Source organism: Thalassophryne amazonica, chromosome 15, assembly GCF_902500255.1.
Source record: "Thalassophryne amazonica chromosome 15, fThaAma1.1, whole genome shotgun sequence".
NCBI lineage: Eukaryota > Metazoa > Chordata > Actinopteri > Batrachoidiformes > Batrachoididae > Thalassophryne > Thalassophryne amazonica.
In genome coordinates this window covers 93710501-93854679 of record NC_047117.1, presented here as the reverse complement: position 1 = coordinate 93854679, position 144179 = coordinate 93710501, and the positions used below count along the sequence as shown (strand labels likewise).

The following is a 144179-nucleotide window of genomic DNA, read 5'->3' as shown; positions in this document are numbered from 1 at the left end:
AAGAAAAATAGGCTATACAGAGAATTCATTAAAAGTAAATCAAGAGAGGCAGAGGTTAAATATAAGGAGTATAAAAATAAACTAACAACTATTATGCGAAACTGTAAAAAATCATACTTTGGAAAAATACTAAACGATAATAAAAACAATATAAAGGAAACATGGAAAATACTGAATAGTATTATAGCAAATAAACCCAAATCAAATAACTATCCAACATACTTTACTTATGACAACAAAGATGAATATAACATGAGCCAAGTAGTGAATAGTTTCAATAATTTCTTTGCTAATGTTGGGCCAGATCTGGCAGCTGAAATCCCACACAGTACATGGGAAAATCAGCAATTAATCGCCAGAAATCCGCACACAATGTTTAGGGAAATTATTAACATAGTACATGTAAAAGTAAAATGTCAACGGATCATAATGAGGTACATATGTCCTTAGTAAAGTGAATAATTACTGAAATCGCAAAACCATTATCATATATTTTTAACAAATCATTTCAAACTGGGATTGTTCCTAACAGTATGAAAGTGGCAAAAGTGATACCTTTATTTAAATCTGGCAGCAAGCATCTTTTTACTAACTACAGGCCCGTGTCTCTACTGTCACAATTTTCAAAGATCCTGGAAGCAGACTGGATAAATTTATAGATCGACACAACTTGCTTGATGAAAGTCAATATGGTTTTAGAGCAAAAAGGTCCACGACACTGGCATTGCTCGATTCCATAGAAGAGATCAATAAACATGTGGACCAAAGGGTAATAGTTGCAGGTTTATTTATTGACTTAAGAAAGGCTTTTGACACAATTGATCACAATATATTATTTGAAAAGTTGGAACTGTATGGGATCAGAGGAGTTGCTCTGAGTTGGATTAAAAGCTGCTTACAAAACCGAAAGCAGTTTGTTAAACTCGGGGAATACTGTTCTTCATATCTGAACATCATTTGTGGGCTAAAACAGGGTTCTGTGATGGGCCCAAAATTATTAATTTTATACATTAATGATTTATGGGTGATTCTTAGACTACGGGCACTTATTATGTCCTTTAATCATATTGTTTGAAAAACAGAAAAAAGGGGAAATTTCACACTTTTATAGTTATCTTTACAATGAAAGTGTGTTAAGAAATTGTTCTAGTAGTCTATGATGACTTTTCACCCTTTTCAGCATTATTATATGCAAATACTGCCGTTTTGTGCTTGTCCCACACCCAGACTTTTGATCTTCAATGATAAAAATGAATGGTAAAGAAACATTTTTTCTAATGTTTTAAAATTCTCTGAATAAATATCAGTAAAATAATCAAAACATAATTGGGGAATCAATGTCATACAAACTGTTGTGATTTTTTTAAACAAAATGTAGTTGTCCCACACTATTGCCGTAATTTCCACCACAACACTGTAATGTCCCTTTAAACAGTTTGTATGAAAGATTGTTTAGGTACTTCCTATGGAGATAAACAGTGACATCAGAGCACATGTATATAGCGCCAAATCACCACAACAAACAGTTGCCCCAAGGCACTTTATATTGTAAGGCAATGGTGTGGTGGAAATTACATTTACAAGGCCAATAGTGCCCGTAGTTAAAGAATCACCCTTATGTAAAGTCTCAGATATGGTTAAAACTGTGCTCTTTGCAGATGACACAAACCTGTTTTGCTCAGGGGAAAATCTGCAACAATTATTATCTGATTTAGGAACAGAAATGATCAAGAGATGGTTTGATATTAACAAATTATCATTAAATGTGTCTAAAACTAAATTGATGTTATTTGGAAATTATAAAAAAGACATACAAATTCAGTTAAATATACATGGGGTAAACACAGAACGTGTCAAAGAGAATAAGTTTTTAGGTGTCATTATTGATGAAAAAATTAACTGGAAAGCTCATATTCAGCATATTCAAATGAAGGTATCAAAAAGTATTACAGTATTAAATAAAGTAAAGCATGTTCTTGATTGCAGAGCACTACATACTCTCTATTGTTCTTTGGTTGCACCCTACTTGACTTACTGTGCTGAAGTTTGGGGCAACAACTACAAAACTACATTGCAACCATTATTCATTCTTCAAAAAAGAGCATTAAGGACAATTCAGAATGCAGGTTATCGAGAACCACTGTTCATTAAATCTAAAATATTAAAACTTAATGATATGATTTCATTCAAGACTGTTCAATTAATGCACAAAGTGAAAAATAAAGAAGTGCCATTTAGAATTCAAGAATATTTTACTGAGAGAGAAGGAAAATATAATTTACGGGCTTGTATCATTTTAAAATTGCTGTCGCTCGGACGACCAGGAAAGGTTTCTGTGTCTCCATGTGTGGCCCTAGATTATGGAATAACCTGACGGATGAACTCAAACGATGTCCAAACATCAATCAGTTTAAAAATCAATATAAAAAAAATGATGTTTTCAAGATATGTATCTAATAAAGTACAATGAGTTTTGTGTTGTCAGTTGTAATTGTGAACTTGTACAGTAACATTCATTTGTGTATGTGCATGTATGTATATGTGTATGTGTATCTATGTATATGTATATATATATATATGTATGTGTGTATGTGTATATATGTGTGTGTAATTATGTATGTACGTGTAGGTGTATGTTGGTGTGTGTATACATGTATACTGTATATGTATGTAAATATGTATGTAGACGAAGACATGGTGTTCACTTGATATGTTTATGATAATGGGATTTGAGTTTGTGTTGTTAAATGTGTTTGTAGCTTGGCCCAAGCAGAGGGTCACCACTTAGAGTCTGGTCTGCTTGAGGTTTCTTCCTCAATACATCAGAGGGAGTTTTTCCTTACCACTGTCACCTGTGTGCTTGCTCTGGGGGTAGGTACTGTGTATATATGTATGTATATATATATATGGGGTGGGCGTTTATAAGCTTTGCTTCTGCTCAACCCCTTTTTGGTCATACGTCACTGTGGAATTGTCTTGTATATCAGTTTTTGTTATTGACGAGTTGTGTGCCAAATAAATAAGTTCAAGAATTTATTCATATAAACATATACATGTAAATACAGGGTAGAGATATCACAGAGTCACACAGCAAGAGAGATAGATAGAAAGCATATAATACATTTAATGTTAGCCTAATACAAAAATTGGATTATTTGCACAATATATTTACACAATTTAAATGATATTTAAGCATTTTACAAATGTTAAAAAGTAGTATATTAAAAATAAAACAACTAAAAACACAAAAATGGGTCATTCTGTAAGTTTTCTTTTTTGAAACAGGTGCTGTTTTACCCTTCTTTAAAACCAGATAAAGTATTTGACAGTTGTCTTTGACGAGGTAGATGGTTTCACAATTTAACAGCTGGAACAGGAATGCTGACACACCAGAGGATCTGACTGATGGGACGACCGAGGACGAGGTGTTGGATCTGTTGTTTCTGCTGTGAAGTGCTGATGTGAATTTAATGGGGAGGATCGATAACTGGAAGCAAAGATGTTTGCAATTTTAAATATGTGATTTAATTTGAGTTGTTGAACCCTGAACTCTACCGGAAGCAGCACAGCGACCCATCGAAATTCAGGAAGCCCGATGTGGGTCCTGGGGTGAGCATGGAGGAGGAAGCAAACTACTTTGTTCTGCACTACCTGCAGCCTCCTCTGATAGTTCTTGGTTAGGCCAGAGTACCAAGATGAACTAGCATAGTCCATATAACACTGTATAAGTGTTGACACCAGTATGTGTTTTGTTTTAATGTCAAATTGTTTGGCCTGTATGTGTAAGAATTAGTTAGTTGGTCAGACCAATGTATTTACACACAGGATTTATTATCAGCGGTTTCCCCATCACAGGCTACGTTGATGGTGTCCTTAACGGAGAGTCTTCTATTAGAGCCGAACTGGATTGATGCTGTCTTCCCCAAGGGTAGCGACAATTTATTATCTATTAACCATTCCCTAACAGACCTGAGTTCAGAGCTTAGGGTTTGCTGAATTTCTGTGATATCTCTGCCAGTGACAATTAAGGCGGAATCATCAGCATACAACAGCAGCTTACAAGCCACTAAGGGCATATCGTTTACATAAATCAGGAACAGCAAGGGGCCAAGAATAGAGCTTTGGTGTACTCCACATTAAATTGTGGCAAGAGTTGGCAGGTGTACTCCACATTAAATTGTGGCAGGAGTTGGCAGGATGCCTCCAATCTCAACCCGCTGCAGCCTTCCATAAAGGTACGACTCAAACCAGGTTACAGTTGGCTTTGAGAATCCTAAAGCTTCTAATTTATTGAGTAAGACCGTGTGGTCCACTGTATCAAAGGCCATTCGAAGATCAAGGAGAACCATGCCTGTGTAATGGCCGTTGTCTTGCTTGAGTTTATTAAAGTCCAATAAGTGGATTAAGCAGGCATCAGTGGAGTATGATGAGCAAAAACCTGATTGAAACTCACAGGAGTTTATTGTCCGTCAAATAGCAATCAGCTTCTTCATAAACAACCTTTTCCAATATTTTGGATAAAATGCTCAACACCGAGACGGGTCTGTAGTTTCCACTGTCTGTTTTTGAGTTCTTTTTGTGTATAGGAATTGGAATAGTGCCTTTAGCTATCAAGAGGTTAATTATGTGCGTTAAAGGGCGGGTTATATACTTGGCTCCATGGTGTACGAATTTAGAAGGAATTTATCAAGACCAGGTGATTTGTTTGAATTTAAAAGTTTTTATGAGATCAAACACCTCATCCTCAGTCACCTGAAGTAAAGGAAAAGAACCAGATATTACACCTTTTTTAACAATAAAACATTTCTGTGGGCCTCTTTCCAAACCTGCCTTGTGTCAATGGTAACTTACTAACAAAGTTGAAGCTATGTTAAACAAATATTTGTTAAAATGGTCAGCAACCTCAGACTTAGTAAAATTAATTAATGCATTAATATCCAGACTGACATTCTGAGGTTTTGTTCGACAAGATTTACCTGTACCTACTGTACCAAGTAGTTTCCACAGTTTATGTGGCTGTGATTTACATTTTTCCATCTTGCTTGCATAAAATTCTGATTTAGCCTTTGCCAATTTGTATTGTACTTGATTTCTATAATATAGAGATTGACTGTACCACTCAGGATCTTTGGTTTTCCTACAGTTAGGATTGGCGTTGTTCTGCTCGTTTACTAGTTCATATTAAAATCATTAACATTATACACTCTGTGGATGGTTAAACATGACTTCTCTAATTTGTCATAAAAGTCACTCTGTTTTGGTGGTTGATATAAAATACCAGTCAGTATGGATTTCAAACCATACAGCCTCCAAGCCCACTTCCAGCTCTGCTCAGCGGTTGAATGTGATGTCACACCGGATACACCAACAACGCGACCAATGCCGCCTCCCACTCTGTTACCGCAATGAACATGTTTAAAGGTGCATTTACACATAACCAAGACGCGTTACGAATGTCATTTTTCTGTCATTCCTGACACATTCCTGACATTCTTAATGTGACTTAACGCCTCTGAATAGGTTTCTTAATAGCACGTGTTGGTGTGTGATATTCTTGATATTCGTGGAGCATGTTTTTGCCTGTCAAAAAATCTTCCACGAATGTCACACACCACCCTCATTTCGTCTCACGTCGTGGAGGTCGCAACTGAGCGTATTAATCTGTTTTGATGAGTATTGATCCTTAATAGAACGTGACAACGTTCGTAGTGGTTCCTGTGATGGTTCTTGGAGCCCAAACTGTCACGCGTTATTACGAAGTGACACGGAAACTGTCAAGTTTTGACACGACTTGTAACGCGGCGTCACATTTCACTGCTCGCCACAACGGATCAGTTTTCTGTCACGTGCACACAATTAAACTCGGCTCCAAGTGTCGTTCCACAGTTCCTACTGAAGCTCCTCAGGACACTCCTGCAGGTGTTCCACCTGCTGTTGTAACCGATGAGCGGGAGAACGAGTCTGAGCAACCAGAGGAGCGAGAGGAGACTCACGTGCAGCCAGACATCTCTGCACCTCCTCCAGTCCGGCGGAGGAAGAAGTGTGCGCACAATTAAACCCTGCTGCACCGCATTCAGTTTGATTGCTGACACCAAGTCGGCTAAAAGTCTAATTTCAGTGCTCTTCAGCGCGCCCCTGCAGGTGTTCCACCTGCTGCATGTGCCTGATGTTTGGGAAAATGGGCGAGACGAGACCCGCATGAAGCCACACATCTGGCTCTGTCCTCCTCCTCCTCACTGCACCACTCCATGGCACAGAGCCCAACTACGCATACAGTCACAAAGTTCTTCTGAATAATGGGAGCGATCTGAATTCGGTTGGATAAATACGGGTGGGTGTGTGTGTGTGTGGAGACAATTCACCTCATTCACAACGTGACAGAACTTAACGATGCGCTGTTACGCGCAATAGTGTGCAACAACACGGAACATTATTCTTGACCGTGCGTAATGGTTCCTGATAATTCTCCAGCAACACGTGCCATTAATCGTAACGTGTGGTAACAGGTTGCAGCAGTTTCTGAGGACACCTGACGCCTCTGCCCCGAATCATCACATTCGTGATCAGCGGCCAAGAATGTGTACTTCGTGGCATTCGTGACTTGTCGTCGTTATGTGTAAACACAGCATAACTCTCAGATTTTTAAACTTTGTTGATGCTCCATCACATTTTATTCTTTAATGAGTCTCATATGTTTTTTTTATTGCATAAGAATATTGCCTCCTAGTGGCCAGAGGTTGTTATAGTTTTCCGTTTGTTTTCAGAAAACCGCCATTTAGTGTCAGATTAGTTTGTGAAACAAAAGAACTAAACACAAAACTTTGTCATAATGCGAAAATAAAAATTATAAAACATCATCAGACGCATTTTCCTGACTGTTCGAACAGTTTATCGTCACATAAGTCAGCAAACAAAAGGAAACGATCCCGAAAGAAACCGGTAACTTTTAATCAAAAGGTAAAAACGCTGTGGAGGGACAGAACCTTCACGTTCACACAGCCTGACAAACTACTGACGAGTCTGACAAACAACAAATAAAACAAAAAAAAACAACTTCAACTTACGTTTGTTTGTTCGAAGCCGCTAAAGTTTAGCAAAGCAGCTCGGTGCAGCGACGCTCCGCCGTGAGGCATCATGGGATGTGTAGTTTTGCTAAATGTCGCTTCTCCTAACCGTATTGTTAGGAGTTGAGACACTGTGTCTCGTGCTATTGGGCAATAATTAACCTAGATTTCATGGGCGACCGGGATCTTAAATTAAAACTTTTACTGGTTAAATATGTAAATGTAAGATCAGGGGTGAATCCAGCTGAGTGGGATTTGGTGGGCACAGGCACTACACACACACACACACACACACACACACACACTGGACGTGCTGCTGGAGTTCGACTGACTTTGTAATTGAGACTTCTTGGACATTGTTAAAGTTCTCCGTAATTGTCGCTGGACATCGTACAGCAGATTTGTGCTTCAGGAACCTTCTGGTATATGTGTGTTAGTGTCGCAGCAGAACTTCTCCAAACACTTTTCTTTTTTCTTCAGTTGTTGTTTCCTGATGCTGTTCATTAAATTGACTGTTTTTCTTTTTTACTTTGCCATTTAAAAGATGCTCAGAGAGCTTCAGAATGATTCCACCTGCTCCTCTACGTCTACATCAGAGTGGGCCTGTCCTGCCCTTTGAACCCTGAGGACGTGTGAACGTGCACGTTCACACGGTGCACTCTGTGGACCTCAGGGTGAGCGCCTCTGTGTGTCTGTGTCGCCCTCTAGTGTTCAAACGCAGAATATATGGAGAGAGTTCACTCAGGATCTGGTTCAAAGGTTCAAACACTTGGAGTGTAACGAAGCAATTAATCACTGACAGGGAACAGACAGAATCTAACACTCGGACAGACGGGGATGACGTCTCATGTGCCTGAGTCCTGGCGGTGATCCGAAACTGCCTCAGGCTCTTCTTTGATCCGTTGCTTGTGTTGATGTAATCCGCAGTGGGATGATCCACGTGTTGGTTTGGTGTGTGTGCCGTAAATCACGTTAAACTCACACACCGTCAGAGTCCAGACCGCCCTGTTTATGACAAAGTCCCTTTGGACTGCACGTCTCAGGGACATTAGGATGGTGAAGTCCTGCAGGCGTCTCTGCCTGCAGCAGCTCCACTGTCCATTGTTTGGAATCGTCCCTCTGTGCACAGCGTCCATGTGTAAGTGATGATGATAATTGACCACAGTCTCCATCAGTCCGGTGGGCCAGCGGTCCCACTCCAGGCCGCTTCCTGTCCTGTGGACAATGGGTCCATTTCCTGTTCGGAACACAGCAGAGAAAGGCGACTACAGTCTCTTTCAATAAAAGACTGACTCGGGTCTGATTTATGTCTTTTTGCTTGGATGGACCAGATCCAGATACTTCAGGCAGACGGCTACGGATTTTTTCCGTTTTTTTTAAACTACAGATCAAGAAAACCATTAGATCTCTGTGATGCATTAAAGAAACCACAAATGTGGGACTTTTGAGCTCCATAAGTGTGACAGCTGTTCACCAAGAGACAGAAAAACACACATTCACCACAGCGACCTCATCTTCATGAGCAGCACCAAAGTCTGCTCGCTGGAACAGATCCTGATCCCGATCCTGATCCTGATCTGGATGATGTTTCCCTTCTTGGTTATCTGTCAGGTTTGAGGTTGAGCGTATTTGAATGCGTAACCTTTGTGTGTAAAATGACAAACACTTTGTCCCGTTCCTCATGTGAAAGTCTCACAGTCATCAAACCTCTCAAACAGCAAAACCTGAGACCGTGAAACAGGCCTGAGGCTGTTTTTAAGGACTCAGCTGTCAGTCCTGATATTCATGGTAATGGACCAGCACCGGGGGGTGGGGGCAGCGTATCCCCCACTGTCCCTGTCCTTTGGATGGTGAGACATACAGATGATAACTGTCACAAAGGACACGTGACAGACGAAACGCCCTGAGGCAGAACGCCAACCATGACCTGAGTCATCCAGTCTGAGTTCTCCCACACAAACAGCCAGACGTGTTTGTGCACGCACAGCAGCACCGTCAATGCAGGAAATATCACTTCTTTATTCCCCCTCACATAAAGGTCGGGATTAATGAGACAAAACAACGCCGCCGCGTTTCTGCAGCTTGTGTTTGGGGTTCGAGCTTGGGAACGCCTCAGCCGCGCTCCACCTGCACGTGTTCTATCTCTTCCTGCTTTGCTCAGAGAATTCCAGCTTCTTTTGGCTGCTCCCGTGTGCTCAGGGTCACCATGCTGATTTGGCATATGTTTCACACCGAATTCCCTTCATGAAACAACTCCAGATACACACGGAGAACGATGGCATGGAACCGGAGACCTTCTGCCCACCGAACACAGGAACGAGTCGAAAGTCTGCAGCAGCTACTTTGGGTCCTGAAGAGGCAGACTGGGAACCTCAAACCTAAAGATACACTTATGGTTTTCCGAAGCTTTGGAAAACCATAAGCATGTACACGTTTGTTAAAACCGTAACTCAAAAAGAATAAGAGCTTATGACCTCAAAACTCACCAAATTCAAAATGTCATATAATGAGGTCATAACATCTGGTGAACCCAGAAGCACCGAAACATTTGAAAACAAACGTTATTTTGCCTTTGTAATATTCCATAGACATGTCTGCCACCTGCTGGATGGTTAGTGAACGCTGGGCAATGATAGATTAGGAGCAAAATCTTGGATCTGCCCCTGGCATGTGCCTCTCCTCTCCAGCACACGTGTTCAAAGTGCCAGTTGGAAGCTTGGTTGCAATCAGGAAGCAATCCCAGATTGTCCCACATGCACACCTTTACACCACCACCTTCCTAGGAAAGCCTAAAGTTTAATGATTGAACAGGAGCTGTACCAGGAAGCTCAGCATGTTTGCAAAAGGCAAAGAAAAAACTGGTTGGTGTGCCACTTTGACATTCTTTAACATAATTATGAAATAATTACAACCCAAAATAATTCCTTTTTGTGTGTTTTCTAACGCTCTCTTTCCACTCGACGTAAAGGTGTGTTTGTTCACGTTGCTGAGGTTCCCAGCTGCAGTGACTCACTCTCTCTGGAGTTTCATTGAAATCAAGGTGTGCTCGGGGGCGTGGCCTTTCACATAGGTGCACAAAGTAGGGGAATCCAAAGAAGACAAACTGAAATGAAAGGCTACTGATGTCATCTGTGCTGTCAGCGTGATGCATATAAAGGTCTGCAGAAATGACCTCACACTTCAGGGGAGGTGATGGTCTAGTGGTTAAGTGTTGGGCTTGAGACCAGAGGATCCTTGGTCAAATCCCAGCCTGACCAGAAAATCACTAAGGGCCCTTGGACAAGGTCCATCGTCCCCTAGTTGCTTCCATTGTGTAGTGAGCACCTTGTATGGCAGCAGCCTGACATCAGGGTGAATGTGAGGCATTATTGTAAAGCGCTTTGAGTGTCTGATGCAGATGAAAAAGCGCTATAGTCCATTTAGTCTAGTGTGTGGACAGTTTAAGGAACGCTCACACGTTTAAATTGTAAATGGTACACACAATGTATGTTTGATATCGTACATTGTGTGTACGATATCAAACGTCTTCCTTTTTCTACAGAAGTTTTGGGTCAAAATGTTTGATCAGTGTGCAGTCAGAAAATAAAATTATTTTTAAAATGACGAGGCATCCGTGAAGTATTCACAACGCTTCACTTTTTTCCCACATTTTCTTATCTTACAGTTTTATTCCAAAATGGAGTAAATTCATTTTTCCCTCAGAATTCTACTCAAAACACCCCATAATAACAACATGAAAAGGGTTTTTTTTTTTTTGCAAATTTATTAAAAAAAAACAAAAACTAAGAAATCACATGTCCATAGTGAATCACACGCCCTTTGTTCAATACTTTGTTGATGCACCTTTGGCAGCAATTACAGCCTCAAGTCTTCTTGAATATGATGTCACAAGCTTGGTGCACCTATCTTTGGACAGTTTGATCCATTCCTCTTTGCAGCACCTCTCAAGCTCCATCAGGTTGGATGGGGAGCGTCTCTGCAGACATTTTCAGAGATGTTCAGTCAGATTCAGGTCTGGACTCTGGCTGGACCATTCAAGGGCATTCACAGAGTTGTCCTGAAGCCACTCCTTTGATATCTTGGCTGTGTGTTTAGGGTCATTGTCCTGCTGAAAGATGAGCTGTCACCTCAGTCTGAGGTCAAGAGCGCTCTGGAGCAGGTTTTCATCCAGGATGTCTCTGTACATTGCTGCATTCATCTTTCCCTCAATCCTGACTAGTCTCCCAGTTCCTGCTGCTGAAAAACATCCCCACAGGATGATGCTGCCACCACCATGCTTCACTGTAGGGATGGTGCCTGGTTTCCTCCAAACACGACGCCAAAGAGTTCAATCTTTGTCTCATCAGACCAGAGAATTGTGTTTCTCCTGGTCTGAGAGTCCTTCAGGTGCCTTTTGTCAAACTCCAGGTGGGCTGCCATGTGCCTTTTACTAAGGAGTGGCTTCTGTCTGGACACTTCAACATACAGGCCTGATTGGTGGATTGTTGCAGAGATGTTGTCCTTCTGGAAGGTTCTCTCTCCACAGAGGAATGCTGGAAGTCTGACAGAGTGACCATCAAGGTGTTGGTCACCTCCCTGACTGAGGTCCTTCTCCTCCAGTCGTTTGGTTTAGATGGGCGGGGTGGGATTAAGGGATGAGTTTAGGCTGCATGACTGAAACAGATGAATAAATGTGCACCCCCCCCCCCCCCCCCAAAAAAAAAAAAAAGATGCAAAGACATTTTGTTGTTGTTCCTTACTGGCCCACTGATGAAGAAGGAAAAAAATTTTAAAAAATAAAAAAAAATTCTGATGTGCCTAAAACTTCTTCAGTGTCACACTCAAAAGAAAGGATGTGAAGAAAAAAATATATGAAGGCAAAAAAAAAAAAAAAAAAAAAAAATAGAAGATGTTTGCCACAATTTCTTTTCCACTGAAAAAAAAAGCTGAGCATCATTTTTACACTGTATCAACAGAAGCAGGATAAAGTCCTATGATGTGGAGGATACGATTGCAGATTAAAGTGTTTTTGAAGATTCCTGGACAATCTGTCAAAATTTCTGACTTTTTTATGTTAATATTCGCGATGGAAAGAGTTTCTTTCTACTAGTACAAAAATCTGATCAGTATTTTTAATATCAGTGACATGCAGGGGTGGTGGCCAAGTGGTTAGTGCGCTTGGTTTCAGTGCGGAAGGTTCCGGGTTCAACTCCCACCCCTGCTACATTTCTCCATGTAATGTGGAGTTGCGTCATGAAGGGTATCCGGCGTAAAAACCTGTACCAATTCAACTTGCTGTGGCGACCCCGAGTACAAACAAGGGAGCAGCTGAAGGGACTCACTTACTATTTTAATATCAGTGACAATATTACGCTGTCATTCTAGAAATGAGTAGAATCCACTCAGCAGGTTGCTCAGTTGTGGTGACTCATGCCCCCCCCAAATTTCCTGGATCCAGCCCTGCCTAATCCAGGTGTTCTGAGATTACAGATCACCAGTTTGCTCTCATCAAATATTTGTTGGTGATTCTTATTTACTCTCTGATTTTTTTTCTTTTTGTAATTTAACTTTAATGCTTGTTATTTGATTGGATGGTTTTATTTTTAGTTTATTTCTTTGTTGTTATTTAATGTTAAAATTAAAAAAAAATGCTCTGTAATTTGATGTTTTAACATCGATTTCCCTTTGAACAAACTGTGACTGCTGAGATGGACCTGGTCATGTCTGGTTCTGGTGAAGAAGGTTCCAGCACCGGCTGGGTTCTGTTTGTCCGGTTCTGATCCTTCATCCAGATCATTCGGGCTCTAACTTTGTAGCTCTTCTTCGGATCTTCTGGACCGGAATCTGGTTGCTTTTCCTGAACAATAAAAACGCGTGCCTGTGTGCGCGCGCGCGTGTCAGGGTGGGGTCTGGGCCAGGGGGCGGAGCCTGCTGAGGTGATGTTTCTTTGACACATTTTTGTCCAGAACAGAGTCGAGCTGCGGCAGAAGGAAAATAAGCAAAAAACCCGTTAAAGAGGATTCAAAGAATCCCTCAAAGGTAAGAGTGTTTCTCCGGATGCTTTGTGACGTCAACACTGTGTAAAGTAGCGGCGGCACTTTCATGTGTGCGTGTTGTTTTTTTATAATTTAAATAATGTTTTCCTCCGGTGTCGACGTGCTGGTGCGTGTGCGCGGCTGTCTGAGTTTTTCGGGGACATTTTGCGAGGTTTTTGTCTTCACCTGGTTCCAGCTGGACTTTTGGACCCGGATCACTTCCGCGTGCCTCAGAGTGCGCGCCGCCGTCCGACCACCAGCCCAAACTTCACAGACACGACTCGGACCGTCAACACGACCGGTTCCACCGCAACAAACCGACGAGTATCGATCGGTGTGACGTCACGCGTCAATCGCCCCTCGCGGTAAATGGGCGCGCGCGCGCGTGAGCTGGGTCTGCGTGCGAAAGCAGAAAAACACCAAAAAAGAAAAAAAAAAAAAACTATAAATGGTTTAAAATAAAGACTGAAAGTTCCTCATTTTGCAAACTGGATTCGAACTTTATTATGAAAATATTCCGGAGTGAAAAGGTTTGAGGCCTGTTTAAAAAAAAAAAAAATATTAATAAGAACAATATCTTAACATGAAACGTGCCACCACTTTTCAGATTAAAACATTCTTTTAGGTGCTCTCCTGCCAGAGGTGAGACGAAGTCACCATCAAGTCATAAATCAGCAAGTCCCAAGTCAAGTCTCAAGTCAGCTTGAAAACAATTGGTGGTCATTATGACTTGAGACTTGACTTGGGACTTGCTGATTTATGACTTGAGAGTGACTTGATGGTGACTTCGTCCCACCTCTGTCTCCTGCCGTTTCAAGGAAAATTATTTTTATATAATAATGTATTTGTGTAGTTTACTGAACTGTTTACCCACAACAAAAAAGACATATAAGTTGAGAAATGATAAGTTTTGTTTATGAAAGAGATCAAAGTTTTTTTTTTCCTCTTTGTTATTGACCCACTGACAGAAAAAAAAATAACTTTCTAAATTCTGATGTGCCTAAAACTTTTTCACAGCGCCGCCCTCCCTCTGTCACTCACAGCACTGTCTCCTGCAGGTTTGCCAAATATTCCATGATGTCATGATCTTTGCAGATGATTCAGGCGTCTTCAAATCCCGCTTAGTGTCTGCACATCACAAATCCACAGGAATGACTTTGAGCTGATCTGCTGCTTCTCTTGGCACTGAGCCGATCTGAAACAAGCCAGAATATCTGCAGCCAGTCGGAATATTGGAAATGTATCATGTCTGTCACATTTGACGTCTTAGACTTGAGTGTAAACAGCTTCTCCCCAAGTAACCGACTCAACATCACATTCAGAGCTGCAATAAAACTTATTTTCATCGCTGAATTATCTGTTGATCGTTCTAAACAATTATTTATTAGTTTGTAGAATGTCCAGTTTATCACAAGTGGAACCAGATCAAAACAATTCAGGATTAACTGAGCCGTCTTTAAACTGACACACATCTGTATTAAACCCAAAAAACTTTAAAACTTTTTAAAACATTGTGTCATTTAGCCAAATTAAATCAGTTACTGAGTGAAACATAAATGATTAAAACTGACCAGGAAACAAGGTTATATGTAGATGAGGCAGTTTATCTTATCAGTTAATCAGGACGTCAAACTGCTCGAGGTTTTATGTCTTTGAAACACGTTAGATGTTTAATGCACTTTTAAAACATATCTTTGGTTTATAGTTTAAAGGCAGTTAATCAAAACATAAAAAGGAACAAAGTTATTTTAAAAGTTGCAAAGTTGAAATAAGTCAGAATCTGACAGTTTTCTTCACTGGAACTTAAACAATTACCTGATAATATTTTGTTTCTACGGCAGTTAATTAACTGTCAGTTATTCTGTCGTCTTCTTTAAAATGGTCAAATCCTAATATGGGCGCGTCACACCAAGTGTTAAGCACGTGTGGAGACTACACACGTGCTTAACACATGGGAGGCCAGATACGGACTTCTGTGACATATGTCACAAAAACCTAAAAGAAGCCGTTCAGGCATGAGTTGGACTTCTAGCATGCTAGTTTCTACAGCTATAGTCCAACAGTTGTGGGACTTTGGGGAAATTCAGAACCTCAGCCCATGTTTCACAGTAGACCGTAGATGGAAACCTGAGTTTTCAGAATAGGACTCCTTTAATTTAAATTAGATTTGTGGACACGGCTGAGGTTGTGGGTTGGGACAGTGGGATGATGGGGGGGGGTGTCAGTGAATACGCTGCTCCAGCTGTGGCGGCGTATCGTTAATCTCCACCCTCCTGCTTAATTCCCTGACGCTGTCCTACATTAGCAGCACCAGAGGCCACAGCATCTTTGGCTTTAATGCAGAGACACTTTTCAAAGGGGATGATCCTTACAGCCTCTTTGTGCAGCTCCTTTCTTTGCACCCTGATGCCTCGCGGGTGCCACAGATTCTGGGTTTTAAAGGCATGGTGCAGGCCAGCTGGTACACACAGTGCATTATGGGAAATCCATCACCACGCCCCACCTGTGACCTGCTGCTGTTCACGTGAGAGAAAGATTTGAGTCTGGAGGTTTGTTTGTTTTTGTTTTTTTTTTCTGAAGGTTCGAGTGTCAGCGTGAAGCTGTGGCACTGATTCACGTCGTGTCTTCTGAACCCCTGGATGGTTTTGTGAACCGGGTTTCACATGCGAAAGATTCGTGTCAGTGCAGCGACTTCAGTGTTTCCTGCTGGATTTTTTTTCTTCTTCTCATCTCACTTAATTACACTTCCACTACAAACCCGAAATGATAGTGAGGGGGCGCGGTGGAAAACAAGAACCCACACAGTCCTGATTTGGCAGATATGAAATATGAAGAATGTCACAAATGTTTGGCTGAAAAACGTAAGATTGTGTTTTCTTTCCAGTTTTTCTGCTTATTATTTAATTTTAAAAAAATGTCAGAAATACTTTATGGTTTCTTCAGAACCCCCCACTAGCTTCATCTTCTTTTTTCTTTGGTTTGCATTTTAAAGAATAGCCCAAAGATTTTCAGTGTTTTTTTTTTTGTTGTTGTTTTGTTTTGTTCTTTTGTTTTTTGTCAAAATCATTTAAATTGAGTTAAAAATCCAGTTTATCAATTGTTCAGATCCATTTAAAAGCATTTTACAAACTGCTGCTTTAAGATCTAATTTAAAGCATCTTAAATCTCTAAATTGCTCATTTATGTAGAACAATTTAGAATCAGATTATCTCTCTTTCTCTTTATGTATTTTATGTTAAAACTAGTTTCAGTCATTTCATTGTTGGTGTTCTTAATAATGAATCAGGAGATAAAATCCTGTTTAAATATTTTTCTTTTTACGCATTTTAAATTATTCTGTTATTATAGCAAACTGAAATTTTAAACGTATCAAAAGCAGGTAATTTTAAATTAAACATAAAAATAATTGTCACATTTGAGAAGCTGGGGGGTAAAAAGTTTTAAAATTGTGATTTTTTTTTTCTTGCAAATTTCATGATTAAATGATCATAAAAAGAGGTACAGATTCATTTTCTGTATCATATATTTTCTGTCTTTTTTTCATATGTGTCACTGTTTTCAACCAACCTGCAGATGTTATGGAGCTTTGTTTGTTTGTTTAGAATAAACTTTCGCTGGATTTCAGGTGGTTTTGTGGTCAAAGGGTCAACTTTGCTTTGAGGGACAGCAACTCTGTTTTTGTTTTTCTCCCTTTTGTCTCTTTCTTTGACATTCTTGCTTTATGATGTCACACAGGCTGGGGTGCTCTGAGTGCTCTTCTCCTTGTAAATTAGTTGACCGTGGCAGGTTTCTGTGATGAAGCTGATCCTGATCCGGAGGATCCTCCCTGCAGACAGTCATCTCTCTGCACTGTAAATATTAACGGTGTGTCCACGTGACCCGGGTGCAGAGCAGTCCGGGCTGAACCCTCCTGCTGGGGCCTGAACACCAGACGCGGCCGTCCTGATGAGCTTGATTCTGTGAGGACACTTGAGACCTGGTTTCCTTTTCACTGTGGCTCCATTCAGAGGGACAAAGCTGCCGCTCTTTTCCTCTGGAGCCCAAACAAAGTCAGAGAAAGACAGAACCGCTCTGTGCCCGGAGACCCGCTGCCATCGGTCTTCTTTCCACTCACTAAGCATGCAGTAAACGATGTGCAATGTGCAAGCGATTATTGATGATTGATTGAATGAAAAGCCAGACTGGAAATTGTAATGTGATGACTTCTGCTGTTGAACTGAGTGAATCATCAGTAAATGGGGAAAAAAACCTGCTCTGATTAATCACTTAAGCTGTTTATCAAGCAGGCGTCAGTCCGTGTGGACGTGTGTCAGTCCGTGTGGACGTTTCCCCGTCCTCTGCTGTCCTCTGCCAGAGGAGCAGCACATCAGACCCTCCACAGGGCCCCTACAGGCGGTGAGCCCACATTGAGGTGACACCGTGGTGTTTCTTCAGGCTGAGCTCCACCGAGTCCCACGGTTGTAGACCCGGCCACCAGGTGCTTGCCTGTGAGCTCCTTGCCAGATTTGGTACCAGGAGGAGGCTCCAGTATCCTAATGTGGTCGGGGTGACTCCATCCCTATTTCTGCCTGTCATAAAAGGCCAATTGGACCCTTTATGAAAACCTGTCACGTGTCTGAAACCTGATCTTCCCAGGAGATCCCACAGGACCGTGGGATCTCCTGGGAAGACTTACAGGACTTGTCCAAGGATAGGGGAAGTGCGGGGTGAGCTGCTTGTCTGCTGTCACCGTGACCTGGACCCAGATAAGCAGTAGAAAGTGAACGAATGAATGTTTATCATGATACAAAGTGAATCAATCAGGACCTCCTTTCCTAAGTCTGTCTTAAGGGTTAGGGTTAAATAAATCAGATCAAAGAGACATTTCCCAATTCATCCTCTTGTACAGTTGTATGTAAAAGTTTGGGCCCCCCTGATGATTTCCCATGATTTTCCTTTATAAATCATTGGTTGTTTGGATCAGAGATTTCAGTTAAATATATCATATAGCAGACAAACAGTGATATTTGAGAAGTGAAATGAAGCTTCCAGTATTTACAGAAAGTGTGCAATAATTATTTAAACAAAATTAGGCAGGTGCATAAATTTGGGCACCCTTGTCATTTTATTGATTTGAAATACATTTAGCACTAATTTTTGGAACACAAAATTGGATTTGGTAAGCTCATTGACCCTTGACCTCCTTACACAGGTGAATCCAATCAGAAAGGGTATTTAAGGTGGACATTTGCAAATGTTTCCCCCTCTTTGGCATCTCTTCTAATGAGTAGCAACATGGGGGCCTCTAAATAACTCTCAAATGACCTGAAAACAAAGATTGTTCAACATCATGGTTTTAGTGGAAGGATATAAAAAGCTATCTCAGAGATTTCAGCTGTCAGTTTCCACTGTGAGGAACATAGTGAGGAAATTGGAAGACCACAGGTACGGTACTAGTTAAGGCCCGAAGTGGCAGGCCAAGAAAAATCTCATAAGCTGAAGTGAAGGATGGTGAGAACGGTCATACTCAACCCACAGACCTGCTCCAAAGACCTACAACATGATCTTGCTGCAGATGGTGTCTCTGTGCATTGTTCAACTATACAGCAAACAGTCGCTTGAAGTATGTTAAAGCACATTTGGACAAGCCAGCTTCATTTTGGAGTAAGGCGCTGTGGACTGATGAAACTAAAATTGAGTTTTTAGTTTTTAGTATAACAAGGGGCGGTATGCATGCTGAAAAAGAACACAGCATTCCAAGAAAAAACGCTTGCTACCTACAGTAAAATTTGGAGGTGGTTCCATCATGCTGTGGGGCTGTGTGGCCAGTGCAGGTACTGGGAATCTTGTTTAAAGTTGAAGGTCACATGGATTCCAGTCAATATCAGCAGCTTCTTGAGAACAATGTTCATGAATCAGTGACAAAGTTGAAGTTGCGCCGGGGCTGGATTTTCCAACAAGACAACGACCCTAAACACTGCTCAAAATCTACTAAGAGCATTAATGCAGAGGAACAAGTACAATGTTCTGGAATGGCCATCTCAGTCCACAGACCTGAATATTATTGAAAATCTGTGGTGTGATGTTAAGCGGGCTGTCCATGCTCGGAAACCAACAAACCAGAGATGTTTCGTAAAGAAGAATGGTCCAAAATACCTTCAACCAGAATCCAGACTCTCATTGGAAGCTATAGGAAGCATTTAGAGGCTGTTATTTCTGCAAAAGGAGGATCTACTAAATATTGATGTTTTGGGGTTTTTTTGGGGGGGGGGGGGGGGGTGCCCAAATTTATGCACCTGCATAATTTTGTTTAAAGAATTATTGCACACTTCCTGTAAATCCTATAAATACTTCATTTCACTTCTCAAATATCACTGTGTTTGTCTGCTATATGATATATTTAACTGAAATGTCTGATCCAGACAAGCAATGATCTATAAAGGAAAATCATGGAAATCATCAGGGGGGGCCCAAACGTTTACATACACTGTACATTAGGATGAATTGGGAAATGTCTCTTTGATCTGATTTATTTAACCCTACCCTTAAGACAGACTTAGGAAAGGAGGTCCTGATTTGATTCGCTTTGTATCATGATAAACATTCATTCGTTCCACTTTCTACTGCTTATCTGGGTCCAGGTCACGGTGACAGCAGACCAAGCAGCTCCCCCACATTTTGTAAAATGTCTTAAATCTGATTCAAAATGTGTGTTTCAATTTTTTGTGTCCTAAACATACCCCAGTTTATCTTTTTAAAAACCATTTTAAACTGGTTTTAAAATCAAATAATTGCCTGCTTTTAAGTAGCACAAACAGATTTTTAACTGGATTTAACCATCCTGGTGGTATTTAATAGTTTTGGTTGTTAAATAGTCTGAAACCAGATTAGAGTTTTACAGTTGCTGACATTTGATTGTGTAAAATGTTTTTGTGATAAGAAGTGGGTTCCTGTACTGGCCTCCAAGCCGCGGGCAGTGGTTCTGCTGGACATGCCCCTTTTCCTTCATCATCTGTGTGTAAACTGATCCTGACGTGTGCTCAGGCTCCTCCCCCCAGACGCCTCACATTTCCTTTGATCAACAGTGAGGTCACACATAGAGTAAGGCGGTCGAGTTGTGAGTCTTCCTGCAGGGTGATCCAGGTCAGATGAGGCCCAGACTCTATCTAGTCTGTGGTTTGCTTGAGGGCACGTGGGTTGTAAGTTTCCTGCTCTGCTCTGGATTTTATCAGCGGTCAGTCCGAAGCTCTGACTGATGTTTACATTCTGCCCTCGAACCAAAGCTTCTACAGAGCGACGTACGTACGCGGCATTCAGCTTTTCTTCAGTTTTTCTTCAGCACTCTGAAAATAAACTATTTTGATTTATCCAGTTGAAATGGAACTGCTTAAAGTCTGTATCTGCACTCATTCATGCAATTAAAGAAAGAACAGTTTAAATGACTACAACCAGATTAGTTTTAATTTAAACAGAATTAGTGCTGCTGATTAATAAACACAAACAAAACAAGTCGCCACCTTTTTTAAAAACTTATTAAAGGCACAGTGTGTAAATTTGGGTGCCATCTACTGGTGAGGTTGCAGATTATGCTGTCACCAGCAATGATTTTGTTTCATTCGTGATGGGGATTTGTGCATGGGGAGCAACCACTGGTTTCTCTCTCTCTCGCTTTTTTTAAATACAGTTGTCTTGCACAGTGGAAGTCGTTAATTCAGAGTCTGTATTTCTGACGTCCAGGTCTAAATGAAAAAGACATCACCATCTTTCCTGCAATATTTTCAGTCTCCATATTGGGAGGGGGACCCACCGCCATACTGAGAGCAAATCCAGGGTCCAGAGCTGGAGTTCGGACCCCTCATAAAACCCGTCATCAAACACTACATACAAGTCAAAATGAACGAGAAGGGTATTCTCTTACCGCTCGCCGCAACATTGGTGGAACATCAGATCGGCGTCCTCTGTCTTCACAGACCTGCACGAGCCCTTTTTGTTCGGAGTTGAATCAAACACAGCATAAGTACAGTGTTTTCTGGAGTATAAGTCATGTTGTTTGGTTTTTTTTTCCCCCCCACTACTTTGGGAGGCCCTGTGGACTTCTACTCTGGTGCAGCTTATATACCAAAATCACAGGTTTGGTATTTACGGTGGTGTGTGTGTGTGTGTGTGTGTCTTTCTCAGGAATCAAAGCATTTAGCAAAATAAAGTCCAACAATAAAGAATAAAAAGTACATGACAAAAACACACAAACATCCAAATTAAAGAGCTGATAATACTTATACTCCAGAATATACACTATGTCCTTGTGGCTCCCTCATAGATTTAAAGACCATTTTGGGCTCATGAAAACTTTTTTTTTTTTTTTTTTTTTGGCGCTAATGGACAGATGGTTTTATTTCTGCCAATAAACACCCTGAAATGACATACTGTAACTTTAAATCTTTGAATCTGTTAAAAACTGAATTTAAAAACCCATCCAAACACAAATAAAAAACAAAGATGAAATAAGTCAAACTTTTTGACATTATATATATAAATAGACTGATCTGATTAATTAGTGATGATATTTCTTATTTTGCTGTGAGCTGATAGTTTTTTTATTTTGGTGGTTTGCTGACTTCCTGCTGCTCTTCATAAGCTTCCTGTTACTGGCCAGAGGGCGTGGCCATGCTGTGACTGACATGACGTTGTGCAGCGCTGCTCATCCTGTTGTATTGATTTTATAATCGATTGGGACGTGTGACCAGTGACAGAGAGGTGGACCGGTTTGGGTCAGCTGAGTCCAGTTTCTGTGGGACAGGTTTAGCTTTTCATCATGTTGATCTGGGCCCCGCTTTGATGTTGGACAGAGAGTCCAAAGACCCAGTGTTGCCGACCGAATGGTCCTGCTCCTAAAAATTGGTCTGCCCTGCCTCCACTGTGCATGTGTCTTTCAGAGCACAGCAGCTCGTCTGAGTCTGAGTCTCTTCACCCAAAGTGATCAAATGGATTAATGAGATTATAACCATCAGATGACAAAGTAAAACCTCTTATATCATTTTGAAGTCAGTTTTAAGCAGAAAGGAGGCGAAACTCAGTGACGCTTTGAAATGACGGACACACAGTGAACACATCAGCTAGCAGCTCTTGTAGCTGCGGCGCTCTGGTCGCTTCCCCCGTCTGATGAAATAATGCCGAATTTAGTGGAAATGATTGTTGGACAAAATAGTCCATTGGCCAAGCAGGTTTTCGGTACCACTTAAGTGGAAAAAAAAAAACACACTTAGAATCCGGCCTCAGTGTATCATGGCCTACAAAAAAAAATGTATGATAGCCATCCCAGGGTGGTAGCTGTAGCCAGGTTGGGGTCAATAAAGAATTACACAGAGGTCAAACTTTAAAAATGCTCCAATCATGTTGAAAACTATATCACATTATTTGTCTGCTCATAACGATTCCAAAAATGTATAGTTTAAACTATCTATGATGGAATGTTATGGAGATATGGGTCAAAACAGCAAAAATGGTGACAAAGGTTCAATTTCAGTTTGTACAGGGTCAAATATTAAAGTTGCTCCAATTTCAGTAAAAAATTATGCAAATTATTGTTTGGGTTAATGGGGTTCTAAAAAAGGAATAGTTTGCACTATCTGTCATGCTTAGTTATCATTTTACAGGGTAACACGTGTCACATGTCATAGAATTCAATGGACGTGACCTTGTTTGACCTTTAGAGACAAAGCATTCAACACAGTCAAAACTATTCCATTTATTGATCCTTTTATTTCAACCAATAATTTACACCATTTTTGCTGAAATTGGTGAGCAACTTTAACTTTTGACCCCTGTACAAACTGAAGTTGACCTTTGACACCATTTTTGTTGTTTCTGCCCCGTAACTCCAGAACATTCCATCATAGATAGTCCAAACTATACTTTTTGGAATTGTTATGATCAGACAAATAATGTGATATAGTTTTCAACATGATTGGAGCATTTTAAAGTTTGACCTCTGTGGCTACAGCTACCACCCTGGGATGGCCATCATACATTTTTGTGTAGGCCATGATACACTGAGGCTGGATTCTAAGTGTCGTTTTTCCCCTTAAGTGGTACAGATTAGGTCAAAATTCATGACTGGCTCATGGGCTAAACGCTTCAGATATCCGTGGCTGAGATAGATGATGACTGGAGGCAGTTTGAAGCAGAAACGAGGAGATAATCAGTGAACCACGGCTAATGACAGATGCGCAGTGAAGGCAGGCGGACCGATTTTCAGGGGGACCGTTCGGTCTGCGACACCAGCTTGTTATTGTGCCTTAGTTTGTTTCATGCAACTTTTATCTCTTTGACTTTGCTGTTTGTTTATTTTGTTTATTTTTACCACAATGTAAACAAGCACTTCTAAAACACAACTTGTGCCCCCTTGTCGGTGGGCGGAGCTAAACTCTTGAATAATTCAGGACACAGACAGAAACATGATGCCGTTCTTCTCACAGGCGTGTTTAAATTCCCATTGTTATTTGCACGTCTCCTCGTACACACAGACATAAATATTTGGATGCTGATAAGTTTTGATTTAAGCCATCAGTCACAGCATATTGATGTGAATATGAGCCATATGGTGCAGACTATCAGGAAGACGAGTCCAGGCTGCAGTGTCACGTGTGCCCTTGAGCAAACCAGTCTTCACGTGTTAAAGTCCACCATGAAGCTGTGACTGTTGGAGCAGCAACAGAAAGACATCTCTCCAGTCACAGATGTTCTGTCAGTATTTTCATTGTGGGTGTTTTGGTGGCTTCCCTCACTCATCTCCTTCATGCTCAACTCCAGTATTGTCATAGGTAAAATAACACATGATTTGTCCAAATATTTATGAACTTCACAGTATGTGTTTGGTGCCTGTGTTCAGTCATTTCATTGGTGGTGGGGAGTGATGTCATCAGAGTGAGAGTTAAATTATTCTGGTTTGAAATGTTTCAGCCCCGCCCACTTTGCCGACATGTTGACACTGTCACCATGGCTCGTTCCTGCGACGCCCCTCACGCGCCCCCCGTTCCTGCAACGGCCTCAGCCCCCCCCGTTCCTGCACCGCCCTCGCCCCTGTGAGTCGGGTCGTCCTCTCGGCTGCATGTTTTCACAGTGACTGTCGGCTGTCTTGGCGCTGAGGTTTGTGCGTGATGGCGAGCTGCCTGCATGTTGTGTGTTTGTGTGGAATGTTACAGCCGTGTTCCAGCAGAATCACGTCTGCTCTGTTCCAACTCGCTCACTGGCAGCTTCACTGACTCAAATTCCTGCTTTCACTCTGCAGAAGGTTTTTTTTTTTTTTTTCTTTCATAAAGGAGTAACTCGGGCCGTTTGTGCTCCGTTTCAAAACATGTTCACTTCGTGAGAACTTTTTCTTGCTTCAGACCTTTAACAGATAATCAGTTACAGCTAACGACTCAGCTGCTTGATTAAAGTCACCGGTAGAAAAGTAGTTGTGTCTTATTCTGAACGTGACAATTAAATTTACCACTTAGAAAACAAAGAGGAACTGATGGATGATGTCGTCTCTGTCAGTGTTTCTGAAGCAGATGATGTCAGCTGCACGCCGGGAGCAGCATGCACATTAAGGACCTCTTTGTCACACAGAACATCTCTGGACAAAAAAAAACAAAAAACTTTCAGACTGAAGTGAAGCCAAAGACGAAAAAACGAAGGAAAAAAAACAGTCTGAATGTTGTGGCTGCTGCACTTTGTCAAATGTTCTGATTTACTGACTGTCCTCCAATGTCCTTAACTCCAGACAGAACGAGCTGCGCCTGAAAAACATCACTTATTAACAGGAAAAGTTCAAAGTCTAGCTAGAGGTTCAAAACAAAAGGTTCAAATGACTGAAACATGTTCCAAACATTTCTTCATTCACACCAACGGGTTTCCCCTTACCAAAAAGTAGTATATGCAAAGGTATGTTTCAAGTATACTTCTAGTTTACTTTTTATATACTTATAAGTACTATTTTTTGGTAAGTGTCTTTTTTCTAGCTTTGTGGTTATTTCTTTGCAGGGGTGGTGGACAAGGTGGTTAATGTGCTTGGTTTCAGTTCAGAAGGTTCTGGGTTCAAATCCCACCCCTGCCACATTTCTCCATGTCATGTGGAGTTTGCGTCAGGAAGGGCATCCGGCATAAAACTTGTGCCAATTCAACATGCAGATCCACCTTGGATTTGCTGTGGGCGACCCCGAGTGCAAACAAGGGAGCAGCCGAAGGGTCTTACTTACTGTGGTTATTTTCTTTGCGTCGGGGTCAGTGCGTCAGTTTCTGTTCCACTTTTCTGAGGCCACGCCCATAAACAGCACACCAGACGTCCTGATTTAATTTGATGTTCTGGAACATAAAACCTGTCTGCATTCTGTTTGAGTTCTAATCTGCTTTCAGCACTCACAACATTAAAGACATGTCTTTTCAGAAACACGCTGGACTTAAAGCGGATTCGAGTTCATTCCGTCTGAGAGTCACTTTACAGTTAGAAATGTCTTTGTCTTAAAAAAGAAGCCAACATCTGCTCAGGTGAGCTGTGGGTTTCTGTCTCTGCTGACTTCTGCGACTTCCACCTGCAGGTCGGGACTGATGATGCTCCGCCCGTATTGATTCATCTGTTGTTATCTGTAGGTTATAATCAATAAACAGAAAAGTCAATCATTAGTTTTTCATTGAAATGAAGTGCAATAAATTTTATTTCTCACTTTGAGTTTTGATGTTTTTCTTTATATTTTCTGTGTTGGCCCTTTTTCTTTAGAGGGGGCGGAGCTTGATGTGACCGCCACTGTTTTTTATTTGCACGATTGACTCACGGGTTCAATGGCGAGCCCGTGAGTCATAATGCAAATAAAAAAAGGCTGTGCTTGGTTTCAGTGCAGAAGGTTCCTGGCTCAAACCCCACACCCACATTTCTCCATGTAATGTGGTGTTGCATCAGGAAGGGCAACCAGTGAAAAACTTGTGCCAAATCAACATGCAGATCCACCGTGGATTTGCAGTGGTGACCCTGAGTGCAAAGAAGGGAGCAGCTGAAGGGTCTTACTTACTCACTGTTCGATGGCGGCGTCTCAGTGGTCCCTGGTTTCAGGGATATTTGGAGGCAGATCTGATTCCTTCTTTTTTTTTTTTTTTTTTGTCTTTATCTCTGAAAGACACGACATTTGCTGTATAACAAACATCCTGCTGATTAATGACGCTCAGTTTTTGGAAACGGTTTTCCCAAAGTTGAAGGTGATTTTTTTTTTTTTTTTTCTGGACCCGAGGTGGTTCTGATGCAGTGACGTGTGGCACTAGTGTGGATGCTGGACCTGGATCCTCCAGATACTGGGACATGTGGGCGGGGCCTGATACAGGGAATGTTGTCATGTCACTTATAACATAATGCACGCTGCAGAAACGTGCATGTGTCACATGGAGGGCTGGTTGACGGCCTGGAAGTAGACTCGAAGGCGTCTGTCTGCCAAGCCAGAGGGCAGAAGGTCAAAGGGGCAGCGCTTAAAGTAAAGGTGTGTTTACACATATCCAAGACGAGTTACGAATGTCATTTTTCTGTCATTCCTGACACATTCCTGACATTCTTAATGTGACTTAACACCTCTGAATAGGTTTCTTAATAGCACGTGTTGGTGTGTGATATTCTTGATATTCGTGGAGCATGTTTTTGCCTGTCAAAAAATCTTCCACGAATGTCCACACCACCCTCATTTCGTCTCACGTCGTGGAGGTCGCAACTGAGCGTATTAATCCGTCTTGATGAGTATTGATCCTTAATAGAACGTGACAATGTTCATAGTGGTTCCTGTGATGGTTCTTGGAGCCCAAACTGTCACGTTATTACGAAGTGACACGAAACTGTCAATTTTGACACGAATTGTAACGCTGCGTCACATTTCACTGTGCGCCACGACAAATCAGTTTTCTGTCACGTGCACACAATTAAATTCGGCTCCAAGTGTCGTTCCACAGTTCCTGCTGAAGCTCCTCAGGATGCTCCTGCAGGTGTGCCACCTGCTGTTGTAACTGATGAGTGGGAGACGAGTCTGAGCAACCAGAGGAGCGAGAGGAGACTCACTGCAGCCAGACATCTCTGCACCTCCTCCAGTCTGGCGGAGGGAAGAAGTGGTGCACACAATTAAACCTGCTGCAACCGCATTCATTTGATTGCTGACACCAAGTCGGCTAAAAGTCTAATGTCAGTGCTCTTCAGCGCGCTCCTGCAGGTGTTCCACCTACTGCATGTGCCTGATGTTTGGGAAAACGTGTGAGACGAGACCCGCATGAAGCCACACATCTGACTCTGTCCTCCTCCTCACTGCACCACTCCATGGCACAGAGCCCAACTACGCATACAGTCACAAAGTTCTTCTGAAAAACTGGAGCGATCTGAATTCGGTTGGATGAATATGGGTGTGTGTGTGTGGAGACAATCACCTCATTCACAACGTGACAGAACTTAACGATGCGCTGTTACGCGCAATAGTGTGCAACAACACGGAACATTATTCTTGACCGTGCGTAATGGTTCCTGATAATTCTCCAGCAACACGTGCCTTTAATCGTAACGTGTGGTAACAGGTTGCAGCAGTTCCTGAGGACACCTGACGCCTCTGCCCCGAATCATCACATTCGTGATCAGCGGCCAAGAAGGTGTACTTCGTGGCATTCGTGACTTGTCGTCGTATGTGTAACATAACACGCGGTCAACCAACAAAAACACTTCATCCTTCAAATTCATTTCCAGCAAAGACGCCAATGACCAGCCGCATGCCTGATAAACTTGACTCATCGTACGAAGTGCGAGTGCAAGATTCAACCTCCAAAGGTTTATGTGTCTGTTGGGAATCAGGTTACAACCTGCAGCCAACTATATATATATATATATATATATTATGCACAGACAGACACCATTATTTCCCAGACTGAGTACAGGTACGAGTACTTACATTTGAGTACTTGTCGATACCGAATACTTAATGATACATTACAGTTTTATGATGACTTTGAAAACATGTTTTACTTTTCTTTCTTACTTTCTTACTTTTTGACTGTAACTGCTACCAATATGATTAGCTTTGTTTTTATTTACAAACACGTCACTTAAATCCTGTAACGTCACTTTTTGATTACAACAAATTGTCCTTACATTAAATGTGTGTTTCTTAACAAACATGACGCTGACTGAAATATAACCTGTAAAATGTACAACACCAGGAAGTGAAGTGAACTGTCCATCAGTAACTTGACGAATGTCTGTGAGGACTAGTGTTGCCACAGTTACTTTGAAAAAGTAACTTACTTTACTGATTACTCAAGTTTAAAAGTAACTAAGTTAATTTACTAGTTACTTCATTAGTTATTTTCAGCAGCTGCTGACACCCAGCCACCTCAACATGACAGTGATAACCAGTTTTGCCAAAACTCACTTTATAGTCACCATTTCTTGACTTCAATGAACATAAATACTTGTTTTATAAAAATAAAATAAAGACATCTTTCTTGACCCTCATATTTAAATGTTGACAGCAGTGTAACAGTAAAACCTACATTTTATAATCTACATTGTTTATAAATGTAAACTATTAAATTCTTTCTAACATTTTTCTGACATTTAACTTCTTTCTCAACACTTTAATTGTTAAAATTATTATTATGGCATTATTAGTAGTAATAGTAGTATGAAAAATGATCTTCAAAAGCAGACCTTTAATTTTGGGGTGTGTAGGGGGAAACATGCTCCCCTTCTCACTCACTCACTCATTCACACACCCTTTCCGCTGGATTTGCCCCTAGATGGCCGTCTGTGCAGGACAAATTGACGTGTTTATGGAAAAAGGCACAACGAGATTGAGGGGTAGGGAATTTTTTTTTTATGTTTTACAGCATTTTGTTTTTTTTTTTTTACGTCATGTCATCCTCAGAAAGAGACTTTAGGGTGCATTTGGGTGGAAAAGACAAGCATTTAGTATTTGTTAATGCGTGCAGATCAGCTGTTTTATTAGCAAGGACACACACAAAGTGGCACAGAGTTTTAAAGAAAAAAAAGTGTAAAAATGTTTTTTACATAGAATGAATGAATTAACCAATTGGTGTGAGTGGACGCTCAGTTTATAATCCCTTTGGGTATCTTTGTGTTACTGTTCAAAACTTCAGAATTAGTGCATTATTTTAAAATCAAAAGATATGTGTATAAGTTCACTTTGTACAAATTACAATAATGTAGTTATTCTATCCAGATTAATTTGATTTATAAATCAAAACCATAAGTCAAACCTGCTTTCACTTTCAAGATGTCTGCCTCACAGCTGGACCGCTGTACGCTGTCAAGGATAATGATTTTTTTTTTTTGTGGCAGACTGGTAAAGTAATTACAAAGGCCACAAAGTAATCCCGATGGATCATCAGATGGCCACTAAAGGCCTAAGCATAAATAGTTATGATTTCAGTGCGACATGTCCTTTTAAGGTGCATATTTAGAGCAAAATGACATTAAAATGCTATTTTAGCTGTGATTGACATACAGAGCTGTTAGCGCAGTGTGTGGATAAAACAAACAAGAAGCTCGCGATGCTCAGCTCTCTCTCATTGGAATTTGTTTTTGGTAGTCGCTGCAGTGACCTTTTGACCCTGTGACATCAGCATGCAGAGTTGATAAATTCATTTTACACTTGTCAATAAATAAACAAACTGCATTAATGAGGCTGTGATTAAAATCTCTCACAAATGTCGTTCACATTGTGGTTTCATTCTGATTGTGTTCGATTCACTGAGCAGCGCGTCCCGTAGATGGCGTCCCGAGACCCGTCTACAGCATTACAGACATCTGGACACATACTGGAGTCTTTGTCTTCTGATGACAAGTACACGTTTGTCAGTGACGAACCCCTGAGCAAACGTCTGAGCAGCTCAGTTATTTTGGACTGTTGAGTCACATCATAAGAACTTTCTTTTGATCTTTCTGCATAAAAATAGGACTTGGGAGACAGTGGGACGATGGACGGCAGACGTGTGATGATGTTACTGCAGCACGTTTCCTCTTATAATATTCTGCTCTTGTGCGGGAACAGAACAGAATTTGTTCCTGATCTGAAAAAGATAATCTGTTTCTCTCTTTATGACTTTGTGTCACATTCTGAGAAAAACGTCCAAAAGAGACGAGCGACACGTTGACATTGTTCCTTCCTGTTGTCTGTTTTTTTTTTTTTTTTTTTTTGAGAAATAATTGTCCAGGTTGGCGTTCAGGCATACGTCCGGATTAAAGATGGACGGTTCTCGTGCTCCACGTTACACGACGCCTCAACGTGCCCATTTTTCTGAGGTCAGCGTGTTTGTAGTTTCCTCCTCCAGCCTCTATGACATCACTTCCTGCACAAGAAGAGGATGCCATAAAGAGCCACTCTGTCTGCACGGAGCTGGATTTAAATGGAAAAGTCTGAACAACTGTCACTTTGTTGTAAACGTGAAAATATCGGACCGTAAACGTCACATTGCTCATGTGTTTAACGTTATGTAAGTTACTTTGTTTGTAATCTTTCTTCTTCTTCTTCCTGCTCTCATGAAGCAACTGCTGAGGCATTTGGAATCTTGAGTGCTTCACTGGAGAAAGAGTTATTGATCTCACCGTGCGATCGTATCTGAGGATGATGATTTTATTGATTTGTTTAATCTGGATTCTGCAGTCTGAGATGAACATTTAATTTCACACCGAATCCGTTTAACATTGAGGTTTTTGGAGGTTTGAAACAAGTCGACTCATCAAATGTGTGAACATAGCGAGCAGCAGCCTCGTGCACACACACGTGCACAGACGGGTTAAAGGTCAGTTATGTAACATGGTTCAAAGTGCACGATGTGAAAACGATGACTCTAAACGGAAGCAAGACGCTGAGCAGCAGAATTGTCTCAGAGCTGAAAACCTGAACCCGCGGTTCCCTCGGCACAAAAACAAACGCTGGTTTTTGCTCTGGTGTTTGGACGCACACATGCTTCGTGCACACGCTTCCTGCACGCTGAGGAGGAAACCAGAGAAGCAGGTTCCTGATTGTCAGGTCGCTCCCACAGCTGTGTGGGCGGGAGTCTGTGTTGAAAAGTCGCTCATGTTGGCAGGCATTCTTGTCTGACAGCTCCGGCCCCGCCCCCTTTGTGCTGCGGCTCTGTGTTGTCAGAGAACGAGCACGGAGACTGTTGAATATTTCTGACTCTTGAGCTCTGAAAGCTGATAGATGTTGTAAATCCGTCTCAGTCAATCCTGGTTTTTGTTTTTTAGTTTGTTCCATCGTTTGGCGAGCGGAGCGCGAGGATGGCAAATGGAAAGTAAGTGACACAAAACATCTTCCTCAACACCTTAATCTCAGTTACTCTTTAATTTAAACGTGTGTGTGTGTGTGTGAGTTTTTGACCTTTTCTGTTTCTATGTAAAGTTTGTTGTGTTTGGAAGAAGGAAACTTGTGATGATTCATTCAAATTCTCACACAAACACTAAAAACTGGAGCTCAGTCATTTAAAAACATCATAAAATCTGCCGGAAAAATTCCTTTTACCGTTTGTTTCTCTGCGAGAACACGTTGAGTCAAGCCTTGTGTGAAACAGCACCCCCTAGCAAGCAAGCATAGTTCAGTGTTTGTGATCAAGAATATTTAACCAACACTGCGATGACGCCACTTTGTGTCTGTTGCTTTTAAATGGAAGGAGCTGTGGCCACACCCCCTTGCTGAAGGAAGGTGTGAGGGTGTGTGTCATCGTGACATATGTCACAGAAGTCTAAAATGAGTGATCTTTTGTCAGACAGACTTTAACATAAAAACATATTTCAGCGCTAAAAGTTGATTTTATGCAAATATGAAACTTTTAAACTAACACTGTTGTTTTTATCTTATTTTTTAAATATGGATATGGAATCTGTGACAGTTTAGCATTATAGAAATTCAGTTAAATGTTAAAATGGCTAAACTAAATAACAACAACTTAAATCAACAAGTGCATTTTAACTTCACAGGACAACAAATTCCAGCTCAGTTCCAGAATATTGATTTATGAGGTGCATTCAAAAAGTATCAAACCTGTGGTCACAAAAATACATTTACTCACCTGGGTGTCTAAAGTCCGATCCCCTCGAAGTAGTCTCCTTGGGAGTGCACATACTTCTTCCAGCGGTTCTGCCATTGTTAGAATTGTGTCGAGGTGGGCCACTGCATCTGTATGGTGTCTTTTCATAACACAAATTCAAATAGTTACTTTTAGTGTCATTTTGATTTTAGGGAACAGCCAAAAACTGAGGTAGCCACATCGGGAGTGTAGGGAGTTTAACAAGTTACAGGACTGTTGTGGTTGACCAAGAAAGCCTGAATCAGCTGAGCAGAATGGGCAGGTGTACTGTTACGGTGGAGCTGCCAACTTTTCGCCGCCCACAGATCTGGGCATTTGAAGCCACAGCATCACAAAGGCAACGTAGGAACTCCCTATAATACTTTTTATTAATGTTTTGTTGTTAAAGTTTTAAGTTTTAACATAAAACAAACAGGACAGCACAGACGAAACATGACAGCAACACTACTCCAAGTGTACATTAAAACCAAAATACAAGTATACAAGATCGGTGCAGCATCTGCAGTGATGCGGTCGCTGTATCGGACCGTCGTGGTGAAGAGAGAGCTGAGTAGGGGGGCAGAGCTCTCGATTTACCGATCGATCTACGTTCTGATCCTCACCTATGGTCATGAGATTTGGCTCATGACCGAAAGAACGAGATTGCGAGTACAAGCAGCTGAGATAAGTTTCCTCCGCAGGATGGCTGGGCACTCCCTTACAGATCGGGAGGAGCTCGGAGTTGAGCCGCTGCTCCTCCACGTCGAAAGGAGTCAGTTGAGGTGGCTCGGGCATCTTTTCCGGATGCCCCCTGGACGCCTCGCTGGAGAGGTGTTCCGGGCACGTCCCATTGGGAGGAGGCCCCGGGGAAGACCCAGGACACGCTGGAGGGACTACATCTCTCGGCTGGCTTGGGAACGCCTTGGGGTTCCCCTGGAGGAGCTGGGGGAGGTGTGTGTGGATTGGGAGGTCTGGGCGGCTTTGCTTGAGCTGCTGCCCCCGCGACCCGACTCCGGATAAAGCGGAAGAAAATGGATGGATGGATGGAAGTATACAAAATTAAACCCAAATACAACAAAATTTGTTTAACTCCTTAGATAAAATCTAAATACTTCCCAGACTTGCAAGTGTGATTATTTCCGATTCTGATTGAACCACAGGACAGAGTGTTCCAGAGTGATGATATAACTGCTTACAAGTTTATGAAATTTAGTCCAAACATGTTTAGACTGTTGCAAAATTGGATTAGGCTCTTGGCCTTTGCATGGATTTTTTTTTTTTGTGTGTGTCAGAAGATCAAATGGACTGAAGGGGGCGGTATTCTCTTGCTCAGTAGCTACTCATCCAATATCAGTATCCCCCCTTTTGCAGTGATTCACAAGTTTTTTCATCTTAAATGGTGATGTTGTACAGCTCCACATTTGGCAACAACATCCCACCATCCCTTCTTATTATAGACGACTTCTGTAATTTTATCCTTGGTTTTTTGCCGTTCCACAGATAATCTGTTACCATTTGATTGTATTGTCTAAAATATTCTCCAGATATTGAAATTGGAAGCATCATTGACAAATAATTGAATTGCAGTGCAATAACCATTTTCACAGTGTTAATCTTCCCCCATTCAACATTTTCCACTTTTCCAGGCTATTCTTGATTTTAGTGAGGAGAGAAGTCATATTGATTGGCATTATTTCTAATAAGTTAGCGCATAATTTCACACCCAGATATTTCATGCCTGTTGACAGCCACTTAAAATTACCTGCACTAACCATGGCTGGTTGGCATACTTTGGATGCAGCCATAGTCTCTAATTTATGTCAGTTTACCTTATAGCCAGATACTTGAGAGAAAAAAAAATCAACTTTATCAAGAAGAGCCTGAGTAAAGGCCGTGGGATCTGACACCAAACACAAAATATCGTCAGCGCAAAGAAAAAGTTTGTGTTCTTTACCACCTGCAACAACCCCTTTTAATGTTTGTCTCCTTCCGTATTGAAACGGCAAGTGGCTCAATACTTAATATGAATAAATTGGGGAAATAGGATCACCCTGCTTGGTGGCCCTAAAGAGCATGAAAAATGGTGAAATCAGGCCATTCATGACCACAGCTGCACTTGGTTTTGCATAAATTATTTGAATCTAATTTTAAAAAAAAACTTCCTGAATCCAAATTTTTCTAGCACACAGAACAAAAAACCTCCATTTGACTCTATCAAACGCCTTCTCTGCATCAGGGGCGAAGGCAGCCACCGGAACGTCTTCCTCATGACTTTGCCCAAACAAGTGAAGTAACCTCCTAAGGTTATCAGAAGAGGACCTCCCTTTAACATAACCTACTTGATCAGAATGAATAAGGCAGGGTAAAAGTTTTTCCAGTCTCATGGCTAATATTTTTGTAAGAATTTTACAATCTACATTAATTAAACTGACTGGACGAAAGCTGCCAGGATCTAATGGGTCCTTATCTTTCTTAAGAATTAATGTTATATGAGGGCTTCGTGAAAGGATTCAGGGAGACATCCCAACGATACCGTCTCACTGTAGAGTTCTGTTAATATCGGGGCCAAGACGTCTAACTTGTGTTTATAATATTCTATTGGGAATCCATCAACTCCTGGAGACTTTCCCACCTTCATGGCCCGTATTGCCGACCTAACTTCCGCTTCAGTTATTGCTGCATCTGTTGCTCCAGCCTGTTGTGAGGAGAGTTGAGGTAAATCAATCTGAGCCAAAAAATCTTCCACTTTTTGTTTATCTAGTGCTGTGTCCGAAGAATACAGGTTTGAGTAAAATCTTTGGAATCTGTGATTAATTTCATGTGCTTTTGTTAAAACTTCCCCTTGTTCATTAATAATCCCAGAATCATAAAATGCCTCTTGTTTCAATTTTTTTGCCAGTAACTTACTGCTTTTTTCCCCATTCCAAAAAAAGTTGCCTTTGTTCTAAAAAGTGCATATTCTGCCTTGTTACTTCTTTTAAATCTAATTTCAATTGGCAGACTTGTCGCAGTAAAGATTCAGAATAGTTTATGGCCAACAGAGTTTCTTTCACTTTCAACAGGAACTTCAAAGTTATAAGTTTTGCTTTATCTGCCTTTTTCTTCTTGCTTGAGTAAGCAGTAATTTTGCCCTGAACAAAAGCTTTGGAAGCATCCCACACAGTACTCCTCCCCAGTCATCACGTCCAGCACCACAGTTGCATGGTCTGTAAGCGCAATGGCCCCAATCCTACAGTCAACACAGGCACCACTCATACAATTTGAAATGAGAAAATAATCAATTCTCAAAGCTGACTTGTACTTGTGGGAAAAAAGGTATATTCTTTTTCTCTAGCGTTAATAAGCCTCCATATATCCACCAAACCAAGATCCTCGAGCTGATGAATTGTCTGCTTATCCTTGGTGACCCGCTTTGTATAGTTTGATTTATCCAGAAACTCTAGAATAGAATTTAAAATTCTTCTTCTTACTTATAAGGTTTTGAATAATCAGGTCCCTTCTTATCTTAGGGACTCATAGTACCATATCACCCCAATAGAGCGCTTCGCTCTCAGACTGCAGGCTTACTTGTAGTTCCTAGGGTTTGTAAGAGTAGAATGGGAGGTAGAGCCTTCAGCTTTCAGGCTCCTCTCCTGTGGAACCAGCTCCCAATTCAGATCAGGGAGACAGACACCCTCTCTACTTTTAAGATTAGGCTTAAAACTTACAAACTGTGACTGCTGAGATGGACCTGGTCATGTCTGGTTCTGGTGAAGAAGGTTCCAGCACCGGCTGGGTTCTGTTTGTCCGGTTCTGATCCTTCATCCAGATCATTCGGGCTCTAACTTTGTAGCTCTTCTTCGGATCTTCTGGACCGGAATCTGGTTGCTTTTCCTGAACAATAAAAACGCGTGCCTGTGTGCGTGCGCGCGCGCGCGTGTCAGGGTGGGGTCTGGGCCAGGGGGCGGAGCCTGCTGAGGTGATGTTTCTTTGACACATTTTTGTCCAGAACAGAGTCGAGCTGCGGCAGAAGGAAAATAAGCAAAAAACCCGTTAAAGAGGATTCAAAGAATCCCTCAAAGGTAAGAGTGTTTCTCCGGATGCTTTGTGACGTCAACACTGTGTAAAGTAGCGGCGGCACTTTCATGTGTGCGTGTTGTTTTTTATAATTTAAATAATGTTTTCCTCCGGTGTCGACGTGCTGGTGCGTGTGCGCGGCTGTCTGAGTTTTTCGGGGACATTTTGCGAGGTTTTTGTCTTCACCTGGTTCCAGCTGGACTTTTGGACCCGGATCACTTCCGCGTGCCTCAGAGTGCGCGCCGCCGTCCGACCACCAGCCCAAACTTCACAGACACGACTCGGACCGTCAACACGACCGGTTCCACCGCAACAAACCGACGAGTATCGATCGGTGTGACGTCACGCGTCAATCGCCCCTCGCGGTAAATGGGCGCGCGCGCGCGTGAGCTGGGTCTGCGTGCGAAAGCAGAAAAACACCAAAAAAGAAAAAAAAAAAAAACTATAAATGGTTTAAAATAAAGACTGAAAGTTCCTCATTTTGCAAACTGGATTCGAACTTTATTATGAAAATATTCCGGAGTGAAAAGGTTTGAGGCCTGTTTAAAAAAAAAAAAATATTAATAAGAACAATATCTTAACATGAAACGTGCCACCACTTTTCAGATTAAAACATTCTTTTAGGTGCTCTCCTGCCAGAGGTGGGACGAAGTCACCATCAAGTCATAAATCAGCAAGTCCCAAGTCAAGTCTCAAGTCAGCTTGAAAACAATTGGTGGTCATTATGACTTGAGACTTGACTTGGGACTTGCTGATTTATGACTTGAGAGTGACTTGATGGTGACTTCGTCCCACCTCTGTCTCCTGCCGTTTCAAGGAAAATTATTTTTATATAATAATGTATTTGTGTAGTTTACTGAACTGTTTACCCACAACAAAAAAGACATATAAGTTGAGAAATGATAAGTTTTGTTTATGAAAGAGATCAAAGTTTTTTTTTTTCCTCTTTGTTATTGACCCACTGACAGAAAAAAAATAACTTTCTAAATTCTGATGTGCCTAAAACTTTTTCACAGCGCCGCCCTCCCTCTGTCACTCACAGCACTGTCTCCTGCAGGTTTGCCAAATATTCCATGATGTCATGATCTTTGCAGATGATTCAGGCGTCTTCAAATCCCGCTTAGTGTCTGCACATCACAAATCCACAGGAATGACTTTGAGCTGATCTGCTGCTTCTCTTGGCACTGAGCCGATCTGAAACAAGCCAGAATATCTGCAGCCAGTCGGAATATTGGAAATGTATCATGTCTGTCACATTTGACGTCTTAGACGTTGAGTGTAAACAGCTTCTCCCCAAGTAACCGACTCAACATCACATTCAGAGCTGCAATAAAAACTTATTTTCATCGCTGAATTATCTGTTGATCGTTCTAACAATTATTTATTAGTTTGTAGAATGTCCAGTTTATCACAAGTGGAACCAGATCAAAACAATTCAGGATTAACTGAGCCGTCTTTAAACTGACACACATCTGTATTAAACCCAAAAAACTTTAAAACTTTTTAAAACATTGTGTCATTTAGCCAAATTAAATCAGTTACTGAGTGAAACATAAATGATTAAAACTGACCAGGAAACAAGGTTATATGTAGATGAGGCAGTTTATCTTATCAGTTAATCAGGACGTCAAACTGCTCGAGGTTTTATGTCTTTGAAACACGTTTAGATGTTTAATGCACTTTTAAAACATATCTTTGGTTTATAGTTTAAAGGCAGTTAATCAAAACATAAAAAGGAACAAAGTTATTTTAAAAGTTGCAAAGTTGAAATAAGTCAGAATCTGACAGTTTTCTTCACTGGAACTTAAACAATTACCTGATAATATTTGTTTCTACGGCAGTTAATTAACTGTCAGTTATTCTGTCGTCTTCTTTAAAATGGTCAAATCCTAATATGGGCGCGTCACACCAAGTGTTAAGCACGTGTGGAGACTACACACGTGCTTAACACATGGGAGGCCAGATACGGACTTCTGTGACATATGTCACAAAAACCTAAAAGAAGCCGTTTCAGGCATGAGTTGGACTTCTAGCATGCTAGTTTCTACAGCTATAGTCCAACAGTTGTGGGACTTTGGGGAAATTCAGAACCTCAGCCCATGTTTCACAGTAGACCGTAGATGGAACCTGAGTTTTCAGAATAGGACTCCTTTAATTTAAATTAGATTTGTGGACACGGCTGAGGTTGTGGGTTGGGACAGTGGGATGATGGGGGGGGGTGTCAGTGAATACGCTGCTCCAGCTGTGGCGGCGTATCGTTAATCTCCACCCTCCTGCTTAATTCCCTGACGCTGTCCTACATTAGCAGCACCAGAGGCCACAGCATCTTTGGCTTTAATGCAGAGACACTTTTCAAAGGGGATGATCCTTACAGCCTCTTTGTGCAGCTCCTTTCTTTGCACCCTGATGCCTCGCGGGTGCCACAGATTCTGGGTTTTAAAGGCATGGTGCAGGCCAGCTGGTACACACAGTGCATTATGGGAAATCCATCACCACGCCCCACCTGTGACCTGCTGCTGTTCACGTGAGAGAAAGATTTGAGTCTGGAGGTTTGTTTGTTTTTGTTTTTTTTTTCTGAAGGTTCGAGTGTCAGCGTGAAGCTGTGGCACTGATTCACGTCGTGTCTTCTGAACCCCTGGATGGTTTTTGTGAACCGGGTTTCACATGCGAAAGATTCGTGTCAGTGCAGCGACTTCAGTGTTTCCTGCTGGATTTTTTTTCTTCTTCTCTCTCACTTAATTACACTTCCACTACAAACCCAGAAATGATAGTGAGGGCGCGGTGGAAAACAAGAACCCACACAGTCCTGATTTGGCAGATATGAAATATGAAGAATGTCACAAATGTTTGGCTGAAAAACGTAAGATTGTGTTTTCTTTCCAGTTTTTCTGCTTATTATTTAATTTTAAAAAAATGTCAGAAATACTTTATGGTTTCTTCAGAACCCCCCACTAGCTTCATCTTCTTTTTTCTTTGGTTTGCATTTTAAAGAATAGCCCAAAGATTTTCAGTGTTTTTTTTTTTGTTGTTGTTTTGTTTTGTTCTTTTGTTTTTTGTCAAAATCATTTAAATTGAGTTAAAAATCCAGTTTATCAATTGTTCAGATCCATTTCAAAGCATTTTACAAACTGCTGCTTTAAGATCTAATTTAAAGCATCTTAAATCTCTAAATTGCTCATTTATGTAGAACAATTTAGAATCATTATCTCTCTTTCTCTTTATGTATTTTATGTTAAAACTAGTTTCAGTCATTTCATTGTTGGTGTTCTTAATAATGAATCAGGAGATAAAATCCTGTTTAAATATTTTTCTTTTTACGCATTTTAAATTATTCTGTTATAGCAAACTGAAATTTTAAACGTATCAAAAGCAGGTAATTTTAAATTAAACATAAAAATAATTGTCACATTTGAGAAGCTGGGGGTAAAAAGTTTTAAAATTGTGATTTTTTTTTTCTTGCAAATTTCATGATTAAATGATCATAAAAAGAGGTACAGATTCATTTTCTGTATCATATATTTTCTGTCTTTTTTTTCATATGTGTCACTGTTTTCACCAACCTGCAGATGTTATGGAGCTTTGTTTGTTTGTTTAGAATAAACTTTCGCTGGATTTCAGGTGGTTTTGTGGTCAAAGGGTCAACTTTGCTTTGAGGGACAGCAACTCTGTTTTTGTTTTCTCCCTTTTGTCTCTTTCTTTGACATTCTTGCTTTATGATGTCACACAGGCTGGGGTGCTCTGAGTGCTCTTCTCCTTGTAAATTAGTTTGACCGTGGCAGGTTTCTGTGATGAAGCTGATCCTGATCCGGAGGACCTCCCTGCAGACAGTCATCTCTCTGCACTGTAAAATATTAACGGTGTGTCACGTGACCCGGGTGCAGAGCAGTCGGGCTGAACCCTCCTGCTGGGGCCTGAACACCAGACGCGGCCGTCCTGATGAGCTGGATTCTGTGAGGACACTTGAGACCTGGTTTCCTTTTCACTGTGGCTCCATTCAGAGGGACAAAGCTGCCGCTCTTTTCCTCTGGAGCCCAAACAAAGTCAGAGAAAGACAGAACCGCTCTGTGCCCGGAGACCCGCTGCATCGTCTTCTTTCCACTCACTAAGCATGCAGTAAACGATGTGCAATGTGCAAGCGATTATTGATGATTGATTGATGAAAAGCCAGACTGGAATTGTAATGTGATGACTTTCTGCTGTTGAACTGAGTGAATCATCAGTAAATGGGGAAAAAAACCTGCTGCTGATTAATCACTTAAGCTGTTTATCAAGCAGGCGTCAGTCCGTGTGGACGTGTGTCAGTCCGTGTGGACGTTTCCCCGTCCTCTGCTGTCCTCTGCCAGAGGAGCAGCACATCAGACCCTCCACAGGCCCCCTACAGGCGGTGAGCCCACATTGAGGTGACACCGTGGTGTTTCTTCAGGCTGAGCTCCACCGAGTCCCACGGTTGTAGACCCGGCCACCAGGTGCTTGCCTGTGAGCTCCTTGCCAGATTTGGTACCAGGAGGAGGCTCCAGTATCCCTAATGTGGTCGGGGTGACTCCATCCCTATTTCTGCCTGTCATAAAAGGCCAATTGGACCCTTTATGAAACCTGTCACGTGTCTGAAACCTGATCTTCCCAGGAGATCCCACAGGACCGTGGGATCTCCTGGGAAGACTTACAGGACTTGTCCAAGGATAGGGAAGTGCGGGGTGAGCTGCTTTGTCTGCTGTCACCGTGACCTGGACCCAGATAAGCAGTAGAAAGTGAACGAATGAATGTTTATCATGATACAAAGTGAATCAAATCAGGACCTCCTTTCCTAAGTCTGTCTTAAGGGTTAGGGTTAAATAAATCAGATCAAAGAGACATTTCCCAAATTCATCCTCTTGTACAGTTGTATGTAAAAGTTTGGGCCCCCCTGATGATTTCCATGATTTTCCTTTATAAATCATTGGTTGTTTGGATCAGAGATTTCAGTTAAATATCATATAGCAGACAAACAGTGATATTTGAGAAGTGAAATGAAGCTTCCAGTATTTACAGAAAGTGTGCAATAATTATTTAAACAAAATTAGGCAGGTGCATAAATTTGGGCACCCTTGTCATTTTATTGATTTGAATACATTTAGCACTAATTTTTGGAACACAAAATTGGTTTGGTAAGCTCATTGACCCTTGACCTCCTTACACAGGTGAATCCAATCAGAAAGGGTATTTAAGGTGGACATTTGCAAATGTTTCCCCTCTTTGCATCTCTTCTAATGAGTAGCAACATGGGGGCCTCTAAATAACTCTCAAATGACCTGAAAACAAAGATTGTTCAACATCATGGTTTAGGGGAAGGATATAAAAGCTATCTCAGAGATTTCAGCTGTCAGTTTCCACTGTGAGGAACATAGTGAGGAAATGGAAGACCACAGGTACGGTACTAGTTAAGGCCCGAAGTGGCAGGCCAAGAAAAATCTCATAAGCTGAAGTGAAGGATGGTGAGAACGGTCATACTCAACCCACAGACCTGCTCCAAAGACCTACAACATGATCTTGCTGCAGATGGTGTCTCTGTGCATTGTTCAACTATACAGCAAACAGTCGCTTGAAGTATGTTAAAGCACATTTGGACAAGCCAGCTTCATTTTGGAGTAAGGCGCTGTGGACTGATGAAACTAAAATTGAGTTTTTAGTTTTTAGTATAACAAGGGGCGGTATGCATGGCTGAAAAAGAACACAGCATTCCAAGAAAAACGCTTGCTACCTACAGTAAAATTTGGAGGTGGTTCCATCATGCTGTGGGGCTGTGTGGCCAGTGCAGGTACTGGGAATCTTGTTAAAGTTGAAGGTCACATGGATTCCAGTCAATATCAGCAGCTTCTTGAGAACAATGTTCATGAATCAGTGACAAAGTTGAAGTTGCGCCGGGGCTGGATTTTCCAACAAGACAACGACCCTAAACACTGCTCAAAATCTACTAAGGCATTAATGCAGAGGAACAAGTACAATGTTCTGGAATGGCCATCTCAGTCCACAGACCTGAATATTATTGAAAATCTGTGGTGTGATGTTAAGCGGGCTGTCCGTGCTCGGAAACCAACAAACCAGAGATGTTTCGTAAAGAAGAATGGTCCAAAATACCTTCAACCAGAATCCAGACTCTCATTGGAAGCTATAGGAAGCATTTAGAGGCTGTTATTTCTGCAAAAGGAGGATCTACTAAATATTGATGTTTTGGGTTTTTTTTGGGGGGGGGGGGGGGTGCCCAAATTTATGCACCTGCCTAATTTTGTTTAAAGAATTATTGCACACTTCCTGTAAATCCTATAAACTTCATTTCACTTCTCAAATATCACTGTGTTTGTCTGCTATATGATATATTTAACTGAAATGTCTGATCCAGACAAGCAATGATCTATAAAGGAAAATCATGGAAATCATCAGGGGGGCCCAAACGTTTACATACAACTGTACATTAGGATGAATTTGGGAAATGTCTCTTTGATCTGATTTATTTAACCCTAACCCTTAAGACAGACTTAGGAAAGGAGGTCCTGATTTGATTCGCTTTGTATCATGATAAACATTCATTCGTTCACTTTCTACTGCTTATCTGGGTCCAGGTCACGGTGACAGCAGACCAAGCAGCTCCCCCACATTTTGTAAAATGTCTTAAATCTGATTCAAATGTGTGTTTCAATTTTTGTGTCCTAAACATACCCCAGTTTATCTTTTTAAAACCATTTTAAACTGGTTTTAAATCAAATAATTGCTGCTTTTAAGTAGCACAAACAGATTTTTAACTGGATTTAACCATCCTGGGTGGTATGTAAATGTTTTTGGTTGTTAAATAGTCGAAACCAGATTAGGTTTTACAGTTGCTGACATTTGATTGTTGTAAAATGTTTTGTGATAAGAAGTGGGTTCCTGTACTGGCCTCCAAGCCGCGGGCAGTGGTTCTGCTGGACATGCCCCTTTTCCCTCATCATCTGTGTGTAAACTGATCCTGACGTGTGCTCAGGCTCCTCCCCCCAGAACCGCCTCACATTTCCTTTGATCAACAGTGAGGTCACACATAGAGTAAGGCGGTCGAGTGTGAGTCTTCCTGCAGGGTGATCCAGGTCAGATGAGGCCCAGACTCTATCTAGGTCTGTGGTTTGCTTGAGGGCACGTGGGTTGTAAGTTTCCTGCTCTGCTCTGGATTTTATCAGCGGTCAGTCCGAAGCTCTGACTGATTTTACATTCTGCCCTCGAACCAAAGCTTCTACAGAGCGACGTACGTACGCGGCATTCAGCTTTTCTTCAGTTTTTCTTCAGCACTCTGAAAATAAACTATTTTGATTTATCCAGTTGAAATGGAACTGCTTAAAGTCTGTATCTGCACTCATTCATGCAATTAAAGAAAGAACAGTTTAAATGACTACAACCAGATTAGTTTTAATTTAAACAGAATTAGTGCTGCTGATTAATAAACACAAACAAAACAAGTCGCCACCTTTTTTTAAAAACTTATTTAAAGGCACAGTGTGTAAAATTTGGTGCCATCTACTGGTGAGGTTGCAGATTATGCTGTCACCAGCAATGATTTTGTTTCATTCGTGATGGGGATTTGTGCAATGGGGAGCAACCACTGGTTTCTCTCTCTCTCGCTTTTTTTAAATACAGTTTTCTTGCACAGTGGAAGTCGTTAATTCAGAGTCTGTATTTCTGACGTCCAGTCTAAATGAAAAAGACATCACCATCTTTCCTGCAATATTTTCAGTCTCCATATTGGGAGGGGGACCCACCGCCATACTGAGAGCAAATCCAGGGTCCAGAGCTGGAGTTCGGACCCTCATAAAACCCGTCATCAAACACTACATACAAGTCAAAATGAACGAGAAGGGTATTCTCTTTACCGCTCGCCGCAACATTGGTGGAACATCAGATCGGCGTCCTCTGTCTTCACAGACCTGCACGAGCCCTTTTTGTTCGGAGTTGAATCAAACACAGCATAAGTACAGTGTTTTCTGGAGTATAAGTCATGTTGTTTGGTTTTTTTTCCCCCCACTACTTTGGGAGGCCCTGTGACTTCTACTCTGGTGCAGCTTATATACCAAAATCACAGGTTTTGGTATTTACGGTGGTGTGTGTGTGTGTGTGTGTGTCTTTCTCAGGAATCAAAGCATTTAGCAAAATAAAGTCCAACAATAAAAGAATAAAAAGTACATGACAAAAACACACAAACATCCAAATTAAAGAGCTGATAATACTTATACTCCAGAATATACACTATGTCCTTGTGGCTCCCTCATAGATTTAAAGACCATTTTGGGCTCATGAAAACTTTTTTTTTTTTTTTTTTTTTGGCGCTAATGGACAGATGGTTTTATTTCTGCCAATAAACACCCTGAAATGACATACTGTAACTTTAAATCTTTGAATCTGTTAAAAACTGAATTTAAACACCATCCAAACACAAATAAAAAAACAAAGATGAAATAAGTCAAACTTTTTGACATTATATATATAAATAGACTGATCTGATTAATTAGTGATGATATTTCTTATTTTGCTGTGAGCTGATAGTTTTTTTATTTTGGTGGTTTGCTGACTTCCTGCTGCTCTTCATAAGCTTCCTGTTACTGGCCAGAGGGCGTGGCCATGCTGTGACTGACATGACGTTGTGCAGCGCTGCTCATCCTGTTGTATTGATTTTATAATCGATTGGGACGTGTGACCAGGACAGAGAGGTGGACCGGTTTGGGTCAGCTGAGTCCAGTTCTGTGGGACAGGTTTAGCTTTTCATCATGTTGATCTGGGCCCCGCTTTGATGTTGGACAGAGAGTCCAAAGACCCAGTGTTGCCGACCGAATGGTCTGCTCCTAAAAATTGGTCTGCCCTGCCTCCACTGTGCATGTGTCTTTTCAGAGCACAGCAGCTCGTCTGAGTCTGAGTCTCTTCACCCAAAGTGATCAAATGGATTAATGAGATTATTAACCATCAGATGACAAAGTAAAACCTCTTATATCATTTTGAAGTCAGTTTTAAGCAGAAAGGAGGCGAAACTCAGTGACGCTTTGAAATGACGGACACACAGTGAACACATCAGCTAGCAGCTCTTGTAGCTGCGGCGCTCTGGTCGCTTCCCCCGTCTGATGAAATAATGCCGAATTTAAGTGGAAATGATTGTTGGACAAAATAGTCCATTGGCCAAGCAGGTTTTCGGTACCACTTAAGTGGAAAAAAAAAAACACACTTAGAATCCGGCCTCAGTGTATCATGGCCTACAAAAAAAAATGTATGATAGCCATCCCAGGGTGGTAGCTGTAGCCAGGTTGGGGTCAATAAAGAATTACACAGAGGTCAAACTTTAAAAATGCTCCAATCATGTTGAAAACTATATCACATTATTTGTCTGCTCATAACGATTCCAAAAATGTATAGTTTAAACTATCTATGATGGAATGTTATGGAGATATGGGGTCAAAACAGCAAAAATGGTGACAAAGGTCAATTTCAGTTTGTACAGGGGTCAAATATTAAAGTTGCTCCAATTTCAGTAAAAAATTATGCAAATTATTGTTTGGGTTAATGGGGTTCTAAAAAAGAATAGTTTGCACTATCTGTCATGCTTAGTTATCATTTTACAGGGTAACACGTGTCACATGTCATAGAATTCAATGGACGTTGACCTTGTTTGACCTTTAGAGACAAAGCATTCAACACAGTCAAAACTATTCCATTTATTGATCCTTTTTATTTCAACCAATAATTTACACCATTTTTGCTGAAATTGGAGCAACTTTAACTTTTGACCCCTGTACAAACTGAAGTTGACCTTTGACACCATTTTTGTTGTTTCTGCCCGTAACTCCAGAACATTCCATCATAGATAGTCCAAACTATACTTTTTGGAATTGTTATGATCAGACAAATAATGTGATATAGTTTTCAACATGATTGGAGCATTTTTAAAGTTTGACCTCTGTGGCTACAGCTACCACCCTGGGATGGCCATCATACATTTTTGTGTAGGCCATGATACACTGAGGCTGGATTCTAAGTGTCGTTTTTTCCCCTTAAGTGGTACAGATTAGGTCAAAATTCATGACTGGCTCATGGGCTAAACGCTTCAGATATCCGTGGCTGAGATAGATGATGACTGGAGGCAGTTTGAAGCAGAAACGAGGAGATAATCAGTGAACCACGGCTAATGACAGATGCGCAGTGAAGGCAGGCGGACCGATTTTCAGGGGGGACCGTTCGGTCTGCGACACCAGCTTGTTATTGTGGCCTTAGTTTGTTTCATGCAACTTTTATCTCTTTGACTTTGCTGTTTGTTTTTATTGTTTGTTTATTTTTACCACAATGTAAACAAGCACTTCTAAAACACAACTTGTGCCCCCTTGTCGGTGGGCGGAGCTAAACTCTTGAATAATTCAGGACACAGACAGAAACATGATGCCGTTCTTCTCACAGGCGTGTTAAATTCCCATTGTGTTATTTGCACGTCTCCTCGTACACACAGACATAAATATTTGGATGCTGATAAGTTTTGATTTAAGCCATCAGTCACAGCATATTGATGTGAATATGAGCCATATGGTGCAGACTATCAGGAAGACGAGTCCAGGCTGCAGTGTCACGTGTGCCCTTGAGCAAACCAGTCTTCACGTGTTAAAGTCCACCATGAAGCTGTGACTGTTGGAGCAGCAACAGAAAGACATCTCTCCAGTCACAGATGTTCTGTCAGTATTTTCATTGTGGGTGTTTTGGTGGCTTCCCTCACTCATCTCCTTCATGCTCAACTCCAGTATTGTCATAGGTAAAATAACACATGATTTGTCCAAATATTTATGAACTTCACAGTATGTGTTTGGTGCCTGTGTTCAGTCATTTCATTGGTGGTGGGGAGTGATGTCATCAGAGTGAGAGTTAAATTATTCTGGTTTGAAATGTTTCAGCCCCGCCCACTTTGCCGACATGTTGACACTGTCACCATGGCTCGTTCCTGCGACGCCCTCACGCGCCCCCCGTTCCTGCAACGGCCTCAGCCCCCCCGTTCCTGCACCGCCCTCGCCCCTGTGAGTCGGGTCGTCCTCTCGGCCTGCATGTTTTCACAGTGACTGTCGGCTGTCTTGGCGCTGAGGTTTGTGCGTGATGGCGAGCTGCCTGCATGTTGTGTGTTTGTGTGGAATGTTACAGCCGTGTTCCAGCAGAATCACGTCTGCTCTGTTCCAACTCGCTCACTGGCAGCTTTCACTGACTCACATTCCTGCTTTCACTCTGCAGAAGGTTTTTTTTTTTTTTTCTTTCATAAAGGAGTAACTCGGCCGTTTGTGCTCCGTTTCAACATGTTTCCTTCGTGAGAACTTTTTCTTGCTTCAGACCTTTAACAGATAATCAGTTACAGCTAACGACTCAGCTGCTTGATTAAAGTCACCGGTAGAAAAGTAGTTGTGTCTTATTCTGAACGTGACAATTAAATTTACAACTTAGAAACAAAGAGGAACTGATGGATGATGTCGTCTCTGTCAGTGTTTCTGAAGCAGATGATGTCAGCTGCACGCCGGGAGCAGCATGCACATTAAGGACCTCTTTGTCACACAGAACATCTCTGGAAAAAAAAAAACAAAAAAACTTTCAGACTGAAGTGAAGCCAAAGACGAAAAAACGACAGGAAAAAAACAGTCTGGAATGTTGTGGCTGCTGCACTTTGTCAAATGTTCTGATTTTACTGACTGTCCTCCAATGTCCTTAACTCCAGACAGAACGAGCTGCGCTGAAAAACATCACTTATTAACAGGAAAAGTTCAAAGTCTAGCTAGAGGTTCAAAACAAAAGGTTCAAATGACTGAAACATGTTCCAAACATTTCTTCATTCACCACCAACGGGTTTCCCCTTACCAAAAAGTAGTATATGCAAGTATGTTTCAAGTATACTTCTAGTTTACTTTTTATATACTTATAAGTACTATTTTTTGGTAAGTGTCTTTTTTCTAGCTTTGTGGTTTATTTTCTTTGCAGGGGTGGTGGACAAGTGGTTAATGTGCTTGGTTTCAGTTCAGAAGGTTCTGGGTTCAAATCCCACCCCTGCCACATTTCTCCATGTCATGTGGAGGTGCGTCAGGAAGGGCATCCGGCATAAAACTTGTGCCAATTCAACATGCAGATCCACCTTGGATTTGCTGTGGCGACCCCGAGTGCAAACAAGGGAGCAGCCGAAGGGTCTTACTTACTGTGGTTATTTTCTTTGCGTCGGGGTCAGTGCGTCAGTTTCTGTTCCACTTTTCTGAGGCCACGCCCATAAACAGCACACAGACGTCCTGATTTAATTTGATGTTCTGGAACATAAAACCTGTCTGCATTCTGTTTGAGTTCTAATCTGCTTTCAGCACTCAAACATTAAGACATGTCTTTTCAGAAACACGCTGGACTTAAAGCGGATTCGAGTTCATTCCGTCTGAGAGTCACTTTACAGTTAGAAATGTCTTTGTCTTAAAAAAGAAGCCACATCTGCTCAGGTGAGCCTGTGGGTTTCTGTCTCTGCTGACTCTGCGACTTCACCTGCAGGTCGGGACTGATGATGCTCCGCCCGTATTGATTCATCTGCTTGTTATCTGTAGGTTATAATCAATAAACAGAAAAGTCAATCATTAGTTTTCATTGAAATGAGTGCAATAAATTTTATTTTTCTCACTTTGAGTTTTGATGTTTTCTTTTATATTTTCTGTGTTGGCCCTTTTTCTTTTAGAGGGGGCGGAGCTTGATGTGACCGCCACTGTTTTTTATTTGCACGATGACTCACGGGTTCAATGGCGAGCCGCGAGTCATAATGCAAATAAAAAAAGCTGTGCTTGGTTTCAGTGCAGAAGGTTCCTGGCTCAAACCCCACACCCACATTTCTCCATGTAATGTGGTGTTGCATCAGGAAGGGCAACCAGTGAAAAACTTGTGCCAAATCAACATGCAGATCCACCGTGGATTTGCAGTGGTGACCCTGAGTGCAAAGAAGGGAGCAGCTGAAGGGTCTTACTTACTCACTGTTCGATGGCGGCGTCTCAGTGGTCCTGGTTCAGGGATATTTGGAGGCAGATCTGATTCCTTCTTTTTTTTTTTTTTTTTGTCTTTTATCTCTGAAAGACACGACATTTGCTGTATAACAAACATCCTGCTGATTAATGACGTCAGTTTTTGGAAACGGTTTTCCCAAAGTTGAAGGTGATTTTTTTTTTTTTTTTTTTTTTTTTCTGGACCCGAGGTGGTTCTGATGCAGTGACGTGTGGCACTAGTGTGATGCTGGACCTGGATCCTCCAGATACTGGGACATGTGGGCGGGGCCTGAATACAGGGAATGTTGTCATGTCACTTATAACATAATGCACGCTGCAGAAACGTGCATGTGTCACATGGAGGGCTGGTTGACGGCCTGGAAGTAGACTCGAAGGCGTCTGTCTGCCAAGCCAGAGGGCAGAAGGTCAAAGGGTGCAGCGCTTAAAGTAAAGGTGTGTTTACACATATCCAAGACGAGTTACGAATGTCATTTTTCTGTCATTCCTGACACATTCCTGACATTCTTAATGTGACTTAACGCCTCTGAATAGGTTTCTTAATAGCACGTGTTGGTGTGTGATATTCTTGATATTCGTGGAGCATGTTTTTGCCTGTCAAAAAATCTTCCACGAATGTCACACACCACCCTCATTTCGTCTCACGTCGTGGAGGTCGCAACTGAGCGTATTAATCCGTCTTGATGAGTATTGATCCTTAATAGAACGTGACAATGTTCATAGTGGTTCCTGTGATGGTTCTTGGAGCCCAAACTGTCACGTTATTACGAAGTGACACGGAAACTGTCAAGTTTTGACACGAATTGTAACGCTGCGTCACATTTCACTGTGCGCCACGACAAATCAGTTTTCTGTCATGTGCACACAATTAAATTCGGCTCCAAGTGTCGTTCCACAGTTCCTGCTGAAGCTCCTCAGGATGCTCCTGCAGGTGTGCCACCTGCTGTTGTAACTGATGAGTGGGAGAACGAGTCTGAGCAACCAGAGGAGCGAGAGGAGACTCACGTGCAGCCAGACATCTCTGCACCTCCTCCAGTCTGGCGGAGGAAGAAGTGTGCACACAATTAAACCCTGCTGCACCGCATTCAGTTTGATTGCTGACACCAAGTCGGCTAAAAGTCTAATTTCAGTGCTCTTCAGCGCGCTCCTGCAGGTGTTCCACCTACTGCATGTGCCTGATGTTTGGGAAAACGTGTGAGACGAGACCCGCATGAAGCCACACATCTGACTCTGTCCTCCTCCTCACTGCACCACTCCATGGCACAGAGCCCAACTACGCATACAGTCACAAAGTTCTTCTGAAAAACTGGAGCGATCTGAATTCGGTTGGATGAATATGGGTGTGTGTGTGTGGAGACAATTCACCTCATTCACAACGTGACAGAACTTAACGATGCGCTGTTACGCGCAATAGTGTGCAACAACACGGAACATTATTCTTGACCGTGCGTAATGGTTCCTGATAATTCTCCAGCAACACGTGCCTTTAATCGTAACGTGTGGTAACAGGTTGCAGCAGTTCCTGAGGACACCTGACGCCTCTGCCCCGAATCATCACATTCGTGATCAGCGGCCAAGAAGGTGTACTTCGTGGCATTCGTGACTTGTCGTCGTTATGTGTAAACATAACACGCGGTCAACCAACAAAAACACTTCATCCTTCAAATTCATTTCCAGCAAAGACGCCAATGACCAGCCGCATGCCTGATAAACTTGACTCATCGTACGAAGTGCGAGTGCAAAGATTCAACCTCCAAAGGTTTATGTGTCTGTTGGGAATCAGGTTACAACCTGCAGCCAACTATATATATATATATATATATATATTATGCACAGACAGACACCATTATTTCCCAGACTGAGTACAGGTACGAGTACTTACATTTGAGTACTTGTCGATACCGAATACTTAATGATACATTACAGTTTTATGATGACTTTGAAAACATGTTTTACTTTTCTTTCTTACTTTCTTACTTTTTGACTGTAACTGCTACCAATATGATTAGCTTTGTTTTTATTTACAAACACGTCACTTAAATCCTGTAACGTCACTTTTTGATTACAACAAATTGTCCTTAACATTAAATGTGTGTTTCTTAACAAACATGACGCTGACTGAAATATAACCTGTAAAATGTACAACACCAGGAAGTGAAGTGAAACTGTCCATCAGTAACTTGACGAATGTCTGTGAGGACTAGTGTTGCCACAGTTACTTTGAAAAAGTAACTTACTTTACTGATTACTCAAGTTTAAAAGTAACTAAGTTAATTTACTAGTTACTTCATTAGTTATTTTCAGCAGCTGCTGACACCCAGCCACCTCAACATGACAGTGATAACCAGTTTTGCCAAAACTCACTTTATAGTCACCATTTCTTGACTTCAATGAACATAAATACTTGTTTTATAAAAATAAAATAAAGACATCTTTCTTGACCTCATATTTAAATGTTGACAGCAGTGTAACAGTAAAACCTACATTTTATAATCTACATTGTTTATAAATGTAAACTATTAAATTCTTTCTAACATTTTTCTGACATTTAACTTCTTTCTCAACACTTTAATTGTTAAAATTATTATTATGGCATTATTAGTAGTAATAGTAGTATGAAAAATGATCTTCAAAAGCAGACCTTTAATTTTGGGGTGTGTAGGGGGAAACATGCTCCCCTTCTCACTCACTCACTCATTCACACACCCTTTCCGCTGGATTTGCCCCTAGATGGCCGTCTGTGCAGGACAAATTGACGTGTTTATGGAAAAAGCACAACGAGATTGAGGGGTAGGGAATTTTTTTTTTATGTTTTACAGCATTTTGTTTTTTTTTTTTTTACGTCATGTCATCCTCAGAAAGAGACTTTAGGTGCATTTGGGTGGAAAAGACAAGCATTAGTATTTGTTAATGCATGCAGATCAGCTGTTTTTATTAGCAAGGACACACACAAAGTGGCACAGAGTTTTAAAGAAAAAAAGTGTAAAAATGTTTTTTACATAGAATGAATGAATTAACCAATTGGTGTGAGTGGACGCTCAGTTTATAATCCCTTTGGGTATCTTTGTGTTACTGTTCAAAACTTCAGAATTAGTGCATTATTTTAAAATCAAAAGATATGTGTTATAAGTTCACTTTGTACAAATTACAATAATGTAGTTATTCTATCCAGATTAATTTGATTTATAAATCAAAACCATAAGTCAAACCTGCTTTCACTTTCAAGATGTCTGCCTCACAGCTGGACCGCTGTACGCTGTCAAGGATAATGATTTTTTTTTTTGTGGCAGACTGGTAAAGTAATTACAAAGGCCACAAAGTAATCCCGATGGATCATCAGATGGCCACTAAAGGCCTAAGCATAAATAGTTATGATTTCAGTGCGACATGTCCTTTTAAGGTGCATATTTAGAGCAAAATGACATTAAAATGCTATTTTAGCTGTGATTGACATACAGAGCTGTTAGCGCAGTGTGTGGATAAAACAAACAAGAAGCTCGCGATGCTCAGCTCTCTCTCATTGGAATTTGTTTTTGGTAGTCGCTGCAGTGACCTTTTGACCCTGTGACATCAGCATGCAGAGTTGATAAATTCATTTTACACTTGTCAATAAATAAACAAACTGCATTAATGAGGCTGTGATTAAAATCTCTCACAAATGTCGTTCACATTGTGGTTTCATTCTGATTGTGTTCGATTCACTGAGCAGCGCGTCCCGTAGATGGCGTCCCGAGACCCGTCTACAGCATTACAGACATCTGGACACATACTGGAGTCTTTGTCTTCTGATGACAAGTACACGTTTGTCAGTGACGAACCCCTGAGCAAACGTCTGAGCAGCTCAGTTATTTTTGGACTGTTGAGTCACATCATAAGAACTTTCTTTTGATCTTTCTGCATAAAAATAGGACTTGGGAGATGGTGGGACGATGGACGGCAGACGTGTGATGATGTTACTGCAGCACGTTTCCTCTTATAATATTCTGCTCTTGTGCGGGAACAGAACAGAATTTGTTCCTGATCTGAAAAAGATAATCTGTTTCTCTCTTTATGACTTTGTGTCACATTCTGAGAAAAACGTCCAAAAGAGACGAGCGACACGTTGACATTGTTCCTTCCTGTTGTCTGTTTTTTTTTTTTTTTTTTTTTTGAGAAATAATTGTCCAGGTTGGCGTTCAGGCCATACGTCCGGATTAAAGATGGACGGTTCTCGTGCTCCACGTTACACGACGCCTCAACGTGCCCATTTTTCTGAGGTCAGCGTGTTTGTAGTTTCCTCCTCCAGCCTCTATGACATCACTTCCTGCACAAAGAAGAGGATGCCATAAAGAGCCACTCTGTCTGCACGGAGCTGGATTTAAATGGAAAAGTCTGAACAAACTGTCACTTTGTTGTAAACGTGAAAATATCGGACCGTAAACGTCACATTGCTCATGTGTTTAACGTTATGTAAAGTTACTTTGTTTGTAATCTTTCTTCTTCTTCTTCCTGCTCTCATGAAGCAAACTGCTGAGCATTTGGAATCTTGAGTGCTTCACTGGAGAAAGAGTTATTGATCTCACCGTGCGATCGTATCTGAGGATGATGATTTTATTGATTTGTTTAATCTGGATTCTGCAGTCTGAGATGAACATTTAATTTCACACCGAATCCGTTTAACATTGAGGTTTTTGGAGGTTTGAAACAAGTCGACTCATCAAATGTGTGAACATAGCGAGCAGCAGCCTCGTGCACACACACGTGCACAGACGGGTTAAAGGTCAGTTATGTAACATGGTTCAAAGTGCACGATGTGAAAACGATGACTCTAAACGGAAGCAAGACGCTGAGCAGCAGAATTGTCTCAGAGCCGAAACCTGAACCCGCGGTTCCCTCGGCACAAAAACAAACGCTGGTTTTTGCTCTGGTGTTTGGACGCACACATGCTTCGTGCACACGCTTCATGCACGCTGAGGAGGAAACCAGAGAAGCAGGTTCCTGATTGTCAGGTCGCTCCCACAGCTGTGTGGGCGGAGTCTGTGTTGAAAAGTCGCTCATGTTGGCAGGCATTCTTGTCTGACAGCTCCGGCCCCGCCCCCTTTGTGCTGCGGCTCTGTGTTGTCAGAGAACGAGCACGGAGACTGTTTGAATATTTCTGAACTCTTGAGCTCTGAAAGCTGATCGATGTTGTAAATCCGTCTCAGTCAATCCTGGTTTTTGTTTTTTAGGTTTGTTCCATCGTTTGGCGAGCGGAGCGCGAGGATGGCAATGGAAAGTAAGTGACACAAAACATCTTCCTCAACACCTTAATCTCAGTTACTCTTTAATTTAAACGTGTGTGTGTGTGTGTGTGTGTGTGTGTGTGTGTGTGTGTGTGAGTTTTTGACCTTTTCTGTTTCTATGTAAAGTTTGTTGTGTTTGGAAGAAGGAAACTTGTGATGATTCATTCAAATTCTCACACAAACACTAAAAACTGGAGCTCAGTCATTTAAAAACATCATAAATCTGCCGGAAAATTCCTTTTACCGTTTGTTTCTCTGCGAGAACACGTTGAGTTCAAGCCTTGTGTGAAACAGCACCCCCTAGCAAGCAAGCATAGTTCAGTGTTTGTGATCAAGAATATTTAACCAACACTGCGATGATGCCACTTTGTGTCTGTTGCTTTAAATGGAAAGGAGCTGTGGCCACACCCCCTTGCTGAAGGAAGGTGTGAGGGTGTGTGTCATCGTGACATATGTCACAGAAGTCTAAAATGAGTGATCTTTTGTCAGACAGACTTTAACATAAAAACATATTTCAGCGCTAAAAGTTGATTTTATGCAAATATGAAACTTTTAAACTTAACACTGTTGTTTTTATCTTATTTTTTAAATATGGATATGGAATCTGTGACAGTTTAGCATTATAGAAATTCAGTTAAATGTTAAAATGGCTAAACTAAATAAACAACAACTTAAATCAACAAGTGCATTTTAACTTCACAGGACAACAAATTCCAGCTCAGTTCCAGAATATTGATTTATGAGGTGCATTCAAAAAGTATCAAACCTGTGGTCACAAAAAATACATTTACTCACCTGGGTGTCTAAAGTCCGATCCCCTCTGAAGTAGTCTCCTTGGGAGTGCACATACTTCTTCCAGCGGTTCTGCCATTGTTAGAATTGTGTCGAGGTGGGCCACTGCATCTGTATGGTGTCTTTTCATAACACAAATTCAAATAGTTACTTTTAGTGTCATTTTGATTTTAGGGAACAGCCAAAAACTGAGGTAGCCACATCGGGAGTGTAGGGAGTTTAACAAGTTACAGGACTGTTGTGGTTGACCAAGAAAGCCTGAATCAGCTGAGCAGAATGGGCAGGTGTACTGTTACGGTGGAGCTGCCAACTTTTCGCCGCCCACAGATCTGGGCATTTGAAGCCACAGCATCACAAAGGCAACGTAGGAACTCCCTATAATACTTTTTATTAATGTTTTGTTGTTAAAGTTTTTAAGTTTTAACATAAAAACAAACAGGACAGCACAGACGAAACATGACAGCAACACTACTCCAAGTGTACATTAAAACCAAAATACAAGTATACAAGATCGGTGCAGCATCTGCAGTGATGCGGTCGCTGTATCGGACCGTCGTGGTGAAGAGAGAGCTGAGTAGGGGGGCAGAGCTCTCGATTTACCGATCGATCTACGTTCTGATCCTCACCTATGGTCATGAGATTTGGCTCATGACCGAAAGAACGAGATTGCGAGTACAAGCAGCTGAGATAAGTTTCCTCCGCAGGATGGCTGGGCACTCCCTTACAGATCGGGAGGAGCTCGGAGTTGAGCCGCTGCTCCTCCACGTCGAAAGGAGTCAGTTGAGGTGGCTCGGGCATCTTTTCCGGATGCCCCCTGGACGCCTCGCTGGAGAGGTGTTCCGGGCACGTCCCATTGGGAGGAGGCCCCGGGGAAGACCCAGGACACGCTGGAGGGACTACATCTCTCGGCTGGCTTGGGAACGCCTTGGGGTTCCCCTGGAGGAGCTGGGGGAGGTGTGTGTGGATTGGGAGGTCTGGGCGGCTTTGCTTGAGCTGCTGCCCCCGCGACCCGACTCCGGATAAAGCGGAAGAAAATGGATGGATGGATGGAAGTATACAAAATTAAACCCAAATACAACAAAATTTGTTTAACTCCTTAGATAAAATCTAAATACTTCCCAGACTTGCAAGTGTGATTATTTCCGATTCTGATTGAACCACAGGACAGAGTGTTCCAGAGTGATGAATATAACTGCTTACAAGTTTATGAAATTTAGTCCAAACATGTTTAGACTGTTGCAAAATTGGATTAGGCTCTTGGCCTTTGCATGGATTTTTTTTTTTTGTGTGTGTCAGAAGATCAAATGGACTGAAGGGGGCGGTATTCTCTTGCTCAGTAGCTACTCATCCAATATCAGTATCCCCCCTTTTGCAGTGATTCACAAGTTTTTTCATCTTAAATGGTGATGTTGTACAGCTCCACATTTGGCAACAACATCCCACCATCCCTTCTTATTATAGACGACTTCTGTAATTTTATCCTTGTTTTTTTGCCGTTCCACAGATAATCTGTTACCATTTGATTGTATTGTCTAAAATATTCTCCAGATATTGAAATTGGAAGCATCATTGACAAATAATTGAATTGCAGTGCAATAACCATTTTCACAGTGTTAATCTTCCCCCATTCAACATTTTCCACTTTTCCAGGCTATTCTTGATTTTAGTGAGGAGAGAAGTCATATTGATTGGCATTATTTCTAATAAGTTAGCGCATAATTTCACACCCAGATATTTCATGCCTGTTGACAGCCACTTAAAATTACCTGCACTAACCATGGCTGGTTGGCATACTTTGGATGCAGCCATAGTCTCTAATTTATGTCAGTTTACCTTATAGCCAGATACTTGAGAGAAAAAAAAATCAACTTTATCAAGAAGAGCCTGAGTAAAGGCCGTGGGATCTGACACCAAACACAAAATATCGTCAGCGCAAAGAAAAAGTTTGTGTTCTTTACCACCTGCAACAACCCCTTTTAATGTTTGTCTCCTTCCGTATTGAAACGGCAAGTGGCTCAATACTTAATATGAATAAAATTGGGGAAATAGGATCACCCTGCTTGGTGGCCCTAAAGAGCATGAAAAATGGTGAAATCAGGCCATTCATGACCACAGCTGCACTTGGTTTTGCATAAATTATTTGAATCTAATTTTAAAAAAAAAACTTCCTGAATCCAAATTTTTCTAGCACACAGAACAAAAAACCTCCATTTGACTCTATCAAACGCCTTCTCTGCATCAGGGGCGAAGGCAGCCACCGGAACGTCTTCCTCATGACTTTGCCCAAACAAGTGAAGTAACCTCCTAAGGTTATCAGAAGAGGACCTCCCTTTAACATAACCTACTTGATCAGAATGAATAAGGCAGGGTAAAAGTTTTTCCAGTCTCATGGCTAATATTTTTGTAAGAATTTTACAATCTACATTAATTAAACTGACTGGACGAAAGCTGCCAGGATCTAATGGGTCCTTATCTTTCTTAAGAATTAATGTTATATGAGGGCTTCGTGAAAGGATTCAGGGAGACATCCCAACGATACCGTCTCACTGTAGAGTTCTGTTAATATCGGGGCCAAGACGTCTAACTTGTGTTTATAATATTCTATTGGGAATCCATCAACTCCTGGAGACTTTCCCACCTTCATGGCCCGTATTGCCGACCTAACTTCCGCTTCAGTTATTGCTGCATCTGTTGCTCCAGCCTGTTGTGAGGAGAGTTGAGGTAAATCAATCTGAGCCAAAAAATCTTCCACTTTTTGTTTATCTAGTGCTGTGTCCGAAGAATACAGGTTTGAGTAAAATCTTTGGAATCTGTGATTAATTTCATGTGCTTTTGTTAAAACTTCCCCTTGTTCATTAATAATCCCAGAATCATAAAATGCCTCTTGTTTCAATTTTTTTGCCAGTAACTTACTTGCTTTTTTCCCCATTCTCAAAAAAAGTTGCCTTTGTTCTAAAAAGTGCATATTCTGCCTTGTTACTTCTTTTAAATCTAATTTCAATTGGCAGACTTGTCGCAGTAAAGATTCAGAATAGTTTATGGCCAACAGAGTTTCTTTCACTTTCAACAGGAACTTCAAAGTTATAAGTTTTGCTTTATCTGCCTTTTTCTTCTTGCTTGAGTAAGCAGTAATTTTGCCCTGAACAAAAGCTTTGGAAGCATCCCACACAGTACTCCTCCCCAGTCATCACGTCCAGCACCACAGTTGCATGGTCTGTAAGCGCAATGGCCCCAATCCTACAGTCAACACAGGCACCACTCATACAATTTGAAATGAGAAAATAATCAATTCTCAAAGCTGACTTGTACTTGTGGGGAAAAAAGGTATATTCTTTTTCTCTAGCGTTAATAAGCCTCCATATATCCACCAAACCAAGATCCTCAGCGAGCTGATGAATTGTCTGCTTATCCTTGGTGACCCGCTTTGTATAGTTTGATTTATCCAGAAACTCTAGAATAGAATTTAAAATTCTTCTTCTTACTTATAAGGTTTTGAATAATCAGGTCCCTTCTTATCTTAGGGACCTCATAGTACCATATCACCCCAATAGAGCGCTTCGCTCTCAGACTGCAGGCTTACTTGTAGTTCCTAGGGTTTGTAAGAGTAGAATGGGAGGTAGAGCCTTCAGCTTTCAGGCTCCTCTCCTGTGGAACCAGCTCCCAATTCAGATCAGGGAGACAGACACCCTCTCTACTTTTAAGATTAGGCTTAAAACTTTCCTTTTTGCTAAAGCTTATAGTTAGGGCTGGATCAGGTGACCCTGAACCATCCCTTAGTTATGCTGCTATAGACGTAGACTGCTGGGGGGTTCCCATGATGCACTGTTTCTTTCTCTTTTTGCTCTGTATGCACCACTCTGCATTTAATCATTAGTGATCGATCTCTGCTCCCCTCCACAGCATGTCTTTTTCCTGGTTCTCTCCCTCAGCCCCAACCAGTCCCAGCAGAAGACTGCCCCTCCCTGAGCCTGGTTCTGCTGGAGGTTTCTTCCTGTTAAAAGGGAGTTTTTCCTTCCCACTGTTGCCAAGTGCTTGCTCACAGGGGGTCGTTTTGACCGTTGGGGTTTTTCCGTAATTATTGTATGGCCTTGCCTTATAATATAAAGCGCCTTGGGGCAACTGTTTGTTGTGATTTGGCGCTATATAAATAAATAAAATTGAGAAATTGAATTGCTTCCATTAATCTTTGCTTCAATGCAAATGAACCTGCCTTCCTCAAAACAACTGTGAAAAATGTGTCCTACCCACACACCTTTAAGTTTAAACACTTCTTTATTTATTATATGGTGATGGGATTTTGCCAACTTCTGATTGGCCCATTCGCCATTTTCTGAGCTGTACCACATGCCAAGTTGACTGCTGGTGGAGTCAAGTAGATCACGTGTGCGAAACGAGTACACCTCACGTGCAGCATATTGCTAGCTGATTGAGCGACGCCTTCTATCGATATCGACCAATCAGATAACGCGATGCAGCGCCTACTTTTGCTGTCAGTTTGTTGACAAGATGGCAGAAGACAGGTTTGCGTCTGTTAGCGATGCTGACTTAAAACAAATTTTACACGAAAAAGGTGTGAAGAACACCAGCAGAAATACACAGTCAGCAGCCAACCTGCTTGACAAATATGTCACTGAAAAGGGACATGAACCCAACTTTGAAACTTATGACAGACGGATGCTTGACGGAGTACTCGGTCGATTTTACGCAGAAGTTAGACAGGTGAATGGCGAACTTTATAAGAAAACAAGCCTGATGACTCTTCATCACGGACGTAACAGGCGTCTCCAGTCGATCGATGGGATGTCAGTTGGTGCGGTATGACGGGAATAATAAAGAGTTGAAACTTGAGATTGATTTTTCAGTTTTAGTATGTTTGACAAACTCACAATTTTCTTGTTTACCATATAATAAAATGATTATAGACTTTTGATTTCGGTGTACCCGTGATCCATCCTGACCAGGTCCGCATAATCACGGGTATACTGAAATCAAAAGTCTATAATTGTATACTGTCATATGCACTTCCTGGAGATATGCAGTATCAACCCTTTGAGAATTTAGATAACTAATCTTGCAAAATGCTGCTCACTTGAGCCATTTCACACGTTGCCTTTTCCAAAGTTGACTGCAGTCCTGTTATTGGGTCCATTACCATGGGTGTAGAGTGGCCCTGCTCCTCTTCAGTGGCTAGGCTAACCAGCATGTCACTCACTACTAGCCATGCTAGCGTTAGCGGCTGCCTGCTTTGCTGCTTGCCTTGTTATAGTTGACTTTTTGTGATATATCTGTCTAAAGCCAATTGTATCAATGCTCTCTCAAAGCATATCAACTGTTGTTTTGTAGAAAGTGAGGAATCACTTGAAAAAACTAGGGGGAGATGGAGATTTTTCAGGAGCTCTGCTTTAGGCGACCATCACGGCTGGTGGTCCCACGTGACTCTTTATTAATATTTTGACCTTCTGGTACATCCTCATGATGCACCGCCCCATGAGAGTCAAAGAAAACGTTTAACGTGACTTTGACCTGCCATGTTTTCTTTGGCCTCGGTGATGTTGAACGTTTCCATTGCGATGACTGAAGTTGGGTTTCCGGGTTGAACCTGTAAAGCTATGTCTCATCACCAGTGACGACGGTGTTCAGGAAGTGGAGATCACTGTTTGTGCATTCCAGCGTGTCCTGACAGACTTCCAGACGCAGTTCCTTCTGCTGTGCCATCAGCAGCTTTGGCACAGATTTGGCTGAAACTCTCTGCATGACCCAAATCCTCTGTTAAAATGGTATATATACCGAGCCTGTGCCTGTCCAAACCTCATGGATGGTGGCATGATGGCCAAAGTCTGTATTCTGTCAATCACTTGGTCATTTTGTCTTTTTGATGTTCTACTGGAATGTGTGTCACTCTCCACTGACATATGCCCATTTTTATTGCTGTTTTATTTGTGATATGCTCATGACATCATCACCAAAAGCCTGCTGAACATTACAGTTTGGTATCATCAAGCTTTGGGCAAAATTTGATGCAATACCTTTGATCAGATTGTTCCGTTGGAAATGAGAATCCGACATGTTCACTAGTTCCCGACACGTTTCCACCAGGCGACACCTTGTTTGACCTCTGCGTTGTGTTTGTACTCGCTTCACTGTGTCGTTCCCCCTCAGGACGCGAACTCATGATGGGAGGTGGCACTCTGACCAGAAGGCTAAAAACCCGGGCTCTGGCCTCTTAGCTGTCGGGAAGTGAGGCTTACTGAATATGACAGGCACAGCGTCTCCTGCTGGCCTCCATCACACTCGCATGCTTCATTTGTTTCTGTGGGATAAAATAAATTTGGATACTTTTTGAACACGCCTCGTTTATTTATTTAACTTCCTGCTTCTGGCTTTATTCTGCCTCAAAATGTGATTATTTTTGAGCAGCTGTGTAAAGACAAACGGATGTGAGTGAGAACAGGAAGCCGCGTCCGGCTGAGTTCTCTCTGAGTCCGTTTCTGGTGGTCGTGGAGGTAAAATTGACTTCCTTCCTGTTCCACAGTGTCTGAGAGTGACAGCGCGGCCAAGGTGTCGGAGTGGCAGGACACCTTCTACAACACAGACTCTGGGATCCATTCCACAGCGACCACGGTCAGAAACGATGACGGCACCGAATACACCACCACCAAGAAGTACACCGTGACCACCACCATCACCGGAGAGCAGCCCGGTGAGACGCGGCACGTGGCAGGAACCTGTGCTACATCTCTGCTCTGTGCGACTGACCTCCTCTCTCTCAGCAGACTTGGAGTCCCAGCTCTACATGACCCGGGCCGAGCGGGTGCGAAATGCCATGTTTCCAGAGACGCTGGCCGAGGGCACAACCATCTTGTCCACTCAGACAGACCCGTCCCAGATGACTAATGTCCAGCGGCTGGCTGAACCTTCTCAGCTCCTGAAAGCAGCCATCATCCAGCTGATCAACTACCAAGATGATGCAGAGCTGGCTACACGCGCCGTGCCTGAGCTCACCAAGCTGCTGAACGATGAAGACCAGGTACTCGCAGACTAATGACTGTCCTTTGTAAGAAAACATATTTTATGTCCATTAATTGAGAATCATTTATGCAGATCTTGGACAGTATTGGAGGCATCTGTCAGTCAGGAAAGGAAAGTTTTACTGAGGTTTGCAGACGATGCTGTGATCTTTGTAGAATCGGAGAAGCTGAGTGAGGAACATGAGTTTCTGGGTTTGTGATAGTTCTGGATCCAGACTGACATCCAGGCTTTCAGTGACATCCTGTACTCGTCCATCAGAAGTGTCTCTGTGTGGTGAAAGTGTTGCACTGATCTCAGCAGGGACGTTCGTATCTCTGGGTCCTCAGCCTTTGAGATCAAAGAGACACCTGAGAAGAGCTTATGATGTCATGAGGTCAAAGATGAAAGGTGTTTGATGATGCTGACATCTCTGCAGAACACAGGTCCAAGTCTTTATGGTCCTGGTGCTTCCTGAGACTTGGACTCTAACCAGTTGCCTGAGGTGAAGACTGGATGTCTTTGATCCTAGGTCTATGTGGAGTATCTTTGGGTCCCGCTAGAATGATCACAGAACATCAGACACCACATTTAGTCCATGTGGTGAGTTTCTCTGGACATGATCCAGGACACACCCACATCTAACCTGATCTGGGACTTGCCCACTTTCTCATCTGGCTGCAGCAGAGGGCTAGTTAACTAGCTAGATAACTAGCGGATGGCTACTTTGGTGAGGTGGGGATGGTCCGCCCGTCTGTCTTGGTGGTTGCTGTCCAGGACCCCCTGGTTTCCATTGTGTGGTGGATGTGGGGACGTGTAGTACCTGTGCATGTTGCCTGACTTGACCTGATCTTTCAGAGGACACAGAAACAAATCTTTGATGTTCTTCAGGTGGTGGTCAACAAAGCCGCACAAATTGTCAACCAGCTAACCCGGAAGGAGGCATCGCGCCGGGCGCTGATGCAGTCGCCTCAGATGGTGGCAGCTGTGGTACGAGCCATGCAGAACACGAGCGACATGGAGACGGCACGAGCCACAGCCAGCATCCTGCACAACTTGTCCCACCAGAGAGAAGGTCTGCTGTCCATCTTCAAGTCCGGAGGCATCCCAGCCTTAGTCCGCATGCTGAGGTACGACCGCCGAGGAAAACCACAACACTGCTTTCTGACATTTAAAGCTTTGTTTTTATATGTAATAACTGTATTTATTTGGACCGTGAAACATTTGAATATTTAATATTTGATCATTTTGAAATGACACATGGGCAGACAAGAATTAAGCAAAATTTATTGCCAACAGTTGGGTCCAAAAGTATTTGGACAGTAGCAGCTTTTGTGAACACGGAACAATGGCGTTAAGGTGAAACCATCTCACTGTTCTTGTAGTGTCAACTTTCAGCTTTAATTCAAAAATATCATATTAACCATTTAGGAAATAGACATTTTTTGCACAATCCCTATGAAAACAGGGGCACAAGTGAGGGAAGCCACCAAGACACGCAGGCGCCTCTGTAATAACTTTTGATTTTTCTCCTGCACCAGAACAAACACAACGTGTCTCAACAAAGTTTGGAAAAATGTTTGTGCTTCTGTTGTGAGTGTAACTAACACACGAATGACACATTTTGACTGGTTTGGTTATTTAAATTAAGAAAATGATGTAACAGTGTCTTGCTGTTTGTTAGTAGTTAACAGTTTACTGGAGTAATGACAGCCATCATTTTGGCTTTACTCTGTCAGCTCACCTATGGAGTCTGTGCTCTTCTACGCCATCACCACGCTGCACAACCTGCTCCTGCACCAGGAGGGCGCCAAGATGGCGGTGCGTCTGGCCGACGGCCTGCAGAGGATGGTCCCGCTGCTGAAGAAGAGCAACCCCAAGTTCTTGGCCATCACGACCGACTGCCTGCAGCTGCTATCCTACGGCAATCAGGAGAGCAAGGTGAGAGGGAGGGCGCGCACACCTGTCTGTCTGTCCTGGGTGTGGTCTGTGAACGTTCAGACAAGTGGGTGTGGTTATGTTTTAAAAAAAATGAGTGTAGATTAGTGACAGGTGACCATCATAAGTAAGTAATGGAAGGAAAAAGTACACAGGGAAGGAAGAAAGTAACGGAAGGAAAAAGTACACAGGGAAGGAAGAAAGTAACGGAAGGAAAAAGTACACAGGGAAGGAAGAAAGTAACGGAAGGAAAAAGTACACAGGGAAGGAAGAAAGTAAACGGAAGGAAGAAGTAACAGGGAAGGAAGAAAGTACACAGGGAAGGAAGAAAGTAACGGAAGGAAGAAGTACACAGGGAAGGAAGAAAGTAACGGAAGGAAAAGTACACAGGGAAGGAAGAAGTAACGGAAGGAAAAAGTACACAGGGAAGGAAACGGAAGGAAAAAGTACACAGGGGAAAGTAAGAGAAAAGTACACAGGGAAGGAAGAAAGTAACGGAAGGAAAAGTACACAGGGAAGGAAGAAAGTAACGGAAGGAAAAAGTACACAGGGAAGGAAGAAAGTACACACGGAAGGAAGAAAGTACACACGGAAGGAAAAAGTACACACGGAAGGAAGAAAGTACACACGGAAGGAAGAAAGTCCACACGGAAGGAAGGAAGAAAGTCCACACGGAAGGAAGGAAGAAAGTCCACACGGAAGGAAGGAAGAAAGTCCACAGGGAAGGAAGGAAGAAAGTCCACAGGGAAGGAAGGAAGAAAGCACACAGGGAAGGAAGGAAGAAAGCACACAGGGAAGGAAGGAAGAAAGCACACAGGGAAGGAAGGAAGAAAGCACACAGGGAAGGAAGAAAGTAACGGAAGGAAAAAAGCACACAGGGAAGGAAGTCCTGTTCCGCTTTTGGTCGTGTCACTTGTTGTTTGTCTCTGCGCTTCGTCTTCCACCTTGTGAACTCGGTGGTGTTTCTTCTCTTGCAGCTCATCATTCTCGCTAACAGTGGCCCAGAGGGTTTAGTTCACATCATGAGGAGCTACAGCTACGAGAAGCTGCTGTGGACCACCAGCCGTGTCCTCAAAGTCCTCTCCGTCTGTCCCAGCAACAAACCCGCCATCGTTGAAGCTGGTATGTGCGTTTGTGTGCGTGAAGCTGCTCCTACGGGTGCTTGACGGCGCCTTGTTAGTGCCGGTGCTCCATAAAGCCACCTTGTGTTTGTGCTCAGGCGGGATGCAGGCTCTGGGGAGACACCTGACGGCCTCCAGCCCGCGTCTGATGCAGAACTGTTTGTGGACCCTCAGGAACCTGTCGGACGCGGCCACCAAACAGGTCACTACCGCTGACACCATCATTTCGGATTCTCGAGTGGAATCTGGAGCAGGTGTGGTGTTAATAATACACTCTTGGTTTTTGCAGGAAGGGATGGACGGTCTGCTGCAGGTTCTGGTGGGTCTGCTGAGCTCGGATGACCTCAACATGTTGACCTGTGCCACTGGCATCCTGTCCAACCTCACCTGCAACAATGCCCACAACAAGACTCTGGTCACCCAGAACAATGGCGTGGAGGCACTTATCCACGCCATCCTGCGTGCCAGTGAGAAGGAGGATGTCATCGAGCCCGCTGTGTGCGCGCTGCGCCACCTGACATCTCGCCACCAGCACGCCGAGATGGCACAGAACGCTGTGCGGCAGCACTACGGCATCCCCGCCATCGTCAAGCTGCTCAACCAGCCATACTATTGGCCCGTCATCAAGGTAACGCCGCTAATTAGCATGTCGGTCCTCATGGTTTGTGTTTGTCTTGCTTGGTCACATCTGTAATCTGCTTTGCCAAAGCATCTGCTTGTTTCCTGTTTGACACATTCAGAGTAAAGGTCTGCTGCTGCCTTCACAATAAAATGTGTTTTATTGTGAAACATATTCAGGAAATGTGCATCAGAGGTCACTCTATCAGCCATCAGCTGCACCAGCGTCGTGTTTGGATTTGGGCTCCGCCCCCCTGCCCCCCCAGCCTCGACGCTGGTGCAGCTGAGTTCAGCTGTAGATGGAAGAGTTGGAGGTTGAGTCCCCTGAGCAGTAACCCTGAGTTTTCTGTCTGAAGGCCGTGGTCGGTCTGATCCGTAACCTGGCGCTGTGCCCGGAGAACCAGGCTCCGCTGAGGGATGCCGGTGCGATCCCCCGCTTGGTCAACCTGCTGCTCAAAGCCCACCAGGACGCCCAGAAACGCGGCTCATCTGCCCAGCAAACATACCAGGTACGCAAACATTTACACCCTTAAACGAAAACTAAAGAAAGGTGATGACGGCGTGCACCCAAACATGAGCCGCCTTCAAGCACCGGCGGCTCCTCAGCTTGACCTCACACTGTTGCCAGGTCCACTTATCACAACCCCAATTCCAGTGAAGTTGGGACGTTGTGTAAAATGTAAATAAAACAGAATACAATGATTTTTCAAAACCTCTTCAACCTATATTCAACTGAATACACCACAAAGACAAGATATTTAATGTTCAAACTGATTAACTTTATTGTTTTTGTGCAAATATTTGCTCATTTTGAAATGGATGCCTGCAACACATTTCAAAAAAGTTGGGATGGGGCAACAAAAGACTGAGAAAGTTGATGAATTCTCAAAGAACACCTGTTTGGAAACAGGTGACAGGTGAGTGTCATGACTGGGAATAAAAAGAGCATCCCCAAAAGGCTCAGCCGTTCACAAGCAAAGATGGGGTGAGGATCAGCACTTTAACAACTGCATGAAAAAAAATAACCCAACAGTTTAAGAACAATGTTTCTCAATGTTCATTTGTAAGAAATTTAGGGATTCTATCATCTACAGTCCATAATATAATCAGAAGATTCAGAGAATCTGGAGAATGTTCTACATGTAAGCAGCAAGGCCAAAAACCAGCATGGAATGAAAAATCTTTTTGTTAAATGCAGCTGGACGTCTTGTTTTGTCCTTTGGGACTTTTGATCGTTTGTCTTCTGCTTTCGCTGTCTAATAATGTCACTGTTGATGAACTTTGAGTGTTTCCTCCACAGATGGACACAAGCTGTTGGTAACAACCTTATTACATCAGTGTTGAACACACGTGTTAGAGGAATTTCAGGATCATTTTTGGAAATGTGCTTCATTATCATGTTTCCTTTTGCCTGTTTTTGCATCCTCGTTTGACAGCGTTGGCCGTTAGCCGCTACGGTCACATTTTTACTGTGTGCTCTTTAATATCCGACACTTCCTGTTCCATCAGCAGACAAATATAACAAGTTTGCAGATTCAGAATTCCAGAAGAATTCCCACACCTTTAGGAATGAGTTAAAGATGGTCAAAATTAACCCGTTTTACATCCAGTGAAAAGCTGCGTGTGACATTAAAGGAGCTTTAAATGCTTGATCGCAAAATTCATTTTGCAAAAAAAATCAACCTTTATTTCTAAAGCACGTTTAAAATGACAGCAGTCGACCAAAGTGCTGTAAATAATTTTTAAAAAATGGGCACCAAGTTACCCCCAAATGTAAATAAATTAATTAAAAGCTGCCTCAGGCGCAGCGCATAATTAAGGTCTAACCTTCCCAACCCCCAGAGCAAGAACACAGGTGACAGTGGTAAGAAAAAACCTCCCTTTGAGGAAGAAACCTCAAGCAGACCAGACTCAAAGGGGTGACCCTCTGCTTGGGCCATGATACCAAAAGACTACAAATAAGGTAAAAATTTGTCAGCATTAAGCAACAGGAAAAACAGAAAAAATACTAAAGTGAAACAGAGATGTAATCACTTATTTAGGAAACACCAGAGAAAAGAAATAGATCATTCCTGTCCCTTTTAAAGCCTTTTTTTTTTATAATATTAAAGGGGAGACTATTCCAGAGCCTGGGGGCAGCTGCTGCAAAGGCTCTGTCACCTCTCATCTTTAATCTGGTTTTAGGCACCTCCAACAACAGTTGGTCAGAAGACCTTAAGGCTCTGGTTGGGGTGTAAGGAAAAAGAAGCTCTGAAAGATGCACTGGAGCCATTGAGGGTTTTAAAAACAATTAAAGGAAGTTTAAAATCTACATGGTAATGGACCAGAAGCCAGTGAAGAGTAGCCAAGAGCGGTGTTGTGGTTGGACTTTTTCTTTCCCAAACGAAGATGAGCAGCAGCGTTCTGAATAAGCTGGAGGCGGTTTAGAGAGGATTGATCCAAGCCACCGTACAGAGAGTTACAATAATCTAGTCTACTTGTGATGAAGGTGTGGATAACCTTCTCAAGGTCAGTCCTAGAGAAACATGGCTTGGACTTTGCTAAGAGACGGAGTTGGAAGAAACTTGTTCTAACAACAGCACTGATCTACTTATCAAATTTAAAATGGTTGTCAAAAATCACCTCAAGGTTCCTCACACAGGAGTGAATGTTGGAACCCAGGACATCAGCAGAGCAGGCTGTGGAAGAGCTCCCCCCAAACAGCATAACCTTAGTAGCAGGTAAATTTGGACATCATCGGCAAAACAGTGGAAAGATATTTGGTATTTTCGAAAGATACCGCCGAGAGGCAACATGTACAAAAAGAAAAGTATAGGACTTAGAATGGAGCCTTGAGGGACTCCACAGGTCAGTGGAGCCACATCTAAAGAAAAGTGACCCAGCTGCACAGAAAACTGAGGTAAGAACTGAACCAGGTGAGAGCAGAGCCTGTCATGCCCACACACGACGATGCAGCAGAATCACGTGGTCCACTGTGTCAAAGGCAGCTGACAAGTCTAAAAGCATCAGGATGGCAGGACTACCTGAGTCAGCAGCTAAAATCAAATCATTAAAAACTCTCAGTAAAGCGGTTTTGGTGCTATGTTTGGGTTTGAAGCCAGACTGAAACTTTTCATAAATGTCCTGCTGGGCTAAAAACAACTGCAACTGGACGTAGACCGCTCTCTCCAACACCTTAGATGAAAAGGGAAGTTGAGATATAGGCCTAAAATTAGGAAGGATGGAAGGACCACCATTTTTCTTTTTAATTAAAGGTTTCACTACAGCATGTTTAAAAGCTAAAGGCACACAGTCAGAGCTAAAGACTGGTGTTAACCAGCAACAAAATAGTGGCTCCCACTGAATCAACACCTTCTCTGAGGACACGAGGAGGAATGATATCTAAAGAACAATCTGTAGGATGCAGATGATAGAAGGACAAAGGCTTGAACTGATCGAGGGCAGCAGAGCACAGAGAAAAATCAGAGTCTGTGATGGGCCTAACACCTGAATGAGCTGGTCTATGGGCAGACACTTTTTTGTGATTTAAAAAAAAATGTGTGTAGCTGTTAGTACAAGAGAAAAGACATCACTGGGATTAATAAGTGAGTTCACGACATTGAACAGGACCTGAGGCTTATGGCTGTTATTTCTGACTAAAGTGGAGAAATAGTTTGCTTTGGCAGCTTTGACAGCTTTCTGATAAGCAAACATACAGCCATGAAGAATTTGTCGAGATACAATGGGATGCTTTTATTCATTTTCTCTCAGCGCGTCTACGTGTGTCTGAGTGCGTGCATTAACCACAGGTGTAAGCGTGGTTTAGGGCGCCTAAGAGGAGCGACATGGCCCAAGATCTCCATGCATGTGGAGTTAAAGACAGAATCTCATGAGCACTGACACCACATTTTCCATCAAGTGCACACAAAAAAAGAAGAATCATTAAAAACAGCAGAAAACTTTGTGGCAGTTGAAGGGTTAATAACATATCGCAGGTACGGGGTGGGGGGGGCAGGTGGTTTATCCGCTGAACACGGAAAGTGTCAAAGTGAACAGCACAGGGAGATAATCGGAAATACAGAGTTGCACAGATTTCCTTAATAGAGACAGATACAACACAAGATCTAAACTCTGCCCCTTTTCATGAGTCGGGCCAGAAACACACTGAATAAAATTAAAGGACTCAATCAGCTTTAAAAAGTTCTTGACCAGAGGACGGGATTCACAGCAGCCATGGATACTAAAATCACCAGAGAATAAAATATGATAGTATTTCATCACAATCCCGGACAGAAAGTCCACAAACCCATTTATAAAGTCCTTATTATATTTCGGTGGACAGTAAATGACAACGCAAAGGACAGGAAATGACAGATTCAGTTCAAAAAGCTGTAGCTCAAAGCTGTTGTGACTCGTCGCAGGCTGGAACAAACGGCACTGAAGTTCAGATTTAAACATAGAAGCTACATCGCCGCCACCACCCGTGAAGTGGGGTGAGCTAAAGAACGAACAGTCTGAAGGAAGGAGTTCAGAAAACAGCGTGGATCAGCATGGATCCACGTCTCCGTCACACACCATATTCCTTTCCTTCCTTTACTTCCATGTATTTTATGTATCTTATTTTTGTTTTATTCGTGTGTTTGTATGACTGTTTTATGACTTTTTTTTTTTTGTCTTTTTTGTGCTTGTGAGCCGAAGACAATTTTCCACATCAGTGGACAATAAAGAATTATTCTATTCTATGATATCCAGTTGATTTAAACACTCAAAGTGCTGCAAGTTACTAAACTGTTGGAGACCCAAAACATGATACTTCTGATTTCTCTTGAAGTTTTCTTTTGGAGGGGAAGAATGAGTGGTTGACCTTTGACCCTTTGGGTGGTTGATGCAGACCGTGGGTTCGTGTGGTCTGGCAGGTTAGTTGTGGGTCTGCTGACGTGTGTTTGTGGTCAGGATGGCGTGAGGATGGAGGAGATTGTGGAAGGCTGCACGGGAGCGCTGCACATCCTAGGCCCGAGATCCCGCCAACAGGACGGACATCGCCGACCTGCAGACCATCCCGCTGTTTGTTCAGGTAACAGCTGAAGCGTGTCTGCTAGCGTTGAGCGTGAGGGCATGCTGATAGTTACCGCCCACTGTTTGTCCTCCCCAGCTGCTGTACTCGCCCGTGGACAATGTGAAGCGCGTGGCCGCCGGCGTCCTGTGTGAGCTGGCGCTGGACAAACACTCGGCAGAGCTGATTGATGCTGAGGGGGCGTCGGCTCCGCTGATGGAGCTGCTACACTCCAATAACGAGGGCATCGGTAGGTCACTGCTTAGTTAGCGGTTAACTGGCTGAGACCAGTGTTTGTTTTTGTTTGTTTGTTCTGATTGTGTTGTTGTTGTTGTCTTCTTCTTTTTCAGCTACGTACGCTGCAGCTGTGCTTTTCCGGATCTCTGAGGATAAGAACTCTGACTACAAGAAGCGCGTGTCGGTGGAGCTCACGCACTCGCTGTTCAAAAACGACCCCGCTGCCTGGGAGATGGTGAGTGGGTGGCGCCCTCTGCTGGCGGGAACAGGACATCTCCATATTACAAATTTATTTCATTGAACAAAGTTTAAATCCAGACAATTATGGTTTCTGTGGGAAGGAGTTGGTGTTGTTTTGACCTTTGGCCTCTCTGACCTCTGCAGGCTCACAACACCCTCCCCATGGACCAACCGTATGCAGACGGTGAGTAACGTGCACACACGCCACATTCCTGCCTGCCGGCTGCTGCCGCCACAGTGACGGCGGCAGTCTTATGTTAATAATGTCTCCGATGTCCAACATTAAATCAGGCGGGAGGACAAACACCGACGCAGAAATCCGTCTTGAGCACAAAAGTCCAAATGTGGAGCTTCAGGGCCTCTGCTTTAAATCAGGGTCAGTCTTGGCCGACTCGGATGAGGAGTTTTTGTTTTGTTTTCTTTTTGGTACTTTGTTAAATGACAGTAACGTTCTTTTGATGTTTTGGTGCCGTGAGTGTAATGAACAGTTTCCCAGTCAAGTTAAATACAGTTTCTCTGCCTTTGTTCTACAAAAAAATAAAAACAAACAAACAAAAAACACTTGTTGAAACTTGAGCCTGTTCTAATAATTTACTAGCATGTCCTTTTTTTTTTCTTTTTCTTTTTTTTTTTTTTGTCCAACACTTACACGCACAGAGACACTGCGTGTCTGATCCAGAAAGTCATTTTGAGTTATAGAATAATTCAGACTTTGTCCAAATTAACTTTTTCCTTTTTTTACGGGAACAGGCTTCAGAGTCGCTACAGCGGATTTTTTGCTTGCATCTTGTGTCACACTGTTTTATGTGTCTCAGAGCTGGACACCGGCTTCCAGGGAGGCTACAGCGGCTACGGCGGAGAAATTGACGGAATGGAACCAAACATGATGCCCGAAGATTATATGGGACCTGCATACCCGGAATATTAAAGGTCAGAAATGTGACATTCCAGCATGTGTACAGAATCCACCGAACACTGAGAATTCTGAGGTTTTTTTATCTTAAACATGAAGCTGAAATCTATGGAAGCCCATTTGTGCCACTTAAAAAAAGTTTTTTTGATTAATTGCAAGATAGTATCTCACAATTCTGACTTAGTATCTCACAATTCTGAGTTACTATTACATGGAATGATAACCATTGTTTTGTGTACATTTTTATATAATAATAATAATTCTGATGATTAGGATACTCTGAATAAATTAATATATTATATACAGACATAATACATATACAGACAATGGGAATGGACGCTAATTTCAACAGGGTCCTCAAACGTTCCACAGTGATTCAAGCTGCATATTCATTTATAATGTCAATGAATAAAATTAAAATCATTTAAACAAATAAACACTAAAACAAACACCATCGTGTGATGAAACATCATAAAATAAACATAATATCAGACGCTTCGTTCCTACTGAACAAAACCAGCCAATTAGTGCTCGTAAATATGAACATATTCTGTTCACTCCCACATATCTGGAGACGTGAGATAGAATAAGGATCATATTGATTTGTGTACGTTTTTGTTGCGCAAACTGTATATCTGTGCTGTTAAATGTGAGTTTAAAGGCAACAAGGTTCAAATGTACGTTCCCGCGAAGGGGGTGCTTTTCACGGCGGGGTGCTGAATTCGGCACAACACGTCTCAAGCGATGCCTTGCTCATAAATCTACGCCACCACCATCCATGAGTCTTCTTAACAACAGACGGACAGTTTCTCTGTCCATGGTTATGCCAGCCATCCAGCACTTCTGGTGCATCCATCTGTATCCGTGTTGTTGACCCGACGTCTGTAGCTGCTGATGGATGAACTCCGCCACCTCGACAACATCCATTTTATTTCGCCTGCACCAGAGATGGTTCCTTGCCAAAGTTCTTTGTAAAGTTCAGAGGCTTATTTCAATGTCATCCTCCTCATGTAATAGTGTCCGAATCTCACTGTTTGTGAAACCACACCGAAAATAGCTTTCAATGATCGAATGGAATGTCCATGTAGGGGCAATGCATTTCATAACATAAAGTATCTCAGAATTGTGAGATAATAAGTCAGAATTTTGAGATAAGTCAGAATTGTGAGATACTATCTCGCAATTAATCAAAAAACTTTTTTCAAGTGGCGCAAACGGGCTTCCATAGAAAACATACTTGGTGTGAAATGACTGCTGATATGTTTGTTTGTTTCAGAGGAGGAGGAGGGGTTCAGTGGGAACGTGGGTGAAGGGATGAAACAGGATGCAGAAGAGGAGAAACCAGTTGGATGTCATATTTGCAGTTAGCGTGTGCGGGACTCGGCATCTTAATGGGGCTCTTGTTTGTTTGGTTTTTTTGGCTTAATTTTGATGATAACAAGGATGTTTGGAGATTTTTAGTGTGTGTGTGTGTGTGTTTACACTTTTGGGTGGGTTTTTTATGCCAAAGAGATTTTATTTTATCGTGATAATCATGTAGATTTCGTCTTCTTTTTGTACAAAAAAGAGAAAATAATAATAATAAAAAGTAACATAGTTGAAAACACTGCCACCGGTGGCTCGACGTGCACGCTGCATGCACACGCTGCTCTGTCTTTAACGTCACCATTTTTTTAATGCTGTAGTTTTGATGATTCTTTCGCCTTTTTTCCGCCGCGTCCCAGCAACATCACAGGGTTTTGTTTTTTTTTCTTATCTGGTTAGAAAATTGCTTAACTTTTATATTAATTGAAGCTCAATAACATCTGTTTTTATGAGATATTTGTCATGTTTTATAAATTATTCAGTGAGAAAAGTTCAGATCTCTGGCCAAAATATTAACGTAGATGTGGTAGAATTTTATTATAAACACATTAAGTATTTTATGTGATTCTAATAAAGCAGTTTTATGGGTTTTTTTTCTCCAATTATTAGTGAACATCTTATATTCTTGTTATTGGGGACAGCCCACAGCTAGACCAAACTACTGACAGGGAATGTCTTTCTACAAGAAAAGTTTTTACTGAAATTTTGTTAAATAAAAAGTTATATTAAACATACATGTCTATTAATTTTTTTTTATTATTGTTCTTTTTAAATTGGTCTCCATAACTGTTGTATAAGAATGAACCATTTTCACTTTGGTCTTTGATTTAATTCTGAAAAAAACTGCAGTTTTATACAGTCAATCTATTAGATGATGTAAAAGACATCATTAGTGATGGAGGACACAGCTGTTGAATTTGTTGCCACGGTAACAGACGTGACTCACAGACGACCCTGAAGTTCTAACGTTTGTTATGAAGTAAACTGACCGAGCAGAAAACTGCAGTTCTGATCTTCTGCAGACTGATGTTTCCTGAGAAGGTCTTTGCAGCTGTTTGTCCTCAGATGTGATTTACATCACGCAGCGAGAAGCTCTCACTGTTGGAGCTCAGCGCCTCTCTGCTGTTAGCCGCACGCGCTTCCTGCTGCTGGCATGTGAAGGCGGGTCATGTCTGTGAACTTCTTGAGCTCTAATTCTGTATTTAGATGGATTTTGTCAGACATGAATATGACACAATGAATATGATGGACACAGAGGACTTGTCACCTTTTATTTTATCTATGAATTAAATTTTTCTGCACATTTTGTTTTTCTTGTCTTAAATGTAATTTGATGAACTGAACACGTTAGAGACTCGTTTGTGCAAAACCATTTTTCCAGCGTTCTTTTCATTGTGGATGAAAGTAATAATAAAGTGCTGCATGAGAGTCCAGTTGGGAAAAAGTTGATCCGGTGAGAGAAGCTCAGTCTGGTTGATGTGGTCTCTGACGTAACTCGGGACAAAGTGGATTCAGGACTTGTGGACCCTGGATGGGTGGGCGGAGTCTCCTTGGTCTCAGATCACATTGTCAAACAGGTGCATCGATTGCATGATGTTCTCGTCCTGTGCAAGGAGAACAAACAGAATCAGCACAAATCTCAGTTTGGAAACTACAAGAAAACTGCATTTGAATGTGAATCCAGCAGCCAAAATCCTGTTTGAACTCGTTAGACTTTTTCTAATCTATGAGCAGCAGTTTGTCCACATGACGAGTCTCAGCTCACTTGACTCTTAATTAAAAAAATAATCAGAACAAACATATTTCTCTGGTAGTTTTGATTCCATCTTGTCTGGTTTTTGGTGCAGAATTTTGTAATTTTGAAGGTCACTGAGGTTGGCAAAGAATTGTTCCTGAAACGGACCAATCAGTTTGAACTTCACATCAGCCGCTGGAGAGTCAAACCAACTGTTGGTGCAACTGGACCAAGTCAGGTTTCAGTTCAGAACTTTGTGCATCTGATCCAAAACTTTCTGAGCTTCCAGTGATGAAGAGCCACAGAGACAGAAGACGTGATGGGACCAGGAGGCAACGCCGCCATCACCTCACTGGTCCACCTGCAACAAGTCGGTGCAAAGTTCTAGGATGTTGAAGTTGGAGGAACCAGTTTGTTTATCTGGTTCTGTGGCGTTTGTGTGCCTTATTGTTGCCATGGAAACACCTGGTTTTAACCAAGAGAGAGAGAGGAAAAAAAAACAGCTTTCCACAGGTGAGCAACTTTTTGTTTCTTTTTTCATGAAACTGGAAGACAAACTCCAGCAGCGTGAACAGGGTCACTGGTGATCGTGACGCTGACGGTAAGCAAACAGCAACATGCTGCAAAAATGGTCTGTCTGGATTATTCTGAACTTTACAGTCTGTTGCATTCAGGATCCACAAAGACCACAGCATCGTCCACACAGGCAGGGTCAGTAAAACCTCACTCCAGTCACAGCTTTCCACAACTCAATCCCAAGAACTGAACAGTGCAGGAACAAGAAAACATCCCTGAGGAACACCAAAACTGAGTGGGTGGAAAGCTCAGCATCTCTGCCTCTGTATAACACTCTCAATATCCATCCAGGCTGGGATCTGATGTCCAACAACTTGGAAATCCCATGGATTCTCAGGATGTCCCAGGGAGCCGTCCAACCAACTGAATCAAACGTTTTGTGAAGGCGCAATGCTGCAGAGAAGCTCTGCTGGTGCTCACGCCTGCGGCCATGGAGTAAATACTCGCAGAGTGAGGATGTTTCCCAGCACACAGAGAGCAGCGCAATACTACTGGAGTTGTATTTATGGTAGATAATTATTCAATCTAAACCTGATATCACTTTAAAATGTGGTTCTAAAAAGGATGGAGGGAACCTTCTGGCATGTTTCTAGGAACTCTTCGATGGTGACCACGCCATCTTTATTCTTGCCCATTTTCTGGAAAATGAAAAATCACAAACGTTTACAACTATTTCAACACAAACTGAAAAATTCACCACCAGCAGAGTTTAGATAAATGAGGCTTGGATGGAAAGTTTTGAGCCTATGGCACCAGATCAAAGGAACTTAAGCAGTTGTTTCACTTGCTAAGATGAACAACCGGCTGGTTTTTTTTAGGTTCGCCACATTGGACCTTTGATACAGAGTGTTAAAAGTTGGAGGGAGGACAAGTTGAGGAAAATAGACAAAAGTAATGATTGTGCTGTCATCAAGGATTAACTTCCACACAGTTGGTGTTCATGTGCTCGGGACATCAGGAGATGATGTTCATTTGTGAGAAGGTCAGCAGCAGAATTTAAGAGGGGGCCTAACTGCCAGAGAATAAAACTCATCCAAACTCACCAAGACCTGCAGTCCAGCTAAGACAGACACACATGGAGGACATGGTGTCCTGTGCAGGAAGGACTGGGAACCTTCAGGTGGACATGTGGAATTTGTTGGACTTTTATGGTATCAAGCTGTGGTGTTTAATTTACTTCTGCATTTTGTTTCTGGGCCCAACTGTTCTCACCTGTGAAGAAGGTCCAGGTGCCTCATGTACAAAGGCTGCGTACGCACAAAAATGTGGCATCCGTCCGTCTCCACGCTAACGTTCAGATATATCAAAAGTGAAATGAGCGTGGAAATGTGCGGTGCGTCATGCCAAGTTCATGGCTGGCGTGCGAACATTTCTACAGCTATTGTTCCTCTGCCCACACGTAGAGGTGATGCTGGGAACCGTTAATCGTGTGAAAACATGAAGTCATCAGAGTGATGAGGAACATCAGAGACACACTGATGAACAATTAACACACCCACATGTTTGCAGTTATATGGGTGGATATAAAAGCACGCGCACAGTGATGAGGAAACTGGCACTAACAGTGGCTGCGTTAACGTTGTTAGAGGACCTTACAAATGGTGCAATCCAACATGAGCAAGCATTCAGGGAACACGAGGATTTACTTCCAAATGATGATAATTGGCTCATAAGCTGATTTCCTTTACCAAGGCCACTGTTACTGGAGTTGCGTGCAGAACTGCGGTCGGCCCAGAGTGCAACACGGCGAGGAGCCAGGAGGTTGCCTGTGCCCACACAGGCGCTGACCACACTGGGCGTCCTGGCAACAGGGGGAGCTGGCTGATCGGTCAGGAGTGTGACAGTCAACCTTGAGCCATGGTTGGGGAGGTGATGATCTAGTGGTTAAGCGTTGGGCTTGAGACCAGAAGATCCTCAGTTCAAATCCCAGCCTGACTGGAAAATCACTAAGGGCCCTTGGGCAAGGTCTTTAATCCCCTATTGCTCCCGGTGTGTAGTTTGTACCTTGTATGGCAGCACCCTCACATCTGGGTGAATGTGAGCCAATATTATAAAGCACTTTGAGCGTTTGATGCAGATGGAAAAGCGCGATATAAATGCAGTCCATTTACCATTTAGCCATGGCAGCTGTATGGCGCGCAATCATCCAAATGTCATCCAGGTACACCACATTCCAACAGTAAAGCACAATTTGCAGTGAGAGCCGGTTTCCCAAATGTGATCGGAGTTATTGACTGCACACATATTGATATAAAGGTGCCGTCACATGAAGAAATTGTTTTTGTTCATCGGAAACATTTTCATTCCATCAGTGTTCAAATCATATGTGATGCACAAATGCATTGGGAACAGGCTGGAGGCTGCACGGTGCGTGATGGGTGGGTGCATGGCAAAATAGTTTTTTGTGTGTGTAATTGTTCCAAATGAAAACCAGTGTTGGCACATTTGGTCATGTGCACATTCAAATAAGTTTTTTTGTTATTATTATTAATGTGTTTTTTGTTTTCTTGACGGTGAAACTAGAGCTGCAGAGCTTCTTAACAGCCCATCAGTTTGAAAACAACTGCACTAGAGTATCACCTCTCCCATTCTAATCATTAATCTTGTTTTCCACTTTTTAGATCCAATCCAATCCAGTTTATTTATAGCGCACATTTAAAAACAACAAAGTTGACCAAAGCGCTGTACAATGACATAAAATAAATAAATAGATTGGCAACAATAAAAGTTTTTTAAAACAATAAAATCATCAACCCTCTAGTCAAAAGCGAAAGAAAACAAATATGTTTTAAGACAAGATTTAAAAACTAGAGGTGACTCCGCCTGCCTGATACAGAGAGGCAGGTCATTCCACAATCTGGGACCAACAACAGAAAAAGCTAGATTAGTCACATTATTTCCTAGTTTTTCCCCTTTTGTTTAGTTCACGTTACTTGCTGTTTGTCTTGAGCACATCACGGTTGCACTGTTGGTTTTTCTGTCACTTATACACTCAACAAAATATAAACATAACACTTTTGGTTTTGCTCCCATTTTGTATGAGATGAACTCAAAGATCTAAAACTTTTTCCACATACACAATATCACCATTTCCCTCAAATATTGTTCACAAACCAGTCTAAATCTGTGATAGTGAGCACTTCTCCTTTGCTGAGATAATCCATCCCACCTCACAGGTGTGCCATATCAAGATGCTGATTAGACACCATGATTAGTGCACAGGTGTGCCTTAGACTGCCCACAATAAAAGGCCACTCTGAAAGGTGCAGTTTTATCACACAGCACAATGCCACAGATGTCGCAAGATTTGAGGGAGCGTGCAATTGGCATGCTGACAGCAGGAATGTCAACCAGAGCTGTTGCTCGTGTATTGAATGTTCATTTCTCTACCATAAGCCGTCTCCAAAGGCGTTTCAGAGAATTTGGCAGTACATCCAAGAGAGTAAACTGAGCGACCTTATGTCAAAAACTGATTTATGGCCCTGTCAGCCAATCAGAATCGACTATGTCACCAAGCCCCGCCCCCTTATGACATCACAGCCAAATCAGAATCGACTACGTCACTATGCCCCGCCCCTAAGCCCCACCCAACATGCCCCGCCCCCTCATGACGTCACAGCCAATCAGAATCGACTACGTCACTATGTCCCGACCCTACACCCCGCCCCTTATGACATCACAGCCAATCAGAATCAACTATGTCACTATGTCCCACCCCTAGCCCCGCCTCCAAGTTCCGCCCCTAGCACCTCCCCTAACCCCGCCCCAAGCTCTGCCTCCAAGTCCCGCCTCCAAGCCCTACCTCCCCTCCCACCCGGTCTAATATTTTAATGTCCTTTAATTTCATGAATTAAAGAACGATTAAAAAAATACCTAGATCTTTTTTTAATGTATTAATTAAAGAATTAACTAATTCTGAAATAATTAAACATAAATCAGTGTCTAATATTTAATACCCCTTTGATATTTTTTAATTCTTAAATTAAAGCGCGTCCTTTTATGGTTTTTAATTCCTCAATTAAAGAAGGATTTAAAAAAATACCCGTATCTTTTACACAATTATGGGAGGTTTTCTTCAATTTACTGATTAAACACGAATATTTTAATACCCCTTTAATATTTTTTAATTCTTAAATTAATGCGTCTCCTTTTCTGTTTTTTAATTCTTAAATTAAAGAAGGGTTAAAAATAACCGTCTCTCGGCTGTAACGGCTGTAAGTCTTTGCAGCAAGACGGTCAAATACCCACGCATAGAGCTCCTCATGGAAACATGACCCCACAGCTGTAATACCTGTTGCAGATGCTGCTGTGTGTGTGTGTGTGCGTGCGTGTGTGTGTGTGCGAGAGAGTTGACCATACAATTTAATGTCAAAATGACTGCTGTGAATAGGTCAATTGGAGAAGAAGAGGCTTACTTTTGAATGAAATCAAGTGTGCTGGCAGCCTCCTCTTGGTACTGTAGTACACTGAAATTACAGTGTCACAGTTACACGCTCTGTCCCATCTGAAATATGAAATTGGAGTTATTTCAGAAAGCATCTTGAAAATATCTCTAATCGGGTTAACATTCATGCTTTGCTGGGATGACTATAACTGCGGCTCATCTGATGCGAATGCGCGAATTCACCAAATACCAAGCAGTGTTATTAGATCATGGGCAGGGTGAGGGTCTTCTCGATGTCAGCCTATGGAAGATGACTATAGGGTACAGAAAATATATACATGCTGTGAGAATATTATTCAATGCAATAAAAATTTAAGAAAGAAGAGGAACAAACTTACGTCTGCAAGAAGGACAAGCCCATCCGTGGGCTCTCTGAAATAGACCATCAGCAGCCGGACCACATGGAGTGTCACCTTAGCATCCTGCGAGAACCATCTGAACATCTTTGTCGGCAGTTTTGCTCGAAAGTATTCCACAATAGCTCTTCATATTCTTCCACGGTGAGTTCCAGGAGACGCAGCGCATGAAGGTTTGTGAGAAGCTCAAAACGAGAATAGGTGCCCCTCTTTTGGCTGAATTTTGACTTTTAAGGGGTGAACTTTCCGTTTATGTAGTGACGGAGTTGCTGATTGATGAAAGTAATCCCTTATTTTAATAAATGTTATAATTAATCATGTAAGTCTCTTCTTTTCCATAGAATTTGTATTGCTGCACCTTAGTTAACTACATCATTTCAATAGGCTATATGTTGTACAGAATAAAGAATACACATTAAAATTGCTAATCAAGGTTATAGTAAAGACACTGCTTAATTGGCTGTCATGAATACTGACAAGGTATCATAAAGGTAATGGTCGAAGTGAGGATTTGTAAATGTTGCCTCAAACTTCCACGCAGTAATTCAGATATGGTGAAACAAGTGAATGATATAAAATATGTAGAGCTTTGTAATTCAATAAATATTTTTGCTTTGTTGAGGATACTAGAAATATTTTTAGATATTTTAGCTTGAACATGTTTTATGTGTGGGACAATATTGAAATGAGTGCATACGCGATAAAACTTTAAAGGTATGATCGGGAGGCCGCTCTCAACACATCCGGTCCGTTTTCAGGCAAAAAAAAAGACATTAAAAAATTTTAGGATCAAAGATTAACATGAGCCGTGACAATTTTTAAACGCGTGCAAACGTGGTAAAACTTTAAAGGTATGATCGGGAGGCCACTCTCAACACATCCGGTCTGTTTTCAGGTGAAAAAAAACATTAAAAAATTTTAGGATCAAAGATTAACACGAGCCATGACAATTTTTAAACGTGTGCAAACGCGGTAAAACTTTAAAGGTATGATCGGGAGAGCATTCTCAACACACCCGAAGCATTTGTTCACAAAAAATGCACATAAAAAATTCAAGGTCAAAGGTCAACACTTCTTTCTGCGCTTAATAATGATGTTTTAAATTATCCAAACGCAATAAAACTTTAAAGGTATGATCGGGAGGCCTCTCTCGTACATCCAACCTGTTTTCAGGTGAAAAAAAAAAAACCCATAAAAAAAATTTAGGATCAAAGATTAACACTTCTTTCTGTACTTAATAACAATGTTTTAAAGCGTGCAAATGTGATAAAACTTTAAAAGGTATGATCGGGAGGTTGTCCTAAGACGGTGTTACATTTTCACGTGAAAAACATTAAAAAAAAATTTAGGATCAAAGGTTAACACAAGCTGTCACAACATTTAAAAGTGTGCGAAGGTCCTGGTAGCTGGATACAGGAGGTATTGCCCCTTTTCTTAAGGCAATTACGATATTTTTTCACAAAATCAGAAACCAAATCATCGTTTGCGATAGTATTTTCGGTGTATAAAGACAGCACATCTTGGTACGACGCCCCGGTGGCGCTGATATATATTTAATACACGCAGTGACCTTTATTTATTTTATTTGTAAATATTCACAAAAAGGAAACATGGAAATAGAAATGGGAAAAATATGAGTATGTACATATGTATGTACGGATATATTTAAATCTCTTTGGTGTTAAAGATATGTAGATGTTTTGTTCATGTGGTTTCTGACATGTCTGGAATAAGACAGGCTGAAGCTGGGAAAACTAATTCTCCTGTAAGTAGCGTTTTATTCTTTTAGTGCAACTATTAAAAGGTTCACTATTTCTGTATTATCCGTCATGACTTTGCTATCCATCCACTTTTGTTCATAATATGGGACCACTACACGCGCGGATCTGGGGATATTTGTTGTGTGTTGGGGGGTGTGGCTGGATGTTTTGGTGTTCTTTTCTTTGCTCCTCAGGTGGCATGGAAACTGATTTGTCTGTGGAGAAGGTGCTGGCTGAAGAATCCTTCACCCTCATCAACATCATGTGTAGCACCTGTGATTGGTGCTCACATGCAACCTTAAAGACTTTCAGCTGAAGCAGATAATTGGATGGCGTTCTGCATTTAAGTCATGTGTGATTCAAGCAGAACTGCCGGGAACTCGACCTTGTGATGTTCGTTTGTGAGACGCTGAGGACCGCGCCTGGGTTTGACACATCGAGCCCGTGAAGCAAGGAAGGGTGAGGGACACATGCTGTCAGCACACATTAAAGGTAATTAAGTGTTTGATTAATTGTTGATAGTAACTTGGTGTTTTGTTACACAGTATACTTGAATTGTGATGAGAATTGTGCAGTTTGCTTCTCACTGCTGTGGCGTGCGGATAAGTGATCCTCCACCTGTTGTGAGAAGCTGCTCATTTGCATAAAGTTAAAAAGATACAGACCTGAATGTGTTGCTGATAGCGTGTGTCTTTTGAAAGTTATTGTTGTAACTGCTGACTTACCTCACATCTTCTTTGCTTCACAGAGAGTCAGTTTGTCGTGTCCACCTGGGGGGTGTTTGTCTGGTGGTAGTGGGTCCAGGAGCGCCGGGCTTTGATCCTTTTGGGCGCTGGAGAGCGTACCAACAGTCACTCCACCAGAAGGACGCTGTTTTTGTTTTTACACCTTTTATGCTCAGTGGGTGTAATAAATATATTGTTTTTGGAACCGCTTTTCTGGTTATTTGTAGCGCTGGGTTCCGTCTGACGCAGGTCCGCTCCTCAACCCGCGTCGACACATAATATTTGCGTCTTAAAAGTGTGTGTGTGTGTGTGTATTTGGGGTGTTTAGTGCAAAAGGTCGCACCTCTTTTGACAAACCGGACCAGCGTCACAGGTCCCGTTTGAAGCAATATTTTTCTGAGGTCCTGCTGTGTCCCTCGGTCCGAGGTGTCAGGTTAAATCCCCTGATCGATGATTACATGTGTTTTTTGGGTCCACCATAAAACCTGATACCTGTGGGTAATGAGCTTGTTTTGGAGGCTGGTCCAGTTTTCTGTCCCGCCTCCTGCTGCAGTGTTTTTCCTTCATTCCAGCTGCTGACCGGAGCAGACATTCATTCTGTCGGGATGTTTTCTTTTTCTTCAGAGTGCGAAAGTCTTTCACGGCAAGTGATTTAAGTAATTTTTTGATAGAAATGCTTGTTTTTTTTTTTTAAAAAAGATCCTCGGCGGTAAAAACATTTTTTTAAATGATGTTTTTTTGTTAGATATAGAGCCCCACGGTGAGAAAAGTTTATTCTGATGGAGCAGAAGAATTCGGCCTGACAAATTAACCCCAGAGGATCATTTAGACGACACGACAGGCCAGGGACAGACTCTCCTTTATGACGTAAGAAAATCAGCTCATAACTTTTTAAAGTGTAAATATTTAATTGGTCTGTGTTACAGTTTGTGGATATTCTGTTAGCAGTTTATTTAACGCTGTTTAATCAAGTTTTTCCCCCAGACACAGCAGCAGAGATAGTAAACCCTCTGAAATCTCATTTATATTAAAAATACAGGTTAATAACGCGGAGCTGGTGTGTTCTAACCGACGGAGGTCTGTCGAACCGTCAACAGGGCGCCGCGGGGACGGACTCGTGTTACACGGTAAGAAGAAAAAAATCACATCATGACGTTTTTTTTTAAAGTGTAGGCTAAATATTTAATAAGTCGCATCTTTTCTTTCAGTTTGTGGCGAGACGTGACCGTCGCTCCTGCAAGATGCCCGGAGGTTCGAGGATATTTTGGACTGATATTAATGAATGTTTTTGACAGAGAATAATTGTGATGCATAAAAAGTTTATTCTGGTTTAACGAGAAGAAGAAGACAAATGAAGCCCAGAGGGTTATTAGACGACACGGGGAGCCGGAGAGAGAGTCGCCTTCATGAGGTAAGAAAAAAAGAAAAACAATGATTTAGTAATATGACTAAAGTTTTTAAAGGTCCATAAAGTAAGAAAAAAAACATATTGGCTATATAATGTCAGACGTTTCCCCACTCAGCCAAAAATTTATGCAAACAGCATCAGCTCGAAAAGTAGAAGTTTTTGTGGAGCTTTTCACAACCAAATAAGCGTTTAAAGCGTAAAACCCTCCGCCAGTTAGATTTCTCAATAAATGACCACCGACTGTTTCTATCAAAGATACGGCGTGTGAATTGTAAAAATTACAGCTTCTGTGTGTTTTCAGTGGAACTTCTGCAAAACAACCACATTTAAATCTTTATCCACGTTAAAACGACTTGAGATTTATAATTATACGCTCTGAACAAATGCACAGATTCTACATGACACACTTTCCTCTTGTCACACTGACAGCAGTGTGTCGGCTCACAGGCTGTTAATGTTTTTGACAGAATTGGTCGGAAATGTGCAATTTTCAAGTGCCTGGTGCAGCTTTTTACAAATCATAAAACAGCGGAGTAACAACAGTGAGTTTTAACATTAGAACTCTTACCCTCCTGATGTTGGTCAACTCGTGTATTTCAGATTCATTTTAATAAATGTTCACCTTTCTGTAGCAGTTGTTAGCTAAACTAGTTTGTTCATAATTACAAGCGGTTTTTAAAAACACATTGTACAATTTTTACTGCTTATTATTCACTGTTTAGGGTATTTCTACATGCCTTACACTGTAAAAAATAATAAGATGACTTTACTAAAAATGAAAATAATCAAAAAAAAAATGCAAACTTGTTCCCTTACAAAGTAATTTGTTGTCTTGAAGCAGATTTGATTACCTTAATTATTGCGAGTGTGCAGTACTGAAATACACTTAAAATCTAGATTACAGTAACTTGTTTATTTTGCTGTACTGAAAAAATTAAATCTAGATTACAGAAACTTGTTTATTTTGCTGTACTGAAAAAATTAAATTACAGTAATGTATTTACTGTGAGCATCCAGCAAGTGACGGCTTAATTCTCAAAATAGTTTTGTTCATTCATCATATTCAGGTCAACTTAATTTTCTTGAAGCTACAGCTTGAAAACTGAGTCTGGTTAACTTAATTCGTTTGTATGTTTGGATGCATTTACAGTGTACAGAGAGAGTGCGGCTCAAACCAAAGTCAAATTCCATGTATTCTGTGGATACTTGGCCATTAAAAGCTGTTCTGATTCAGATTCTGATAAACCAGAAAATGCTGATGAACCCTGTTTTATTTGAAACTTCAAAGTTGTTGCTTCAGTTCTCCGTCATTCAGTTATCTGTGATTTTCAGGGAACACTTGACATAAAATGCTGACGGCTGATTTTCATATTAAAACAATACATGTCTCCCTTTTGGAAAGTCTCCCAAGAAATCTGATCAGAGAATCTTGATGTCTTCAGGGTGTATTAAAAACTAACCAGGAGAAAGCTGCTTTCAAGAACAGTTTCAGTTATTTTTCGACCCACTTCAGATGTTTCTTGGTCAGAATGAGGTGGTAAAGCAGGAACTTGCAGTGATACAAGTGAGCAAAGAAAATGTTTAGATTTAGGACTTAACATCCAAGCTGCTGGCATGTGAACGTTACCGTGAAGTGTTGAGATAAGGATTTGATGTTTGAATCCCAAAATGTGTAAAATATAATAAGTTGACTTTACAAAAAAATATGCAAACTTGTTGCCTTAAAGTGGCTTTGAGCAGACTTGAGTTTATTATACGCAGCTGGAGACATAATAATCATCTATCAGCTAATTTACCGCGACAGCCTGATGGTTACCCTTTAATAAACATGGAGGTATGCTTTTTTTCTTCAGGTAACTGGAACAAATACCTTTTTTCTTAACGTATGTTGTGTTTAATAAACATGAACGTATACTTTTTTTTCTTCATGTAAGTGGACCAAATACTTTTTTCTTAATGTTTTCCTTCACGTATGCTGTGTTTAATAAACATGAACAATTGCTTTTTTCTCTGTGTATGACTTTAATGAATGTAATAAAGCACATATTCTAAACCTTATACGGCCTGTGTTCTTTCCTATAATATTGTTGAAAAGGGTAAATTGTTTTTCAAATGAGGTTTTTGTGAAAAACACTTACTGGCACCTTTTGCTCTAAAAATACCATCTGGCCTGACACCCAGCCACCCTGCCGGGAGTGACGGAGAAGAAACTTTGGTTTTTCCGCCTTCATCACCTCTGGCGGCATCTCCGATCAGCGGGTGTCCCGCAGTCCCTGATCGACCGGGTAATATCTTAAAAGAAACTGCATCTATCGTGACTAAGAATAAGCTTTGTTTTTCCGTCTTCAAACAAGCCCAGCGAACGACCCGTCATCAGGAAATCGGGTGTAATAAAACATTCAAGCTTCTCTACCATGTTATAAAAGACCATCCGGCGTGACACCCCCGCTGCACAGGTCACACACACACACACACACACACACACACACACACACACACACACACACACACACACACACACACACACACACACACACACACACACACACACACACACACACACACACACACACACACACACACACACAGCAGCGTCTGCAACAAGTATTACAGCCGTGGGGTCATGTTTCCATTAGGAGCTCTATGCGTGGGTATTTGACCGTCTTGCTGCAAAGACTTACAGCCGAGAGACGGTTATTTTTAACCCTTCTTTAATTTAAGAATTAAAAAAACAGAAAAGGAGACGCATTAAAGAATTAAAAAATATTAAAGGGGTATTAAAATATTCGTGTTTAATCAGTAAATTGAAGAAAACCTCCCGTAATTGTGTAAAAGATATGGGTATTTTTTTAAATCCTTCTTTAATTGAGGCATTAAAAACCATAAAAGGCCGCACTTTAAGAATTAAAAAATATTAAAGGGGTATTAAATATTAGACAGTGATTTATGTTTAATTATTTCAGAATTAGTTAATTAATACATTAAAAAAGATCTAGGTATTTTTTTAATCATTATTTAATTCATGAAATAAAAGGACATTAAAATATTAGACCGGGTGGGAGGGGAGGTAGGGCTTGGAGGCGGAGCTTGGGACGGGGTTAGAGGAGGTGTTAGGGGCGGAGCTTGGAGGCGGGGCTAGGGGCGGGACATAGTGACAATTGATTCTGATTGGCTGTGACATCATAAGGGGCGGGGCGTAGGGGCACGACATAGTGACGTAGTCGATTCTGATTGGCTGTGATGTCATAAGGGGGCAGGGCGTGTGGGGTGGGGCTTAGGGACAGAACATAGTGACGTAGTCGATTCTGATTGGCCGTGACGTCATAAGTCACGGGCAACTGTTTGTTGTGTTTTGGCGCTATATAAATAAAATTGATTGATTGATTGATTGATTGATAAGGGGGCGGGCTTAGTGACGTAGTCAATTCTGATTGGCTGACAGGGCCATAAATCAGTTTTTGACATAAGGTCGCTCAGTTTACTCTCTCATCCAACCAGCCTCACAACCGCAGACCACGTGTAACCACACCAGCCCAGGACCTCCACATCCAGCATGTTCACCTCCAAGATCGTCTGAGACCAGCCACTCGGACAGCTGCTGAAACAATCAGTTTGCATAACCAAAGAATTTCTGCACAAACTGTCAGAAACCGTCTCAGGGAAGCTCATCTGCATGCTCGTCGTCCTCATCGGGGTCTCCACCTGACTCCAGTTCGTCGTCGTAACCGACTTGAGTGGGCAAATGCTCACATTCGCTGGCGTTTGACACGTTGGAGAGGTGTTCTCTTCACAGATGAATCCCGGTTCACACTGTTCAGGGCAGATGGCAGACAGCATGTGTGGCGTCGTGTGGGTGAGCGGTTTTCTGATGTCAATGTTGTGGATCGAGTGGCCCATGGTGGCGGTGGGGTTATGGTATGGGCAGGCGTCTGTTATGGACGAAGAACACAGGTGCATTTTATTGATGGCATTTTGAATGCACAGAGATACCGTGACGAGATCCTGAGGCCCATTGTTGTGCCATACATCCAAGAACATCACCTCATGTTGTAGCAGGATAATGCACGGCCCCATGTTGCAAGGATCTGTACACAATTCTTGGAAGCTGAAAATGTCCCAGTTCTTGCATGGCCGGCATACTCACCGGACATGTCACCCATTGAGCATGTTTGGGATGTTCTGGACCGGCGTATATGACAGCGTGTACCAGTTCCTGCCAATATCCAGCAACTTCGCACAGCCATTGAAGAGGAGTGGACCAACATTCCACAGGCCACAATTGACAACCTGATCAACTCTATGCGAAGGAGATGTGTTGCACTGCATGAGGCAAATGGTGGTCACACCAGATACTGACTGGTATCCCCCCCAATAAAACAAAACTGCACCTTTCAGAGTGGCCTTTTATTGTGGGCAGTCTAAGGCACACCTGTGCACTAATCATGGTGTCTAATCAGCATCTTGATATGGCACACCTGTGAGGTGGGATGGATTATCTCAGCAAAGGAGAAGTGCTCATTATCACAGATTTAGACTGGTTTGTGAACAATATTTGAGGGAAATGGTGATATTGTGTATGCGGAAAAAGTTTTAGATCTTTGAGTTCATCTCATACAACATGGGAGCAAAACCAAAAGTGTTGCGTTTATATTTTTGTTGAGTGTAGTTATCTTGCCCCAGTCCACTTTGCTTTTGTCTTACTGCACCTTCTTGCACCTGCCTTTGTGTTTGTCAGTCACACCCCTTCCAGAACCTTCAGCACACCTGTTCCTCTTTCCACGCCCTGATTAGTCCACTAGTATTTAAGCCCTCACAGTCTCACAGTCCCTCACCAGATTGGTGATTTCGTGTCACTTTCCAGCCTCTGTCCCTTGTTCTGTTTTGTCCTGTTTTTGTCTACTGGTATTTTGACTTTGCCTTTTTGGCTTCAAGCCTGACTTTGCCTCTGATAGCCTGTACACCGTGTATTTTGACCTGTGCCTGTCTACTGAACCACGCCTCAGCCTAACGTCTATCTGCTATCTTTGCCACGCTGCTGGACCACCCGTGTACTGATCCGACTGCTTGTTGAACTTATTAAGCCCTTTTTGTACTCTATCAGTCGTGGGAGTTTGCAGTTGTGTCCATCCTATTTGTGCCATAATTGATAGACTACAGCACTTAGATTGGAAAAATATACTATTACATAATTTCATGGATTTTTTGGTAATAAATTTGAATAAAAGCTCAATAACCTTTTATTTGATTAGAAAATTTTGGCTTTTTTCTGGATGTAGCCATAACATACATAAAAGTGAATGCTTGCCTATAAATGCAGCTGCACAGCAACTCAGACAAACTGATCTTCATTTTCATCTGACTCATTCTGTATTTGGGAGTCAAATCAAATCAAATCAATTTTATTTATATAGCGCCAAATCACAACAAACAGTTGCCCCAAGGCGCTTTATATTGTAAGGCAAAAGCCATACAATGATTAAAGAAAAACCCCAACAGTCAAAACGACCCCCTGTGAGCAAGCACTTGGCAACAGTGGGAAGGAAAAACTCCCTTTTAACAGGAAGAAACCTCCAGCAGAACCAGGCTCAGGGAGGGGCATTCTTCTGCTGGGACTGGTTGGGGCTGAGGGAGAGAACCAGGAAAAAGACATGCTGTGGAAGAGAGCAGAGATCAATCACTAATGATTAAATGCAGAGTGGTGCATACAGAGCAAAAAGAGAAAGAAACACTCAGTGCATCATGGGAACCCCCCAGCAGTCTAAGTCTATAGCAGCATAACTAAGGGATGGTTCAGGGTCACCTGATCCAGCCCTAACTATAAACTTTAGCAAAAAGGAAAGTTTTAAGCCTAATCTTAAAAGTAGAGAGGGTGTCTGTCTCCCTGATCTGAATTGGGAGCTGGTTCCACAGGAGAGGACCCTGAAAGCTGAAGGCTCTGCCTCCCATTCTACTCTTACAAACCCTAGGAACTACAAGTAAGCCTGCAGTCTGAGAGCGAAGCGCTCTATTGGGGTGATATGGTACTACGAGGTCCCTAAGATAAGATGGGACCTGATTATTCAAAACCTTATAAGTAAGAAGAAGAATTTTAAATTCTATTCTGGAATTAACAGGGAGCCAATGAAGAGAAGCCAATATGGGTGAGATATGCTCTCTCCTTCTAGTCCCCGTCAGTACTCTAGCTGCAGCATTTTGAATTAACTGAAGGCTTTTCAGGGAACTTTTAGGACAACCTGATAATAATGAATTACAATAATCCAGCCTAGAAGAAATAAATGCATGAATTAGCTTCTCAGCATCACTCTGAGACAAGACCTTTCTAATTTTAGAGATATTGCGTAAATGCAAAAAAGCAGTCCTACATATTTGTTTAATTTGCGCTTTGAATGACATATCCTGATCAAAATGACTCCAAGATTTCTCACAGTATTACTACAGGTCAGGGTAATGCCATCCAGAGTAAGGATCTGGTTAGACACCATGTTTCTAAGATTTGTGGGGCCAAGTACAATAACTTCAGTTTTATCTGAATTTAAAAGCATGAAATTAGAGGTCATCCATGTCTTTATGTCTGAAAGACAATCCTGCAGTTGAACTAATTGGCGTGTGTCCTCTGACTTCATGGATAGATAATGCTGGGTATCATCTGCGTAACAATGAAAATTTAAGCAATGCTTTCTAATAATACTGCCTAAGGGAAGCATGTATAAAGTGAATAAAATCGGTCCTAGCACAGAACCTTGTGGAACTCCATAATTAACCTCAGTCCGTGAAGAAGATTCCCCATTTACATGAACAAATTGTAATCTATTAGATAAATATGATTCAAACCACTGCAGCGCAGTGCCTTTAATACCTATGGCATGCTCTAATCTCTGTAATAAAATTTTATGGTCAACAGTATCAAAAGCTGCACTGAGGTCTAACAGGACGAGCACAGAGATGAGTCCACTGTCTGAGGCCATAAGAAGATCATTTGTAACCTTCACTAATGCTGTTTCTGTACTATGATGAATTCTAAAACCTGACTGAAACTCTTCAAATAGACCATTCCTCTGCAGATGATCAGTTAGCTGTTTTACAACTACCCTTACAAGAATTTTTGAGAGAAAAGGAAGGTTGGAGATTGGCCTATAATTAGCTAAGATAGCTGGGTCAAGTGATGGCTTTTTAAGCCACCTTAAAAGCCTGTGGTACATAGCCAATTAATAAAGATAGATTGATCATATTGAAGATCGAAGCATTAATTAATGGTAGGGCTTCCTTGAGCAGCCTGGTAGGAATGGGGTCTAATAGACATGTTGATGGTTTGGAGGAAGTGACTAATGAAAATAACTCAGACAGAACAATCGGAGAGAAAGAGTCTAACCAAATACCGGCATCACTGAAAGCAGCCGAACATAAAGATATGTCTTTGGGATGGTTATGAATAATTTTTTCTCTAATAGTTAAAATTTTATTTGCAAACAAAGTCATGAAGTCATTACTAGTTAAAGTTAAAGGAATACTCGGCTCAATAGAGCTCTGACTCTTTGTCAGCCTGGCTACAGTGCTGAAAAGAAACCTGGGGTTATTCTTATTTTCTTCAATTAGTGATGAGTAGTAAGATGTCCTAGCTTTACGGAGGGCTTTTTTTTATAGAGCAACAGACTCTTTTTCCAGGCTAAATGAAGATCTTCTAAATTAGTGAGATGCCATTTCCTCTCCAACTTACGGGTTATCTGCTTTAAGCTGCGAGTTTGTGGGTTATACCACGGAGTCAGGCACTTCTGATTTAAGGCTCTCTTTTTCAGAGGAGCTACAGCATCCAAAGTTGTCTTCAATGAGGATGTAAAACTATTGACGAGATACTCTATCTCACTCACAGAGTTTAGGTAGCTACTCTGCACTGTGTTGGTATATGGCATTAGAGAACATAAAGAAGGAATCATATCCTTAAACCTAGTTACAGTGCTTTCTGAAAGACTTCTAGTGTAATGAAACTTATTCCCCACTGCTGGGTAGTCCATCAGAGTAAATGTAAATGTTATTAAGAAATGATCAGACAGAAGGGAGTTTTCAGGGAATACTGTTAAGTCTTCTATTTCCATACCATAAGTCAGAACAAGATCTAAGATATGATTAAAGTGGTGGGTGGACTCATTTACATTTTGAGCAAAGCCAATAGAGTCTAATAATAGATTAAATGCAGTGTTGAGGCTGTCATTCTCAGCATCTGTGTGGATGTTAAAATCGCCCACTATAATTATCTTATCTGAGCTAAGCACTAAGTCAGACAAAAGGTCTGAAAATTCACAGAGAAACTCACAGTAACGACCAGGTGGACGATAGATAATAACAAATAAAACTGGTTTTTGGGACTTCCAATTTGGATGGACAAGACTAAGAGTCAAGCTTTCAAATGAATTAAAGCTCTGTCTGGGTTTTTGATTAATTAATAAGTTGGAATGGAAGATTGCTGCTAATCCTCCGCCTCGGCCCGTGCTACGAGCGTTCTGGCAGTTAGTGTGACTCGGGGGTGTTGACTCATTTAAACTAACACATTCATCCTGCTGTAACCAGGTTTCTGTAAGGCAGAATAAATCAATATGTTGATCAATTATTATATCAGGGACTTTAACTGTTTTAGTCTGTGGTGCAGTTGAAGGTGCTATATTATTTTTTCTTTTTGAATTTTATGCTTAAATAGATTTTTGCTGGTTATTGGTGGTCTGGGAGCAGGCACTGTCTCTACGGGGATGGGGTAATGAGGGGATGGCAGGGGGAGAGAAGCTGCAGAGAACTTAGGTAAAGTTAGAAAGATATTCACAGATTCGAAGTTCACGGCTCAATAGATCTTAAGAGAAACGTAGAAAGACAAACACCACTAGTTTCTAACCTCAGGAAGGTAGACAATGAGCTACAACCTTATTTTTATCCATATTAGCCATCCTCTGAGCTGAAAAAAATATCACTGATCTGAACGTGCAGGCGGCAGAGAAACAGAAGCTTAGGGACCGTCTACAAAGTGCATACATGGAAAAAAAAGACACTAGAAAATTATTGAATAAATCATTGTAATAAGGAGTGATATCACCAAATTCACTGCACACATCAGTGGGGTCCTGCTGATTATACTACAGAGCTCAGTTTGGAAAAATGCCATTATAAAAAACTTTGCAGAATTTTTTATTTTTTAAATTTTTAATAGCATCAAAGTCACAAGATGTGGTGTCACCAAATTCACTGCACACAACAGCCATGTCCTGTTGATTATACTACAGCACTCAGTTTGAAAAAAAGTAATTTTAAAAAAATTTGGAGAATTTTTAATTGATTAATGTTTCCATGATCTTTTTAAGGATAACTATCTTAATGTTACTGATATGTATTCCTTATATGGCCTGCCCTCATCTCACCCTTGGGAGGACCTCTTTGAATTTATGCCCCATAAGAAAGCTCTTATATCGTGGATCATTCAGTCAATAAAACTCTCTGTAGCTGGGAACAAGAGTTGGGTCTGGAGTTCAGGGAGGGTTTCTGGGATAAAGCAGTTGACTGAATTCCTAGGTCATCACCTTGTGCAAGACTTTCCCTTATTCAGTTTAAAGTAGTACACAGGCTGCATTTGTCAAAGTCCAAATTATCCTAAATTTATCCCAATGTTTCTGATCTGACCCCGCCTCGCGCTCTATGACTGCTAGGACAGGCTCCAGCCACCCGGACCCTTGATTGGACTAAGCGGTTGAGGATGAGTGTGTGTGTGTGTGTGTTTCTGATTTTTTTCAATTTTTCAATTTATTTTCATTTATATAGCGCCAAATCACAACAGAGTTGCCTCAAAGCGCTTCACACAGGTAAGGTCTAACCTTACCAACCCCCAGAGCAACAGTGGTAAGGAAAAACTCCCTCTGAGGAAGAAACCTCAAGCAGACCAGACTCAAAGGGGTGACCCTCTGCTTGGGCCATGATACAAAACATAAATTACAGAACAATTCACGGACGAATATACAAGAAATGCTATTGGCGCATAGGACAGGAGGATCACCAACACGAACACAACTCACATCTCTGGATGAAGCTGCACCTTAAACAGAGAGAAAAAACAGAATCAGGCATCAGAACAACAGCTTGGACTCCGGCAAGGACGGTCGCATTCCTCCCCTCTCCTCTCCTCCTTTCTGCTCTCTATCTCTGCTCCAACCTTCAAAGTCCCAGCTTCACCAGACTGTGAATTCTTCAAATTATGATTTGGATTAACTATGGAATTGATCAGCTGGTCTCTCAACACCAGGGGACCCTGCTTTCCCGGATGGAACCTACCCAACGGGCTTTGCTCTCGACGGCTGAGAGAATGGAGTGTGACATGTGGCTCCACTCTCTGTGGAAGACGTTGAGGATTCATTCGTATTCGCTTTATGGTGGGAGGTTTGGTGCTGATTGGTTTGTGCGCTGACCTGACCCACAGGAATATTAGCAAGACGGCTGCTTCCAGAATTTTGTCCCCTCATCAGTCCGTCATAATTAATGAGTTGGGCAATGCTGTGTAATCTCAGACTGCGTGAACTCTTGAACTAAAATGCAAAATGGATTCAATCTCAGAACAAATCACTGCATTGCAAAGGAAATTGTACTACTGAGGACCAGAGAATATTCTTCATAAATTTGAACTCTCGACAGTCAGGGGTGCAGTAAATAGAATTCTGTATCTCTCTGCCAAACATCAACATGGCAGCAAATTCCCTGCTCTTCCCCCAGAAGGATCTACAGCCTTGGTGAAGGAATTCAGCCCCCCCCTTCTCATCTCCCCCCCAGCCTGCTGTTGCCTAGCAACATCAGAATTTACACACACACAGAAACTGTTGGACTTTACACACACACGGACAGAAATTTTACTCATCTGCACACAACACGTCTCCCTCCCTCCATCCCTATTCCCCCCCCCCCCCCCCGTGTCTCTCCACTCCCCCCAACCTGGCTTCCTCCTTGCCACCTCGAAGGCAGCATGTTTTTTTTTTTACTGCTGCAGCCTTCAACCCCCGGGCTGGGTGGCGCGGGACCCATCCTGCTGCGGCCATCACCCACTTTGCCCCAATTCGGAAGACAGACTACTTCAAGTTCAGTGCACATAAACAATGTCAAATGTATATGTGTTGTCTTTAATTTTGATGTGTGCCATTATTACGGTAAACAAGTAATAATTGTGGATTAATTGCTGTATCTTGTCTGAGGTAATTGGAGTGTAAACGTAATTGCCCTTTTTTGGGATCAATAAAGTTGTCTGAAGTCTGAAGTCTGAAGAAAAACAAGAAATACTGTATAATTTGTCAGCACTAGACAACAAGAAAAACAGAGAAATACTAAGGTGATCGCTGGCCACTAGCACTAAACTTCACTAAAAGACCCAGAATTTGGATAAAGTTGAGGCCGCGGCATGCTCCAATTACTAATAAATGAATTAAAAGAGTAAAAAGCGTAAAACAAAACTGTACCAGTATGCTAGCCATATGAAAGGGAAAATAAGTGCGTCTTAAGTCTGGACTTGAAAGTCTCCACAGCATCTGACTGTTTTATTGATGCAGGGAGATCATTCCACAGAACAGGGGCACGATAAGAGAAAGCTCTGTGACCCGCAGACTTCTTATTCACCTTAGGGACACAAAGTAGTCCTGCACCCTGAGAACGTAAAGCCCGGGCCGGTACATAAGGTTTAATTAGGTCAGCTAGGTAGGAGGGTGCCAGTCCATGAATAATTTTATAGGTTAGTAGCAGAACCTTAAAATCTGATCTCACTGGGACAGGAAGCCAGTGAAGAGATCCCAAAATGGGTGTAATGTGGTCGAACTTTCTGCTTTGTGTCAAAAGTCTGGCTGCAGCATTTTGAACCAATTGGAGACCCCTAATGCTGGACTGCAGTAAACCAGAAAATAGAACATTGCAGTAGTCCAATCTAGAAGAGATAAATGCATGGATCAGGGTCTCAGTATCAGCCATAGACAGGATGGGACGAATCTTCGCTATATTTCGCAGGTGGAAGAAAGCAGTCCTAGTAATATTGTTGTGTGGGCCGCCAGAAGAGGAGGTACTGCTGGCCCACCACCAGAGGGCGCCCTGCCTGAAGTGCGGGCTTCAGGCACGAGAAGGCGCTGCCGCCATGGACACAGCCGGGGGTGACAGCTGTCGCTCATTACCTCTTGACAGCTGTCACCCATCTACTCAACATCATCTCACTCTGCGCTGCTGCGGCTTGTCCTCCTGTCGACCCTGTGCAGGATATAAACGTTCCAGTGGTGGTTCAACAACCCCTCCCACCATCCCCTGACGCATACATAAGCCCTCCTGAGCCGTACGGAGGTTGTGTGGAGACGTGCGCGGACTTTCTTATGCAGTGTTCGCTCGTCTTCGCACAACGTCCCGTCATGTACGCGTCTGATGCTAGTAAAATAGCTTATGTGATTGCTCTGCTTCGGGGTAAAGCACGCGCCTGGGCTACGGCGCTCTGGGAACAGAACTCACGGTTGTTATCAGCATACACTGGGTTTGTGGGGGAGTTCAGAACAGTGTTTGATCACCCTAACAGAGGAGAGACCGCTTCAACCGTGCTGCTGTCAATGAGACAGGGACGCGAGAGCGCAGCCGCTTATGCAGTCAACTTCCGCATCGCGGCTGCGAGGTCCGGCTGGAATAACGTTGCGCTCCGCGCCGCCTTCGTAAACGGACTGTCGTTGGTTCTGAAGGAGCAGCTGGTAGCTAAGGAGGAACCGCAGGATTTAGATGGGCTTATCGATCTCGTTATACGGTTAGACAATCGGTTGGAGGAACGCCGTCGGGAGCGAGGTGAAGGACGTGACCGGATACGCGCCGCCCCTCTCCCTTCCGGGTTCGATAAGGCGCCGCCCTCCCCACGCTCCACAGCCGCAGCGCTTTGTGGGGCAACAGCTCCCCCTGCTGACGTTATTAGGGAAACGCACAGGGCCAAAATGGGGAGGCTGATCCGTGGAGAGTGTTTTCTCTGCAGCTCAACTGAGCACACACACAGAAACTGCCCCAAACGGCCAAAACGACAACAACCGCCCTTAGAGACTGGGCTAAGGAGGGGTCAAACCATTCAAGTGAGACACACATAAATTGCCACACGACTCCCAGTCACAATCCTGAGCGGGGATTTAACCCTTCAAGCCTGAGCACTGGTGGACACGGGGTCAGAAGGGAATCTGCTAGACAGCAGATGGGCAAGGGAGGTAGGGCTCCCTCTGGTGGCGCTTCCTTTGCCATTGCAGGTGCGGGCACTAGATGGCACCCTCCTCCCTTTACTCACACACAAGGCACAACCAGTAACTCTGGTAGTGTCTGGAAACCATCGGGAGGAGATTGAGTTTTTTGTGAGTGCGAGTTTCACCACGCGTCTTTGTCCTTCCTGGGGTTTATAATCTCCTCCAACTCCGTCACCCCTGATCCGGCCAAGGTTGCGGCGGTGAGAGATTGGCCCCAACCAACAAGCCGTAGGAAGCTGCAACAGTTCCTCGGCTTTGCTAATTTCTATAGGAGGTTCATTAAGGGCTACAGTCAGGTAGTTAGCCCCCTGACAGCCCTGACCTCTCCAAAAGTCCCCTTCACCTGGTCGGATCGGTGCGAAGCCGCGTTTAAGGAGTTGAAACGACGGTTCTCTACTGCGCCAGTTTTGGTGCAGCCCGACCCTAGCCGCCAGTTCATGGTTGAAGTGGATGCCTCTGACTCAGGGATAGGAGCTGTGCTGTCCCAGAGCGGAGAGACCGATAAGGTTCTTCACCCGTGTGCCTACTTTTCCTGCAGGTTGACCCCGGCTGAACGGAACTATGACGTCGGCAATCGAGAACTCCTTGCGGTGAAAGAGGCTCTTGAGGAGTGGAGACACCTGTTGGAGGGAGCATCTGTGCCATTCACGGTTTTCACTGACCATCGGAACCTGGAGTATATCAGGACCGCCAAGCGGCTGAACCCCAGGCAAGCCCGCTGGTCACTGTTCTTCGGGCGTTTCGACTTCCGGATCACCTATCGCCCCGGGACCAAGAACCAGAGATCGGATGCCTTGTCCTGGGTACACGAAGACGAAGTCAAAACAGAGCTGTCGGATCCACCGGAGCCCATCATTCCGGAGTCCACTATCGTGGCCACCCTCACCTGGGACGTGGAGAAGACCGTCCGGGAGGCCCTGGCATGGAGCCCGGACCCTGGAACCGGTCCGAAGAACCGTCAGTATGTCCCACCAGAGGCCAGAGCTGCAGTCTTGGACTTCTGTCACGGTTCCAAGCTCTCCTGTCATCCAGGGGTGCGAAGGACCGTGGCAGTTGTCCGGCAGCGCTTCTGGTGGGCGTCTATGGAGGCCGACGTCCGGGAATATATCCAGGCCTGCACCACCTGTGCCAGGGGCAAGGCAGTACATAAGAAGGCCCAAGGACTCCTCCAGCCGCTGCCGGTGCCTCATCGCCCCTGGTCCCACATCGGCCTGGATTTCGTCACGGGCCTCCCGCCGTCCCAGGGCAACACCACCATCTTCACGATAGTGGACCGATTCTCCAAGGCGGCCCACTTCGTGGACCTCCCGAAGCTCCCAACAGCCCAGGAGACAGCAGACCTCCTGGTCCACCACGTCGTCCGTCTGCATGGGATACCCTCCGACATCGTCTCTGATTGTGGTCCCCAGTTCTCCTCACACGTCTGGAGGAGCTTCTGCAGGGAACTGGGGGCCACCGTGAGCCTCTCGTCCGGGTACCATCCACAGACGAACGGACAGGCAGAGCGGGCCAACCAGGACTTGGAACAGACCCTCCGCTGCGTCACATCCGCGCACCTGACGGCCTGGAGTAACCATCTGGCCTGGATCGAGTATGCGCATAACAGCCAGGTGTCTTCTGCCACCGGCCTCTCCCCATTTGAGGTGTGTTTGGGGTATCAGCCCCCGTTGTTTCCCGTGGTGGAGGGAGAGGTCGGTGTGCCCTCGGTCCAGGCCCACCTGCGGAAGTGCCGTCGGGTGTGGCGCTCCGCCTGTTCTGCCTTGTTGAAGGCCCGGGCGAGGGCGAAGACCCATGCAGACCGCCGGCGATCCCCGGCCCCTGCTTACCAGCCCGGGCAGGAGGTGTGGCTTTCCACGAAGGACATCCCCCTCCAGGTGGACTCCCCAAAACTTCAGGACAGGTACGTTGGCCCCTTCAGGATCCTCAAAGTCCTCAGCCCTGCCGCAGTGAAGCTCCAACTCCCGGCTTCACTGCGGATCCATCCGGTTTTCCACGTGTCCCACATCAAACCTCACCACACCTCACCCCTCTGTGCTCCCAGACCGGTGCCGCATCCTGCTCGGATCATCGATGGGGAGCCGGCTTGGACGGTGCGCCGGCTCCTGGACGTCCGTCGGATGGGTCGGGGGTTCCAGTACTTGGTGGACTGGGAGGGGTATGGACCCGAAGAACACTCCTGGGTGAAGAGGAGCTTCATCCTGGATCCGGCCCTCCTGGCCGACTTCTACCGCCGACACCCCGACAAACCTGGTCGGGCGCCAGGAGGCGCCCGTTGAGGGGGGGGTCCTGTTGTGTGGGCTGCCAGAAGAGGAGGTACTGCTGGCCCACCACCAGAGGGCGCCCTGCCTGAAGTGCGGGCTTCAGGCACGAGAGGGCGCTGCCGCCATGGACACAGCCGGGGGTGACAGCTGTCGCTCATTACCTCTTGACAGCTGTCACCCATCTACTCAACATCATCTCACTCCATAAAGACCAGACGTCATCTCCACCTCGTTGCCGAGATATCATACTTCATAGGAGGTAATACTCTCAGCCTTTTTGTGAGATTTGTAACTCTGTTATTGTGAGAATTTGCAGGAGAACCGGTCGTTTGTGAGGAGGCTGTGCAAGACGGCGCTCCTTTTCAGCTGAGACCGCTGCAACATATTGAATGAGAGGTGGAGGTGGCATTCCCACCGTTGTTGTTACTGGGTGTACACACACCCACACTTGACTGTCTTTGTTCTTCGCCAGCAGTACCGGATCCGACAGTCGGGGACGGTGATCACCTGGGAATTCGGGACTTGGCGGCTCCAGTATTCACCAGGTTCTGGGGCGGCGGAAATCGTGTGGTTCCGGCTCTTCTCAGGACAGACGTCTTCTATCCTCAAGCCTGCCCACACGTCACCTCTGTGTATTGACTGTTATGATATTCTGTGATTGTCTGTATGTTCGCTGTGCACATTCACAACATTAAATTGTTACTTTTTGGCTCATCTATTGACCGTTCATTTGCGCCCCCTGTTGTGGGTCCGTGTCACTACACTTTCCCAACAAATATTTCTAATGTGGAGGCCAAAGGACAACGAAGGATCAAAAATTACCCCAAGGTTCCTCACTTTGTCAGTGTGATGTATGACACACGAGCCTAGGCTGAGCGTTAACTGGTCAAATTGATGCCGATGTCTCACTGGACCAAGAACCATCATTTCAGTCCTATCAGAGTTTAAAAGCAGGAAGTTTCTAGACATCCAACTTCTCACTGCTGCAAGGCAATCTTCTAAGGATTTTTTTGTGAGCGAGATTACCAGCAGTTATTGGCATGTATAACTGAGTATCATCTGCATAGCAGTGAAAGGTAATCCCAAAACGCCGCAATATGTGCCCAAGGGGTGCTATAAAAAGGGAGAAAAACAGGGGGCCTAAGACAGACCCCGTGGAACCCCAAATTTCATGTCACTAAGGTTAGAGGTAGTGTTACTGTACAAAACAGTGAGAACGACTGGTCAAGTATGACGTCAGCCATGCAAGGGCACTCCCAGTAATCCCAAAATGATTTTCCAGCCTATCAAGTAGAATATGATGATCCACGGTATCAAATGCAGCACTGAGATCTAACAGCAACAGAACCGTAGTGGTGTCTGAATCCATTGTAAGCAGAAGATCATTCACCACTTTAGTGAGAGCCGTCTCTGTGGAATGATATTTTCTAAAAGCAGACTGCAGTGGCTCAAAGAGATTATTCTCAGTAAGAGTCTACGAGCTGCCGTGACACCACTTTTTCCAGAATTTTAGAGAAAAATGATAGATGTGATATCGGCCGATAGTTTTTCAATACACTGGGGTCAAGATTAGGTTTCTTAAGTAATGGTTTAATCACTGCAGATTTAAAATATTTAGGAACAGATCCAGAAGTTAAATAAAGATTAATAATTTCCAGCACAGTCGGCCCAAGAGTGGACCACAGGTCCTTAAACAGTTTTGTTGGTATATGATCAAATAAACAGGTTGTGCTTTTTCTTGACGTTACGAGTTTTGTCTGCATGTCTAGTGAGATACTGTCAAATTCTGTAAATCTATGTAATACCTCAGTAGTGGTACCCACATCAATAGCAGGGTGTAGTGGCTGGATTAAGGCATGCTGGGATACGTTTAACCTAATGTCTTCTATTTTCTTCCCAAAGTAATCCAGGAAATCTTCTGTTGTAAAAGGAGAGCGAACTACAGGTGGTTGTCCATGAATAAGTGTTGCCACCGTGTTGAACAAGAACTTTGAGTTATGCTTGTTTTTGTTGATCAAATCAGAGTAGTAAGTCTGCTTTGTAGCCAGTAATGCATGATTATAGTCTAAGATAGCATCACGCCACACAAGGTGAAATACTTCTAATTTTGAACGACGCTGTTAATATTTGTATTTATTATTATTGGTGTTGTGCTCTCAAATTATACATTTATTTATTTATTTATTTCTATTATTCGATGACCTCTGACCTGTTGTCGCTTATATAATGACGTAAGCTAATAAACCAGAATCTCAGTCATGCTGAAGACAGATGGCCATGCGCTTTATTTCCCTTGCTAATCGGGGCTGTCGCTGAGCTGCTGCGTTACACTTCTGGTAACAGGTTATGGGCCCAGGAAGTTCCATAGATAAAGTTTTGGCAAACGTTTAGCGCTGAGGAGAGAGGAGAAAGTCGCGATGGACCGCGTGCTCCGAGAGCAAAGGGAAGCTGTTATAGCGTGCTAGCCTCGACATGTGTGCCCAGAGGATGGAACGGTCAGGTGGAAGATGCTCCCGCCTGGTCTTCGACGGAGATGAAAAAGGTTATGAACTCTGGGAGACCAAATTCCTGGGATATTTGCGTTTACAAGGGCTCAAAGATATGATACTTTACCAACCTTGTGATGAAGATGAGACTGAGGAAGAGAAAAATGCAGAGGCGTATGCTGAGTTGATACAGTTCTTGGATGATAAAAGTTTGACCTTGATCATGAGAGAAGTCCCTGATGATGGGAGAGAAGCACTGAAGATACTACGTGCATATTATGCAGGTAAAGGCAAACCACGCATTATTAGCCTTTATACTGAGCTGACCAATCTCCAGAAATCAAGTGGTGAAAGCGTGACAGAGTATGTTATTAGAGCAGAGACTATTATAACAGCATTGAGAAATGCAGGGGAAGCTATGAGCGATGATTTGATCATTGCCATGGTGCTCAAAGGCTGACCGGAGCCGTTCAAGCCATTCGCCATCTATGTGACACAAAGTGATGAGAGCATGATGTTTTCAGACAAAGTTAAGGTCATCTGAAGACACTGAGAAAATGTGTGTGCGACCATCCGGGGATAATGTGTGGAAGATCAAAGCCAAAACATATCCCGCATCCACAAGTGTGCAAGATAATGAAGCAGCAGGACCTTCATGGCCGGGACGACGGTGGGGATCGAACCCGCGCGGCTCGCACAAAAGACCATTCCTCTACCAGGTCAGCCGAAGGGGAATTCCCCGTTAGCCAAGCTAGCGGGAACGTCTTTTCAATTGGGACCCGGGACTTTCATCCCGCTGCAATAAGAACATGGTAGACATGGTGTGCTTCAAATGTGGCATTAAAGGACACAAAGCTAGAACATGCCAGCGAAAGCAGTGGTGCAGCTTTTGTAAAAGTGCTACACACAGAGATGCAAACTGCAGACGCAGACCGAGGCGAGATAATGCCAGACAGGTGTCTGAGGAGGAAAGTGGAAACACGGCTTATGCTTTCCTGATGAGGGACGCAGAAGTGGACACCTATCCAGGGCGAGGAGTTGACGCTGGGGCAACATCACACATAATCACGAATGAGACAAAGTTCAAAAGTTTTGATGCAAGCTTCAAGGCAGAGACTCATTGTGTGGAGTTGGCCAATGGAACCAAGTACCAGGGAGTGGCCAAGCAGTGTGGGGATGCAGAGGTGGTCCTGATCGACACCAAAGGGCAGCACCATGCAGCCACACTGAGGAGCGCTTTATTCATCCCTTCTTACCCACAGGACATCTTCTCTGTGAAGGCAGCTACGGCTAGTGGAGCAACGGTGATCTTTAAGGAAGGAAATGACGCCCTCAAACACAAAGATGGTACTGTTTTCCCTATTAATGTGCTAAACAAATTGTACTACCTTCCTACTACATCAAATGAAGGTAATGACATGTGTAATGGTTGTTTTGACTTACAGACATGGCACAAAATACTCGTCATTGTAACCATGATGATGTACAGAAATTGTCAAAAGTGGCTGAAGGTATGACCATTAAGGGTAAAGTAGAAAAACCTATAGCACCATGTGAAGTGTGCATTCAGGGAAAGTTTGTTCAGACAAGAAACAGGGAGCCTGATGCTGGAGCCAAAGAAGTGTTACAGCTGGTACATACTGATCTAGCAGGGCCTATAGATCCTGTGTCCACAGATGGTTACAGATATGTGGTTTCATTCACTGATGATTATTCCAGTGCAGTTTTTGTTTACTTCCTAAAACAAAAGAGTGATACTGTCTGTGCAACAGAGAGATTCTTGGCTGACACTGCCCCCTATGGGAAGGTCAAGCGTATTAGATCTGATAATGGGACTGAGTTTATGTCAAAAGACTACCAGTCACTACTAAACAAAAATGGCATTAGACACGAGACATCTGCGCCGTACTCACCACACCAGAACGGCACAGCAGAGCGGAACTGGAGGACATTATTTGACATGGCTAGGTGTATGTTGATTGAAAGTGATCTGCCAAAAACATTGTGGCCATTTGCTGTACAAACAGCGGCAGTAATCAGAAACCGGTGTTTTAATAACCGCACAAAGCAAACACCATATTATATGTTGACTGGAAGGAAACCAGATGTTTCAAGGATGCAAAAATTCGCGTCTGTGTGCTATGCTTACAAGCAAGACAAAAAGAAACTGGACACTAGGTGTGAAGAAGGAGTGTTCATTGGGTATGACAAAAACAGCCCGGCTTACTTGGTTTATTATCCAGACAGTGGTAAAGTCCAAAAGAACAGATTGTTAAAATTTGTGTCAAAGAAAAATGTGGAACAGCAGACACAAACAGGAGTAACATCGGATGATGACGATTATGAGAGAACCAAACCTGTCTACAGGCAGGCACCAAAACCGAGCATGTCCTTAGAGACTAGTTTACAGGAAGAATCAGAAAAGCCTGTGATGGATGGTGAGGCACAGGTTAATGAGTCTAACAGTCCAAGGTATCCAACCAGAATCAGAAAGAAGCCGAGTTACCTGGGTGAGTATTATACTGACATGGACAGTGATGATCAGGTGCTCACTAACATTGACTATTGTTATAGACTGGCCTGTGGAATACCACAATCTTTCCAGGAAGCAGTGGAGTCATCCGACTCCAACAGCTGGATCAGAGCAATGGACAATGAGATCGAGTCACTGAGAGACAATAAGACATTCACACTAACCACTTTACCCAGAGGCAAGACTGCAGTGGGGGGTAAGTGGGTATACGCAATCAAAAAGAATGAAGATGGCACCGATAAATTTAAAGCACGTTATGTGGCAAAAGGATATAGTCAAAAGTATGGAGTGGATTATGATGAAACATTCTCTCCAACAGCAGATACAACCCCTGGCAAAAATTATGGAATCACCGGCCTCAGAGGATGTTCATTCAGTTGTTTAATTTTGTATAAAAAAAAGCAGATCACAGACATGACACAAAACTAAAGTCATTTCAAATGGCAACTTTCTGGCTTTAAGAAACACTATAAGAAATCAAGAAAAAAAGATTGTGGCAGTCAGTAACGGTTACTTTTTTAGACCAAGCAGAGGAAAAAAATATGGAATCACTCAATTCTGAGGAAAAAATTATGGAATCACCCTGTAAATTTTCATCCCCAAAACTAATACCTGCATCAAATCAGATCTGCTCGTTAGTCTGCATTTAAAAAGGAGTGAACACACCTTGGAGAGCTGTTGCACCAAGTGGACTGACATGAATCATGGCTCCAACACGAGAGATGTCAATTGAAACAAAGGAGAGGATTATCAAACTCTTAAAAGAGAGTAAATCATCACGCAATGTTGCAAAAGATGTTGGTTGTTCACAGTCAGCTGTGTCTAAACTCTGGACCAAATACAAACAACATGGGAAGGTTGTTAAAGGCAAACATACTGGTAGACCAAGGAAGACATCAAAGCGTCAAGACAGAAAACTTAAAGCAATATGTCTCAAAAATCGAAAATGCACAACAAAACAAATGAGGAACAAATGGGAGGAAACTGGAGTCAACGTCTGTGACCGAACTGTAAGAAACCGCCTAAAGGAAATGGGATTTACATACAGAAAAGCTAAACGAAAGGCATCATTAACACCTAAACAGAAAAAAACAAGGTTACAATGGGCTAAGGAAAAGCAATCGTGGACTGTGGATGACTGGATGAAAGTCATATTCAGTGATGAATCTCGAATCTGCATTGGGCAAGGTGATGATGCTGGAACTTTTGTTTGGTGCCGTTCCAATGAGATTTATAAAGATGACTGCCTGAAGAGAACATGTAAATTTCCACAGTCATTGATGATATGGGGCTGCATGTCAGGTAAAGGCACTGGGGAGATGCCTGTCATTACATCATCAATAAATGCACAAGTTTATGTTGATATTTTGGACAATTGAAAGGATGTTTGGGGATGATGAAATCATTTTTCAAGATGATAATGCATCTTGCCATAGAGCAAAAACTGCAAAAACATTCCTTGCAAAAAGACACATAGGGTCAATGTCAACGAGCAGATCTGATTTGATGCAGGTGTTAATTTGGGGGATGAAAATTTACAGGGTGATTCCATAATTTTTTCCTCAGAATTGTGATTCCATATTTTATTCCCTCTGCTTGGTCTAAAAAAGTAACCGTTACTGACTGCCACAATCTTTTTTTCTTGATTTCTTATAGTGTTTCTTAAAGCCAGAAAGTTGCCATTTGAAATGACTTTAGTTTTGTGTCATGTCTGTGATCTGCTTTTTTTCTACAAAATTAAACAACTGAATGAACATCCTCTGAGGCCGGTGATTCCATAATTATTGCCAGGGGTTGTATGACCAGTGTGAGAGTACTAATGCAGAAAGCAGTTCAGGAAAACTTACTTTTACACCAGATGGACGTTAAGACTGCCTATCTCCATGTGCCCATGGATTGTGAACTCTACATTGAGCAGCCAGAGGGGTACGAGATAAAAACACATTCTAAAGAAAAGCTGGTTTATAAACTTGAAAAGTCATTTTACGGATTGAAACAATCTGGTCGTAATTGGAATCATATGTTACATTCATGGTTGATTGGAAATAGGTTTGTCCAAAACCAATCAGATCATTGTATTTATGCAAAAGAGACAACAAATGATAAGATCATCTGGGTTGATGACTTACTCATAGCAGCAAGTGATGAGAAGGCAATGAAAACAGCCGAAGAAATGCTCACTACTAAATTCAAGATGAAAGATTTTGGCAAACTCAAATATTTTCTAGGTATTGATTTTGAACAATCAAATGAATATGTAAAAATGTCACAAAAGAAATATGTTGAGAAGCTATTGGAAAGGTTTAACATGCAGGACAGTAAACCTCGTTCAACACCCTGTGAACAAAAACGTAATTATACAGCTGATGGAAATGGGCTGAAGGATGTGCAAAAGTACAGAGAAGCAGTAGGAAGCCTTATTTACTACTTGTACAAGACCAGATTTAAGCTTTGTAGTAAGCAGGCTATCCCAGTACTTTACCAGTCTTACAGAGGAACAATGGGTTACTGCTAAACATGTACTCAGATATTTGAAAGGGACAAAGAACAAAGTGTTATGTTACAGGAAAAGTGACAGTAATAAAATGGGTATTTATGCCTACAGTGATGCTGACTGGGCAGCAGATGCCATGGATAGACGCAGTACTACAGGATACTGTACATGTCTAAATGAAAATGGGCCTGTTGGGTCTTAGAAAACCAAAAAGCAGCCAACAGTAGCGTTATCTACTTGCGAGGCAGAATACATGGCACTCGCGGCAACTGTACAGGAGTGTTTGTATCTGACACAACTACTCAAGGGTTTTGATAAATGTGAATTTGCATCACCCAAAATCCTAGAAGACAATCAAGGTGCTATTGCATTAGTTAAAAATCCAGTGAGCAGGCAAAGATGTAAACACGTTGACATCAAATATCACTTTGTAAGGTCAAATGTGAATGAAGGAAATGTGACATTACATTATTGTCCAACAGAGAAGATGTTAGCAGATATAATGACAAAATACAAAGCATAAGCTACTGAAGTTCTCTAAACTTCTTTTTGGGTGTTACTAAGAGTGTACTACCTTGTATGTTTTGGAATTTTTCTACTTTTTCTAACAGAGTCTGGCAATCTGAGAGCAAGTGGGGGTGTTAATATTTGTAATTATTATTACTGGTGTTGTGCTGTTGTGCTCTCAAATTGTACATTTATTTATTTATTTATTTTTCTATTATTCAATGACCTCTGACCTGTTGTCGCTTATATGATGACGTAAGCTAATAAACCAGAATCTCAGTCATGCTGAAGACAGATGGCCACGTGCTTTATTTCCCTTGCTAATCGGGGCTGTCGCTGAGCTGCTGCGTTACACTTCTGGTAACAGACGCCATTTCCGTTCTAGACCTCTTGCTTTATGCTTGAGGTCACGCAGATAATCATTGAACCAAGGTGACTGTGATTTGGAGGAGCGCAGTTTTAACACAGGTGGTGCAATCATGTCGAGTGTTGTTTTGAGCACTGAGTTTAAACTATCCACAAGTCTGTCTACTGACTGGGTATTTGTCAAATGTGAAGCTAAGACATCAGGCAGTCTAGCTTCGAGTTCAGTCTTAGTTGAGTTGATGCATCACCGTAAAGACATATAAGGTTGTTGTTCCACTAAACACGGCAGTGAAACTGTAAACTTAATGAGTGATCAGACACCACTGATGTAAGAGGCATGATGTCAATATTCGTGACAGCAATACCACGTGTGAGAACAAGATCCAGGGTATTTCCACTAATGTGCATCGAATCCCGAATGCATTGCCGAAATACTAATGCATCCACAATTTCCATAAATGATTTGCAGAGGGGATCAAAAGTCTTATTTATATGAATGTTAAAGTCACCAATGATCAGAATGTTATCTACACTAGTTGCCAAGTTAGAGATGAATGCATCAAATTCATCTAACAATTCAGAATATGGGCCAGGAGGCCTATATACAGTGACAAAGTAATACGACTAATTTTTATTCTTCTGACCTTGGCAATGTGTAATATCCTGAGCAGAGTGGAGAATCAGATGCTCAAATGAGTGATATTTGTAACCCCCAACAGCTAATAAGCTAAACCTAGATTTATAAATAAGAGCAACACCCCCACCTTGCTTTGCATCATGAGGGACGTGACTAAATGTATATGCTGGTGGGCAGGCCTCATTTAAGGGGAGGACAGCTGTAGGTTTAAGCCAGGTTTCACATAGCCCAATCATATCTAAGTGATGATCAATAATTAGATCACTGATCAACAATGATTTTGAGGATGGTGATCTTATGTTAATGAGACCCAGTCTAAGGACCTCAGTGGGGTTGACAGTTGAACTGTTTGGGTTTAGGGGTGGTTCCAGAGTAGCATATATAAGATGCCTAGAAGTAGGTTTGGGTTTAAGACATTCCATGCGTGTTGTAGGTAGCAGACATGAAATCTTTGCTATTGCTGGAACAACCACCGGGCCATCCTCAATTTCAACATAATCCAATACAGTAATGGGTATTAAGTTTGCAAAGCATATCCATCTATGATTTTTATGGACACATATATGGGAGCAGGCCACAGTCTCAACTTGTTGAATTTCCCTCCCTGGCAGATAAACTGCACTATCACCATAGTGGATTTTCTGTACTAAATTTCCCGCTAAGCTAATGGATTCCACATCCACATTTGTCATAAGCCTTGCAGGGTCTCTAATCACCTGCTCCGTGGCCTGCTGTAGATTCCTAATGTTACCCTCCCTGTAGAGCTCTATCTATGTTCGCAGACAAGATGGCGGCGCCTTCCCCAGTAGGGTGGAGGCCGTCCAGCATCAGCAAGCCACGGTGGCCCCGGAACGAAGGCCAGTTATCAATAAAGCTAAAGCCTTGCTGTCTACAAAACTGCGCCAGCCACCTATTTAATGATGTCAGCCTGCTAAATGTCTCATCAGTACCCCAGGAGGGGAGGGGACCAGAGACTATTAATCGATGCCGACACATCTTTCTGGCAAGGTCACAAGTCCTCTCTATGTCCATTTTTGTGACCTCTGAGTTCTTCATCCTGATATCATTGGTGCCAGTGTGAATAACTATGTGACTATATCTCATGTCATGTTCCTTCGTCTGTCTTCCCTTCTGCAGCGTCAGCACACTAAGATGAGATGCAGTGTCGGGAGCTCTGGCCCCAGGAATACATTTAACATCAGCCGGCATCTGTAACCTGACTTTGCGGGTGATAGAATCCCCTATCACTAAAGTCCGGTGTTTCGGCCTGGAGACAGGAGTGGAAGTCACTCGTGGGCTCAGAGAATTCACATCTGGCAAATCCAAGGGGGAGAACCGATTCACAGTTCGCACTGGAGAGTGTGATTGGGGTGCCACAACCGGGCACCAAGCCCTCCGGGGTGTGTGGGATCTGTGTGATAGATGTAACTCCTCCTCCTGTGATTTAAGTCACCTGTTTTTTTCTTTGCCCCAAACTTCAGCCTTATTGGATTTTGTATTTTGATGTTATCTCTCACGTTCTTGTCCACTCATCACTGTTTTTGGAGTTCCTGGAGTCCCACTGTGTCCCTCACTAACTCACAGGTGGATGTAGTTGCCTTTACCTCATTGCTCGCATGATGCAGAAAATTATTATCCTGGAAAGCTTCATGTCCCCCATCTATTTCTTTTTGGTTAAAAGATTTCATGTTTTTGTTAAAACTTGAAAAAAGTTTAATCTTGTTTTGGGTGTCGAAAGCTTCAAACAGGAAGTGGGCGTACATGTTGGAATCTGCAGTATAAAGAAACCACATGTCATTAAACAGTGACAAAATTCACGATGAAGGTCAAACCCAAAGCTGCAAAATGAACTGATGATTCTTAATGTCCTGAGTGCCACTGACCTCCCTGAGGGAAGAACTGGGAGTAGATGGTTTTAAAAGTCTCCTCGGTCACCACGCCGCTGGGACACTCCTGTGGAAATGACAAAACTCCACTGACACTCCATCACTCCAAAATAAAGGTTCTCAGCCATCCAGGAGAACATCAGAACCTTCCTGAGGTTTAGTTGAGGAACCTTCTGCTCCATCATGCACATAAAGATAATCCTGGAAATCAAAGTTCTCTGAGTTTGCACAGCGACCTCTGAGGTTGTACGGCCCCTCTGAGTTTACACGGCAGCCTCTGAGTTTACACGGCAGCCCCTGAGTCCGCACGGCGGCCCCTGAGTCCGCACGGCGGCCCCTGAGTCCGCACGGCGGCCCCTGAGTCCGCACGGCGGCCCCTGAGTCCGCACAGTGGTCCCTGGCCAAAGTTAAAATGACATCAAGAGGAATCTTTTTGATTGTTTGTTTGTTTGTAAATCTCCCCATTTTCGTTTGGATATAATTAACCCCTTAACGCCTGTATTTATATAGCTGTATATAAAAAAATGTTTTGTGTGTGTTTTTGCCTTTAAGTAGATGGTAAATAATGTTGAGATTATTAATTTCACTTTTGCACAAAAAATAAATAGTAATTTTGGTAATGACTTTATGTTATAATGTTATAATAATCATAATGGTATGTTGCAAATTTGCGTCAACAGGCATACTGATCAGTTTGGTAAGTTGCACATTTGAGTCAAATATTGTAGCATATATGCGACAATAGGCATTAAGGGGTTAACATCAACTTCAATTCAGCAGTCTGACATAATTTCACACCTGAAACCATCAAAGCTCCGCTGATTGGTTAGTTGTTTTCTGTAACCTGCCCCATGTGGTTAACTTGGCCACCTGGTTAACGGTTAACATCAAAGCTGTTCAATGTCACCTGCTTATACCGAATCAAAAGGCCATAAAAACATGTTAACATTTGACTGACATTTTTGAATCTGCGGTAGAGGATCTGCAGCTCCTTCCTGCTGAACTTGGTCTGCTGGATGAGACTGTCCAGTCCATCGGGTCGGCAGCAAACTGTGGACAGCTCACCTTGATGATTGAGACTTCCTGCAGGAAAAAGAAAACTACAACAATCATTCATTAATGACAGAGAGGATGACAACGACAATGTGCAGCGATAGAGGGGGTGACCAAGGAGACATGCAGCAACAGAGGGGACACCGAGGACGATGTCATCTTCTGCGACCAAAGTGACGTGCAGCGACAGAGGGGACGATGAAAATGACTTGCAGCGACAGAGGGGATGAGGAAGATGTCGCTTTCTGCGAAGAAGACGACGTGCAGCAACAGAAGGGATGACGAAGACGACGTGCAGTGACAGAGGGGATGACGAAGACGAAGTGCAGCGACAGAAGGGATGACGAAGACGACGTGCAGTGACAGAGGGGATGACGAAGACGAAGTGCAGCGACAGAGGGGATGACGAAGACGAAGTGCAGCGACACAGGGGATGACGAAGACGAAGTGCAGCGACAGAGGGGATGACGAAGACGAAGTGCAGCGACACAGGGGATGATGAAGACGACGTGCAGTGACAGAGGGGATGACGAAGACGACGTGCAGCGACAGAGGGGATGACGAAGACGAAGTGCAGCAACAGAGGGGATGACGAAGACGAAGTGCAGCGACAGAGGGGATGAGGAAGATGTCGCTTTCTGCGAAGAAGACGATGTGCAGCAACAGAAGGGATGACGAAGACGACGTGCAGTGACAGAGGGGATGACGAAGACGAAGTGCAGCGACAGAAGGGATGACGAAGACGACGTGCAGTGACAGAGGGGATGACGAAGACGAAGTGCAGCGACAGAGGGGATGACGAAGACGAAGTGCAGCGACACAGGGGATGACGAAGACGAAGTGCAGCGACAGAGGGGATGACGAAGACGAAGTGCAGCGACACAGGGGATGATGAAGACGACGTGCAGTGACAGAGGGGATGACGAAGACGACGTGCAGCGACAGAGGGGATGACGAAGACGAAGTGCAGCAACAGAGGGGATGACGAAGACGAAGTGCAGCGACAGAGGGGATGACGAAGACGATGTGCAGCGACAGGGGATGACGAAGACGACGTGCAGTGACAGAGGGGATGATGAAGACGAAGTGCAGCGACAGAGGGGATGACGAAGATGTCGCTTTCTGCGAAGAAGACGACGTGCAGTGACAGAGGGGATGACGAAGACGAAGTGCAGCGACAGAAGGGATGACGAAGACGACGTGCAGCGACAGAGGGGATGACGAAGACGACGTGCAGCGACAGAGGGGATGACGAAGACGACGTGCAGCGACAGAGGGGATGACGAAGACGAAGTGCAGCGACAGAGGGGATGACGAAGACGACGTGCAGCGACAGAGGGGATGACGAAGACGAAGTGCAGCGACAGAGGGGATGACGAAGACGACGTGCAGCGACAGAGGGGATGACGAAGACGAAGTGCAGCGACAGAGGGGATGACGAAGACGACGTGCAGTGACAGAGGGGATAACGAAGACGAAGTGCAGCGACAGAGGGGATGACGAAGACGAAGTGCAGTGACAGAGGGGATGACGAAGACGACGTGCAGTGAAAGAGGGGATGACGAAGACGACGTGCAGTGAAAGAGGGGATGACGAAGACGACGTGCAGCGACAGAGGGGATGACGAAGACGAAGTGCAGTGACAGAGGGGATGACGAAGACGACGTGCAGTGAAAGAGGGGATGACGAAGACGACGTGCAGTGACAGAGGGGATGACGAAGACGAAGTGCAGCGACAGAAGGGATGACGAAGACGACGTGCAGCGACAGAGGGGATGACGAAGACGACGTGCAGCGACAGAGGGGATGACGAAGACGACGTGCAGCGACAGAGGGGATGACGAAGACGAAGTGCAGCGACAGAGGGGATGACGAAGACGAAGTGCAGCGACAGAGGGGATGACGAAGACGACGTGCAGTGACAGAGGGGATGACGAAGATGTCGCTTTCTGCGAAGAAGACGACGTGCAGTGACAAAGGGGATGATGAAAATGACTTGCAGTGACAGAGGGGACGATGAAAATGACTTGCAGCGACAGAGGGGACGATGAAAATGACTTGCAGTGACAGAGGGGATGACGAAGATGTCGCTTTCTGCGAAGAAGACGACGTGCAGTGACAAAGGGGATGATGAAAATGACTTGCAGCGACAGAGGGGACGATGAAAATGACTTGCAGTGACAGAGGGGATGACGAAGACGACGTGCAGTGACAGAGGGGATGACGAAGACGACGTGCAGTGACAGAGGGGATGACGAAGACGACGTGCAGTGACAGAGGGGATGACGAAGATGTCGCTTTCTGTGAAGAAGACGACGTGCAGTGACAGAGGGGATGACGAAGACGAAGTGCAGCGACAGAGGGGATGACGAAGATGTCGCTTTCTGCGAAGAAGACGACGTGCAGTGACAAAGGGGATGATGAAAATGACTTGCAGCGACAGAGGGGACGATGAAAATGACTTGCAGCGACAGAGGGGATGACGAAGACGAAGTGCAGCGACAGATTGGATGACGAAGACGAAGTGCAGCGACAGAGGGGATGATGAAAATGACTTGTAGCAACAAAGGGGGCAACGAAAGTGATGTGCAGCGACAGGGGATGATGAAAATGACATGCATCAACAGAGAGGATGACAAAAACAACGCGCGACAACAGAGGGGACAGTGAAGACGTGTACCCCTGAAGAAGAACTTGCTTTGATTGAGTGACGGATTTGAGCCGGCACCACAGCATGGGAGGAGTTTGAGGAAACGCTGCTTGATGGTCTTTTTATTGGGTTTGGATGGTAGGTTACCTGGAAATAACCAACCAGAGCAAAGATTAGATTCAGCATGTCCCACATGGAGGTCAAAAGGTCAAACAAACTTTAATTTTGACAAATTTCTGTCCTGTGCTTCAGCGTTTGCAGTGTCTGTCCAGCTGGAGGTCGCGGTAAAGACTACAGAGAGAAAACAGAAGTCGCGACCTCCGGCGGGACAGGTGATTTTAGGTTCTATAAATCATATTTTAAATCAATTTTAGAAATTTCACTACTGCAGATCAAAAATTTATTTCCATAAGTTCTTCCACACGCGGCTCATTGTTCAGTTAATGGATCACTGAACGATGGCTGCAGTAAACGTGATGCTGTTCAACAAAGTTCTCGTCTCTGTTCATCTGAACCACTTTAAAAATATCCTGCACACCCAGAACACCAGTTAGCCTTGACCTCCCGAATGACAGCAGCTATTTTTACGTTCAGTTGATTTTAAGGAAACTATTTCTGGAACCCATCAAATAAAAGACAAACACTGAATCTTATTAGGAGGAAAACAGGAGGCGAGCAAAACACTGACATCAAACAGCAAACAAACTTCAATCCAACAGGAGGACCAGACCGTTTTTTAAGCTGCTTTGCTCTAGTTGATTGATTAATTGATTGATTAGACACAGGTGGGCAGTTAATGAGCTGATGTGACTAATGAGAAAACTACGACAACAAACAAACAAATAAACCAGGTTAAACATTTGATTGATTCATGTTTGTCTACAGATCAGTCTTCTTCTTTGTCTTTCGGCTGTTCCTGTTAGGGGGCGCCACAGCAGATCAATCATTTCCATCTCACCCTGTCCTCTGTGTCTTCCTCTGTCACACCAACCACCTACATGTCCTCTCTCAGCACATCCATAAACCTCCTCTTTGTCCTCCCTCTTCTCCTCCTGCCTGGTGGCTCCATCCTCAGCATCCTTCTCCCTATATACCCTGGGTCCCTCCTCTGCACATGTCCAAACCATCGCAATCTCACCTCTCTGACTTTGTCTCTAAACCGTCGCACCTGAGCTGTCTCTCTGATATGTTCATTCCTAATCTTGTCCTTTCTTGTCACTCCAAAAGAGAATCTCAACATCTTCAGCTCTGCCACCTCCAGCTCTGCCTCCTGTCTTTTTGTTAGTGCCACCATCTCTAAGCCGTCCAACATAGCTGGTCTCACTACTGTTTTGTAAACTTTCCCCTTCACTCTTGCTGATATTCTTCGGTCACAAATCACTCCTGCCACCTTTCTCCACCCACTCCACCCTGCCTGCACTCTCTTCTTCACCTCTCTACCACACTCTCCATTACTTTGAACAGTTGACCCCAAATATTTAAACTCATCTACTTTCACCACTTCTACTCCTTGTAACTGCACTATTCCACTGGGCTCCCTCTCATTCACACACATGTACTCAGTCTTGCTTCTACTGACTTTCATTCCCCTTCTCTCCAAAGCATATCTCCACTTCTCCAGACTAGACTCAACTTGCTCTCTACTCTCACTACAGATCACAATGTCATCTGCAAACATCATAGTCCATGGGGACTCCTGTCTGATCTCATCTGTCAACCTGTCCATCACCACTGCAAACAAGAAAGGACTCAGAGCTGATCCTTGGTGTGATCCCACCTCCACCTTGAATGAATCTGTCATTCCGACTGTGCATCTCACCGCTGTCACACAATTCTTTTTTTTTTTTTTGGTAATTTTTATTTTTAAATTTTCAAATATACGAAAACAGAGGGAAAAAACAGAAAACAATGGGGAAGAGTGCTGTTCCATTTGGTCAGAAAATAAATGATCAGTATTCATTGATAAAAAAAAAAATTGTTCAGATAAAGTCCGAGTATTTCACATATTCTGTCCACTTTGACCATGTTTCGTAGAAAAAGTCTCTTTGGTTCCGAATGATGGAGGATGGTTTTTCCATCTCGTAGATATCGTGAACTATTTCTATCCATTCTTCCACCGAGGGGGGGTCTGCCTTCAACCATTTTCTTCTGATGGCTTTTTTATTTGCTATTAATAGGATTGCCAATAATTTTGTTTCATTCCTTCTCCAATTCTGAACATTTACATCTCCCAAATATAAGCATTCAAATGTAAATGACACTTTATAGCCAAAAACATAATTTACATGATTACAAATCTGTGACCAGTATGGTTTGAGAATACTGCAATCCCAAAAAATGTGATAGTGGTTGGCCCCAGAGGAGCCACACAGCCTCCAACATGAATCCCCTCTCCCTCTGTGTCTTTTTTGAACACGTGTGGTAAAGAACCTCGCAATACTCTTCCATCCAAACTCTCGCCATGTATTAGATCCTGTGGTCTTCCACTGAAGATGACAAGTCTTTTCCCAACTTTCAATTGAAATATTCAGTTTGCCCTCAATTTCCCATTTTTTCTTAATGTACTCTGTGTTACCTGTTGTGAAAGTGTAGGAACACGGACCCACAACAGGGGGCGCAAATGAACGGACAATGGAGGAATCAAATAACACTGTTTTTACTGTTGTGAAAACAGGCACAACAACACAGCCGATTACAATATTGAGACTGAGTCCAATAACAACGGTGTCGTGTGGGCAGGCTCGACGATAGGAGACGTCTGTCCAAGTCGAACCGGAACCAACCCGATTTCCTCTGCCACCGAACCCCGGGAATACTGGAGCCGCCAAGTCCCAAATCCCCAGGTGGCCACTGCCTCCGCTCGTCGGATCCGGTACTGCTGGCAAGGAACAAAAACAGTCAGGTGTGGATGCGGCTGCACCCAGTAACACGGAGGGTGGAGAGTCCACCTCCACCTCTCGTTAACAACGATACAGGAGTGTAGGAAGGTGAGTACTTATCCAAAAGTTGTTCAGTAGTCAGCTGTCCTACAAATGCTCCACAAGAAATACAACAATGGTTAGTTATATGTATGGGCAGAGATTGTTACCTCTTTGGTCAGGCGATATCTCGGCAAATGAGGTGGAGATGCCGTCCTGCTGATATACCTCCGTATTGATTGGGATCAGCTGTCTCCAGTGATGCATGACAGCTGTCGTCCTGGCTGCTCCCGTAAGGCGGCAGCGCCCTCCGGTGCCTGGAGCCCGCACTCCAGGCAGGGCGCCCTCTAGTGGTGGTGGGCCAGCAGTACCTCCTCTTCAGCGGCCCACACAACAGGACCCCCCCCCCTCAACGGGCGCCTCCTGGCGCACGACCGGGTTTGTCAGGGTGGCGACGGTAGAAGTCGGCCAGGAGGGCCGGGTCCAGGATGAAGCCCTTCTTCACCCAGGAGCGTTCTTCGGGGCCGTACCCCTCCCAGTCCACCAGATACTAAAAACCCCGGCCCATTCGTCGGACGTCGAGTTGCCGGCGCACGGTCCAAGCCGGCTCTCCGTCGATGATCCGGGCAGGAGGTGGCGCCGGACCCGGAGTGCAGAGGGGTGAGGTGTGATGGGGTTTAATCCTGGAGACATGGAATACTGGATGAATCCGCAGTGAGGCCGGAAGCTGGAGCCTCATTGCGGCGGGATTGATGACCTTGAGTATCTTGTAAGGGCCGATGTATCGTTCTTGCAGTTTTGGGGAGTCCACTTGAAGGGGAATGTCCTTGGTGGACAACCACACTTCCTGCCCAGGACGATACGTGGGAGCCGGGGCCCGCCGCCGGTCTGCATGGTTCTTCGCCCTCGTCCGGGCCTTTAACAAAGCAGAACGGGCGGCACGCCACACCCGACGGCACTTCCGTAGGTGGGCCTGGACCGAGGGCACACCGACCTCCCCCTCAACCACCGGAAACAACGGGGGTTGATACCCCAAGCACACCTCGAAAGGGGAGAGGCCGGTGGCTGACGACACTTGACTGTTGTGGGCGTACTCGATCCAGGCCAGGTGGGTACCCCAGGCCGTCGGGTGCGCGGCTGTCACACAGCGTAGGGTCTGCTCCATCTCCTGGTTGGCCCGTTCTGCTTGTCCGTTGGTCTGGGGGTGATACCCGGACGAGAGACTGACCGTGGCCCCCAGTTCCCGGCAAAAGCTCCTCCAAACATGCGAGGAGAACTGGGGACCGCGATCGGAGACGATGTCTGATGGTATCCCATGCAGACGGACGACGTGGTGGACTAGGAGGTCCGCTGTCTCCTGGGCCGTTGGCAGCTTCGGGAGGGCCACGAAGTGGGCCGCCTTGGAGAATCGGTCCACTATCGTGAGAATGACGGTGTTTCCCTGGGACGGCGGGAGACCCGTGACAAAATCCAGGCCGATGTGAGACCAGGGGCGATGAGGCACGGGCAGCGGCTGTAGCAATCCCGATGTCTTGCAGTGGTCGGCCTTGCCCCTGGCGCAGGTGGTACAGGCCTGGATGTAACCCCGGACGTCGGCCTCCAAGGACGCCCACCAGAAGCGCTGCCGGACGACTGCCACGGTTCTTCGCACCCCAGGATGACAGGAGAGCTTAGAACCGTGACAGAAGTCCAGAACTGCAGCCCTGGCTTCTAGTGGGACGTAGAGTTTGTTCTTCGGTCCGGTTCCGGGGTCCGGGTCTCGTGTCAGGGCCTCCCGGACGGTCTTCTCCACGTCCCAGGTGAGGGCGGCCACGATAGCGGACTCCGGGATGATGGGATCCGGGGGATCCGACGACTCCGTTTTGACCTCATCTTCATGTACCCGGGACAAAGCATCCGATCTTTGGTTTTTGGTCCCGGGACGGTAGGTGATCCGGAAGTCAAAACGGCCGAAGAACAGTGACCAGCGGGCTTGCCTGGGATTCAGCCGCTTGGCGGTCCTGATATACTCCAGGTTCCGGTGGTCAGTGAAAACCGTGAATGGCACAGACGTTCCCTCCAACAGATGTCTCCACTCCTCAAGAGCCTCTTTCACCGCAAGGAGCTCTCGATTGCCGACGTCATAGTTCCGTTCGGCTGGGGTCAACCTGCGGGAAAAATAGGCACACGGGTGAAGGACCTTATCGGTCTTCCCGCTCTGGGACAGCACGGCTCCTATCCCTGAGTCCGAGGCGTCCACTTCAACCACTAACTGGCGACTAGGATCGGGCTGCACCAGAACAGGTGCAGACGAGAAGCGCCGTTTCAACTCCTTGAATGCGGCATCGCACCGATCCGACCAGGTGAAGGGGACTTTTGGTGAGGTCAGGGCTGTCAGGGGGCTAACTACCTGACTGTAGCCCTTAATGAACCTCCTGTAGAAATTAGCAAAGCCTAGGAACTGTTGCAACTTCCTACGGCTTGTGGGTTGGGGCCAGTCTCTTACCGCCGCAACCTTGGCCGGATTAGGAGCGACGGAGTTGGAGGAGATGATGAACCCCAGGAAGGACAAAGACGTGCGGTGGAACTCACACTTCTCGCCCTTCACAAACAGCCGGTTCTCCAACAACCGCTGCAGGACCTGACGTACATGCCGGACATGAGTCTCAGGATCCGGAGAAAAGATGAGTATATCGTCTAGATATACGAAGACGAACCGGTGCAGGAAATCCCGCAAGACATCATTAACTAATGCTTGGAACGTCGTGGGGGCGTTTGTGAGGCCGAACGGCATGACCAGGTACTCAAAGTGACCTAAGGGGGTGTTAAATGCCGTTTTCCACTCGTCTCCCTTCCGGATCCGAACCAGATGATACGCATTTCTAAGATCGAGCTTGGTGAAGATTTGGGCTCCATGCAGGGGTGTGAACACCGAATCCAACAGGGGCAACGGGTATCGGTTGCGAACCGTGATTTCGTTCAGCCCCCTATAATCAATGCATGGACGAAGTCCGCCGTCTTTTTTACCCACAAAAAAGAAACCTGCGCCCATCGGGGAGGTGGAATTCCGGATCAACCCGGCAGCTAATGAGTCCCGGATGTAGGTCTCCATTGATTCGCGCTCAGGCCGTGAGAGGTTGTACAGCCTACTGGACGGGAACTCACTGCCCGGAACCAAATCAATGGCACAATCATACGGACGGTGGGGGGGAAGTGTGAGAGCCAGATCCTTGCTGAACACGTCGACAAGGTCGTGGTACTCCACCGGCACCGTCCCCAGATTGGGCGGGACTCTGACCTCCTCCTTAGCTTGGGAGCCGGGAGGAACCGAGGAACCTAGACACACCCGATGGCAGGTCTCGCTCCACTGAACCACTACCCCGGACGGCCAATCGATCCGGGGATTGTGCTTCAACATCCAGGGAAATCCTAAAACCACACGGGAGGTGGCCTGAGTCACAAAAAACTCGATCACCTCCCGGTGATTTCCTGACACCACCAGAGTTACAGGTGGTGTCTTATGCGTGATCGGAGGGAGTAGGGAGCCATCTAGTGCCCGAACCTGTACAGGCGAGGTAAGCGCCACCAGAGGGAGCCCTATCTCCCTGGCCCATCTGCTGTCCAACAGATTCCCCTCAGAGCCCGTGTCCACCAGTGCTGGGGCCTTCAGGGTTGAGTCCTCATAAAGGATCGTAACTGGGAGTCGTGTGGCAATGTGGGTGTGTCCCACGTGAATGTCTCGGCCCACCCCTAGCCCAGTTTCTAGGGGGCGGGCGTTGGAGTTTTAACCGCTCGGGGCAGTCTCTCATATGGTGCTCTATTGCACCACAAACAAAACAAGCTCCGTGGGCCCGTCTCCTCTGTGCATCTGGTGCCCTAAATGTTGCCCTACTCGTGTCCATAGCTTCGTCAGCAGGGGGAGCTGTGGCCCCACGGAGCGCAGGGGCCGTGGAGCGTGGGGAAGGCGGAGCGCGGTCGGAACCGGAAGGGAGAGGGACGGCGCGTGCCCGGCCACGCCCTTTGTCTCGTTCCCGCCGACGTTCTTCTAACCGGTTGTCTAACCGTATGACAAGATCGATGAGCTCATCTAAATCCCGCGGTTCGTCCTTAGCCACCAGGTGCTCCTTAAGAACCAAAGACAGTCCGTTTACAAAGGCGGCGCGGAGGGCAGTGCTATTCCAGCCGGACCTCGCAGCCGCAATGCGGAAGTCGACTGCATAGGCAGCTGCGCTCCGACGCCCCTGTCTCATTGACAGTAGCACGGTTGAAGCGGTTTCTCCTCTATTAGGGTGATCGAACACGGTTCTGAGCTCCCTTACAAACCCATCATATGTCAGAAGGAGCCGTGAATTCTGCTCCCAGAGCGCTGTAGCCCAAGCGCGTGCCTCACCGCGAAGCAGGTTTATTACATAAGCTACTTTGCTAGCATCGGTCGCGTACATGACGGGACGCTGTGCGAAGACGAGCGAACACTGCATAAGAAAATCTGCGCACGTCTCCACACAGCCTCCGTATGGTTCTGGGGGGCTTATGTAAGCTTCAGGGGAAGGTGGGAGGGGTCGTTGGACGACCAGTGGAACATCGCTGTTACGCACAGGGTCGACGGGAGGGAGAGCCGCAGCGGCGCCCGGGGGACGCGCTTCCACTTGTGCGGCGAGAGCCTCCACCCTGCGGTTCAGGAGGACGTTCTGCTCGGTCATTAAATCCATCCGAGTCGTGAAAGCGGTGAGGATCCGCTGCAACTCACCGATCACCCCTCCCGAGGACGCCTGCGCGTCCTGTTCTTCCATTGGCCATTCAACAGCCGGTTGACGCCCCTCGGGATCCATGACGCTGGCCGAAATATCCTGTTGTGAAAGTGTAGGAACACGGACCCACAACAGGGGGCGCAAATGAACGGACAATGGAGGAATCAAATAACACTGTTTTTACTGTTGTGAAAACAGGCACAACAACACAGCCGATTACAATATTGAGACTGAGTCCAATAACAACGGTGTCGTGTGGGCAGGCTCGACGATAGGAGACGTCTGTCCAAGTCGAACCGGAACCAACCCGATTTCCTCTGCCACCGAACCCCGGGAATACTGGAGCCGCCAAGTCCCAAATCCCCAGGTGGCCACTGCCTCCGCTCGTCGGATCCGGTACTGCTGGCAAGGAACAAAAACAGTCAGGTGTGGATGCGGCTGCACCCAGTAACACGGAGGGTGGAGAGTCCACCTCCACCTCTCGTTAACAACGATACAGGAGTGTAGGAAGGTGAGTACTTATCCAAAAGTTGTTCAGTAGTCAGCTGTCCTACAAATGCTCCACAAGAAATACAACAATGGTTAGTTATATGTATGGGCAGAGATTGTTACCTCTTTGGTCAGGCGATATCTCGGCAAATGAGGTGGAGATGCCGTCCTGCTGATATACCTCCGTATTGATTGGGATCAGCTGTCTCCAGTGATGCATGACAGCTGTCGTCCTGGCTGCTCCCGTAAGGCGGCAGCGCCCTCCGGTGCCTGGAGCCCGCACTCCAGGCAGGGCGCCCTCTAGTGGTGGTGGGCCAGCAGTACCTCCTCTTCAGCGGCCCACACAACAGGACCCCCCCCCTCAACGGGCGCCTCCTGGCGCACGACCGGGTTTGTCAGGGTGGCGACGGTAGAAATCGGCCAGGAGGGCCGGGTCCAGGATGAAGCCCTTCTTCACCCAGGAGCGTTCTTCGGGGCCGTACCCCTCCCAGTCCACCAGATACTAAAAACCCCGGCCCATTCGTCGGACGTCGAGGAGCCGGCGCACGGTCCAAGCCGGCTCTCCGTCGATGATCCGGGCAGGAGGTGGCGCCGGACCCGGAGTGCAGAGGGGTGAGGTGTGATGGGGTTTAATCCTGGAGACATGGAATACTGGATGAATCCGCAGTGAGGCCGGAAGCTGGAGCCTCATTGCGGCGGGATTGATGACCTTGAGTATCTTGTAAGGGCCGATGTATCGTTCTTGCAGTTTTGGGGAGTCCACTTGAAGGGGAATGTCCTTGGTGGACAACCACACTTCCTGCCCAGGACGATACGTGGGAGCCGGGGCCCGCCGCCGGTCTGCATGGTTCTTCGCCCTCGTCCGGGCCTTTAACAAAGCAGAACGGGCGGCACGCCACACCCGACGGCACTTCCGTAGGTGGGCCTGGACCGAGGGCACACCGACCTCCCCCTCAACCACCGGAAACAACGGGGGTTGATACCCCAAGCACACCTCGAAAGGGGAGAGGCCGGTGGCTGACGACACTTGACTGTTGTGGGCGTACTCGATCCAGGCCAGGTGGGTACCCCAGGCCGTCGGGTGCGCGGCTGTCACACAGCGTAGGGTCTGCTCCATCTCCTGGTTGGCCCGTTCTGCTTGTCCGTTGGTCTGGGGGTGATACCCGGACGAGAGACTGACCGTGGCCCCCAGTTCCCGGCAAAAGCTCCTCCAAACATGCGAGGAGAACTGGGGACCGCGATCGGAGACGATGTCTGATGGTATCCCATGCAGACGGACGACGTGGTGGACTAGGAGGTCCGCTGTCTCCTGGGCCGTTGGCAGCTTCGGGAGGGCCACGAAGTGGGCCGCCTTGGAGAATCGGTCCACTATCGTGAGAATGACGGTGTTTCCCTGGGACGGCGGGAGACCCGTGACAAAATCCAGGCCGATGTGAGACCAGGGGCGATGAGGCACGGGCAGCGGCTGTAGCAATCCCGATGTCTTGCAGTGGTTGGCCTTGCCCCTGGCGCAGGTGGTACAGGCCTGGATGTAACCCGGACGTCGGCCTCCAAGGACGCCCACCAGAAGCGCTGCCGGACGACTGCCACGGTTCTTCGCACCCCAGGATGACAGGAGAGCTTAGAACCGTGACAGAAGTCCAGAACTGCAGCCCTGGCTTCTGGTGGGACGTAGAGTTTGTTCTTCGGTCCGGTTCCGGGGCCCGGGTCTCGTGTCAGGGCCTCCCGGACGGTCTTCTCCACGTCCCAGGTGAGGGCGGCCACGATAGCGGACTCCGGGATGATGGGATCCGGGGGATCCGACGACTCCGTTTTGACCTCATCTTCATGTACCCGGGACAAAGCATCCGATCTTTGGTTTTTGGTCCCGGGACGGTAGGTGATCCGGAAGTCAAAACTGCCGAAGAACAGTGACCAGCGGGCTTGCCTGGGATTCAGCCGCTTGGCGGTCCTGATATACTCCAGGTTCCGGTGGTCAGTGAAAACCGTGAATGGCACAGACGTTCCCTCCAACAGATGTCTCCACTCCTCAAGAGCCTCTTTCACCGCAAGGAGCTCTCGATTGCCGACGTCATAGTTCCGTTCGGCTGGGGTCAACCTGCGGGAAAAATAGGCACACGGGTGAAGGACCTTATCGGTCTTCCCGCTCTGGGACAGCACGGCTCCTATCCCTGAGTCCGAGGCGTCCACTTCAACCACTAACTGGCGACTAGGATCGGGCTGCACCAGAACAGGTGCAGACGAGAAGCGCCGTTTCAACTCCTTGAATGCGGCATCGCACCGATCCGACCAGGTGAAGGGGACTTTTGGTGAGGTCAGGGCTGTCAGGGGGCTAACTACCTGACTGTAGCCCTTAATGAACCTCCTGTAGAAATTAGCAAAGCCTAGGAACTGTTGCAACTTCCTACGGCTTGTGGGTTGGGGCCAGTCTCTTACCGCCGCAACCTTGGCCGGATTAGGAGCGACGGAGTTGGAGGAGATGATGAACCCCAGGAAGGACAAAGACGTGCGGTGGAACTCACACTTCTCGCCCTTCACAAACAGCCGGTTCTCCAACAACCGCTGCAGGACCTGACGTACATGCCGGACATGAGTCTCAGGATCCGGAGAAAAGATGAGTATATCGTCTAGATATACGAAGACGAACCGGTGCAGGAAATCCCGCAAGACATCATTAACTAATGCTTGGAACGTCGTGGGGGCGTTTGTGAGGCCGAACGGCATGACCAGGTACTCAAAGTGACCTAAGTGGGTGTTAAATGCCGTTTTCCACTCGTCTCCCTTCCGGATCCGAACCAGATGATACGCATTTCTAAGATCGAGCTTGGTGAAGATTTGGGCTCCATGCAGGGGTGTGAACACCGAATCCAACAGGGGCAACGGGTATCGGTTGCGAACCGTGATTTCGTTCAGCCCCCTATAATCAATGCATGGACGAAGTCCGCCGTCTTTTTTACCCACAAAAAAGAAACCTGCGCCCATCGGGGAGGTGGAATTCCGGATCAACCCGGCAGCTAATGAGTCCCGGATGTAGGTCTCCATTGATTCGCGCTCAGGCCGTGAGAGGTTGTACAGCCTACTGGACGGGAACTCACTGCCCGGAACCAAATCAATGGCACAATCATACGGACGGTGGGGGGGAAGTGTGAGAGCCAGATCCTTGCTGAACACGTCGACAAGGTCGTGGTACTCCACCGGCACCGTCCCCAGATTGGGCGGGACTCTGACCTCCTCCTTAGCTTGGGAGCCGGGAGGGAACCGAGGAACCTAGACACACCCGATGGCAGGTCTCGCTCCACTGAACCACTACCCCGGACGGCCAATCGATCCGGGGATTGTGCTTCAACATCCAGGGAAATCCTAAAACCACACGGGAGGTGGCCTGAGTCACAAAAAACTCGATCACCTCCCGGTGATTTCCTGACACCACCAGAGTTACAGGTGGTGTCTTATGCGTGATCGGAGGGAGTAGGGAGCCATCTAGTGCCCGAACCTGTACAGGCGAGGTAAGCGCCACCAGAGGGAGCCCTATCTCCCTGGCCCATCTGCTGTCCAACAGATTCCCCTCAGAGCCCGTGTCCACCAGTGCTGGGGCCTTCAGGGTTGAGTCCTCATAAAGGATCGTAACTGGGAGTCGTGTGGCAATGTGGGTGTGTCCCACGTGAATGTATCGGCCCACCCCTAGCCCAGTTTCTAGGGGGCGGGCGTTGGAGTTTTAACCGCTCGGGGCAGTCTCTCATATGGTGCTCTATTGCACCACAAACAAAACAAGCTCCGTGGGCCCGTCTCCTCTGTGCATCTGGTGCCCTAAATGTTGCCCTACTCGTGTCCATAGCTTCGTCAGCAGGGGGAGCTGTGGCCCCACGGAGCGCAGGGGCCGTGGAGCGTGGGGAAGGCGGAGCGCGGTCGGAACCGGAAGGGAGAGGGACGGCGCGTGCCCGGCCACGCCCTTTGTCTCGTTCCCGCCGACGTTCTTCTAACCGGTTGTCTAACCGTATGACAAGATCGATGAGCTCATCTAAATCCCGCGCGTTCGTCCTTAGCCACCAGGTGCTCCTTAAGAACCAAAGACAGTCCGTTTACAAAGGCGGCGCGGAGGGCAGTGCTATTCCAGCCGGACCTCGCAGCCGCAATGCGGAAGTCGACTGCATAGGCAGCTGCGCTCCGACGCCCCTGTCTCATTGACAGTAGCACGGTTTGAAGCGGTTTCTCCTCTATTAGGGTGATCGAACACGGTTCTGAGCTCCCTTACAAACCCATCATATGTCAGAAGGAGCCGTGAATTCTGCTCCAGAGCGCTGTAGCCCAAGCGCGTGCCTCACCGCGAAGCAGGTTTATTACATAAGCTACTTTGCTAGCATCGGTCGCGTACATGACGGGACGCTGTGCGAAGACGAGCGAACACTGCATAAGAAAATCTGCGCACGTCTCCACACAGCCTCCGTATGGTTCTGGGGGGCTTATGTAAGCTTCAGGGGAAGGTGGGAGGGGTCGTTGGACGACCAGTGGAACATCGCTGTTACGCACAGGGTCGACGGGAGGGAGAGCCGCAGCGGCGCCCGGGGGACGCGCTTCCACTTGTGCGGCGAGAGCCTCCACCCTGCGGTTCAGGAGGACGTTCTGCTCGGTCATTAAATCCATCCGAGTCGTGAAAGCGGTGAGGATCCGCTGCAACTCACCGATCACCCCTCCCGAGGACGCCTGCGCGTCCTGTTCTTCCATTGGCCATTCAACAGCCGGTTGACGCCCCTCGGGATCCATGACGCTGGCCGAAATATCCTGTTGTGAAAGTGTAGGAACACGGACCCACAACAGGGGGCGCAAATGAACGGACAATGGAGGAATCAAATAACACTGTTTTTACTGTTGTGAAAACAGGCACAACAACACAGCCGATTACAATATTGAGACTGAGTCCAATAACAACGGTGTCGTGTGGGCAGGCTCGACGATAGGAGACGTCTGTCCAAGTCGAACCGGAACCAACCCGATTTCCTCTGCCACCGAACCCCGGGAATACTGGAGCCGCCAAGTCCCGAATCCCCAGGTGGCCACTGCCTCCGCTCGTCGGATCCGGTACTGCTGGCAAGGAACAGAAACAGTCAGGTGTGGATGCGGCTGCACCCAGTAACACGGAGGGTGGAGAGTCCACCTCCACCTCTCGTTAACAACGATACAGGAGTGTAGGAAGGTGAGTACTTATCCAAAAGTTGTTCAGTAGTCAGCTGTCCTACAAATGCTCCACAAGAAATACAACAATGGTTAGTTATATGTATGGGCAGAGATTGTTACCTCTTTGGTCAGGCGATATCTCGGCAAATGAGGTGGAGATGCCGTCCTGCTGATATACCTCCGTATTGATTGGGATCAGCTGTCTCCAGTGATGCATGACAGCTGTCGTCCTGGCTGCTCCGGTAAGGCGGCAGCGCCCTCCGGTGCCTGGAGCCCGCACTCCAGGCAGGGTGCCCTCTAGTGGTGGTGGGCCAGCAGTACCTCCTCTTCAGCGGCCCACACAACAGTTACCTTCTTCACTTAACTGAATTGCTTTATACAAATTAGATATTATATTGTTCATAGAAATGGATTTTATTAGAGTTAAAAAGGTGTGTATAAATCCTAATTCACTGTTTTCCCATAGGACTTTGATGTTTTGATCGAAATGATGTCGGATTTGTAAATATCTATAGAAGTCATCTTGATGAAGACCATTTTTTCCCTTCAGCTTTTCAAAGCTCATGAACACCCCCTTGTGGAAGAATGAGTAGTACGAAGTCAGACCCTTTGAGATCCAAGTTTTAAACCTATTATCTTGAGTATTTGGCAAAAAAGTCATACGCTATCCATCTTAATATCAAAGAGATTTTCTCCAATTTACAAATTTGTAGTACCCCATCCCAACATTTCAACATAGATTCGTACATAAAATCCTTCATGGTGTTAAATTTGTTTCTTAATTTTTTATCTGACAATATTGCCATAATTGGTATTTTTTCTGTTTCTACCCTTTCAACTTCCTTCCAGCTGGCTGAGTAGGTTGGGGAACCTAAACATATCAGGGGTTTAAGTTGGGCCGCATAGTAATATTCTTGAAGGCAAGGTAGCTCGAGTCCACCCTTCTCCTTCATCAACTGTAGTGTTTTGTATTTAACTCTAGCTTTTTTGTTGTGCCAAATATTTTACCCAACATTCTATCCCATTCAACAAAATATTTCTGTGATATCCAAACTGGTAAACAATGAAATAAATACAGTAATCTTGGAAGGATGTTCATTCTGATTGATTCCACATGAGAGTGTATGCCCAAAAAGGGGATTGTACTCCACCTCTGTAAATCTATTTTAATTTTTGAGATTAATGGACCATAATTTGTATCAAAAAGTTTTTCAAAATCTTCTGTTAAAACCACTCCAAAATATCTGATGTTATTTGAGTCCCATTTCCATTTATATGTGTTTTTTATACTTATTGGTGGCTTATAGTTTAGTTTTAACACTTGAGTTTTATTTATGTTGATTTTATGTCCAGAGAGAGAGCCATATTTATCCAACACCTGCATTAGTTTGGGTAGAGATTGCGAGGGCTCAGTCAAAAATATCAGTATGTCGTCCGCAAAAAGGGCTAGTTTTTGTTCACCTGAGTCAAGGTTTACTCCTTTGATTTCTGTAGTCTGTCTTATAACTTGGCTCAAAGGTTCGATGAATAGAGCAAATAAAAGTGCGGAGGCTCCACACCCTTGACGAGTGCCTCTCTCCAAGGTAAAAGTTTTGGTCAAATCCCCGTTAATTTTTATCCTGGCAATTGGTTTGTTGTATAACGCCGCAAAACTGTCAATAATATTATGATGGAAGTCAAATTTAGCCATTATTTTATATAGGAATTCCCATCGTACCGAATCAAATGCTTTTTCAGCATCTAAACTTATCATAAGTGCTTCCAAATTACATTTTTTGACATGTTTCATAATTAATAATGCTTTTCAAATATTGTCCTGAGTCTGTCTGAAAACTGTCTGGTCTTTGTTGATAAGGTCTGGTAGAACTGTCTCTAATCTTTTGCATAAAATAGAGGTAAAAATTTTGTAATCTATGTTGAGCACACTTACAGGGCGATAGTTTCCACATTGCCTTTTGTCTTTATTTTATTTTGGGATTATGGAAATGATGGCTTCTTTCCATGAAGGTGATATACTTTTCTTGTCAATAATCCAATTAAACATTTTCACCAATGTTAAGACTAGATGTTCTTGCATAGCTTTATACCACTCTGAATTAAATCCGTCAGCCCCTGGGCTTTTGCCATTTTTCAATGTCTTTATTGATGCTGAAACTTCCTCCTTTGTTATTTTTGATGTCAATCTCTTATTTTGGTCCTCGGAAACTTTAGGTAAGTTTAGGGATAATAAAAATGCGTCAATGTCTTCACTGCTCCCTAATTGTGGTTGAGAATACAATTTTCGGTAATATTCTTCAAAGCATTCTTGTATTTTTTCAGGGTTAGTCTCCACAGCATTTGTTACTGGGTGTTTTATTTTATGTATTGTCCGTTCTGCTTCTTGTTTTCTTAATCTGTAAGATAAAAGCTTGAGTGCTCTCCCGCCTACGTCGTAATATCGTTGTTTTGTAAAAAGGAGCTTTTTTTGGATCTCCTGTGTGTTTATAGCATCTATCTCATTTTTCATTTCTTTTATTTTAGATTTGACCAAATTATTTAGTGACGTGGAGTGCTCTTTCACAAGTTCTTTAAGTTTGGTTTCTAATTCTTGTATTTTTTGAATTTTACGTTTCTTTAGAGTAGCAGAGATTGCTATTATCTTTCCTCGAATTACGGCTTTCAAAGCATCCCATAGTATTGCAGGGGAGACCTCATCAGTGTCATTGTGATCAAGATAAGATTGAATTTCCATTTTCAGAGTGTTTGGAATGTCAGTATCTTTCAAGATATTGGAATTTAACTTCCATAGGGTGGATCTAATCCTGTTGCTAATGTTGACTGTTAAATACACTGGTTCATGATCTGATATGGCACAAGTTCCAATCTCACAAGTTAATACTCTATGCATATCATGCATGAACATTAAAAAAATCTATTCGTGAATAGACATTGTGGGCTGAGGAATAGTGAGTATAGTCGCGCACTCTATGGTTATTTTCCCTCCAAACGTCAATTATTCCCACTTCTTTCATAAAATTATTAACCTTTCTATAAATATTTTTAGCATCTGGTCTGCCATTTGAGCTGTCAGTCTTTGGTTGTAATCGAATGTTGAAATCACCTCTGCATATTGGAATACCTTGACATTTAGTTGTAAGTGTTTCAAGTACATGTTTATATATTGACCAGTCACTGCCAGGTGGCATGTATACATTTAACAGACTCACTAATGTTCCCTCCAGTTTACCTATGACCAAAATGTATCTTCCTTCTTTATCCTTACATTCAGAAATATATTCAAAATTCACTGCGTTGGACAACAAAATTGCTACTCCTCTATGTTTCCCAGAGCTGTGAGAAGAAAAATATACTTTAGAGTATCCCATTTTGTTCAGTTTGGCATGCTCACAATCATCCAAGTGAGTCTCCTGAAGAAATGCTATCTGGACTTTCTCCCTTTTCAATTGTGATAATATTTTTGATCTCTTAATTGGATTGTGTATCCCATTTATATTTAGTGAAACAAATTTTACAGACCGGGCTGACATCTGAGTGTCTTAGCAATTAACAAAGTCATTAAACATGGCACTCTTCCCTTCCCTGCAAAGAACAACAGAGTGTAAAACAACACAAGAAAAAGAACAGAAATGAACATGACTCCCTATGTTGGGGTCTGTGCAGTAGACCCTCTTGTGTCCCAGGGGGCGCTCTAAGGCAATGACCCTGCTCCTGTTAACAGTGCAGGGGATCCTTATGGCTATGACAGTGTTATGTAAACTCCCATAGTAGAACCTTCAATATTACACTATTTTACTCACACAGTCAATTCAAACATCATATTTCAATCAAAGGGACATTTTCATTCAAAAGACCTCGCCGTCTTAAACCTTTACTCCGTGCTTGGGCTCGGGGATGTTCTCCGGAATGCGCGTAGCTTCTCCTTGTAGCTGGGGTCCCGCTCTGAACCGGGTACGTTCTTCCTCACGCGTCGGTCCACCCGGGTCCAGGTCATCTGTTGGATGCGTTCCACAAACGATGTTGGTGTCTGTATGAGCTTGACTGCGTATCCCCGTTTCACCATATCCTCTGCCGCCTCCGCTGCAGTGTCGCAGATCATAACTCCATCGCCGTGTCTCACACGCAGCCTGACGGGGAAGAGTGTTTGAAACCGCACGTCTTTCTCTTTTAATACTTTCTGGATTTCGGTGTATTCTCTCCGCTTTCCAATAATGGCAGGTGGAAAGTCCTGGTCCAAGGTTACTTTATCTTTCCACTTGAAACCTTTCATTTGCCAGGATTTACACAGCACCATTTCCTTGGTTCGGAAACTTAAAAACTTCACAATAATGGAGCGGGGTGGAGCGCTTGGAGGTGGCATTGATCCCAGGGAGCGATGTGCTCTTTCGATGTGTAACGCCACGTCATTTGGCAGCTGAAGACCCTCACAAAGCAGTTTTTCCACAAAAATTCTTATTTCTGACGCCTCTTTCTCTGCATTTTCACTGACCCCGTAGATCCTCACGTTTTCTCGCCTGCCATGGGCCTGCATGTCGATTAGCTGTTCTTCTAACTTCGAGGATAGCTTTAGCAAGCCAATAGCTACGTCCTCGGTTGTTTGAATTTGTTTTGTTTTTTTTATTTGTTTACTTCTCTGCCACTCCAGACTTCCTCATACAATACCACAACTCTTCTCTTGGCACCCTATCATAAGCTTTTTCTAAGTCCACAAACCCACAATGTAACTCTTTCTGTCCTTCTCTGTACTTCTCCAACAGTATTCTCAGAGCAAACATTGCATCTGTAGTGCTCTTTCCCAGCATGAAACCATATTGCTGCTCACAGATCTTCACCTGTTTTCTAAGCCTAGCTTCTACTACTCTTTTCCATCACCTCATGCTGTGGCTGATCAGTTTTATGCCTCTGTAGTTACTGCAGCTCTGCACATCACTCTTGTTCTTGAAAATAGGAACCAGCACACTTCGTCTCCACTCCTCGGGCATCCTCTCACTTTCCAAGATTTTATTAAACAATCTAGTTAGAAACTCTACTGCCATTTCTGCTAGACATTTCCATGCCTCCACTGGAATGTCATCTGGACCAACTGCCTTTCCACTCTTCATCCTCTTCATAGCAGCCCTCACTTCTTCCTTACTAATCTCTTGTACTTCCTGATTCACTCTCACCACATCATCCAGGCTTTTCTCTCACTCATTTTCTTCATTCATCAGCTCTTCAAAATATTCCCTCCACCTTCTCAGCACACACTCCTCACTTGTCAGCACATTACCATGTGCATCTTTTACCACCCTAACCTGCTGCACATCCTTTCCAGCTCTGTCCCTTTGTCTGGCCAATTGGAAAAGTCTTTTCTCCTTCCTTACTATTCAACTTCTTGTACAGCTCGCGCTATGCATTTTCCTTTGCTTTTGCCACTTCTCTTTCGCCTTATGTAGCATCTCCTTGTACTCCTGTCTACTTTCTTTATCTCTACGACTATCCCAAAACTTTTTCACCAACCTCTTTCTCCTTATGCTTTCCTGGACCTCTTCATTCCACCACCAAGTCTCCTTGTCTTCCTTCCACTGTCCAGATGTCATACCCAGTACTGTCCTAGCTGTCTCCCTCACCACATCTGCAGTACTTTTCCATTCATCCAAAATTGCTTCACCTCCAACCAGTGCTTCTCTCACCTGCTCACTAAATTTCACACAACAGTCTTCCTCCTTCAGCTTCCACCATCTGACCCTTTGTTGAGCTCTCACTCTCTTCTTCTTCTTTACCTCTAAAGTCATCCTACAAACAACCATCCTATGCTGTCTAACGACACTTTCTCCTGCCACCACCTTACAGTCTCTGTTTTTTTTTTTTAGCTTGCACCTCCTATAAAGAATATATAAAGAACCTCATCTAACACACTCCAGAAATCTTCTTTCTCCATCTCACAACCTACCTGTGAGGCATATGCACTGATGATATTCATCATCATCCTGTCAGACACTCACTTAACCTCCAACACTCTCTTAACATACTCTTCCTTTAAAATGACCCCAACACCATTTCTCTTCCTGTCCTCACCATGGTACAACAACTTGTACCCACCGCTGATGCTCCTGCTCTTACTTCCCTTCCACTTGGTCTCTTGCACACACAATATGTCTACCTTTCTCCTCTCCATCATATCAGCCAGCTCTCTCCCTTTACCAGTCATACTACCAACATTCAAAGTCCCCACTCTCATTTCCATTCTTCTAGTTTACTTCTCCCGCTGTTTGTGGAAACATTCTCCTCCTCTTCTTCATCATCTTCGCCCAGCAGTAGCCCCAGACTCCACTGTTCACCTGGAGAGCCACTCATTGTAGCGGGGGGACCGAACTGTAAGACGACAGGGGGACGTGTGTGCGTTTATGTCAACAACACATGGTGTAGAGATGTACGGACTGTATACAAGCACTGCTCATCAGATTTGGAGCTTTTACTGCTGCGATGCCGTCCCTTTTATCTACCAGTGGAATTCACATGTGTGTTTTTGGCTGCTGTTTACATCCATCCACAAGCTAACTACACCGAGGCTCTTAGCAACCTCCATGACGTCATCAGCGCACCGGAGACGGCTCATCCTGATGCTGTTTTTATCATGGCTGGTGACTTCAACCAGTGCAATTTACAGTCTATACTCCTCAGCATGTGGACATTCCCACCAGAGGGAAAAAACACCCTGGACCATGTTTACAACAACATATGTGGTGCACTCCGGGCCGCCCCCGCCCCCTTTGGAAACACAGATCAGATCTCTTTGTTTCTGTAACCGGCCTACAGACAAGAACTCAAGCAGTCGAACCCTCTCACCAGACAGATTAAACTATGGACACCAGAGGCTGAGAGCACTCTACAGGACTGTTTTACCACAACTGACTGTGATACTTTTAGAGCTGCAGCCACCTGCGAGGACTCCTCTGTCAGCGTAGAAGACTATGCTGAGTATGTGACTGGGTATATCAGCACTTGTGTTGAGAACATCGTACCCACCATACAAGTGAGGAAGTTCCCCAACCAGAAGCCCTGGGTAAACAGAGAGGTGCTTCACTTGCTGCGTGCTCGCACTGCTGCTTTTAGATCTGGCAACAAAGCTGAGTACAAGGCTGCACAGTACAGACTGGAGAAGGCCATAGGAGCGGCCAAGAGACAGCACAGAGAGAGGACGGAGGACTTCTACTCTAATGCTGACCCCAGGAGAATGTGGCAATGTCTGGATCACATCACAGACTTCAGGACCAGCTCCAGAACCACCACCATCAGCTCATCGGACAGCCTGCCAGATGACCTCAATGCCTTCTACATCCACTTTGAGAGCTCCACCCTCACCACCTCTACAGAATACAGACACACTGTGGCCACTCAACCCCCCTCCCCCCACCAGTCGTCACATCAGCCCAGGTACACAAAGCCTTGAGGAGTGTCCGCCCCCGGAAGGCTGCCGGGCCAGACAATGTACCAGGACACGCCCTCAGAGTATGTCCTAACGAGCTGGCTGATGTTCTCACCTCCATCTTTAACCTTTCCCTCAGGCAATGCATCGTCCCAAGATGCTGCAAGACCACCACCATCGTCCCCCTCCCCAAGAAGAACCCCCCATGCTGTCTGAATGACTTCTGGCCATTAGCACTCACTTCAATCATTATGAAGTGCGTCGAGAGATTGATACTGTCTCACATTCATAACAGCATCCCGGACACCACCGACCCACTGCAGTATGCCTACAGGCACAACCGGTCTACGTCAGATGCCATCGCCGCCGCCCTTCACATCTCCCTCTCTCATCTGGAAAATAAAGACTCCTACATTAGGATGCTCTTTATTGACTACAGCTCTGCCTTCAACACGGCTGTTCTCCACAAACTGTTAGCTCTCGGACTTAACCCCTCCCTCTGTGACTGGCTTTCCAACTTCCTGAGTGGCAGGCCACAGTCTGTCAGGATCAGGAGAAGGACGTCAGCCACCATCACACCAACATGGGGACCCCACAGTGCTGTGTCCTGAGCCCCATCCTCTACACCCTGTTCACCCACAATTGTGTCACTTCCCACCCCAACAACACCATCACCAAGTTTGCCAATGACACTGCCATGATAGGACGCATCACTGACAGAGACGAGACAGCCTACAGGAGGGAGGTGGACAGTCTAGTGACGTGGTGTGGAGACAACAACCTCACCCTCAACACAGACAAGACCAAGGAGATGATAGTGGACATGAGGAAGGAGAGGAGGCCTCACCAGCCACTGTTCATCTGAGGTCGTGAGGTGGAGAGGGTGAGGAACTTGAAGTACCTGGGGGTCCACATCAGCTACAGTCCACATCTACAGCTGCATCATTGAGTCAGTCCTGACCACCTGCATCACTGTGTGGTACAGCAGCTCTACTGGGTGGGACCACAAATGCCTGCAGAGAGTGATAAAGACTGTGTCTAAGCCCCTTTCACATTGGCGTATTCGTAGAGCTGCGTATTGCAGCGTTGTGTTTCATTTAAATATGCCCAAAATATGCGCGTACTCAGCCTTTATCAGTGTCCGTTTCATACTTGCAGCTGCGTGTGTTCGCGTTTTAATGTGTGCACACAGTCGTGTGTACCATGCCGCTATTAAACCAGTTCAGTGCTATTTTCTGCCTCTGTGGAAGTGCGCTCTGTTCTGTTCAGGTGTGGTGTGGCTCAAAAACAGAGTCATTTAACATTATTTTTTATTATTTTATTATTATTATTTATTTATTTTTGTCTTGGTGGATCACTTTCTTTGTGTCCAAATGCTGCTGAGTCTGGCTGTGGTAAAGGCTGCCCTGAACGAAACGCTGTGGCTCGTTAAACTTTTAAACCTCCGGTTGCTCCGATCAGGTCCGCTGATTTGATCAGATCTGATCGATCAGGGCGTTTGATGAGCGCACCGACATGCAGCGACGACACTTTTATTTTAAAGTCACAGCTCTTTTCAGGTTTGATCAGACCTGATCGATCAGGGCGTTTGGTGAGCGCACCAACATGCAGCGAGTGCGCTTTTATTTTAAAGTCACAGGTTCGATCAGACACAGAGAGAGAGACAGAGTGAGAGTGAGGGAGAGCGCGCGCACGAGAGAGAGAGCGAGCAAGCAACCTGCTGTTTCTGGATTTCTGAGTTGAGGTTCGATTCCCTGTTCTGAACACACACAGGTGCTGTGGGCTGTGTGCTCATGTTCTCCAGCTGATTCCTCTGGAGTTTTTGGTTGTTTACAGGAGCGCAGTGTTGCACAGACTTGCATGCAGTAACGCTGTGCAGACCTGCTTCAAACTGTGTCCAGCGCTCTACGCTGAAGAAAATTAAACATGCTTAATTTCTTCCATCTTACGCGTGTAGCCCTCAACATACTGCTGCGTAGGGAGCAAAAACTCGATGTTGAGCTGACAAAAAGTGGGCGTAGAACTGCTCAACTCAGCATAGACGATACGCTGCAATAAGCAGCTCTACGAATACACCGATGTGAAAAGGGGCTTAAGATCACCAGGACCCCATAACCCTCTCTGCAGAGCATCTACCACCACAGAGTCCACAGGAGAGCTGTCTCCATCATCAAAGACCCCACTCACCCCCAACATGGACTATTCGCACTCCTCCCATCAGGCCACAGGTTCAGGACTGTGAGATGCAGAACCACCAGGTTCAAGAACTCCTTCTTTCCCACAGCCATTAGACTGTTAAACAGCTGAACTAACACTTGATTTCTAACCCACACACCAAAACGTTATTTGTGACACGGAGTCAGAAACAAACAAACAAACAAACAAACAACAACAAAAACTTCTTCAACATTTCTGTGCAGTAGTGAAAATATAAAGTCAGCAATCACAAATCAATAACCTGATCAAGACCGAGCCAAACATGTAAACGGGTCCTCGTACCTGTGAGGGGGTCGTAGGATCGATCCAGCTCTCTGGACTCAGAAATACTCTGGTCCTGAATCCTGGGTTTCATTGTTCTGAAGCTCAGTAGAACCCGACCCAAGAACCTACCGGAGTTCTGACAGAACCGTCGGTTGGTTCCGAGTCCAATTACTGTTCTGTACATGTCACAAAATGATATGTGTGACGTATAAATGGACAAACGCAGGGAAAGTGCATGACGCTCGTCGGCAGAGAGAGAATCAGAGAGAGAGAGAGGAGAGAGAATCAAAGAGAGAGAGAGAATCAGAGAGAGAATCAGAGAGAGAATCAGAGAGAGAGAGAGAATCAGAGAGAGAGAATCAGAGAGAGAAAGAGAGAGAGAATCAGAGAGAGATTCAGTGAGAGAATCAGAGAGAGAGAGGAGAGAATCAGAGAGAGAGAGAGAGAGAATCAGAGAGGAGAGAGAATCAGAGAGAGAGGAGTCAGAGAGGAGAGAACAGAATAAGGAGAGAGCGAATCAGAGAGAGACGAGGTAGAGTAGAGAGAGAGAGAGAGAGAGAGAGAGAGAGAGAGAGAGAGAGAGAGAGAACAACAGTAAAAGGATTCTGATTCAGAATAAATTAATTTTTCCCCTGAAAATTCTACTCACAACACCCCATAATGATTTTTTTTTGTTTGCTTAAATTTGTGCAAATTTATATATATATATATATATATATATATATATAAAATAGAAAACTAAGAAGTCACGTGTCCATAAGTATTCACAGCCTTTGTTCAATACTTTGTTGATGCAACTTTGGCAGCAATTCCAGCCTCAAGTCTTCTTGAATATGATGTCACAAGCTTGGTGCACCTATCTTTGGGCAGTTTGATCCATTCCTCGTTGCAGCACCTCTCTAGCTCCATCAGGTTGGATGGGGAGCGTCGGTGCACAGACATTTTCAGATCTCTCCAGAGATGTTCAGTCGGATTCAGGTCTGGGCTCTGGCTGGGCCACTCAAGGACATTCACAGATTTGTCCTGAAGCCACTCCTTTGATGTCTTGGCTGTGTGTTTAGGGTCAATGTCCTGCTGAAAGATGAACCGTCGCTCCTGTCTGAGGTCAAGAGCGCTCTGGAGCAGGTTTCCATCCAGGATGACTCTGTACATTGCTGCATTTATGTTTCACTCAATCCTGACTAGTCTCCCAGTTCCTGCTGCTGAAAAACATCCCCACAGCATGATGCTGCCACCACCATGCTTCACTGTAGGGATGGTGCCTGGTTTCCTCCAAACATGACGCCAAAGAGTTCAATCTTTGTCTCATCAGAACAGAGAATTTTGTTTCTCCTGGTCTGAGAGTCCTTCAGGTGCCTTTTGTCAAACTCCAGGTGGGCTGCCATGTGCCTTTTACTAAGGAGTGGCTTCTGTCTGGACACTTCAACATACAGGCCTGATTGGTGGATTGCGGCAGAGATGGTTGTCCTTCTGGAAGGTTCTCCTCTCTCTACAGAGGAATGCTGGAGCTCTGACAGAGTGACCATCAGGTTCTTGGTCACCTTCCTGACTAAGGTTCTTCTCCCATGATCACTCAGTTTAGACGGGCGGCCAGCTCTGGGAAATGTCCTGGTGGAGCTGAACTTCTTCCATTTACAGATGATGGAGGCCACTGTGCTCACTGGGACCTTCAAAGCAGCAGAAATGTTTCTGTTTCCTTCCCCAGATTTGTGCCTCCAAACAATCCTGTCTCAGAGGTCTACAGACAATTCCTTTGACTTCATGCTTGGTTTGTGCTCTCGCTGTCAACTGTGGGACCTTATATGCAGACAGGTGTGGGTCCCTGAGGAGTTTGCTTCCTCAGTGATTAAGAACCTTGGCTCTCTGTGTGCTTCTGTTCAGTCAGTAGTCAGGAATTTGAGTGTTACATTTGACCAGGCTCTCAAATTTGATCCTCACGTTATCCTCTTGTGCAATCATGTTTCTCTCATTTACGGAACATTACCCACCTTAGAAAGAATGTGTCTCGAGCTGAGCTGGAACAGATCATTCATTCATGCCTTTATTTCTTCACATCTTGATTACTGTAATTTGCTGTTCCGTAGTCTCAGTAAATCTTTGCTGGACCACCTACACCCGGTCCAGAATGTGTCTGCAAGGCTCCTTACAAGGTCTTCTAAGTGGTCTCATGTAACACCCATTCTGTTGTCTTTGCATTGGCTCCCCGTTCACTTCAGACTGCAATTTAAAATATTGGTGATGACTTTTAGAGCTCTGCACGGTCAAATGCCTCTATGTCAGTGAACTCTTCCACCCTTATGTAAGGAGCATGAGCGGAGCAACTTGCAACTTTACTTGCAGGATTCAGATGTCAGTAAAACAGAGTTTAATGAAACTTCAGGCCAGGTTCCGTACACAGGTAGGCAGACCAAGATAAGCAGCAGGATCCGAAGCATTAGGCAGAGACAGCGTCAAAAACAGGCAGGCAGGTCAAAAACATGGGTAGTCAAAAACAGGACAGAAATGCTCAGAAGAATAAATGCTCAAAAGTGGCTCAAGGCTCAACAATCTTGCAACCAGACAGGGTGACAGGTGTGACTAAAATAGAGGGAGTGATTAGCAGGAAATGCAGGACAGGTGTACGTGGAAGGATCTGGAAGGGGTGTGGCAAGCTGGAAAGAGGATCACAGGGAAATGCCCAACACCAGGTAGAAGACAGAACAGAAAGATCCCTCCACCAAACATGACAGTGACAAAGAACGGTAGTAACAAAATAAAGAAACAAAAAGACACTACATACAAGCCCCAATCATGACAAACACTGACTGCTGGAGAGTTTTTAGTCGAATTTTGGTCTTTGTTGGGGGGTGGGGGTGTTGTGTGTGTGTGTGGGGGGGGGGGGTGTAATTGGGCAGCCATTGTTCCTTTTCATGTGGGGATCTGTCCGCTCTGCCATTGATGGGCTGGGGTCCGGGGCCTGGGTGGGGGTGATGCCTCTCCCCGGGGCTCGGCACATCAACCAATCAATCAATTTTATTTATATAGCGCCAAATCACAACAAACAGTTGCCCCAAGGCGCTTTATATTGTAAGGCAAGGCCATACAATAATTACGTAAAAACCCCAACGGTCAAAACGACCCCCTGTGAGCAAGCACTTGGCGACAGTGGGAAGGAAAAACTCCCTTTTAACAGGAAGAAACCTCCAGCAGAACCAGGCTCAGGGAGGGGCAGTCTTCTGCTGGGACTGGTTGGGGCTGAGGGGAGAGAATCAAGAAAAAGACATGCTGTGGAGGGGAGCAGAGATCAATCACTAATGATTAAATGCAGAGTGGTGCATACAGAGCAAAAAGAGAAAGAAACACTCAGTGCATCATGGGAACCCCCCAGCAGTCCAAGTCTATAACAGCATAACTAAGGGATGGTTCAGGGTCACCTGATCCAGCCCTAAATATAAGCTTTAGCAAAAAGGAAAGTTTTAAGCCTAATCTTAAAAGTAGAGAGGGTATCTGTCTCCCTGATCTGAATTGGGAGCTGGTTCCACAGGAGAGGAGCCTGAAAGCTGAAGGCTCTGCCTCCCATTCTACTCTTACAAACCCTAGGAACTACAAGTAAGCCTGCAGTCTGAGAGCGAAGCGCTCTATTGGGGTAATATGGTACTATGAGGTCCCTAAGATAAGATGGGACCTGATTATTCAAAACCTTATAAGTAAGAAGAATAATTTTAAATTCTATTCTAGAATTAACAGGAAGCCAATGAAGAGAGGCCAATATGGGTGAGATATGCTCTGTCCTTCTAGTCCCTGTCAGTACTCTAGCTGCAGCATTTTGAATTAACTGAAGGCTTTTCAGGGAACTTTTGTTGGGAAGGTGTCGTAACACGGACCCGCAACAGGGGGCGCAAATGAACGGACAATGGATAAGACAAAGAGTAACAATTTAATGTTGTGAAACGCACAACTGGATACAGACAAAGATAATGCCAATTAAACACAAGGTGACGTGCGGGCAGGCTTGAAGATAGGAGACCTCTGGCGATCGGAGAGCCGGGACCCACACAGCTTCCACCACCAACGGCCTGAAGAACACCGGAGCCGCCAAGTCCTGAGTCCCCAAGTGGTCACCGTCTTCTGTTGCAGACCCTGGTACTGCTGGAAGAAGATGAAAAACAGTTAATGGTGAGTGTGTATCCACACACCCAGTAATCCTTCACCTACAGATCTTCGAGGAGGGAAAACCTCCACCTCCGATACAAAGTCACCCGTGCAGCTCCTGACAGTGGCTCCTTGGATGGAGTGAGAGGCGAAGACGTCGCAGACTCTCACTGCACGCCAATCCAAAAACACTGACTCCTCAGGAATACGGCTGCACACAGAACAATTAGTTAACACTTGATCACAGCAGAGAATTACCTTACACGGTAGTTGATTTCTCGGCGAGGAGGTGGAGTAATAATCCGGCTTTTGTAGGGATGCAGGTGATTGGTGACAACTGGTGTAAATGAGTGACAGCTGTCACTCTCTGTCTCGGCGCCCTCTCATGCTTGAAGCCCGCACTCCAAGCAGGGCGCCGACTCGTGGTGGTGGGCCAGCAGTACCTCCTCTTCAGCGGCCCACACAACACCTTTTAGGACAACCTGATAATAATGAATTACAATAGTCCAGCCTAGAGGAAATAAATGCATGCATTAGTTTTTCAGCATCACTCTCAGACAAGACCTTTCTAATTTTAGAGATATTGCGTAAATGCAAAAAAGCAGTCCTACATATTTGTTTAATATGCGCATTGAATGACATATCCTGATCAAAAATGACTCCAAGATTTCTCACAGTATTACTAGAGGTCAGGGTAATGCCATCCAGAGTAAGGATCTGGTTAGACACCATGTTTCTAAGATTTGTGGGGCCAAGTACAATAACTTCAGTTTTATCTGAGTTTAAAAGCAGGAAATTAGAGGTCATCCATGTCTTTATGTCTGTAAGACAATCCTGCAGTTTAGCTAATTGGTGTATCCTCTGGCTTCATGGATAGATAAAGCTGGGTATCATCTGCGTAACAATGAAAATTTAAGCAATGCCGTCTAATAATATTGCCTAAGGGAAGCATGTATAAAGTGAATAAAATTGGTCCTAGCACAGAACCTTGTGGAACTCCATAATTAACCTTAGTCTGTGAAGAAGATTCCCCATTTACATGAACAAATTGTAATCTATTAGATAAATATGATTCAAACCACCGCAGCGCAGTGCCTTTAATACCTATGGCATGCTCTAATCTCTGTAATAAAATTTTATGGTCAACAGTATCAAAAGCAGCACTGAGGTCTAACAGAACAAGCACAGAGATGAGTCCACTGTCTGAGGCCATAAGAAGATCATTTGTAACCTTCACTAATTGTTGTGTGGGCCGCTGAAGAGGAGGTACTGCTGGCCCACCGCCACTAGAGGGCACCCTGCCTGGAGTGCGGGCTCCAGGCACCGGAGGGCGCTGCCGCCTTACAGGAGCAGCCACGATGACAGCTGCCACCCATCACTGGAGACAGCTGATCCCAATTAACAAGGAGGTATATCAACAGGACGGCATCTCCACCTCATTTGCCGAGATATCGCCTTACCAAAGAGGTAACCATCTCAGCCTGCACACACGTGTGACTTTAATTGTATTCTCGTTTGATTATCTGTAGGACAGCTGACTACTAGACAACATTCGGATAAGTACTCACCTTCCTACATTGTTGTTGACGAGAGGTGGAGGTGGACTCTCCACCCTCCGTGTTGCTGGGTGCAGCCGCATCCACACCTGACTGTTTCTGTTTCTTGCCAGCAGTACCGGATCCGACGAGCGGAGGCAGTGGCCACCTGGGAATTCGGGACTTGGCGGCTCCAGTATTCCCGGGGTTCGGTGGCAGAGGAAATCGGGTTGGTTCCGGTTCGACTTGGACAGACGTCTCCTATCGTCGAGCCTGCCCACACGACACCGTTGTAATTGGACTCCATTTCAATATTGTAATCGGTTGTATTTGTTGTGCCTGTTTCACAGCAGTAAAAGCAGTGTTATTCGACTCCTCCATTGTCCGTTCATTTGCGCCCCCTGTTGTGGGTCCGTGTTCCTACACTTTCACAACAGGATATCTCGGCCAG

At 44.1% G+C, this 144179-nt stretch overlaps 2 protein-coding genes across 2 annotated transcripts; one reads left to right on the top strand and one right to left on the bottom strand.

Annotated features, from left to right (window-relative positions):
* Positions 1–36085: 36085 nt before the first annotated feature.
* Positions 36086–74286, top strand: LOC117525696 (junction plakoglobin-like). Its single transcript, XM_034187624.1, is given in 17 exon segments — positions 36086–36198; positions 54426–54472; positions 61804–61971; positions 62045–62298; positions 63168–63406; positions 64016–64217; positions 65192–65336; positions 65434–65537; positions 65625–65963; positions 66310–66462; positions 70886–70942; positions 70944–71006; positions 71085–71235; positions 71336–71457; positions 71607–71646; positions 72278–72392; positions 73652–74286. Coding segments are annotated over 15 exon segments (2163 nt in total). The 5' UTR covers positions 36086–36198; positions 54426–54459; the 3' UTR covers positions 72391–72392; positions 73652–74286.
* Positions 74287–74318: 32 nt separating this feature from the next.
* LOC117526684 (Kv channel-interacting protein 2-like) lies at positions 74319–138237 on the bottom strand. The gene is made up of 7 exons (XM_034188736.1): positions 138081–138237; positions 114919–115017; positions 112126–112250; positions 111165–111234; positions 110886–111052; positions 76627–76689; positions 74319–75344 (listed from the first exon to the last, which is right to left on the bottom strand). The coding sequence occupies exons 1-7, from the start codon at positions 138151–138153 to the stop codon at positions 75297–75299; spliced, it is 645 nt and encodes a 214-aa protein (XP_034044627.1). The 5' UTR covers positions 138154–138237; the 3' UTR covers positions 74319–75296.
* Between the last annotated feature and the right edge of the window lie 5942 nt (positions 138238–144179).

Bases quoted from the DNA above. Each gene is read 5' to 3' on its own strand.
- LOC117526684 (XM_034188736.1), bottom strand. From the start codon at position 138,153: ATGAAACCCAGGATTCAGGACCAGAGTATTTCTGAGTCCAGAGAGCTG. The intron at 115,018-138,080 runs GTACGAGGACCC...GGTTATTTCCAG, and splicing joins ATCCTACGACCCCCTCACAG to GTAACCTACCATCCAAACCC. The intron at 76,690-110,885 runs GTAAAGGCAACT...TTCATTTTCCAG, and splicing joins TGCATCATGCGAGCAATGAG to AAAATGGGCAAGAATAAAGA.